We start from the raw sequence: 144,179 nt of genomic DNA, 5'->3' as shown, positions 1-144,179 counted from the left end.
TGATATGAGATTTGAGATGTATGCAGGAGTAGTGTTGTTGAGGGCTTTGCAGGTAAGGGTGAGTTATTTCAATTTGATTCTGGAGGACACAGGGAGCCAGTGTAGGGATTTACAAAGTAGTGCAGCAGATGTGGAGCGGTGAGAGAGGAAGATTAGTCTTGCAGAGGCATTTAGGATGGATTGAAGTGTGGATATAGGGGTGTCAGGAATGCCAGATAGCAGGCGGTTGCAATAGTCAAGACAGGGGATAATGAGAGAAAGGATAAGAGTTCTGGAAGCATGTTGAGTAAGAAAAGGGCGTATTCTGACAATGTTTTTAAGGTGGAGTCGACAGTGGGTCAGGTTGCAAAGTTTTCAAAAAATTGGGAAATTGAACCTGGGGGTCGATAAATGACATCAACTTGAAGGTGGAGATGATAAAATATACGGATAGTGTGGACTTCAAAGGAAGACAATGAGAGTGAGCGTTCAGAGGGTATGACTTAGAAGATGCAACTTGGAGAAAGTAGAATACCTCCTCCACCACCTTGTCTGTTTCCGGGTCTGGCTGAGGGAGAGTCTCCGATAGGAGAGAACTGCAGGGGATGTAGTGTCAGAGTAGGTGAGCCATTTTCTGTAGGTTGAGGGATTTAGAAATGAATAGATCATGAATGGATGCAAGTTTGTTACAAACACATCTGGAGTTCCATAGTGCACAGGAAAAGGGAAGAGAGGGTAGTGGACATATGTGGATAAGGTTGGCAGGATTGCAAGTAGGGAGTGGATGGAAAGGTTTGGGATGGAGCGAGGAGCATGAGCAGAGAGTTGGGATTGTACAGGGTCCGGGTTTAGGTGAGATGTCACCAGCAGCCATGAGAATGAACAGGTCGAGGAAGAGGACATGCGAGGGGGATTTGTGGGTGTGAGGTTTATTTTTATTTATGTAGGCTGGTGGGAGCAGGAGACAAAACAGTTCATGTGTGCAGACTAGTGAGGAGAGAAGTAGTGAAGGCAAAACCATAATAGGGAAGGGAGAAAAAGGATGATGGAGGAAGAAGAAGAGTTTGAAGAGAAGTTTGGTGATAGTAAATAGGGGAGAGTGTAAATTGAGTAGGTGCATGATAGAGAGATTATTATTATTATTATTATTAATTTTTATTTATAGGGCGCCACAAAGTATCCGTAGCGCCGTACAAGGACAAACAATGGCAGAGTACAAGGTGAAACAGCACAGTACAAGTAACAGTAAGCACTATAACTCTGGGGGCTCAGGCACAGCATGAAAGAGAGGGAGGGAGGGGAAAAGTGAGTATAGGCAGGTAACTATGGCCCAAGAGGGTGGGCACGGATGACAGGTAAAGAGTCACTGAGGGGAGTGGAGAGAAGCGAGAGGAGACAGAGGGCAGAGGGTTGGAGAAGAGGTGAACTGAGTAGCTGGAGAGCGCAGTTAAAAGTGATGGAAACAGGAGGTAGGAGAGCCCTGCTCAAAGGAGCGTACAATCTAAAGGGAGGGGAAGACAGACAGGTACATGGATGAGACGGAGATGGAGTCGAAGAAGGGGGAGAAGGGAAGAAGGGATGAGAAAGAGAGGTAGCCGACCGGTGGGAGTTTAGGCATGAGGCTGGAAGGCTATGCCTAAACTCCCACCGAGATGTGAATGAATGGGTATTAGCTACGCAATGATAGAGTGGAAAGGAATAATCGATCCAAATTGTGCAGGGCAATGTAAGAGGTGATGGATACTTTACTGCCCTCTGATTGGGGTTAATAGAGCAGGCAGTTTCTGTAGCTCTGACACTACGAAGTCCAGGATACTGACAGTTGTGTGCGGAGGGTTCAGCAGCCAAACAGAGAAGGTAACAGCAATCACAACTGACCAGATGATGAAGCAGCAATAACAGTTGAGCTCTGTGGGTCCCACAGCTGAACAGAGATGGTAGTTCAGTAGATCCCAAAACAGCCTTGTTTTTCAGTATGAAGTTGTTCCTCAGCGATGATGTGACTTTTGCCAACAGTATTCAGAAATAGCCAATGCTTTATATTTATGAAAATAAGGAAAAGTTGGAGCTTGAGCAAAGAGCTGAGCCAGTGTACAGCTTACTGCAACTGCCATCCGCCTGCCACATATAACTCGTTTTTCCCCACCATCCTGTAAATCATTTCCCACATCCAGCACCCGTTCCCTTCCCCTGTACATTATTCTCCTCCCACCTTCTACCCTGTAATTTTCTCCCCCTCTGTAATTAGTTTCCCCCATCCACTCCCCTCTAATCAATTCTCCCGTCCCTGTAATTCATCCCCCGTCGCAGTTCATTCTTACCCTCCCATGTAATTCATTTTTCCTAATCAATTTGACACCCCTCTCCTGGAGTACATTCTTCCCTCCTTCCCCCGTAATTGATTTTCCCCTTTTCATCCCCTGTAATTCATTCTCCCTGCTGGAATTCACCACCCCCCAGCAATTCACCCCTTCTTAATGTATTCCCCAATAATTCCTTGTAATTCATTTCCTCCTCCTTCCCCTCACCTGTAATTCATTCTCCCTGCTGGAATGCACCCCCCCCCCAGTAATTCACCCCTTCTTAATTCATTCTCCCACTCTCCCATGTAATTCATTCTTGCCCTGCCCTAGGCCACTTCTTCCATCATATACAAGCTGCAAGTAGAGGAGAGCATATCCCTGGGTATCATATACCTGCTGCTTCCCTGGGTCATTTATGAGCTTGTATATGAGGGAAAAAGCCCTAGGGGAGGATAGAGCAGCACCAGCCTATGTGCAGGAAGGAGCGGAACGTTGTTCGGGTATTCCGGGGAGCCACTAGAAGAGGTTGCCCTGGGATTGGCCTCCTACTGGAAGGTGGCAGGACCTTATTTCATTCCTTGTATTATGCAGGATTTTAGGGTTGCATTCTCAGCTTTTCTGACACGCGAGTGCCTTTCTAGGCCCTCAGTCCTGTAAATACATTTGCACAGGACATTTCCTGAGGTGGTAATTGGGTGAACTCCTTGTTATGTGCATGGAGAAATTAAATACGCTGCTCGTCCACATGTTCTGGTGTTAATGGACTTTAGTGACCCATAGTGTTGCACAGACAGTTATGCGATACATTACCAGACCACGTCTATTCTAGCTATTAAGGAAAGGCAAGATTATGGAACTAACCGCTTTCCACAACAGTTCAAAGGTACAATATTAGGTTTAGTGAAAAATTATTTTAAATATTTTTAATTAAAAATAAAAAAAACAGCTGACTTAAGAACTTGTGTAATAGCATATTCCAGCCAATTTGTCTCCCTGTCCATGTTAATACCGTGTGCATTTATTTAGCAATATTTTTTGATGGTTTGAGATGAGCACATTACAGCTGAAGTAAATGAAGTTTGTTGATACATTTCAGGAACATTCAGAATGTTATTTGATGGGTTTAGAAGAGAAAATTGTTCAGTGAGTAATAAAAATAACTTTTTTTTAAACCTGTAATCCCAGCTTGATAAAGGTAGGAGAACACTGCCACTTATATATTCCTATTAAGTAGAATTTCTGAAGCTCAGAAATAAGCGAGTGCATTTAGGCGTGCTAAACCGCTGGAGGGACTGGGAATGAGTTTAACTTCTCAAACACTTGTGGTGTCGTTTCCGTTGACTGGTCTTAGAACAAGAGTTATTTCAAAGTTCACAATCAGCAGCTGTAGAGTGGTATACAATCAGGAAAAAAACAGAAACAAGAAATCAATAGGTATCCTAGCCACAAAAAATTAACAGCTGGGTGACCCCTCTTCTCTCCATCACTGACACGATTGACGCAGAATGGAACCTACCGTGTGTAGAGTCCACAATATGTAGGAGAAGCCAGAGGTGAAGGAGGGTAATTTGCAGCACCATATGAACATCTATAGTGGCACGCTGGTCAGAAATGGAAGGAAAGAAGTCCAACACAGTAATACTACAAGCACCACCATAACCAGGGCGTGCTTGCACTTGGGGAACCACAAGTGCCACCATGCCCTGCTACCTAGGGCCCCACTGTGACCTATAGTGCCCCAACAAAAGATTTCAATAAGCCACACACCTTGTTTGACCAATAAATTTATTCAAATAAATAAAAAACCCCAGTGATACTCACCAACCACCAGATTCTTCCTACATCTGTAATGATTCTAATCTTCCAAGCTTTAAAAAAAAAGTATTCCATAGGTCCGTGGTTATCCATAAAATAGAAACCCTACTGTCCATTTCTTTTGGCCGGTAGAAGGTCTACTGCTGACCCCTCTCACATCCTTGGTATCACAAGCAATTAAAGTGTTGAAATTTCTCTGTTCAATTTCTTGGTGAATCTGGGTATGACCTGATGACTCCCATCTGGTCAACTAACTAAACTAGGAGAGCTGTTACACATGGATGGGGAGGCTACCTAGCATTGATTTGGGGTTAGCTAGATCGGACAATTGTATGAAGGAGGCATCTTTTGTGTAAATTAGGGAGAACTAACACAATTGTATTTTTATAGGTACCTACAGCTTTGGTATACTTTAGCCATGTTATTTCTTCTTATTGTGTCTGCATACGAGACAATTCACTGAATGTCATCGATATCTTTGGTACTTCTATGGGTGCAAATGTCATCAATATATTTGGTACTTATATGGGTGCACATGTCATTGATATATTTGGTACTTCTATGGGTGCACGTCATCAATATATTTAGTACTTATATGGGTGCACATGTCATCGATATATTTGGTACTTCTATGAATAGATCAATGTACTTTACAAAACCTTGTACATTACCCCCTTAACAGCACCGATAACAGCGTCGCGGTTCCCAGTCATGTCATCAAGTCATGCTGGCTTTCTCATTCATCGCGATTGCTTGCAGTCTGTGGCCACATCAGTCGTCGTGCAGCCTCGTCGGGATGGAGTCCTTCAGTGTGAAGACATCGGGGTAAGTCTTGTCGGGGTAGTCAGCACCGATATGCTGACTACCAACGAAATTCCCTACCAAACTCTCCATATGTTCCATTTTAATCAGCAGTCAAAGTTTGTTGTTGGAGTGTGGGAGGAAACTGGAGTACCCAGAGGAAACATCTGCAAAGATGGGGAGAACAAACAAACCCCACACAGATAAGACCCAGGTCGGGAATTGAACTCATGACCCCAGTGCTGTGAGACAGCAATGCTAAGCACTGCAACACAGTGCTGCCTAAGTTATAAATTAAGTTATAAATTAGTTGTAACAAAGTTTCTAATGCATATATATAATTGATGAGCAGTGACATCACTACTTAATGATAATACATTTTTATATGGCTGCTCACAGTTACAGGAATAAAATCTATAGTAGGTTATTGCTATAACTGTTCACATGGCTTTGCTTCAATAAGTCAAGCCATACCTTTATAAGGTGTTTGTAAAGCATTGCATTGTCCATTGAATTTGGGTCAAACTCTATAAAAAGAAATTATACTTTTTTTTAAATTATACTCCTTTTTTTCAAGATCGTGATATTTTCTTTGTGAAACCAAATGGATAACTTCACGGGAAAGATAAAATGTCTATCTGCACATACCTTCAGGCCACCTATTATAAACCAATGTGGACATGAATATTTAAATTGTCCTTGCAGACGTAAAATCACACTTGCCCAGAAGTGGAGAAGGAGGTCCGTTGGGGAAAGTGACGTCTTTAATGAAAATCTAAAAATAAAAGTGAAATAGGGTATATGGAATATGAGGAGTCATGCCAGTAATAGCAGAATGTATTGCCAAGGAGGACACTGAACCATATGACATCTACATTATATATCTGTAAAACAGATGTCTACAATAAATGCCAAGAAAAAGTTCCACTTGCTGCTACAGGTTAATTACTTCTTTACAAGAGAATGGGTTGTTTTGATTATAGGAGGGATCAAACTGAACTTACAAAGTATTGTAGAATGTTCTCCTTGTTGGCTTTATTGAGGTCATACTGTAACGAGAGTCATCATCTTCTCCTATGTTCATTGAATTTACAGATAACAAAAAGCTGATTGAGACTGAGATGGTAACACTTTGACTTTGATAAAACTCACTTAGAATTAGTGCAAGGCATAATGACATTTCCTACACAACACATGCTCTGCATTTGATAAGTGATGGGTTTTGTCATAGATCACTAGAAGAATTTATTTACCCATTCCCAAAGTTCCACCCACAGGCTATGATTTAAGGATGCCCTGAACTGTGCATGGAATAATTCATCTCATTATCCATGCTAATAATTATCCCAAATGTTCTAACTAAGGGAAGATACCCTTTTTGGGTGTACTCTAAGAGATAAGTCAAGTGTAGATCTACATACATAGTTCCTCAAGACACAATCAACAAGCATCTGAATATTACAGCCCATCGGACATTCATCCTTCCTTTTGTACTAGGAGTAGACGTTGATGGATGCTCTATGACTGACTATTCGCATCCCAGACTTCTGTATACTCATGTACACGCTACATTTGCTACATAGCTGTTTAACAGTACTGTTGCACTGCTTGCCTGATTTATATTTTTCTGTTTTACTTACATATTTTATACCCTCACACTGACCGTCGCGAAACACAATTAACAATAAACTGTCACCAAAACTCACTATTTCCGTGCACTGTTCCTAGATAGACTCCAGGGGGTATATTTACTAAACTGAGGGTGTGAAAAAGTGGAGATGTTGCCTATAGCAACCAATCAGATTCTAGCTTTGTAGAATGTACTAAATAAATGATAACTAGAATCTGATTGGTTGCTGTAGTCAACATCTCCATTTTTCAAAACCGCAGTTTAGTAAATATACCCCCAGTCCTTTCCACCACTTATCATACAACACTCACAAAGGTCTTTCCTCAATGGCTACTGTATCAAAACTGTTATAAGTAACCTACAGTCACACGTATATAGATCTGTAATTCAGAGTATTTAACTCACAATGCACGTATATCTTCAACTATATATAAATACATATAAAATCTTACACACATTTGGATGTACGTGTTACAAGCTACAGCGATCTGCGGCTCGCTTCCTCCGTCTGTGTCCCAGCTGTCATAGCAACAGCCGGGACATCACTTCCTTCTGTTTCGACCCGGGCAGGACGCTTGCCTAATATGCGCCCTATCCCAGCAACTGTCGGCAGCTGAATGGCTCCTGATTGGTCCTTTTTACCATTTAAGGCAGGGATGGCTTACCCAGTTATATAGCGTTATGTGTGCTGCACATTTGCTGACCAGCTCTGTCCTCTTCTATCTTGTGGATACCCTGCATTTGTCCTGATTCCTGTTGTGACCTTTGGCTTTGACTTTGACCCTGCTTGAATGCTGATTGCCCCTGACCTCTGCCTGTTTAGTGGATTACCCCTATTTGCTACCTGACCTGACCTCTGGTCTGCTTCCTGATTGTCCTACTCGCTGCGGACCCCGACCATTGGACTGTCTTAAGTACCTGCCCTCTGTATTCCGGTTATCCTCCATCTTGCGCTACGGTTATTCTAATAAGCAGGGCTGCCAAGAGGAATTCAGGGCCCCGGTACAACAACTTCATGGGGCCCCCCTTATAGTTGAGCACGTAAAAAAAAATTTCGCCGTGGGTGTAGGTGTGGTCATACTATTTGGGGCATAGATATGCATAATTGGGGCGTGGCTAGCAGGTGAAAAGTGCTAGGCCACCCTCCTATACAAAAAAAAACCTGCTTTGTTGTGTACACCGATGACACAAGGGTGCTTACCGGATCATGACATATGTCCCAGCACTCCTGACTTTCAGGACATCTAGCACCATAGTGTAGTATAGAAAGAATGCAGTGTGTACATAAAGAGTTCACTGTTTTGGCCTGCCCCTTAGATTGGGCAGAACAGTCACCAAAAATCGGGATTGTCCCACTAGAATCACAACATTTCACAGACTGTCCTACCTGTTCTTCTCACTTTCCCCACCTGTGGCTGCTGCTTTCTTTAGTTGTGGCTTGTCTGGATCCTGGAATGTTGGGGACCCTATTTGGAAAAAAAATGGGTACATTTAGAAAATTACAGCCAGACCCATTGTTAAATCAATAGCACCCACGAGTAATAATTAGGCCTTCCTCCAGCCCCATTAAAATAATAGTATTCCCATTTATTAAATAAACCTATTTCCCTCCCTGCAAACAGCCCCAGCAATAAATTAATAGTATTTATATTTCATAAATATACCTATTACCCGCAGCCATCACTGCCATTAAATAATTTATACTCACATTTAATAAAGAGACCTCATTCTCCCCAAACTCACCGCCACATTCAATAGCCCCCAAACCACCCCATCATAAATTAATAGTCCCCATTATTAAATTGCCCCACCATCACCCCACAAACAAAATAGCACCCATTTATTAGCCACCACCTACCTCACACACACTACATTGCCGCAAGCCCGCTGTGCCATTACACACATATTTTCCATCACACTGTACCTCTCTCTCCCCCTTCTTCATCACACTGTGCCTCTCTTTCCCCCCTTCTTCTTTATCACACTGTGCCTCCGCCCCCCTTATCACTCTGTGCCTCTCTCCCACCCCTTCTTTATCACTATGTCCCTTTATGCTTTCCTCTCCTTGCCTCTCTGCTCCTTTAGTTATCTACTATTAGCTTCTTTCATCTTTCTTCTTGCTTGGTCCTCTCTGCGCTGCTCCTCACTGAATGTCGGGCGTGACTTGATGAAATCACGCCTAACATTCAGTGTGAACGGAGCAGAGATGAGGGACGCGGGCGCCGTGATCACGTGAGTATGTTTTTGGGTTTTTTTTTAACTATCCAGCTCCTCCCACCAATGAACGAGTTGGAACTTCCCCCACCCCCCGGTGGAAAAAAAAAAGACGACAGAAAAACTTAATTGAGATTAAAAAAAAATAAATAAAAAATTTCGGCAGTGAGGGCCTGGGCCCCCTGGCATGTCTGGTCCCAGGTAAATAGTACCCGCCCCATCTCTCGACGACCCTGCTGATAAGCTTTCACTAGCCTACAGTTAAGTCCTGGGGGCATCCGAGTACCTCCGAACAACTTCAGTTCCACTGGAAAGGTGGCTGCTATATAGCCGTCAGCCTAACAGTACGGACCCATGTTTAGCATAAAATACCCAAATTTGTACTGCTATGCCCTGCCGCATATGTAATTGATACAGGGCCGGACATATCATGAGATGAGTCCTTAATAGCATATGGTCGCTAAAATGCTATTTTGCGTGCAACTTTTTAGAGCTTTATTTTGGACGCATATACATCCAGCCATCAGAGCCACAGTACACACACACACACACACACACACACATACATATCTATATATATATATATATATATATATATATGCGAATAGATAAATGGCGTGACTGTCCGGTTATAAGGCCGGTATTTTTGAATGTTCAATATGTTATTTGCTCCTGAGGAAGTCCCACTGTGCTGGGACGAAACGCGTTGAGCTGTGGTCGCTATTGGCATCGTTAATCTTACTATATGTGAAATACTACTACTCCCTTTTAATAAGTTGTTATTTTCATATGTTTACACTGCATCCCTTTGTCTATCTCATTCATTACCGCCCTGGATGACTTCTGACTGAGGAATTGCCGTTTTAGAGTACACTTCACGTTATCTGGTACGCAGTACAAGTTGCTTGTGTTTGGAGGTGTATTCATAATATTAACCCATCTGGTGCTGGGCTAACAATTGATCCTGGTGGAGGTTTTATCACATATTGGTGATATATTACATAACTATATTACACTATATGTGTTTTTTCTATTTTTTGATCCACATTGTCTCTACTGTTGGAGAGGAGGAGATATCGCCTCAGAAGAGGAACTCCTATTCTACCATATGATCTTTGACTCCATCTCTATGGTACGCATTTTATTACATCTTCCCAAATTACTCACAATACTACACATTGGGGCGCCATACTTGTTTATCTATTTGCAGTTACTACATCCTACCGGACTAACCATCTGGATACAAGTTATTCAAGGCTGCCGCTCTTAAATGAGCTATGTGTTTTTTCCGGGACTGACTGTGTTTATTTGGGACATCATTTTACCAGTGATTTACATTGGTGGTAACGTTGTGGTTATTAGCGCTGTTTTTATATCTATTGTGTGCTTTTAATATATATATATATATATATATATTGTAATATTGTTCAAAATGGGCAGTACATTATAATGCTTCAAACAATATCTAATAATGAAATGAATTAGTGTTCCTTTCACACTCTGTTAGTTTTATTTTATGGTTTTTAATCTTTCTTTGTAACACATTGGGCCTGAGATTGCAGATTTGGCCGCAAAATGGGCGTAATATAAACTCAAAATAGCCAGACGTAAAAATAGCATATTTGCGCTGAACCGTAAGCATCTTAAGATCCACGCAGGTCGGCAGAAGTAGACAATGCACCCAGTTTAAGCCATTCACAGGTCACAGACACTTACAACCCACTTGTGCTGATGATCTTATCCATTTGTTTTATGAGCAACAGATATATTAGTTGTTAGGCATAAATAAAACTTTAAGAATCCCTCTCTAATACGCAGTGTCGGACTGGGGCATGAAGGACCAGCCACCAGAGAGGTGTTACCAGCCACTAGAGAGGGGGGGGTTGTCAGACCATAAAAGACATGGCTAGCACCATAGTGTAGTATATAAAGCAGTGCAGTGTATGCAATGTATATAAAGAGTGTGCAGTCTGAGACAATGTCTTGACTGAACGGAGCAGTCACCCAAATTCGGGACTGTCTCACCATAGTCAGGACACTTGGCAGACTGTCCTGCCCTCTTCTACCTTTTCTTGCAACTTTCACTACCGGCAGGTGTGGCTGGTCTCTTAAGCTTAGCTGATTTGTCTGGATTCTGGAATGTTGGGGCCCTGTTTGGAAAAAGGGATAGGTACATGATATATGGAAAGCCTAGCAATGAGTGAGCACTCTAGGCCCCCACCAACCAGCCCCGACATTAAATCAATTGCGCCCACATTTAATAATTAGGCCTCCCTCCCTATAATCAGCCCCAACATTAAATTAATAGAATTTACATTTAATAAATGAACCTATTTCCCTTAACCAGTCCACAATTATTAGGATTTGCATTTAAGAAATAAATTTATTTGCTACCAAACGAGCTCAGACATTAGATTAATAGTATTTACATTCAATGAATAAATTTCCCTAATTAGCCGACACAAAATAATTAGTATTCACATTAAATAAATAGCCAACCTTAGCCCCATGTTCAGCTATTAATCCCAAAACCCCCAGCATTAAATTATCCGATCACCCCACTTTAAATTAATAGACACCACCATTAAATAGCCCCTATCATCACACCATCATTCAAATAATATCTTTCACACAATATTAAATAATTAGCCCCATAATCAACATTAATTTAATAACCCATGTTTCCACCTGCATTACATTAATTCCCCCCTCCCCTCCTCTCCTCTACCCACACTTTTTTAGAATTGGCTAAATCTTAAAATATGGATTTTTCACATCCCTAAAAATCAGTCTTTCAAAGAGTTAATGCACATTAAATAAACAGTAATAATAAACACTATCACATAGGATTGCCTGGCAAAAAGTGTTCCTAACTTACTTCTATAAGTGAAACTAGAAGAAGCGAGGGGCAGGAGGGCTGGGTAGGTAAGTGCAGCTGAAGCAGGAAAGCAATTGCCAAAATCTGACTTCTGTGGACTTGATAGTGAAACTCTTCTTTGCTGTCGGTCGGTCGGACGGGTTGAATCTTCTTGGCTCCTGTACAGTTGCAGTATTGCAAAGACCCCCGGTGCATAGGTGGGCCAGTCCAACTCTGCTAATACGGCAGAAGCAACTCTACGTCTCGTGTGCTGAAAAAAGTTTTGCACCAATCAGCATCAGCAGGGAAATCACAAACATCCAATCACAAGCAGTTCACTAGTGTCGGAGACCACTGTCTTCATCATCCACTATTTGCACCTGACCACCTGTATATGGGTCTTTTTCCTGGTCTGCATCCATTTGCACCTATTTTCCCACAAGCCCCGACATTGTATTAATAGCATTCCCATTTTATAAATAGTCCTATATTACCCCTATACCAATTAACAGCATTCTAATTTCCCGCAATAACTTGACAATAATTTATTAGCTTCCCACATTTAAAATGTGATTTCACATTACATGATTCGCCTCCCAACCCCACCTTACAATAATACCCATCACGTGTTGAGTACTAAATACTGACTACAGTAATCCCAACAACCAATTTGGCCTACATGACAACAGCGATGGAGTGCTTACCGACAGTGTGTTCCGCCTGACTGCTTGGAAAACAGACTTCAAACAAATGTGGCGCATCAATAGGCCATCCACCCAAAATGACGTCACTATAGAGAGTGACACTGTCATTGCTGAAATTAAGGTGCTCCTTTAAGGAGGCGACGGGTGTACTGGTGGTACAATGTAGAATGGTTTGTAAAAAAAACATTGATACATGAAAAAACAGCCAGTATTTAACTTATGTGCAAAACAGAAAACTAATTTGCACCCCTTGCGTTGTAACATGGTTTTGTCCAGGAGACTACTTACTTAATTTTTGAATAAACTTTCCTTAATGAATCAGGCCCAATATGTCATTCTACATTTCAGTATCACTGTCAAATGCTTCAGCTCTTTGGGACAATTTCTGCATTTCCTAATACGTTCAGTTCCCGTTTGAAACGCTTCTACCACTTTTAAACATTAAGGTAATGAGTCAATCATGCAGTAAACGCAATAAACCAAAACCTGACCTTTCGTTTATGTAGAGTAACTGAACTTTGAATGTCTGATCTGGTCTCTTGTCATTTCCATTTCTTGTGGGACTAATGCATGAAATAACTGGAGACTTACGGGGCAAGTTATGATGTTCATAGGAAGCTCACGTGTGAGTCAGGTTCATCCCCCAATAACGTACATAAAAATTATAAATATATCCCTAAGATTATGCATCTATAGCCTTATCACACCGTACATAAAGCTGCTTTTATCCCATTAATTCCAACTGCAGTAACCTGTGCTGAATGAAATAATTGAAGGTGATTTGTAATCATTATTATGCATGGGTGATATGTGTATTACAGATAGATCTCTCCATAAATATCAGTATTACCTGTGATTAACGTAATTTTAACTAGAAAGTATGGTCCCTTGATGACATTTATTCAAGGTTGTCGAATCGACCCTGATTTATTACTCACACGTCTTGTGGATACTTGTTCTGTGGCTGATTAAAGTCAGTCTGTATATTACCTGGTTTTAAATAGTCCCGGAATCTGCACATTGATGATACAAGTGTCATTGATTAAAGGGATAAATTGGTAATTAGAGCTGAGGGATGATTTAAGCCTGAAGGAGATTAAATGATGAGGTTTGTGTACATAACTATTGTCCCACTAAGCAAGGAGGTGGTGATGCCTTTGTACAGATCATGGTGAGGGCAGGATCAGGGAGACAGGATATATAAAGACAAGAAGGACTCAAGTAATTCTCTTGGGATCCAGACATACAGCCCTCCCACCCTTCCCAACTGCTGGATCCGGTGTTATTGTTGCCCGGGTTATAGTTCTGGCCCGAGACTGTGTGCTTGGAGATACACAGGTTCTGGTATCTAGCACGGGTGTGGTGGTGTAGCCCCAGAGGTATGATGGGCCACTTGGTGCATGGGCCGAGGTATTGTCTGTGTGTGCAGGTCTAGTCCTGGAGGTAATGATGGGCTACATGGTGTGCAGGCCAGATATGGTATGGGTGTGCTGGTTTAGCCCCAAAGGTAATGAACCACTTGGTGCGCAGACTATGGTATAGTCCGGGTGTGCTGGTCTAGACCCGGAGGTGATGATGGGCCACATAGTGCACAGGCCAGGTATGGTAAAGGTGTGCTGGTCTAGCCCCAGAGGTATTGGGCCACTTAGTCTAGCAGTCGTGGTAATCCTGTGCAGGCCTGGTATGGTATGTTTGTGCTGGTCTAGCCCTGGAGGTAATGGGCCATTTGGTACGCAGGCTGTGGTTATCGTGTGCAGGCCAGGTTTGGTACGTTTGTGCTGGTCTAGCCCCAAGGGTAATGCAGCACTTGGTGCGCAAGTCGTGGTAATCATGCGCAGGCCAGGTTTGGTACGTTTGTGCTGGTCTAGCCCTGGAGGTAATGGGCCACTTGGTGCGCAGGCTGAAGTATGGTACGGGTGTGCTGTTCTAGCCCCGGAGGTATGTGGAACCATCTGGTGCATGGGATCGCTCCTGGGACTGGAGTCCTGAGGCTGGAGCTACTTTTGGAGTGGCAGGAAAACACTGTACAGGCGATAAGCAAGGTTGGTAAAGCGCACACTGATGCTAGAGAGGCATATGGAACTTCAAAGAGTTGGCTTAGGTTTGATGCAAGTACGGACCCTTTGGGTTGGCTTGCGGTGCGCTTAAGTAAAATGGCAGATAATACGGATGTCCCAAGGCTGAGTACAGTGTTTTCCCTCCACCATATCAGTGCAAGGTTAATTACCAACAAGTTGGTGTGGTGTAACTTATTGTTAAAGGTTTATGGTTATGTTATCAACCACTAAGCATTTTACTATACACCTATCATGAGCTAGTGAGCCACGTTTATAAATTCACACAGAAGCAGGGTGTATAAAAGGATGTTTCAAAGGGACTTTACTGCACATGTACAAGATTCCAGGCAGGGGGTGGCTGGAAATGCTAGTGCCGGCCCTGGACATTGTGGGCCAGATTCATTAACAAATGCAAAATTAATGTAATGTGCGGTTTTTAAAAAAATGCGCATGTCCATATTCAACAAGCAGCTGATGTGAAGATACGTCTGTTGATGAATACAGGTCTCGCTCCCCGCTGCTCTGACACACAATATACTGCAGGATACGTCCAGTACATATGTGGAATATAAAGTCACAAAAGAATGCAGAGAAGAAAAAACTATTCAATTAATACACCTATTAATAATATAGTCCAAAAAAGAAAAAAGGTTGTTTTTTTTTATTTTATTTTCTTTTTCCATAAAACACATTTATTAGGATGTAAATATTGTCTACTATAAATAAAATAAATTTTTACAGTTACTTTTGATTGCAAACACATGTTCTAGCATGTATACACTTCCGTCAGCACTTACCGTATATACTCGTGTATAAGCCTAGTTTTTCAGCACATTTTTTGTGCTGAAAAAAGCCCCCCTCGGCTTATACTCGAGTCCCACTTACCTGGTGTCCGTTTTCCAGTCTCCCCCGCTCATCTGCAGGCATCTGCAGCCTCTGTGGATCACTGTCAGCCACCATTTTATTGTAGCCCGTTTTTGTGTGTTCATTGCACATGGAACAATAAAGTTAAATGAAAAGGAGCCTGTCAGTCAAAGCTAAAGACCGGGACATTTCCAGCAAACAAAATCAAACTTATCTTTATCTGAGCTATTATATCAAATTCTATTTAGTGTATGTGCAGCATCTTTTGCATTACTAAAGCCTAAATTACTGTACTGTTCTGAACACTTAGGAGTAACTGCTCATCACCTTCTAAAGGCGAATAAACTTAACTGGCACATGTATTTAGTATCCACAGACTGTCTCATTGATTTATATATTAATGATCTGAGTTGTCTTTAGTGAATGTTATTTATTTCTGTGTTCACCTATTAGGCTTGATACCAAGTGCAGAGGATTTAGTTTAACCATTTGTGTACAATTTATTAGGATATGGGTATATATTATGTACTTATATAATTTTATTGATGTTTAATAACAATAAATTTTGATATATTCATTTACAACCTCACGTTTGTATTATTGGGAGCCCAGTGTTAACGATATCCAGCACTGTTTTTATTTTTGAAACTTATACAAAAGTGGAAGCTGCTCAAATCAATTTATAGGCCATAACAGGTGCTGAAAGGGTGGGGTTATCCTGCAAGGAACATACACACAACATTTTTTCCCCCAGCACACTGCTATAGCCAGCAACAGATCTGCCATTTCTACTGTAGATAAAAATGCAAAAGTCTTTGTATTTGTCTGAGAGGCATGTTGGTGTCAGTAGCTGAGGGGGAGTGCTGACATTGGATTGCTATTTGGAGGCTTCTGGGGTACCTCTTTGGTAAGTTAGCTCTCAATTTAAAAACACATATGTATGGCCCAAATATAGGGACTCTCATTGTTTAGAGTAGGACCATCCTATATGCAAAAGCGCCTTGGCGTGGCAGGATGGCTTAAACATACATTTGCAAATGTGTGCAACAAAGACTTTTGCATTTTTATCTACAGTAGAAATGGCAGATCTGTTGCTGGCTATAGCAGTGTGCTGGGGGAAAAAATGTTGTATTTTTGAAACTTACCAGTAGCTGCTGCATTTCCCACCCTAGGCTTATACTCGAGTCAACAAGTTTTCCCAGTTTTTTGTGGTAAAATTAAGTGCCTCGGCTTATATTCGGGTCGACTAATACTCGAGTATATACTACTCCAGACCTGTAACTGGAGCAAGTGTTACGACTGAAATCGCGTAGCACCGTGGATCACACCATGTTGGCCCCTCACCCAAGCACAATATCAAAGTGGGAACCAGGCGTATGCACGTAGACAATGTACATTAAGGGCGTGCCAAGTTCGCAGCCGTGGCCGATTCAAGCTTTGGGCATCTCAAAGCATCTCACTTGCTCCAGCTACGGGTCAGGTGTAAGTGCTGATTACTAGTGATGACGGCTGTGTATACATGCTAGAGCATGTGTTTGCAATCAGAAGCAACTGCAAAAATACATTTTATGTATAGTAGACATTAATTACATCCTAATAAATGTATTTTATGGAATCGTATCCTGCTGTGTATTGTCTGTTAGAGCAGAGCGCACCTAGACCCTTATTCAACAAGATGCAATTTACGTTTGTTTAGCGTGCCTTAAATAAACCATATCACCAAATCAATAACCACACCTTTTTCAGCCAAGAGGACAGTCTGTGAAAATTGTATACCATGGTTGGTAAAGTTATCATTTCTATATTATTATATGCTTAAATATAGTATATTCTAATTTCACGTAGAACTAAATTACATTTTTTTTTTTCTTAGTGATTTTAATTTGTTTTTCTGGACATCTTTGATGATTTATTCCTCCAGAGACCAGATGTCTCAACACCTTGCAGTTACCTCGCACATTAATTACATAAAGCGTGACTTCCAACCAATATTTGCTTATACTGACATAATCATCTGTGGTGTTCAGCAATGCATTTTAGAATTTCTTTTTTTACACCTACGCCTGGGTTGTTTTCCTGAAATCTAACAGTTTGCTCAGAGTCTCAGAAAAGATTTTTTTTACCCCAAAGGTTTCAAATCCAATATATCTATCCAACTAAGTATGAAGCATCAAAATTAATTAGCATTACTGTTAAGCTGTCTGTGCATCAAACATCGGCAAACATGGGGTTGGAAAAATGGGAATTGAATTAATGAAGCTTGAAAACACTATCATTTTTTGTAATTAAGAATACCGCGTAACTAATTGTTTACAGGGGATGGAAAACTCAGTATCTGTAGGGAATGGCCAGGGGACTTGGCAGCATTATGGTGTCACTGGATGAAGAGAATATCTGTGGGTAACATGAGGACTGATCATGTGACTCTCACAGACAATCTTGGGATCCCCTATTCGGACAAGCCATCCGGCCATTCGTGATGTCGTCAATTAACCCCATAAAGGCATAAATGATGCCTGTTTAAAGTATGTAATCTACTTTGTACGCAGAGCCGCAGGTGTCTTAAAATATGTGCATAGTACTCAAAGGGCCTGAATCAGATGTTCAATTATTCTGGAGAATAATAATACGACCTGCGCTCTATTACCGTTACTACGGTAATGGTGGGAATGTTGGGGGAAGGGAGATAGCTAATGGTCAGCCTAGCGCAGCCCTCTGGAGGTGTGGCTATGCCCCCATCATTAACACGCCCCCTTACTGTACTCAGATTACAGTATCCCGCTCCTTTCTCCCCCTGTTTCAGCTCTTTACATGTAGAGAGGTGCAACAGGCAGGTACCTCTCAGTCAGTATGCACTCCTTTTTTCGGGGCATGCAAAGTACAGAAAAGCACAATACATAGCTGGAAAACTGCCTGTTTGACACCATTGTAACAGTCAATACGGGTAAATTGGATATTGTGAATTCACAGTCAAATATAGTATTAGTAAAAATGGGTGGACAGACAGCAAAGAAAAAAATTGCTTTTATTAAGAGCGTTTTTACAAACAGAGCCGTCGATATCATGATGGACTATCGCCTGTATATTTCTACACCTATATAGTTTATGGCAGTAATGACAAATGTAGAAACGTCATTGCGTGTATGACTTTTAATTTAAAGCGGCAATGTCAGGACCCCGCAGGTTAAGTCTTTAAACACTTAACCCGACATTGCCGCTTTAAATTAAAAGCCATACAGGTCGCGATGACGTGAAAATCTACTGACGGACACCTGACTAGTCGAAGTAACTTGAAAGGAGATCAAGGAAAGAGAGGATTATAAGAGCACTCCTATCCACATAGCAAAAGTAACTCAATGATTACTACTTAATAGTTGCGGGCAAAAGCCTTTATTAATAATTGCAACATATCCATCCAGATGATGATATATAACCTCATAGGTAAGAAAGTGAAATATTAAAAGAAAGATATAGAATATAGTGTAAAGAAAAATGGAAAAAGTGTATTAAAAAACTAGGATAGTGGAGCCAGGTATTATAATGATACAGTAGGACAGCTAAGTGCCAATATAGTTGTCACCTTAAAAGGCCACAAATAATCAATATATTATGGGCAGGTGAAAATAACTAATATTGGTATATGTGATATTAGGTTGAATCACATGATTAAGAGCATATATATTGGTGGGAATAAATATAGATATTAATAGATCAAATTGCTGTCGTTGGGTTAAATATTAATATAATGATATTAATTGGTCAAAATTACCAGGAACAGCATGGTTAGAATAAGATAATACCCCAGGCAATTATGTGCCATAGTGTTGCTCTAGATGTCCATAACTGATTTAAATAAAAGTGTTAATGCATTCTGTGAACTATTATTTGTACACTATAGGGCAGATTCAATTGGCCGCACTTTATTGCCGTTTATACGGTAAAAAGTAACGCTTCCTTTTGCGGTACTTTCACTCGAGGCCGATGTTTTTTAGCATTGAATCTGCCCCCAAGGGACTGATTTGCTCACTCGAAAATAAGGAAACTTTCACACCCAAAGTTCCATTCTCACTCCCAAAATATCACTCAATTCAATGGAAGCGCCTACTGGTTGACCTTGCGCTAAAAGCGTGGGGTTTAGCGAGCAGTAATGTTGAATGCAAAGCTTACATCCCCCGCTACTTTTGCCCAGAATGCACTGGAACCACAAGCACCAGCATGCCCTTCCAGTCAATGGCTACCAGAGCATACAAGAACATGTAGCTGCACAATAGATAAAAACAAACAAAAATATAGACACATTTTATAAATATGAAAAGTTATATTCAATAAAACACTCACAAAAAAACGCTACTCCAATCATTTAATATAAGATAAAACTATTTTGTTATGTTTTTGTGATACAACTTTATAATAAATTGTGTCTGCGTGTTTATGTTGTACATTTTTTTCACTATTTTGCTATAAAATCTAGCGGATAGTCCATTATACTGGGAGAGGACCACTGGGGTGGCAAAGTTACCATTTTCCGGGTCCCGATTATTTTATTATCCAGGAAGAGCTCTAGAGCCTTTCAATACATCTGAGAGAGGTGGGACATGTTGTTTTTTTTGTGCTCCCCCTTCTTATTGAGGCCCCAGCCTGGAGTTGATCTCCACTATGGAAGGGCAGGGAAATAAATAATTTAGGTTATATTGGTTTAACTTGAGGACAACGGGGTGTCAGTTTTCTTTCTTGCCACAGGCAAGAGTTTCTAGTTATGGTTCTGGGGTAGGCACATAAAACTGATCACTGTGACTTCTGATTAAAAATGATAATGATTTTGACCAACTCAGGCTAGCTCATGGTATCCCTAGGATTTACTTTTACAGATACCTGCCAATTTGACATGCCCTTAGTTTTCATTTCAGACATTTCACTCCACAGCTGGTGGATGATCCCTTCTGGCTTCTGCTGCTGGGCCTCAGACCCCATCACTTTGTCTCCTCAATCTACTCGTACCTATTTGAGGGGCTCGGTGGTAGTGGCCTCCCTAGTCTGCAAACTGACTGGGAGATGGATCTGGGGATGTTGGGTGACAGAGACTGGGGTACATCCCTTGAGAGTGCTTATAAAGTTACTGCGTCTGCACGATTTAGTTTTTTCTCTTGCATAGGGGTTACCTCACTCCAGCTCTTCTCTTCAAATTTAGCGTGAATCGGATGGTGTCCTATCCTATATGTGGGAGCCAGCGGGCTACCTTTTGACATCTGTTATGGGATTGCCTCCCGGTGGCTACATCTGAGGTGAAGTCATGGACTATGTAATGAAACTTGATTTGGGAATTCCAACCATTAATCCGGAGATGTGCTTCTTTGGCTTGGACATGGCCGGTAGAATGGATAAACTGGTTAGACAGCTATTGTCCACTATGTTCATGCTGGCTAAAGTGGTTATTGTCAGGAAGTGGATGGCACCAGAGCACAGATCCTCAGAGAGTGGGTCGACCTGGTCAATGACACCATTGGTCGCGAAAGGTACATGTATACAAGCGTAACAAGTTAGATAAATATGAGAAGATTTGGTATCGCTGGATGAAATCGCCATTTGTTACTGAGGATTTGTGAGAGCTGGACTGTTCCTGATAGAGCGGACTGTCTGGGGGGCACCCGGCTGTCCAAAGCATAATTTGTAGTCATTTCTCACATTTCTTCACCCTCCTCTGGCCTGTCCTCCCTGGTAGACAGCTTCAACACTGCAGAATATATGTGATCCTCAGGGTTTACTCAATTCCTACTGATTATGAGATATCATTCCTTGTGTATTATGTTTCTTCTATGTACACTGTTAAAATTTAGTGACATTCATCTGATACCTCTGCCTGGGTGGCGTTGTGTGACCGATGTTAATGCTCATCAAAAAAAAAATGTGAAAAAGAAATGTACACCTTTCCTTAGACACCTGTATGTTTTGATGCACTCTGAAAACTGGGGTACACAGTATCCAGATTTCGGTGTGGAGTGTAAATCATCGAACATTGATTTATGGAGGAGGAAGGGGTCAGTGACTAAATAGAGAGGCCAACCAGTCTAATATTTTTATTATTTTTATTGTTTTTCTTTTTTTATATATTTTAAAAACTTTAAGTAATGTCCCTGTGATGATTATGGCATAGTTAAGAGTTAATTAATATTATATTAATGTGGTAAAAATAAAATAATATACTATTGTGGTCAGGATCCATCCCCAGATATGAATGGTTTTTAACAAGTGAAGTTACTGTTTATAGGTAAACCAGGAGTTAAAGGATGCTGATCCTTACTGTTCAGCCATGTGTCTTGTCATCTAGGTAGATTATGCAGGGATGCCTGGGCCCCAGCTAAGCTCTGCCTGTTATCAATGGTTTATGACTGCCAGATGCCGGGCCTACAAGAGTAATGGTTCTTACCAGGGGCTTTGTGTTATATCCTGTATGGAAAATAAGTTAAAATCAAACTTTTCAAAATCCATATTTGAGATCTATATAGATTTTTGTATCTCATGGCATGAGTTGTGTCAGCTATAGATACCAGCCATATACTGAAGATATAGAATAATGTAACTCCACAAAGACCTCATCTTGCATATTCATGTTTCATATACACATGTGTGTAAAATTGTACTCTGTATATTGGACTTTTCATTATATCTCTATTATGACCCAGAAGAAAAATATCTTAATTATAGAGTTCCTGACTAAAAGTGTGTTGTAACAAGGTAATAAAACTTTTTACCATGAACATACAGTTCTTTCAGTGAGGATGATAGGAAAGGGAAAAGGGTGAGCAAGAGTGACTTCTTTAATGTCATGAAATTGAAAATTGACAGTTTAGGGTGGGCAGTCTACTACTGAGAAGCAGTCCACAATGTAGCCTTCCCCCAACAACAGACTACATGAAAAATATGTGAGTTTTCTGTTTCTGTTTGTATCTCTGTTAATTTTAAGAACAACTATTTTCAATTTGTATTTCTATGTCAATTTTTTATCCTATTAATATGCTGAGCACTATAAGTTTCTTTCTCCTATTAAATTCAATTTAATAACATTCTGTCTTTGTGGTCTTAAATAATTCAGCTAGCCTAGTTAATTTTATAATGCTACATTTAAGGGAGAGTATTGTTTAGGCAAACAGTAACTCTAATTAAATTGTTTTGATTGTATTTTGGGATAGGTCAGGGAGTAACAGAAATGTCAACTCTGGAACTAAATCTTAGTGGTGGCAGAGATATAGTTTTGGGGAATGTTAATGATTTTTAGATTTTTAGAGGCTTGTTGTCACAGTTCTGTTACTCCAATGTATAGGGAGAGGAATCTTTTTACAATCACTAGCTTCCGTTACCGATCTGGGGCCATTGTCATTATGCATTACCCTCTGTGCTCTTCCCCTGCACTACTGACCTTTGAAACCAGATGCACTGTTCTGCTACTGCAACTATAAAGGTTACCCCCACCCTCACACCCCCATCCCCAGCTCTTGCCATTTATCATATTTTTTTTCTTACATCTAGGAATCAAATGCATTTCTTTGGAAAGTCTTACCACTGACCAATATGAAATACTCAGTAATGGCAAAAAACCCCATCAACTTTACATTTTTTTTAATTACTTACGAATACAAAAATCCCCGTACAATAATAGATTGCATAAGTATTCACCCTGAAGAGACTTAAGAAACAGTTGTTTTCAGAGGTCTGATGATTGGAGTCCACCTGTGTGCAATTAAAGTGTTTCAATTCATTTCAAGATATAGATACTTGGCGGTGAGAGGTCCCACATTTAGTTTCATTTACAAGACCATCGTTCTATGGTTCAAAGAACTTTCAAAGCAATTCCGAGAAAGGTTATTAAAAAATCAATTGGGGTAAGGATATAGGAAGATCTCAATGGCTTTTAATATCCCGTACAGACTGTGAAGTCCATCATAAAGAAATATAGAAGAATATGGCATGACGAATTTATCTATAACAAGCTGTCTTCCAAAACCGAGCATCCACGCAAGAATGCCGAGGCCAACAAAACGCTTGTGGGAACTCAGACAGACTTACCGTCTGCCATGGAAGAGATGGCATAATCAAGCCCTGGCACTTCTCAAATCTTCTCTTTATGGAAGGGTGACAAAAGAGAAACACCGTTAAAGGAAACTGACATGAAAACACACCTAGAATATACCAGAAAGTATGACAGATAGCCTCATACCATGGAAGAAAGATTCTATTGTTTGATAATACCAAGGGTATACCTTATTGGCATCAGCATTAGACACTGTGTTTGGTGCAATCATGTTTTGAACACTTTATCCACAGCAAAGCATGGTAATGGGAGCATAGCGCTATGGGAATCCTTCTCTGCTTCAAGGACTGAAATTCTTGACACAACAGAGGGCAGAATTGATTGTGCAAGATCCAAATCTTGAAATCAAAACATGCTACAGGCTGCAATAGACCTAGGACCAGAGATGAAGATTTATTTTCCAACAGGACAATAACCCAGAGCACATGTCAAAAGTCACCTTGGACTGGGTTAAGTACAACAGAAAAAAAATAAATGCCCTTTAGTGAACCAGTCAAAATCCAAGGGGTAAATTTATTAATCAGCGCTTTTTGCAACTTGTGGATAGTTGGCAAGTTTGACAGGCAAATTTAAAACGGCAGTGTGTTTACAGGCAAAATTTGGCTTTAAACACATTCCCGTTATAAATTTAGCTGTGAAACTCGCCAAAGTTGAAAAAAAAGCTATTTGATACATAAACCTATAGAGAATCTAGTTGTACTAAGCACAATCCTATGATAGTGTTACATCTTGCCACATGTTAGATCCCTAAATTAAAAAGTGGAAAAAATAACACCTTAAGAAGTCACAAAACTCACACGAATATAACTGTATGTATATAAATATATATCTATATATATATCTATATATATATCTATATATATATCTATATATATATATATATATATATATTATTTATTTTTTCCTAAAAACATAGGGGTCTATGTACTAAGGCAAATATGGAATGGTGAATAGGGCATTTACACTATTTCCACCATATTTGCCTCTACTCTGTCTATTTGCACCTGGGCGGAGTACCTGGAGGAGTCGAGGCGGAGCTACAGTGAGCATGCATGGTAATGAGACTCACCATTAGCGTGCGGCATGTGCACAAGAGTAAAGCAGCGTTGCATATAAGACACAAATGTTATTTATGGTGCCGCTCTGCTCTAAAACTCGAGCATTGTGGTTGCTTAGGGCTATATATATATATATATATCTCAGTACAAGAAACTGATACGTTTTGGTTTTGAATACGGTCGAAACTAAGCACAATTTCTGTGCTCTTTTTCGAAACGCAACTTGCGTGCAAATCCATATCAACCAATCAGACATCGGCTTTCATTGTCTAACTTATACTACACAGATACAAGCTAATTGGAGATTGGCTGCTCTAGCATAGTGCTATTTTGCACCTACATGCATTGTTACTAAATAATCTTTAGTGTTTTGCTGTTCGGAAACTTTCAAGAGGACTTAAAAGTAATTGCCACCTTTTAAACAGCCTCTAACGCTGCATGAGTGGCTGATCAATTAATGAATAGACATCTTCTGTTATGAATATGTAACTGAAAATGGAATTAACTTTAGGATATTAAAGCAACGATATAGTTTTTATCTGAAACAGTACACTAATATTAAAAAAAAAACACATCAAAATCACTAGATGTTAATACAGGGAAATGCAGGTGTAGATAACAGCTAAGCCCAAGGTTCTCATTGTGACCATTACTGAAATGTGTAGATTTGCCCACAGTACAGCTCACCAAGGTTTTTATTGACATTGCTGTAGCCCAATCCATAATCCGCTTAACGGGTGACATCTTACCTTTACAGTGTTACTGACAGAGTTAACATACCACTAACAAATAAAGACACGGAGACTTGTTTTGGCTAAAATGAAAGGTCAGCAATTTATTGAGATATCAATATATTGAGAAGAGGTGGAAAATATAAGCAGTCCAATCAGCCCCTAGGTCACACCCATGCGCTATAATCCCCGCCCCAATAGATTGGGTACGGCTGAGGCACGCCCGCCTAAGCGGAGCCCCATAACCCCGAAGGGTTATTCTCACTAATTGCCCAATCCCTTTAGGGGAGAGTCCAACCACGTCTTGAATGTGACCAAATTGTCCGCTGACTGGTCTGCTTACCGCCACTACGAAACTTTATTTGTGAAAATTTCACTCCACTGACCCAACACTAAGAACCATAAAAAAGGAAAAAAATAATATAGAAAATCAAAGCGAGAAACCAAAATAGGGCCTGGGTGGGTGGGAAAACTCTCCAGACAATGAAAGGGGAAGCTGACTGCTGGTATCTGTACCTTATCCTGCTTCCCCCACTACATTCCTGTAATCCTGCCCCCTACATTCCTACTGATTGGCTGACCCCTGCCCCCCAGTAGAGTTAACTCCTGCTATACTGGTACTTTCTTCTACCTGCCCCGTCAGCATTTATGTTACCTCGGGCTAATCCCCGCTCTCTGTTATCTTAATCCGCTTAACGGGTGACATCTTACCTTTACAGTGTTACTGACAGAGTTAACATACCACTAAGAAATAAAGACACTGAGACTTGTTTTGGCTAAAATGAAAGGTCAGCAATTTATTGACATTATCAATATATTGAGAAGAGGTGGCAAATATAAGCAGACCAATCAGCCCCTAGGCCACACCCATGCACTATAATCCCCGCCCCAATAGATTGGGTACGGCTGAGGCACGCCCGCCTAAGCGGAGCCCCATAACCCCGAAGCGTTATTCTCACTAATTGCCCAATCCCTTTAGGGGAGAGTCCAACCACGTCTTGAATGTGACCAAATTGTCCGCTGACTGGGCTGCTTACCGCCACAGCTGGGTTCCCGCTAGGAACCCGAGCCCGCCACCCACTGACCTCTCATAGCCAAAGCACTGAAAATCTGCTCTACCAAAAACGACAACCCTGTATCTGACCAATGTACCCAGATGAGGTGCACTGCTGACCAGTGAAGCTTAATTACCCTCATGTCTGCTTGGATACTACTATGGGTTCAAGACCTACCCTTACCAAAATCATTGCCCCCGAGGAGGTTGTAAGAAGGGCGCCTAGATCTCACTTCGCTATCCATTAGAACCTTAATAGCGTCCCCCTGTGTCCTATCCACCAAACTTGCCTGGGGGGATCTGGCCCAGTTATGAGCGGGGCCACTTTTACTGACCCAAAAGACGACTGAATGCCCGACCAGCCAAATACTTTGTCTATCCTGCCGAGAACCTTTAATGTGGATTGAGATGTGCGTCAACCAGGGACGTAATACACACTTAATAAATAGCGGAAAGGCACACCATTGTTTGTGCAAGATAGGGTGACCCATGCGGAGGTAAAACCAGAAACCCCGGGGTGCCAACAGCCAATCGGGCCCCTGAAGAAAAGAAAATGGCGAAACCCTCCGCGCCTCCTTTCAACAAGGTAAGCAACCTATGTCATGGGTCAACCTCCCGGAATAGCAGCGATACGCTAAAGTTAAATAGGTGGATGAACATATTTCCTAAAACACTTTGACTTCCACCTACCCAACACCATAATAGACTGTTCTGAATCGCTTACTTCAGCCGCCACTGTAGCTGCTCCTACTCCGAAGGAATGAGTCCCATAACCTGCGGTATTCAAGCCAAGCTTCTCAGCGCACTACTTAAAGACAGCTGAACACTAGTACCTTGCAAGGGGGTAGGTACCCATCTAAGCCAATTACCACCAGGGGGGGGGGGAATGTCCGAATACAACCTAGCAAGCTCAATTGGACAAACTACACTGTCCCTGCTTCGATGCAAGGTAATCCACCGTCCTCTCCCCAGAGGATCTGTCTTTGATCTATGTATTTTAAACAGCATGCTATCGCTCTTACCACAACATTCTTGCGACATAACCCTGACCCGATCGCCAGTCTGGAGGGCGCCACCAGTTCACTTATTCAGAATGTTCAGAAAAAAAGGCCATAGCAAACGACAACCTAAACCAAGCAGCCTCAAAAGCATCGCTAGCTACCGTCGGGATGATGTTCACAAGACCGGCCACAATCTCTGTCAATGGGCCTACGTCTGACTTCCAACGCAGGAGGAATCCTAGCCCAACCCCTAATGCCCTGCGAGCCAAAACCTGCTTGGCAACATCCTGACCACCGTGCACTACAGAAAGAAGTAAATACCTGCCAAAGCTGACACCAAATAGGGCTTCGATTTACCCACATGAAAACAATGCCACACAAAAAACAGTATACGCTGCTGATCACGTTTACTTTCGGTCTCCCTTGATGAACAAGACCCTCCCCAGGACTGCCAAGCCAACTGATATTTCTACAAGGTACCCGTTGCTATCGTATGTTTTACAATGTCCACTATACCGCCTGATAATCTGCCAGACAAAACCAGGGCATAAAACACCAATCTCATTAGCCCCAGGGGCTAGCGGACGAATAGCATGCACTAACCCCAAATTATCACAATCGGAAACTGTATTCTTATCGCCGTGGCGATTACACCACGATTCCATTGCTACAACAATTGGGAACAACTCCCGAAACCAGACATTCCTCATGAAACTTTCTTGACACCACAAAGGGGGCCACTCGGCCTGGTAAGCCTCAAACCCATATGAGCCAGCCGCATCCGGAAACAAGTGCAGCTCCACATTATTGGCGGCAGGCAACATCCACAAACCCCATTGAAGTTACCCAAAACAAACGCCACATGACCAGATCATCCCTAATCTCCTAGGATATCCTAACCAGCTGACAAGCTTATGTACCCCACTGTAGTTCTCTCCAACTTCCTGCAAAAAGCCCTACCCATGGGGATAACGCGACAAGCAAAGTTAAGTAGACCAAGCAAGGATGGAACGTGCTTTAACTAAGCCTTACTCATGCCCTGCAACGAGACAATGACACCCTTCGACCTAGCCACTCTCTCCCTGGGCAACCAACAGCACCCTGCTCTAGTGTCAATTCCACTACCCAGGTATGACAATCTCTCTGACGGACCTTGCGATTCGTCCGCCGCCACAGGAACTCCCATAATTCTAACCTTGACTGAGCGGAAAACAACAATTCCTGACACACTGTGGACCCACTTGCCCAATGAACAAGAAATCATCCAGGTAATGGGCCACCTTTTGATGCCCCGTCCCCGTAACAACACACCAATGGGGAAAATCGCTGAAACACTCAAAAATTGCGCAAGACATTGAACCTCCCATAGACAAACATTCATCCACATAATAGCCATCTGGCAAACGAACACCCATGTATTTACTCGAAGATGCCAGCAAATGCGGAACCTAAATGCTGACTCATTATCCAGCTTCGCCAGCAACGCCCCGGCCACGCAGCGCTGGACTATCAACACGCGTCCTCAAAGGATTGATACACCACCGAGCACTCAGATTCTGCAATCACGTCATTCACGGACATACCATGTGGGTTAAACAGATGCTGTATCAGCCTAAACATACCCAACTCCTTCTTTGGTACTATACCCACCGGGGAAATGGCCAAACCCTGAACCGGGGGGAGGGGGGGCGGTAGGAGAGGGACCGCACATTCTGCGCGACTCATCCTCTTTATTCACTTTCTCCTGCCCAACCAAAGGCAACTCTAGAGCTCATTTTAGGTTCATGGGAGACCACGTATGTACAGATCCAGCTACCAGCAATTTATACCCATGCTTAAAACCAACCCTTAAAAACTCTGAATCCGGTCTATTGGGGTACCAACCTAACCGTTTAACCAGTTCAGACAATGCAATAGGAGAAAAGGCCTTCACTCGCAGGAGCATTAGCGGTGGGTCTATCTGTGGCACCTGGGCCGCTCCTACTAGGACATTCCCTTCTGGGATGCCCTCCTCCATACGTGGCACAGGCATGCTTAAGCCTACAGGCCGCTCCTCTGTCACACTGACTCTCGTTATATGCAACACATCTCCCTCGAAAGGGCTGGGCCAAACTGTTTGGGGGTTGCCATAATCTTACACCAAATCCATCATTAATAAACCATCTTGTTTCCTGTGAAATGCCTCGTCCTAACGCCTCCACATGTTACCTCTGGAGCGGGTATACATCCCTTGTATCAAGAGAATGCGTTTTATAATGTTCATGTGCTCCTCTGGCTTACTCACCGAATAACAGGCTGCAGACACCAGGAAACCCTCCAAACAATTGGCAAAACTCCCATCAACCTCCTTACCCACGCCAGAGCGTGACATTGCTGCTGCCAAATCGTCCTTAGCCTTGTTGGTAATGGCAAACATATATACAAACTAGCCCATGCGTATCTGTCACGCACCCTGCTCCAAACAATTGGCAAATCTCCCATAAACCTCCTTACCCACGCCAGAGCGTGACATTGCTGCTGCCAAATCGTCCTTAGCCATGTTGGTAATGGCAAACATATATACAAACCGGCCCGTGCGTATTCGTCACGCACCCTGCTCCAAACAATTGGCAAAATTCCCATAAACCTCCTTACCCACGCCAGAGCGTGATATTGCTACTGCCAAATCGTCCTTAGCCTTGTTGGTAATGGCAAACATATATACAAACCGGCCAGTGCGTATCTGTCACGCACCCTGTTTCTCATGTCCCGCGGGACGGCTGTATTGGAACAGCGCACCACATCATCACCCGTCAACCTGTTACTGAGGCTGTTATTCACCACCACCGCTCACCGGCGGGTACCACTCAAACTTTCTCTCCAGCCGCCTTATCCACCTTGTGTCCAAACTCCTGGACCTTGCTGCTCCTCACTATCAGAGGAAGAAGAGCCGGACTCAGAGCTCATGCCCGACAACCCACTGGCATGCTCACCAACTGGCTCGCGGCCATCACCGTCCCCTCCTGGTGATGTTCCTGCCGCGGCCGTAGAGGCGACTTCCGCATAAAAAGCGCGCCTGGACCCCCGGCCTGATGACGTATGTCTGGTCCGACCTGCAGAGGAGGAAACAGAAAGAGAGCTTCCTGGACCAGGAACCGAGGCCCCTGCATGCAATGACCGTTACGAATTATGCTCTAGTAATCTGGGCTCAAGAGCCATAATCGCACCAGCTTGCTGGGTGGGATTAACTACCTTTAAGATGACCGTGCAGGGGGGGTGCCCTGAGAACCCGTCAGGGAGGACGTGTGACCCTGCCCTGCACCAGGCCCTCCGGCCACTCTCTGCACGTTCCGAGAACCTAATGCCGCTGACGGGGCAAATGCGGATATCTGCGTGTCATCCGACCCTGAGAGAACGGAAGCAATGGAAACTGTGGAAGCAAAGGCACCTGTGGTTAAACTGTAAATATTGGGACAGGTAGGAACGGAAACATAGGGAGCATAGGCAGAGGGGTGTGGGGGGGGGGGGGGGTTAAAGAGGAAGGAAGGGGGATTGAACACTGAGGAAGGAGGGTGGGTGCAAAATTGTAGAGGTGAAAGGAGCAGGGAGGGGGGGGTATAATGTCTCTGTAGGGAGGAAGAGGAGTTCCCGGCTGTATGGGAGGTAAAAACAGCGACTGCCGGGCATGGAGGATTGGGGGCCACCGTTGGAGGCCAACTGCTTATGGGGGGGAGGGGTTGGGGTTACACTTCATTTAACTTAGGTACCCCTCAGGTTGAGTATGAAAAGGAATCCAGGTTAAGGCTTAAACCCCGCCAAGCAATATCCCGGTAGTGCTTAATTATCTGTGATGCCCATTTATAAAAAGGGGATAATTGTTTTAAACCTGCACACAGGGGCGGTGGACATTACAGGGGACCTACCAACAAGACATCAAAACAATACTAAAGCTCATTTTTTTTTTATTTTTTTTTTCATTTATACCCTGCAGAGTCTCAGGTTTGTCAGATACAATGTAGCCCTTATTTAAAATGGCCGCCGCGGCCCCTGGCTCTAACTGCGCATGTGCGGGCCGGACCCTGTGCGCCTGAGCACAAACACTGTTCCCCACATGTCCCGTTGTTCCCCTCTCTCCTCCCGTGGCAGCAGACTGGTGCTCTTTGCCAACGCTTGGCCATAATCATTGGTGGCAGCGGGGAAGGCTGCGGGCTCTCGCATCTAATATGGCCACCGCTGATCCCACTTCCGTCTGCTCATGCGCGGCCGGAGGCACCCACGCTACCGCGCATGCGCCGATTACTGGCCGCCATAGATGCGGCGTGTGTGTCAGATAATCGGGCTGAGGGGGGTATGCGGGCCTGGAAGCGCTGGCACATGGCTGGGCACGAGGAGAATAAGGCTGAACCAGCGGAGAAAGGTACAGCTAGGTAAGGGAGGGGGCCGGAAAATAGCGATGGAGGCATAAGGCGGGCAAACATCAACGGGGAGGGGGGGAGAGAAAAAGATGGAACAAAGAAGCGCTGAAAACGGGGGACAAAGGAATGGCACGATAACAGACATAGAGGCAGGGGACCAAAGGAATGCAGCAAAGGGGACACAGGAAACAGGGAACAAAGGACAGTCACAATAAAAGGCACAGCGAACAGGGGACAGGAGGAATGGAACAAATAAGGGGACTTAAAGAGAAACAGGACACAACACGAAGGAGGGGGGGGGTCGGCTGGGTACATGGGGTATATGAGGACGGCGGAGAAGGGGGATATAGCGAGGGCAATGGGACAATAAAAAAACAAAAACCCAGGGAACAGGGGACTGAAGGGATGGAACAACAAACGACACAGAGAACAGGGGACAAATAGAGGACAAAAGAAGCGGAAAGGAAGCAGCAAGGAAAAGGTAGAAAATCAGGGAATAGCAGAGAGAAAAGATGCAGGAATATGCAGGAAAATGCAGCTAGTAATGAGCAGAAAGCAGGGGGACACATGAGAGGAACACAAATACAATTATAAAACAATATACTACAAAACAACAGCATTACAAAATACTCACTAGGACAGCAGAGAAGGCCAGACGCTCACCCAAAAAACTCTCACCAGGTCAGCAGAGCAGGGAAGACGAAGGACTCACTACTAAAACTCTCCAGACAATGAAAGGGGAAGCTGACTGCTGGTACCTGTACCTTATCCTGCTTCCCCCACTACATTCCTGTAATCCTGCCCCCTACATTCCTACTGATTGGCTTTCCCCTGCCCCCCAGTGGAGTTAACTCTTGCTATACTGGTACTTTCTTCTACCTGCCCCCTCAGCGTTTATGTTACCTCGGGCTAATCCCCGCCCTCTGTTATCTTTCCAACTATCATTCTTGAGGTTGTCTTAATAACATGTAATAGCAGGACTGGCCCTGCCCCTTCTTCTGTGTTCTGACCAATGAACGGTTGGGGAACTGATCAGGTTAGGTAGCGCTGAGAGGCAGGAGGATGAGTTGCACTTTGGGACGGGTATGCAGCTATCGGCCGCGTCCAAGTTGCGGTCTGCGGGTCCCCATGTACAAAAGCTCTGGACACTCCTGATTAAGCCTATTTATATAACTTATATATGGGATAATGTTTCCCCTACTGTAACTGTATATATAGGATATTATAAATGATCAAGGAGAGCCTTGAGCATATAAAGACACAAGGCCACCGGATAAATGTTTTTAGACGAGTTACAAAAAACCCAGGGTGACCTGAAATATCCATAATTATTTACAGTAGGGGCTGAGTTATTCCTTATGCACAAGTTTTTCTAATGAATAAGTGATGACATCGGAGCTCAGCAAAGATTTTACATCCAGGATATTATATATGAAATAATGTATTCCCTACTGTAACTAATAAGGATATTATAAGTTACCATTGGGGTCAGTGACCATATAAAGACCTAAGACCACAAGCCAACAGCTATTATACAGGTGACTTCTCTCGATAACAACTAACAGTAGGGAGCATGTTATTGGCATTAGCATTCACAGATTATACATCTATTATTTGCACTTGTATATTAACTTGTTTTACCACCTCTAATGATACTTTTTCCCAATTGACAAAAAGTTTAACCCCATGTTACTTTCATGCATAAAATGTAGATCTAACTTAAATAGAGAATGCCGTCTGGATATAAATCCACTTCTTGAACAAACCTTTAATTTTGAATACACATAAGTAGATAATAGGAGAGTTGGTAATTGCACTGATTCATCCCCTCATTGCAAACTGCCCATATGACAAAGTACAGGCGCTAGTGTTTCCTTTATGGTCCAACAAACCTCTTCTGATTTTGATTATTCAGAAGAATCTTATATGTAACGATCTTGAGAATCTCCTCCTTTGGAATATCTGACTCACAACTAATTTTAGGGCTATAGCTGCCCTAAGTGGGATTTCTTTTTTGAGAAATAGTTCCTTTAAGCATGCTGAAAACTATTGTATGACATAGAGAATGAATACCTGCTTCATTATGCAAAATTAATAACTTCAGAAGGTCCAATTTTGAATGATAAAAATTGAAGGTGTTATGTAAATTTTATTAATTTATACTAAGCCATGTTATAACACAGGAAAAATCACCCACTGTGTCATGACAGGGGAGAAAAAGGGTGATACTTACAACAAACAGACTAAAACAGCAACCCAGTATAGATTTTTTTCTTTAAGTACAGAGGCTCCCTGCTAATAGCATGTCATGTGATGGAAGGGGGGGGGTGTGCATCATAGTACAGACAGAACTCTGGCCTGCTTTCCAGAGCCTCTCTGCTCACTACATCATGTGCCATGTGACTGTGGTTGCCATGGTAGTCCAGAATCATAAGTCATTGATAGCAGCTTGAAAATAGAAGCAAGGGAAAATGAAAAATGCCAACATTCCACAATGCCGCCACCGGCATTACCGCCAGCAACATGGGGTCAAGACAATAAGTTCCTAAAATACAACCACTAGATCCTTGCTTGGAAGAAAAAGAACTTTAGGACAATGCAAAACTAGCCCATCTCTGAAGAGCTCCTGGCGCATAAAGAATTAATTATGGGGTTAGGGCTATTTAGAATTACAATACTTAGGTCATGGAAAATCCCCATATTATAAATAGCTCTAGTGCCAATAGGTCTTCAGAGAGAGCTAGTTTTGTGTCGTCCTAAAGGGTTTGTTTTTATTGCCAAGAAAGAATCTCGTGGATGTATTTTGTTTTCTTGGTTTGTTTTTTTCCAAGCAGGGATCATTGAATGGATTTTTGTTTATTTTTTTGCCAAGCAGGGAGAATTGGATGCATTACAAATAAAGTCCTTGGATGTAGGTGAGTAATACAGAGGGTGTTTTTATTTATTTCAATTAAAGTAATGTTTAAAATGGTGTTTGTGTCTTATTTACATTTTTTCTTGGTTCACCACAGGTCCCAGCAGGCCCTGAGTGACAGAGTATGCTGGCACTTGTGGTTCCCCAGGCATCCATGGATATGCTGGTGCTTGTAGTACTACTGTGTCATCATGCCCAAAAAGTTAACAGCAGCATGGACATGATGAAATCTGTACTGCACCAGGGCCAAAATTGTTTAGTACTATTAAAAAAATTTCATTGCCACCTACCGCCCAGGGATGAGGGAAAAGCGTATGGTGAGGGGGGTGCACATTTATTTTTGCGGACCCCATCTCCATATGGAATCCAGCCCCATGCTGCTGAACCTGGGTCTTGTGTGACATTATGGCAGGGGGACCCCACAATGCAGGTTTCCCTTCTATAGTGCCACCTGCCCCTGCTGGCAAAGCCTAGTGCTGGTAATAGTAAAATATGGGGGACCCACGCTTCTTAGCCCCCCGATTTTGCTACTACCAGTCTAGGCTGGCAGCACTAGGGTTGGTTAATCTACTTGGGGGGGGGGGGGCAGACATTTTATTTTCTTAAATTGAGTTCCATTTTTTTATTACTGTATTGCCAGCGGTAGTAGCGGCAGTGGCATTAAGGAATGGTGGCATTGCCACTTTAAATCTAACCCTTTATTTCGACATTGTGACCATCGACTTTACAAAATGTCGACATTCACAATGTCAACATTTTAACCCTGTTGACATAATGAACATGTCGACATTCTGGATGTCGACCTTTTAACTGTGTTGACATTCTGACTGTCAACAGTATGGTGTCAACAGTCTGACTGTCAATATTTTCATTGCCAACATTTACTATCCTGCTTTAAGTAGAAAATGTGAATCTCCGTTTTCAACGTTGAACTTACTTTGCGCTGAGCATACCTTTATATGCATATAGAAAAGTGCATAGACTTGTCTGTATATATTTCATACTGAGATGGACTTATGTCATGTCTAAGCACATCATGTTTCTGTTTCCTTGGCCCAAAACCCCCCAAAATACTCTGCTTCCCTCTCTTGCTCTTTGTTATTAAACTCATCCTGCGTCTCATTAGAGCTTCACGTTAGTCGGTTTTACCTTTTCAACAACTATTGTCTTGAATGACTTGTCATCTCGTTACAACAGCCATACATTATGTATTTAACAATTAGTAACATTGACATTAAAGATTTCCTCAGGGAAAGCTCAAACTTTTGAGTCAATTTAATAGGTACAGATAATCAAAATGATGTTATATGGCTTTGGTGACTGCTACATATTAAAAAAAAAAAACAACAATAATTTAATATGTCAAGCACAGAGTAAGATAAGCTTAAACAACCTATTTGTACTACTTACTGCTTTGCACCAATAATTTGTGTAGGCAAATGGCAAGTGTGACAACTAGCTAATTCCTTCCTGACCCCAAAAATGGCAATCAGAAAAATGCCCTTGATTAATTATCCCCATTTCGTCTTCTAGTAATTATAGTTACAGATACTATTCCTTGTAAGAAAGGCATACAATTCATCTTGTTTAAGTCTAAAGAATTTCAAAGCTTAACCACTCTTACAATAAAGAATCCTTCCCCTGCTGATAGTGAAACCAACTTTCTTCCATTCACAATTGTTGACTCCATGGTCCTTGATATGAAAAGCTCATTAGATACTAATGAGGTTGTTACCACCCCTGAACCTTTTCGATATAGATGTATATACATATATATATATATATATATATATACAAGTTAACCCATGCATGATACTCATGCATTCTAGTCAAATCAAGCTACTTAAGGTGTTAAAAAGGTTCTTGTCATCTTCATCGCCACACACACACACGCCGCTAGGCTTTTATATATTAGATAATGCTAAGAATTTAGTAGGTCAGTGTAGTATAGAACTCTGCCCAGCAGGTGGCGCTGCAGCTTGAGCACTCTGTCACCCCGGTAGTTTTTTCCACACACACACACACACACACACACACACACACACACTAACACAGCATGTGTGTTCATGAGGTAAAATTACCTCACGAAAATGAGTTTGAGCCCTCAACTCGTAAATTTAGCCTTTACTACCCCTCCCATGGGGGGAAGGGGGGATAATGGAAGTTAACTGACTTCACTATTATAATTTTTTTTGTCAAATAATGTCAGTATACCAAATTTCAGGTCAATTGGATGAGCCCTTTCTGAGAAAATAGTTTTTTCCACACACACACACACACACACTAACACACGCCGCTAGGCTTTTATATATTAGAAGATAATGCTAAGAATTTAGTAGGTCAGTGTAGTATATAACTCCGCCCAGCAGGTGGCGCTGCAGCTCGAGCACTCTGTCACCCAATAGTTTTTTCCACAGACACACACTAACACACGCCGCTAGGCTTTTATATATTAGATATATATATAATATTAAAAAATAGATAGTACAGCGCGTAACTCCAATTAGACCTAGAAAGTTCAATTAGAGTTCAAGTTGGACATAGGATTTCCTATGTTCAGGAGGCAGCCACTATTCCCACAAAGCCAGATGGTGACCTGGAATAATCTATAATAAAACAAATGGGGAGGGGCGCCACATAGTATAATACTGTATATATTAAAAATACAGAAGATGTGCCAAGAATAAGAAACTCAATCAACCATATGGGTGAAAAGAGGAGACATTTTTATACATTCAAACAGCAAGGGTGAATGTAAAAAGATCTAGAACACACTGGAACTCCTGCACCTCACTAATATAGAATGTGCGTACCAGATATAAGTTCTTTAAAGCTTATCTGTATAGGTGATGTTGATTCTTCACATAGGGTACACTCTATTTCCACCCTTCAGGCATACGCTGGGCAGGAGTCATAAATAGTGCTTCTGGAGTCCAGGAGTAGTTCCTCTGCAAGAAACGGAAAGCATTGAGGTGATATAAAAAAAAACACATTTTGTTCATTTTAATATATCAGACTAATTATCGCTTATTCCCTGGAGTCATCGGATTGGGTTTGGTCTGCAGCAAAGGGAGAATCCACACAAGGGAGTGCAGAAGGAGCTACCCTACTCCACTCTGCTACCAAGGCGACCAGAGAACTACAGATAATCGGGTTATTACTGAGTACCACTCCTGGACTCCAGAAGCACTATTTATGACTCCTGCCCAGCGTATGCCTGAAGGGTGGAAATAGAGTGTACCCTATGTGAAGAATCAACATCACCTATACAGATAAGCTTTAAAGAACTTATATCTGGTACGCACATTCTATATTGGTGAGGTGCAGGAGTTCCAGTGTGTTCTTGATCTTTTTACATTCACCCTTGCTGTTTGAATGTATAAAAATGTCTCCTCTTTTCACCCATATGGTTGATTGAGTTTCTTATTCTTGGCACATCTTCTGTATTTTTAATATATACAGTATTATACTATGTGGCGCCCCTCCCCATTTGTTTTATTTTATATATATACACACACAGCGGTGTGACTCCTTCGTAATGAGACACCTTTTTATAGGCCATCAGTTGTGGCTGAACCAGGTGGCAGGATTGATTTCTAATTACTGATAGAGTTCAGCTGGTGTCTTGGCTCTCCATGCCTTTTTGCACCTCCCTTTCTTCATGTGTTCAATACTTTATCCCAGCATCATTTCACATTATTACACAAAACTTAGGTTGTGGATCTATGGTTTGATCTCTTTCCATGTGGGGATTGCAAGAGTTGTTGCTGGCATTTGGTGTAAATTTCATTATAACAGTCACATTAAATATATATTTACTGAGAAAATTGTGGAGGGGTCCAATACTTATTTCACCTGCTATATATATATATATATTATAACATTATATTCATGCCATATGGTAGCATCTTCGGCTTTGAAGTAATCTGCTTGTAACGCCCCCGTGTGGCGTAAGTGTGAGTGACTTCAAGCAGGGGGAGGCTTTAAAGAGAGCAGGTAATGAAGAATTAGAGAGAAAATAACATATGAGGTTCCAGAGTTAGGACAAAGAGTCATGTTCAGTTTTACGGCAGAGCAGGTGTCAACTATAAAACCAGGAGAGCTCAGAGTGCAGCTAACATGAGAGTCAGATGTTTACAATGCGGGTGTAAGCTAGAGGAAATGTAGGCAAGGTTTAGAGACAAAGTTAGTTATACAGGAGCTGCAGTTGAACTTGACATATGAGAGTGCAACGAGAAAGTTATGTGAGTGTAGAAGTGTGACCCCAAGTATCCACTATCCATGTGATTAACCATTCCAGCTAAGAGACATTAATGTGAGAGCCCTAACAGTGGAGTTTGCAGTTAACACTTAGTTGGAAGAAAGCTTCAGTGCTGGAGGAGAAGAGTGATGGGAGAATACTTGCTATGCAGCAGGCGAGTGTCAGCTCGTGGGACAAGTGAACTTAATATCTCACAGTGAGCCTCAATAAGGGTAGGTTAATAGATTAAGACTGTATGATGATCTGTGAATGTGACTCACTCATAAATTGTGTACATTGTACTAATACAAGCAAATGTGATTTGTCCTGGAACTTCAAAGTAATTTATTTGCACTCAGAAAAGTTTTTTATGAACCACCATGTACCACCCAATTACCTGCCACCCATTAATCCTTTCATTTGTTTCTGTGCATCACTTCACCTGCCTCATGCATGTTAGATCCTTATCGTACTTTCATTACTGGGAGTTTTGGTCACCTACTTTGACCCACACGGTCTGGAAGTGGGAGAGACTGATCCTACAACCGGGTGGTCAACCTGGAACATGGTAAACTGCACCCATATCTGTGTACAGAAAGAAAGAGTCGAAACTGAACAGATCAATAAGGAACACAACAGACCATTAATAGGGGGACAGTCACAGAAGAGAAGACCCCCAAATGTTTCTGGCTAAACTTACCAGCCCCAGCAGACCATAATATGGCTGTACAGTCCAGATTTTGCATGAGCAAAAGGGTGACAGTGGGTAAACGCCAATAAATGTGGTATTTGCTCGATCACCCACTTGGGTGGCCAAATTAAACGATAATCTGTACGTGCATAGTAGGCAGGCAATAAGACCTTGGTTTCTGAAGAGAGACTCCTGGTAGACTTGGACACAGGGTGGCAGAAAAAAGTAGGCCAAAGACTAGCACGAAAACAGCTGCCACACTGTACTGTTTATACTGTTCCACATTCTGAGTCTTCTCTGGAACTGATTCTCTGTTCCGCATTCTGATACTCTTCTTACCTAATCTGGCCTTCACATGGGATCTGAGAGGGAGTATCCGGCATCGTAGACTAAGGTTAGGTCAATGACGTCACCATTAACCATCTTGCAAAGCTCATGCAAGACCAATATCTCTCCCTGCCATAGACACCTAGCAAACACTTAGGGCCTGAACTTTCATGTACGTTGCATTGTAAAAAAAGAGCACAGAGCGTAGTCCCATTTACACCTGTCCTGTAGCGGGTACAAATTATACGTCTGACATCAAGCATACTTACGAGAAACACAGGACTTGCATCGGCCGCGTCTGACTCAGAATACCGTTACTGTACATGGCTCATGTTAGTCCGCCTCATCCCTCCCCTTTTCTGTCTCTCTTAACGTGTCATTTGCATTCAGACATGACTTGCATGCAATTGCGGTCACTGGCGTAAGTCACTTTTCTGGGAATGCGCAAAGCTAATTCATGCAAGATAAGGCTACTTTCATCCGGACCTGAATCAGGCCCTTAGATTGTCTACTGCAACAAAGGCTCCCCCCATGTCCTGATGTATTAAGATGGTCCCAATTTAACCCATTGCAGACGCTTGATGTGGAAGACCTGTTTTCCTAGGCAAACAAAATTAGATGGAATAAGTCCATGTCATTGTTTTACTCCACTTGCAACCAAAGGGGGTGGCTTTTTCGAATGGAATAAACTAGATGTCACATCGGCATGTCCCAATTTCCTGTTTAAATACAAGAAACGAGCAGGCTGAGTACTCGGTCAATATTGGACCTCTCTCTGCACGTTGCTGAGTTTTCTTTCAATTTCCCAATTGAACGAAGCAATGTTTCCTTCTCTATTCATGTGCTCTTTCTCTCCAATCCATTCATGTTTTAGTGGGGTATTGGTGCACGGAGAATTGAGGCATTGCCCTCTTGGGAGATGTGACTAATTGCCTAATGTACAGAACAACATCTCCGAGGGCTTCAACAATGCCATAGAGAAAGGCGGGCATTGCACCACTTTCTAGTGGGGATCACTGACCATGCTGAAAACTTTCAGTGAAGGGTCGCAGGGACGTTGTTTTTACTTACAGCTAGGGAGAGGTAGGTGGAACAGTGTTGGTGCTTCAGGAAGCGTGAGGGGGTGGATACACACACTAGCAATGTGAGTGCCTGAGAGGTGGGGGAGTCTATGTGTATAAATATATCACAGTGTACAGTGAAGCAACCACATATCAGGAGAGGTCCGACTACTGGAAACATTCAGAGGTAAGACTGACTTTGCACTATCTCTACAGAAGAGCTTTGTGAATCCTGCATATTTTATACAGCACACACTGCTGTCCACCTGCTCTAATTTTATTTTCCAACAATAGGAGATCCTTGTAGATTCTTGTTTGTGCAATGTTCATGCTTCTTCTCAAAACCTTGTACAGAACAGGTGAATCAGAGACATACTTCTGCATGCTATGATAAGATATATGTACAGCGTCTTTATATAATTCTCTTTTGATCTGATCTATGCATCTAGACATCTGTGGGGTTTCTTGGATATTGTGTGTCTGTGTATGACTCAAAGGAATGGAGACAGTTATTTTAAACAATGAACCGGCTTCTTTTGTTTAAACTCTTACGAAAAGTTTAGCATTATATCTTTTTTTGTGGAATTTGAGATTTTTTTTTTTTGGGTTGGCTGCAATTAAGAGGGATTTGTTGAAATAGATTTAACATTCCTTCCTATTTCATAGATGTAATCTTAAAGACTATTTTATAAATGATATGCTGGAGTAATTAGGGATTTGCATATAGTGTTTATAAAAGCAATTGCATTAGTAAAAAAAATGATGTGTTTGCTTTAATCTGAATGTTATGCAAAGCTAGATTTTAGAAACAATCACATGTACATTTCTCTTACGTATAGAACTGCAGTTTTGTGCTTTGTTCTGCCATTAAATTAGATTTTTTAAAAATATTTATTAGCTGGAAGTAATTCACAGGTAATTTATTTATAATTGATATACTATTGGAGAGCAAAAAGTAATGGACAGAAAATTAGGACCCTGAGCTTGCCCGCTGACAGAGGTTTTATATTATAATGATAATATTACAAAGGGCTGTAGTATATAACATAAAAAGGACACATAACCACGTTGTTCATCATTCAGCAATCCTGAGCAGACAGACTATGGAATAACAATAAAAAAAAAGTGATGTGATGCGCTCGAAACAAAGACATTAAACCGGTCAGGAAATTTTTTAATAGGAAATCTACAGGGGGGTGAAGAGATTAGGATAGAAAGGACGGGTATCCGGCAGTTTGCATTCTATGCCCCCATCTCCATCCATAGATATCCCATCTGTGTTTAGACAGATAACACCTTGACTCCTTTCGTCCATTGAGGGCTCATTACAGTTATTAGCAGATTAGCAGACGCTTTGACAATGAAAACTCGCTGTGAAAGGAGCAGATAAAATGGCTTTGGGAGAGGGGCACAAGCACGTGGCTGGTAAAAACAATTTTGTTGTGATGCAAATTCCTGGAGCGCTGGGAACGCAGGCTGCTTTTCTGATTGTATTGTGAAAGAAGCCAGATATCCACTACAGAGAGGAGGCTGGAGGGCTGCCACAGGACACATCTCGTACTGCGCAGGGAATTGCAATTCAAGGGAATTCTATTGCTTCACGGAAGAAACTTTTCTATAGCCGACTTATCATTAAAAATCTGTTTCCAATATATACTTAATTTGGAGACCTAGGCAGACAAAAAGCTGGTGTGACCATGGTCCAGACTATCAAAATTCTGTTTCGAATCTGAAAGTGCACGGGTTGGTTAGTGAGCACATTGAATATTAAGGGGTATATTTACTAAACTGCGGGTTTGAAAAAAGTGGAGGTGTTGCCTATAGCATCCAATCAGATTGTAGTTATCATTTTGTAGAATGTACTAAATAAATGATAACTAGAATCTGATTGGTTGCTATAGGCAACATCTCCACTTTTTCAAACCTGCAGTTTAGCAAATATACCCCTAAGTGTCAAACTATTCCGATATTTGCTCTGATGGTTCTAAACAATTTATGATGCAGATACTGAAAAATAAACATAAAGCTATTTCTTCACCCTCATCATTAAAACTGTATAATTTCTAGTTGAACGAAGCATTAAGGAGGGAATAGTTGTTTTATTTTACACTCAAGGGTGTCAATTAGAGTTAGCAGTAAATCCAACTAGAAGGTGTAAATTTGCACCTTGGCAAAACCATGTTGCGCTGTAGGGGGAAGACTTAGGGGGACATTCAATTCGGAGCAGCAGACTTTCTCCGGGATGGTCCGAGGAGTCATTCTGCAGCGACGTATCTCCGCACGTTTTTCCTCGCACCCCACAGAGGTCCGCAGACAAACTAGCGGAGATTCCTTACGTTATAAGTGGTAATGTGCACAGCCAAACATTGTGTTGATGTCTGGCAGCACATCGCTCTGAATTGATTCCCCCCCTCTTACAGTTGGGAGGACACGTGTCTGAGCTCTGATCTATAATGCAATGTAAAAATCAAGCTGCCCAGTATTTGTGTGTTGTACGTAAAAGCACACAGTATTTCCCTGCATAAACAAATGCTTTTACGTCCCCTGAGTCACGTTGCTACGAGTTTGTCCAGCTAGAGAAATTTGCTGCCTTTAGCTGGATTTGACTTTAACTTTAAATGAGGATGTTACTGCTTTATTGCTGGAAAATGCTCCCATTTTAGCCAGCTGACAGTGTGCTCTACACCTAGGATGCCTGAGACGGAGCTAAGTCAGGGTTAGAGGAATCACTAGATGGCAGCTGTACCCACAGAGGTCTCAAATGGGTGAAACGGAGAGATAAACATTAGCTTGTGTACTTTGATATCATCCCTTACAGGACATTTATTTATAAGTACGGAACTCCCCCCAAAAAATGTCCATGACGGGGTCCTCTTTAAGGTTCATGTTCTCTAGTGTGTGAGGAACATGAGAAGTAAGCAGCAATCTCTATGTGGATGTCAGAGTTTGTACATGGAGACTATTTATGGGTATTTTCCCATTAGAAGATGGGATTGCTCTCGCTGCAACTTATCCGCAGTTAAATGGATCTGCTTGTAGAAAATATACACCGGCTGGTCATAGATGTTGGCTGAAATCTTTTGGTCTGGGCTGAACATGGAGCTACTATCTAGGGACACTGACGGGGGCGGAACGTGACATTGCTGTGTACCATAACGGAATTTGGGTGAGGGTGGCAAAGTAGTTAGCATTGCTGTCCTGTAGCACTGTGGCCTTAGGTTCAATTACAACCAGGCTACAAGGGGTGCGGCACGGTGGCTTAGTGGTTAGCATTTCTGCCTCACAGCACTGGGGTCATGAGTTCAATTCCCGACCATGGCCTTATCTGTGTGAAGTTTGTATGTTCTCTCCGTGTTTTGTGTGGGTTTCCTCCCACACTCCAAAAACATACTGGTAGGTTAATTGTCTACTATCAAAATTGACCCTAGTCTGTGTCTGTGTGTGTGTGTGTTAGGGAATTTAAATTATAAGCTCCAATGGGGCAGGGACTGATGTGAGTGAGTTCTCTGTACAGCGCTGCAGAATCAGTGGCGCTATATAAATAACATGATGATGATGATGATGATGATGATGATGAAGGGGTGGAATACTGCATTGCTGGGCCCTATAGCAAAACTTGAGAAGAGGCCCAGTGATATCAATGTAGACTTCGGGGCCCCGTTCTGCTCTGAAAAGAGCAGTGAGGAGGTCTATTCTGAGCATGCGAGGTCCGACGCATGAGCTCATTATGGGGGTGTGGCTGCTGCGGGGGAGTTGGAGGGCATTACTGTGCCCCACTCATCTCCAGGTCCCCTGGTGGCCCTAGAGATGAGTGGCCCCTGCTCCCACAATAGCTCCGGCACTGCAGGGTACTGTCCGCATGCAGCGTGTGTGGGTTTCCTCTGGGTTCTGTGATATCCTGCCAAAAACATGAGTAGGTTAGTCTTGGTTGCCACAGGAGATCCAAGTGAGAATTGCAGGGGGGGCTATCATGTCATCATGGTCCTGTCCCCCACAAATGCCACATATCATATTGTCACACAGCCAGGGCAGCACCATGGTGATGCGTTTCGTAGCAAATCGCTTCCTCGTGGCACTTGCTCATAACACTTCATGAAGAAGTGGGCAGGTACCCTAGTGGGGAAGTATGAGGTTATTTGGCTTCTAAATAAATGGTCCTGAGTTTGCGAACAGCTGGGATAGGGAATTCAGATTGTAAGCTCTGTTGCAATAGAGACTAATTTAAACAGCTGGTTGTACAGCACTGTATAATATACAATACACAATACAATATATACATAAAGCATAAAGTTAATACAGTGTTACAATTCTTTTGCACCTCCCTAACCCTCTAGCCTTCACCTGGGATATCTAGTGCAGAGATCTGTATCTGACTTGATGATTATTTCAATAATTAGGAAAACATTTTCTTATGTTTATTTGAGAAAAGGAAATTCAGTAAACATCACGTGGTTTAAAAACCATCAACATCTATCCAGATGGCGATAGGAAGGATATAATTTGTCTAGCAGACAGGTTATTGTGATATACAGTATGTCAGGTCTCAGTAACATTATTCTGTATATTTTAGTTCAGCCACCTTGTCGTCTCTCTGTAATTTAAGCTGCCATTATGAGCAATGTCCCAGCTCTCTACGGTCTGACCCAGCCACCAAACACAGACGCTACACTATCCCTATTTTCGGCAAGCGCTAAGCAATCCATACTGACGTCTGGATGCAGACAGTTTCACTGATTCTTGCTATCAAGGCCTGCCAGTATTAAGCAACGTGTGATAACAGTTTCATTAATTCTAACGAGATTCCAAGTGCCTGAGCACGATATCGTTCTGTAATTTACTATAGAAGCCAATTACTGTGTCTTATCGAATACCAGGAATATTTACTTGCACTGGTCTGATGTCACCGTTAACCAGTAAGCCCTGAAATTATTTCTTTTAAGCAACGACTGTTACTGATTTTTTGGTTGTACTAAAAGGAAGGTGTAAGGAAAGCTGGGGCTGGGAACAGGAGATACATTTTGGGGATTAGACAGTTTAATTCAACAAGCAGTTATTTCAAATGACACCATATGAACTATTAGAAAATAAATGTCATGCTTCTTAAACATCACTAAAGAAATGACTGTCAGGAATCAGGAAAATTGTCAGATGCTAGGAGCCGAAGGAGAATTAGCTTTGCTGAAAAGCTGTCCGTGGTTCTGAACCATACTCAGATGGTGGATATATATGTTATAATGCAAGCAGCCACCAGGAACATGCATTCTCTCCATTGAACTCACTCAGTGTCATTGGTTTCTGTGTGAGACAGTGGAGGAGAAAGCTGGGGAACTATTGAGCTGAAAAATGATCCCTTCTTGAATGTTGCTTGGCAGAGGCTCTGTGCCTGACATTAAATAATATTGGCCGGCAATGATGGCTCAGCCAAAGCAGATTGTAGATGTACAATAAAATAAATATTACATTGATGCTTTGGCTGCAGAGTTAATAAACTTTTATAGATCCTCATTATGTTAATACTTCTGACCTCAGAAAATAGACGCATGTGACTCTCGTATGCTTGTTCTGTATTAGAGGTTACACAATTGCACTTATTGTGGATGATCTCAATCAACCAATACAGAATTTTAATGTCTAAGATTAAATTTTCCAAAAAGTACAATTTAAAATCAAAATGTGTATTCTACCTATTTATTATTACCCCTTAGTGTGAAGTTTGTTGTTGCTTATCAAATGCCATCTTGTTTGCAAATTTTGTCTTTTACCGGTCATTTGCCATTTACCAGACGCTGATCTAACCACAAACTGTGTCAATTACTTTGTGCAAACACCAATGCTGTTAAGTCGCCCAGGACCAACGTGAACTATTTGCTGGGTTCAATGGAGTTGACTGACATTTTTGAAATGAGATTGTTATGATAGATATCCATATAATAAAGAAGCCTTTTGTGCAACATATGATCTACATAACAGATTTAAATCAATCAAGGCACTCTGTATCAAGTTGAACGCAATTCTTGCCAAAAGCATAGGTGTAAATTATATCTTTCAATTTGCATAGCATAAAGATTCACACCTATCTTAAGATATTTGTATGTCTGCATAGTAGGGGGGGGGAAAAGCATGGCGTTCCCCATAAAATACCAATCCCAGCACTAGGCTATGCCAGTCAGGGCTTGGGATACTATAGCAGGGAAACCCGCAGCATGGGGTCCTCCTGCCATGGTAACAACCATCTCTTCAACCTGTCACTCTCCACAGGCATTGTCCTCTCTTCCTTTACACACGCCCTCATCTCCCCCATTCTTAAGAAACCCAATCTTGACCCCACCTCACTCGCTAAATATCACCCCTTTTCACTTCTCCCCTTTGCCTCCAAATTACTCGAGCGGGTTGTCTACAGCCACCTCACCAGGCACCTCTCGGACAACTCCCTCCTTGACCCTCTCCAATCTGCCTTCTGCCCCCTCCACTCCACTGAAATTGCCCTGGTCAAAGTTACCAACGACCTTCTCTTGGCCAAATACAGGGGTCACTTCTCCCTGCTCATCCTCATGGACCTCTCCGCGGCCTTTGACACCGTGGACCATTCCCTCCTATTGCAGACCCTCTACTCTCTCTGCCTCTCTGGTTCTGTCCTCACTTGGTTCACCTCTTACCTAGCCAACCACTCCTTACAATCATCTTTATAAGCTGAGGTCAGGGACCCGATCCCCATTTTGCCAATACCAACCTAGCCTGGCAGCGCCACATCTGGATTCATTTTTCTTTAGAAGGAGTGGAATGCTCTTTCCCCACCTTATTTATTTCCTTTGACCAGCATGTATATTTCACCAGGGAGGAAGCAGCCTCAACAAAATGTCTCCTAAGAGTTATATCTGCTAATTCTTCTTACTCTACATAGTACTTAAGGTGTGTAATGCTCCTGCTGAACTTGGGCTACACTAGCCCACCCCTTCCCTCCCCTGTTCCCCCATACAGAGGCAAATACATCTGAGTCTTCATACATAATTGGATTTATACCATTTTACTGCGCTTAATAAAAGCGCATTTCATACAACTCTGCATGAGGCCGTCTCTCTCAACTATGGCCAACCAGGACAGTTAACGGTACACTTTCTCAGTACATCCTTGATGTAAAATACACATACCATCAACCACTGACTATCCAAGTTGTCATAAACCATGGATAGGTAGAAATTATGCACTGTGACGGGTCGTTGTTGCCTGGAGATGAGACCAGTTGGTTAACAATCAATTTCCCCAAATACTTAACATGACTCCATTAAGTCTTTGCATATTGTGTGCAGAGCATACTGCATTTAAATGGTTTATACAGATCAATGGTACATAATTAAATGGGTGGACATATCCTTGTCTTTATTAGATCTCTGTGGACATATGTGATAGACAGTAATGTCAGACTTAAAGAGTAAAACTTAATTTATTTATTGCTCATTCTAAACTAGCCAATTTGAAAGTAATATTTCAAAATATTCTACCTGATCACTGACATTATGTATACTTCACTAAGCCATGTGTCCTTTGTATCGTAAGCTTTAATATATCTAATATATACTTTTGGAGCATGCTTTGTGATCTATGTCCGTAAGGTCCAGTTAACAGTGTAGATACAGTACATACTGTACCAGAAAGTCCTTCTAGAGGAATAACTCCACACCGGTGCACTGGAGTATAGTGTCTATACTCCAGTGCACCGGGACTCAGAACTCTTAGAAAACAAATATTTAAAATAACAAAACCTGGTATATGATGAGAAAGGCGGGAGCATGTTATTCCCAAAACTGACGTACATGCAGACATAATCCTACAATGGCACAGGTTGGAGAAGGATTTGGTGGGAAGCAAATTGTAGGCAATCGCTTTGAGAGATGGATGTTTTCTTGCTACTTCTGTCCGAATAAGCAGTTTCTCCTGTATTGAACATGACATACTAAATAGAATGACAAAATCTGCTTTATAACTTATAAGACTAAAAGTGAGTGGATTATTGTAAGGAATGAAAGGAATCAAAACAGTCAACCAATGTGAAAACTTGGTGTTTTTAATGTTGTGGTGGTCTCGGGACACTCCTGTCACCTGTTCCTTTCACCTGCAGTAAACAAAAGTTAAACATTCTGGCCTTATTCATTAGAGATCGTAAGTCCATTAATGTGCCATATCTTGCGTAATATCGCTCTGTGCATGTCGCGAAAATGAGACTTGGGCCAGAGAAAGAAACTGCATGCAATTCACGTTCGGACGCAAATGACACTTCCGACTGCAACATGCGCAGTGCACCAATTTTGCACAATGAACCATCCTTACGTCATGCAAATGCACTTGTGTGCAACTCTGAATAAGGCCCTATGTATTTATCTGATATGTATTTGACCTCAGACAAGACCATTACTGATGTGATCTCTCTTCATCAGTAACATGTATTGATTCTAGTGTACAGTGTACATTCTTTTGTTATTTAGATCTACTAACATATCTTCATGAGTGTTTTGATGTTTCAATGAAGTCTCATTTCTTATGGTCTCTTGATTGTGAAAGGGTCATTTGCCAACCATGTATATTGCACTCACACAGCACATTGATATTGGTCCGCCATGCCGATAAACAAGTCAGTACCCCCATTCTGATTTTTGGCAATGTCTCAGTGGGGACACTTTGCACAACCGTTGGTGTGATTACGTTGTAACTGTGCATGCTGTCAATAGCAAAAGAATCAGTTACAATCCTACCTATTGTCATTTGTGGAGGCACTTCTCATATGTGGGAGGTGGGGGGGAGTAGTGTGGATTGTTAGGTTGTTAGGTTGCCATGCGGGCGCCTCAGGTTGGCATTTAAACAATTGTACACCTCTGGCTGATGTATAGTTTTGTGGGCCTCTATGCTGCTAGTGTACAAGTAACAGCCTGTTGTATATTCAAGTAGCTACCTCTGGCTGGTATTAAACCATAGGGGCACATCTGCTAGATGGTTTATATGGGCACCAAAGGGTAGTGAATAATTATATGGTCACCTTTGATGTGTATACAAAAATGATACGGTTGTCTCTGGTTGGCGCCTATGCTTTGGGCGCATCTGGTAGTTATAAAATTATCCTGACACCCCTGCAGGCTCAGTATGTAATCAAGTGGCCACCTCTAGCTAGTGTTTAGTCATTTGGGCTGACTTATATGGGCTCCTCGGGCCCATAACTCTCTGTATAATTATGTGGTCACCCTTGTTGGCATGTATTTAATTATGGGGCACTTCCTGTGACTAATATATAATGAGGTGGGAATCTCTGCTGGCTGGTGTATACAAAATGCATGCACACCTTTGGCTGATGTATAATCGCGTCGCCACATCTGCTGGCTGTTGCATTATCCTGTTGACACATTTGCTGGTTGGTATATTATCCCGTGGGCACCTCTGTCTGATGCCTAATTATGTGGGCATCTCTGGAGCTTTGCACAGAAGGAAATGGTGATCCAATCACTATTCCAATCAGCCCCCCCTAGTGGCTGTTCCTGACACTCATAAGAACATTATTTTTTTTTCATGATGGTTAAAGGCTTTGCAGACATGTCTCTATATGTGTATATTTCATCCATAGAGGCTTGTTTAAATATAATCCTGCAGGGATTTTTTCTGTTTTACACTATTCATCAAAAGGCTATCACTGATGATAACCCCTACCAGTGGTAAGTTTAGTACGGGGAAGCCAATTTAACAAATATCTTGTTAATTTTTCCGCCGCGATACCTGTTCTGTTTTTGCCATCTCAAGATTGAGATAACAGATTAAAAGATGCTTTATTGTTTTAATAAAATATTTTTAATGTATGTAAAATTTTTTACATTATGATTTATCTATTTTGAAATCTGGGCTTTCAGTTCCAATGTGTACACGCACAAAAGGGGTCAGTTAACCCTTACTGCTCAGCCTTATCGCCGATAAATAAGCCCATAAGAATGTAGATGGTCTTTAGCCTGGCTTAATTTTTTCATTGACTTATAAGATGACATTTACAAGTCGTGAACACCCCTATGCTGTTTGATTTAGTTTTTTTTACCTATATTGCACAGTTCAAAATTTGAAATAGGGGGTGACAATTCTATAACCTTTATTCTTCTATAGAAATTACAGAGTAAGGTGGAACTAACTGGGTTTCAGTAGCAGTTGGAGAGTCTTTCATGACCTCATGTTGAGCATTGGTCCAAGAGACCACGGTATAATCTTGGTATGGACGGTGGTCTCAAAAGATCTCTACTCTAGAGGGCAAGATGATTTCACTTCTAGACATCTTTCTCCCTTCCTAGCAGAGCCAGGACACCCCAACTCAGGACTGGATAATGCTCTTTCATCACAGTACCAGTTATGAATAGCCTCTGCTGGAGGGTAATGTTTGCTGAGCTGACAATTTGGGTGTATTGAATGCTGGATTTTAATTGCCTGAGTTATGAGAGGGAGGCTCTGGAATGCAGAGAGAGAGAAGTTGGGGGGTGATGTCGATGAATTAGGAATGTACGTAGGTGTTTGTGGTATGAGTGGACACACATCATCCAGGTAAAGACATCCATGAGGTCCGAGATTGCTGATGTTTTGAGTGTGTCTGGAGATGAAAGAGGCAGAGTTGATACCCGGTGGGAAAACAACTTTCCAGGAGCAGAGAAGTGAGAGTTGCTACAAGAAAATGTCAGCTCTTATGTCTAGTGACTGTACTGCCTAAAGTAACTAAGTGATCTGTGCTGGAGTGTGAAGTTGGAAGATGTAAATTAAGTCCTACCTTCATTTTTTATTTACGAGAGATGATGTGACGTCCATGTATTGTGACACTGGCGGCTGTGCTAAGCGACAGCTTAATATGTGTGTATGAGGTCTAGCCTCCTATATAATCAATATAATACAGTCCACCTTATATTTTCTTTTGTATATTCATCAAAGTACCTAAAATACCATATCACTTATCTTGAATGAGATGTGAAATCTAATAATATCATCCAGCATAACAGTACACAATGATAGAAATAACATAATAAAACCTTAATATGTATTTTATGTAGCACTGATCTCTTAGGTTACAAGATAAATGTGAATGGGGTGCTGGCTTGTCTTTGTGTATCGCTATAATATTATCTACTGCAGGGAAGACATTAATAATCTTTCTTATCCGCATCTATGGTGTGTGAATGGACTGTAAGTATTTGTTGCAGAGCCAACAGATGATCTTCTTTATCTTGTTTAAATAACGACGTGCATGAGTTTGATGAATTAAGAGGGCTTGTGTTTTTCTCGTGATGGTAGAAATGTTTATAGCATGGAAGACCTGATTAGAGATGCCATCTCCGTACTGAAAGGACAAGTAATTCCGTTATCTGCCCACTGACCGATGCAGTTCACTGAACAGAAAACCGGTCCCAGGATGCTCTTCATCATTGAATGATCCTACAGGCCATTATGCATAGTGGACTCACAAAGAGGGAGAGTAAATGTTAATCACAGGGAGACTGATGTAAATGTCTCAGAACATTAGCTGCGTACGTCATTATAGGAAGCAGCGAAGATTCTGCAAGACACAGCATAACGAGGGCAACGCGGGTCATGCACAGGGAGGGAAACTGGAGGTCTATGGGTGTCAGAGATTGATTTTTCACTTACAAACGTAATTAACTGTTGATATTGGTAGTGGCACAGCCAATCTAGTTGGCTATATAGGAGGAAGTCATTGGATAGTGCTCAGCTTTTTGGATTTTTGTATCATACAAGGTGCACTGCAAAAATAAAGCTAGTTTTCTTTTGTGTAGTTTTGAACTATCTCTAATAATAATCATACTTTAGTAATAGAGATCTTCGATTTTGTATTTTTCTCTATTTTCTACTGATTCCACAAAATATTCTTACATTTTTTCCTCTCACATTTTGTGATTGCAACCCTTCATAAACGTGACTTCTCATTCCAAGAGCGTTTTTTTTCAGCCCATTCACAATGCTGTTTATCCACTGAGTACTATTTTCACTTTGCCCCTAGTTCATAGACATTTAATGGTGATCTGCGTCTTGAGACCCTAACATTACCTTGTCATCAGACCCTTTCCACGCTGTTGGAGTAAAGAGCTTCTACTTCTGAAGTGTTATTGACATAAGTTGTGCGTTAATGTCATATCTGATTGGATAATTTCAGCTCTTGTCCAACAAGATGCTGAATTTACTACAAACTAGAGATGCTCAGACTCGGTTCCTCGAGAACCGAATACACCCAAACTTAGGGGATCCGAGTGCCAAGCCGAGTCGCGTGCCCTTGGAATTGAAAACGAGGCAAAACGTCATTGGGACGTCGTCGGATCTCCGATCTCGCGAGTTTTGGATTACTTTTTAAGATCCAACATCCTGGAGGGTGGGAGGGAGGGGTTACCCCCATTTCTTCTTTTCTGCCACTGCTGTGTGCCAATGTGTCCTAGATGTGCTAGGAACTGCCGTGTGTTTGAGTCATTGCTCTGTCGCTTACCATCCAGCCAGGTCGCTGCAGTATTTGTCCGAAATTGTATGAACATAATATTGTGATCTGTGAGGTGGTCAAAATTGACTGGAAATGACTTGAAATTAGTATTATTGAGGTTAATAATAATGTAGGAACAAAAAAAGAGCAAAATTATGGGATTTTAGTATATTTTAGGATTTTTTCGAAAAAATCCAAAAGCAAAACACGAGGGTGGTTTTGCCAAAACCAAAACCAAAACATGAAGCTAATCCAGATCCAAAACCAGTTCACGGGGGTCAGTGAGCATCTCTACTACAAACCACTAGCAATGCAGCATTACATTATCTACCATCTCCACCACAACTATTGAGGGTAGTCTATGGGGCATTCTGACTAAAGAGTGAGGGTTATAAAAAGTGGATAATTAAAGATCCTGGTCTGACAGGCTGTTCTAACCCTCTAGATGACCTATAGCTAAACTTTAATTAGCTTCATCAATCACATTTTCACCCCACCCTCTTCGAACAACAATATGTTTTCACCCCTAAGCCTGTAAATCATTTTCCATGTATAGTCTCTCACTTTGGTGTACAGTATACAGCACACATTCCTCCTACATACCAAAAAATGCAGATTTTCTAGTAGTTAGAAAAACAGTATATATTTGTGTGAGATTCCAAGTACAAACACTAATCTGCAATATCACCAATCAGCTGTCTAACCAATAAGGACAATTAACCAATTTACAATAAAAAAAAAATTAAGTATATATACTTTCGGGTTTTGCCATCAAGGTTCTATATCAGATCTACAAGACTCTAAATCCAGAGGCATATATATGGCAGCACGGTGCCTTAGTGGTTAGCACTTCTTCCTAACAGCACAGGTTCGATTCTCGACCATGACCTTATCTGTGTGGAATTTGTATGTTCTCCACGTGTTTGCGAGGGGTTTCCTCCTACAATCCAAAAACATTCTAATAGGTTAATTGTCTGCTATTAAATTGCCCTTAGTCTCTGTATGTGTGTATGCTAGGGGATTTAGATTATAAGCTCCAATGGGGCAGGGACTGATGTGAATGAGTTCTCTGTGCAGTGCTGTGGAATTAGTGGTGATATATAAATAAATGATGATAACCTAAGTTCTTTTGATATCTAGAGTAGTCATATTAGAGGGACAGGTGAGAGGTGGATGAATAATTGGACTAATTCTCTAATTAGAAAATTCTCGAGAGGCTCGTCTGTAGCCATCTCTCCTCCTACCTTTCTGAAAACTCCCTCATCGATCCTCTCCAGTCTGGTTTCCGCCCCCTCCACTCCACTGAAAACTGCCCTGGCTAAAGTGACCAATGATCTCCTCTCGGCTAAAGCCAGGGGCCACTTCTCCCTTCTCATCCTCCTTGATCTCTCTGCTGCCTTCGACACCGTCGACCACCCCCTCCTCCTCCACACCCTTCAGTCCTTTGGCCTCTCCAGCCCTGTCCTGTCCTGGTTCACCTCTTACCTTGCTGACTGTTCCTTCTCCGTCACCACCTCTGGGTCTCTCTCCCCCCTGTCCACCCTCCCAGTTGGGGTCCCACAGGGCTCTGTTTTGGGACCCTTACTCTTCTCTCTATGCACCTCTTCCCTGTGTGAACTCATCAGCTCCTACGGCCTCAACTATCATCTCTACGCTGACGACATTCAACTTTACCTCTCCTCTCCCGATCTCTCTCCTTCCCATCTCTCTAGGGTGTCCGCCTGCCTCTCTGCCATCTCCTCCTGGATGTCCTCTCGTTTCCTCAAACTTAACCTCGCACCTCGCCCCCCTCTGACCTTTCTATCACCGTCGACAACACCTCTATCTCCCCTGTCCCCCAACTTCGCTGCCTCGGGGTCATCCTCGACTCCTCTCTCTCCTTTGGCCCCCACATTCTCTCTCTTGCTAAATCCTGCAGATTCCAGCTGCGTAACATCGCTCGCATCCGGCCCTTCCTTTCCCAAGATGCTACTAAATGTCTTATTCACTCTCTGATCATCTCCCGCTTGGATTACTGCAACCTCCTCCTTACTGGCCTCCCCCACTCTCACCTCGCTCCCCTTCGATCTGTACTTAACGCAGCCGCTAGGCTCATCTTCCTTTCTCGCCGCTCCTCTTCTGTCTCCCCCCTCTACTAATCCCTTCACTGGCTCCCCTTTCCCTTCAGAATCCTGTTCAAGCTCCTCACTCTTACATACAAGGCCCTCGCCAACTCCACTGCACCCTACATCTCCTCCCTCCTCTCAACTCATGCTCCATCCCGCCCTCTCCGATTGGCCAATGACCGTCGCCTCTCTTCCCCCCTGATCACCTCCTCCCACGCGCGTATCCAAGACTTCGCCTGCGCTGCCCCCCTCCACTGGAACAAGCTCCCTCCCTCCATCAGAACTTCACCTAATCTGTCCAGTTTCAAACGGGCTTTAAAAACCCACCTTTTTCTTAAAGCTTTCCAGTCTCCCACTTAACTTCCTACCTTTTCTTCTGACTCTACCACTTAATTCCCCTTTGCTTATCCTTATCCTCCGTTCCTCCTTCTCTCCCCCGTGTCTCTGTCAGTCTACCCCACCCCTTAGATTGTACGCTCCTTTGAGCAGGGTCTTCTCGCCTCCTGTCTCCACCACTTTTAACTCTGCTCTCCAGCTACCTAGCCTTCCTCCTCGATGACCCCCTTCCTCCGTCCCCTCTCACTCCCTCCTCTTCCCCCTGGGGGTGTCCCTCTTTTCCGTGCCCTCCTTCCTAGGTGCCGCTGTTGGTGGACCTACCCCTCTCCCCTCCCCCAACTCTCTAGCTGTGCCCTGAGCTCACTGAGTTACTGTGATTACTGTTTACTGTTCTGTGGTGTCTCACCTCGTATTGTAATTTTGTTTGTCCCTGTAAGGCGCTACGGACACCTAGTGGCGCCCTATAAATAAAAATTAATAATAATAATAATAATAATAATAATAATAATAATTGTTTAAGATCTGATTTGGAGTACCAGTCCACTACCTTAATCATGTTTTCTGATTTATCTATGGGTCATCCCAACATTATTAATCTTAATCTGGGATGTTTGTTTGCCCAGACAAATTTAGTAAACATTGACTGTATAAATTTAAAGAAAGATGGGGGATATCAATTGAGATAGTTTGTATTAGATATAGTATATAGAGCAGTATATTAATTTTAAATATACTAATTCTGTCTTTCCAAGTAATATGTTAGAGGTTCTATCTTGGCAAGTCTACTTAGATGGGGACAACATTGAGCATATAAACCTTTAGTTCACAAATAATTTGTGTTAGTTAGTTCTAGACCTATTTAAAGGGGAATTTTTGTTCTAGCACAGGAAGCATCATATTTAGAAAAAATAATTTTGAATGTCAAAACTTGAAGGAGGTGAACTATTTCATGAGGTTAGGTAATGAGACGGCGGGACTTGTATAAAAATGGCCATCTTAAATTTCGTCTTTGCCATCCTGAATCCTGTGATATCCTGACATTTCCTAATGGCATTTATCAGGTGTTTCCATTGTAAGGATGTATAACAATGGCATAGCTTTATGTCCACATCGAGGAGTGAAAATGGTCTGTAGCTTTGCTGGGTGTTTGCCAGGCAAGTGTTTGTCTTTGTCAATATAACTTATGGTCGCTAAGAAGAGGCCAGAAAGGTTATGCTGGAAAGTTTTGTAAAATTCTACTGAGAATCCATCAGGTCTTGGAGAGAGATGGTTTAATGGCATCCTGCAGTTCTTGTAGGCTAAAGGAGACTCCGCAGCCTGTGGTAGATGTGGGAGTCAAAGTGGTTATTGTATTACGGCATTTTGAATGAGGGTCTCTTTGGTGAGGGATCTCTAACACCCCTAGAGGGAGTTACAATATACAGCTCTAAATAAAATGCACTGAAAGCTGGTGAAATATCTTGAGCTTTAAATTTTCTGGTTCCATCTTTGCTAATAATGTGAAAGACCAGGGGGTAAATGTATCAAGCTGAGAGTTTTCCAGCGGGTTTGAAAAGTGGAGATGTTGCCTATAGCAACCAATTAGATTCTAGCTTTCATTTTGTAGAATGTACTAAATAAATGATAGCTAGAATCTAATTGGTTTTTCAAACACGCCGAAAAACTCTCAGCTTGATACATTTACCCCCTAGACGGGAGTGTGATGTTCTGGTAAAGCACCAGCCAATAGCCTCCAACTTTTATCATCATATTCAAAAATATTTGCCCAGTCAGGGTAAAAAGTCAAGTAGCAGCTCCCTAAGTACATATGTATACGCTGTGTTAAAGTCTTATCAATTAGTGTGTCTTTGTGTTTTGCTTAGAATTCTGCTATGTGAGCCAGTAGATTTTCTGTTTAATGCTCACCCATTCTTTTCAATACCTGATCCCTGCTGGACCAAGACTCTATAAGAGCACATTTCAGTCCTTCTCAGTTCGCAGAGGGTTAAGTGTCCTCTCGGAGATTGTAAGCTACAAATTCAGTTATAAACTAATTTAAGTGCAGCCTGGGTCTGGAAGCAAACTCTTGTTTAATTCCCATGTCCAAGGTCTCCTTAAAACAGAGTCCAGCGTTGGAGACATATGAACTAGAACGTGATCTGACAAACGGATCTGCCTGATAGAGGTTAACGTGTGCGCAGTGTGATGTGACAGAAACCAATTATCAGGTCTGCTGCTATAAGAGTCATGCGGACTAGAGTAAAAAGTGAGGTTAGAGTAAGGAACAAAGCTAATAAAAGGGGCAAATATGCCCCGATGCAAGTGGTGACAATGCATTTATATTTATTGCATGCAGGGAAAATAAATTGCATTTCATGGAAAGACAAAAAGTTGCTACGTAAAATAATAAAATGTTTAAAAATGTTTAATTTGGATTAATGGGCCAGAAATGAAATCTTCCTCCTTCACCCTCTGGTTCTGTATCGTATGCAAAGCCCAGTTAGACAGAGCAATAGATATCCCAGCATTTTTATAAATCAAGATTACAACAATAATACCAGCTGGTTAAATACCTTTTACCTATTCCAGGAGAGTTTACAATGAGTTTCGTGCAAAACAAAATACCTTGTGTGTTTATCTTACTTTAGTTATCTTCAAGATAGCTGTCTTTTTCTTGGGTACATTAAACGCCTTCACATTACAAGATGTAAACATAATGTGGGATGTTATGGTGGTTTAGTAAAGAAAGAGCTGGAGATCTTACTAAATTTGGTGGTCTTAAGCTGGGTACACACTACAGGTTTTTCAGTCAATCACATGATAAACAAACATTTGGCCCGATATCGCATTAGTATACACACCGCAGCGATGAACAATTATCGTTCCAAAGCTCATCGTATCGATTCATCTGATTTTTAAACTGAACTAAATATATCGCTCAACTATGGAACAACATTGTTCCAATTGTGCAGTGCGTATGTACAGGGCCATCTTTTCCATTAGGCACGATGGGCAGCTGCCCGGGGGCCCCACGGGCAAGGGGGCCCCATAGGCACGGCTCTTAATGAGAATAAATAATCCTGCAAAAGAAAAAAACCTGCAAAAAAAAACCTTCAGGGGTCACTGAGCAAGTACATCTATCCATCTCTTACTCTATATATCTATATCTATATCTGTATACATCTATATCTAGGGGCCCTGGTGCACTGCTTTGCCCGGGGGCCCATAATGTTGTTAAGATGGCCCTGCGTATGTACTCACGACCGGCACTGTCCATAGATCTATGGAGTGTACAGATTTTCAACAGATGGTTATGACAGATGAAGAGCACAGATCTGGAGGCAAATCTTGTAAAACGTGTATAGTGTGTACACATGAATCGGCATGCTGATCGCGACTTCTTTTTTGCTGTCGTTTGTAAAATCTTTAAAGATATTGCATCAGGAGAAATTTTCTGTTGTGTGTACCCAGCCTTACCTAGCGGGGCATGGGGGAAATGGGGAGGAGGTATAATGGGATAAAGTCCAAAACTAAGGCACTGTCTCGTATTGGTAGTGAAGGACAGCAGATCAGGTCTATGGAATCAATAAGATAGCAGGATAAACTGGGAGGCCATATAATACATTTGGAAGTACTTAAAAACCATACAACCCCTTTTAGTTGGATTTTGCAGAACGGATGGCGGGGCCAATCTCCCACATGAAGGTGAGGGCAATCAAAGTGCATTTCCTAAAGAATGGTTGTAGTATATAAACAGGGAAGTGGGGCACCGCATACAGGGAACAATAACACAAACGATGGTAGTAGTGTTGCAACTTGATATATTGATAGAAGATACAACAGCAGTAATAATAAAATACAATCGTTATCACAGATGTACTTCAGTTGGTAACCAATGGCAACAGCATGTGAAATAGACAATATAACAGTTCAACGCTAGATGGTAATTAGAACACTTGGATCCCACACGAACACACAGCAGATGAAGGTGAACCACTGACACAGCTAGAAGTCCGATGAGAATAGTATGTAGACTTGGCTGATCAAAACGTATAATATGATTCACTTTAGCAGGTGGTTGTAGGTATCACAATAGTTCATATAGCGGAACAGAGAACGTTATATGCTATCCAGGAACTTGGGTATAACTGGTAACATGCAGGAAGGTGTTGCCTAGAAGTAACAGCGTGATAACGAAATCCAAACTGAGCGTAGAACTACAGGTCACAGAAGATCCGGTTAACAGGTAAGCGAGAGTTCATCACAATTAGACGACAGCTGGTAATGCACACCACTTGAATTGAAGTAGAGGCTCCCGGCTTAGCAGTATATTCATATTAACAGTCCAGCAATAATAATCAGCAGAATAATAATAGCCGTGCCAGACATAGAACCATAGATGACAAGAGAACTTGATTGTAGTTCAACATAGAATACTGCAACATAGACCACCGAGTAGAATAGTACTGGAGCCAATCAACATGAGCACAGGTGTAGCAGACAACTCACGAATAGTTCTGTGTGCAGATGAACGACAACACGTAACTTCAGCTTGTAGATGAACCACGAACTGGCATACAGCGGAGCCGATGGAGAGCAATGATGACAGGTAACTACGGCAACCGATAGTATCCAGAAGATAGGCAAAAGATCAGATATGCAGCCAGAACCCACGTCAGTGTGAGTAATACGAAGATCAGGCAATGAGTCCATGATTACGGGAGCTTGAAATAGTCCTCTAGGACCAATAGGCTTCAGAAGGAGGTCCCAATCAACATAACGAGAAACGCCTATGGACAGGTAGAGACTCTGAAGCGAAAGCAGGCACCAACATAGTTCTTAAAGGGCAAGTCACAACGCCAGCACCTAGCTATGGGACCGGCGTGTGACAGAGAGTCACTACAAGTGCATGCCACCAATAACTCTGTCGCATTTGTATAGAGTAGGCAAGAGAATGGATACCCCAGGCAGATACCCGTGTAAAGCCATTTGGTAGAGTCTAAGACCTTCATACAACTAAGGAGACTATGGGTAGAGTTACAAAAGCTTCTTAAAAGGAAAAGTGGAGGTGTTGCCCTTAGCAACCAATCACATTCTAGCTATCATTTATCTAAGACACTAAAGAAAAAAGATAGCTAGAATCTGATTGTTTGTTATGGGAAACACCTCCACATTTCCTTTTAAGAAACTTTAGTAAATCTACACCTATGACTCTTCAACCCGTGTTGTTGTATTATTATTGGACTGCTTATTTTATACCCTTTTAATGTGCAACACCATGGATCTGCCTGAAGCCTGTCTAGTTTGGGTGTATTATTTTTAATGTGGGAAGAACCTTTGATCGATCCTTGTGTTGATTAACATTAAGGTTTCAGTGTAAACTGGATCTAGTAGAGTTGCTTCTATAATCTCCAGTTGACATGTATCTAATAGTGTTAGCAGGCAAGAGAGCTAATATAGGTCTCTCCTCCACTTCCCTGGGACTGCCGTCCGATGAGGGAAGTGCTTGTAATGTCACTGCAGTGATATCATAGGATTTCCCTAACTCTCTCTCGATCCCAACGACAGCCTGTTTCAATTCGTCAGAATCAGATTCAAGACGCATCCACAAGTTTAAACGTGCAAATGAGAAGAAGTCTAGGGTGTAGCTTTTATAATGTCACTCATGTTTTGCAATCTAGATCAAGAGAAGACACAGTACATTTATTGTGCAAATATGTAATATAGAAGGGTATACTGGTTTAAAATACACAAATAGAATGAGCTACCAGTTTGTAAACTCTGACGAGCAGGGTCCTCTCGCCTACTGTCTTTTCTTTACTCCCACCTCATTCCTTGTATTATGCCTCTTCTATGTTCTGTACTACCCTTTATGTTTGTCCTGTGCCTTGCCCATTACATCGTTCATATAATATTTTTTTTGTACTATGACATTTATCCTTTTTGAATGCACTGTATATTTTCTTTACTTGTTCTGTATTTTGCTTTTTGGACCTTTGCATTTTAGGTACTATGCACTATTGCACCATGGTATGATAAATAATAATAATATGTAGAAGGATAGTCTTGGTGGCACTCTATTCCCTGTTTGGTTGAAATGTTTGATAACTCTCAAGGACTTTGTAGGCCAGCAAAACTCTTGTTCTTCACTGACATGTTGAACTTGGACAAAGATGGACTTGAGGTGGATCCTATCATTTCCCTCAACATTCTCCTCTGTTATATATGTAATTGTGGAGTGCATGGATCAGCCAGAATCCTAATGAGTATGCCAAACAAAGACCACTTCAAACCTACCTCTATAAATGTCTTTTACCTGTCTAAATTCTGCTACCTTTTGTCTCCACCAACCTTGTCTGATTTGATGATGTCTGTTCCTCTCCTGGCTATCGCATAGGCTAGGTACACACTGAAGAATTTTCCTACTGACGTGTTATCTCAAACGATTGCACCTACGACTGAACGTCCGATCAGTCTGATGATTCATCCATACACACTGACACGACTTCAGATCTGTGCTCTTCATCTGGTCCTTCATCTGGTCCTCTAGTCTTCAGAGAATGACAGCACAATATTCATTCATTCATTCTTGTCACACTGATTAAAGCTGCCTTGTTATAGCTATCCACATGTCCTAACAAATTTCATTTCTGTGACCCTGAAACTAAACATTCTGTCTCAGAACGAACAAATGAATTATTCCTTCTACAGCACTCTCCACATTTATTCACCGGGACATTCATTGCTAACATCGGCTGATAAGAGGCCGACTCTGTAAACTCTATGGAGATCGTCAGCATGATGAGTGCATACACACTACATGATCGTTATGTGATTGGTCGGAAAATATTAAACAGTACGACCAACCAAATGAGGCGACAATCAACACATTGGAACGACTTTCGACCATCATGTCACTATACACACTAACCCGACTTCCAACCGAACAGTCGTATGTGGGCTGATTTGCCCGATTATTGGATGAAAATGCCCCAGTGTGTACCTAGCCATAATGTCTACCTTCCCCTCTTGTCAGTCCTGTTTTGTCTGTCGCCCATTGTCTCTTGTCTGACCCTGTATTATCTGACTTCCTCTCGACTTCCAGCCATTGTTTGTTGTCTGCCCTCTCTTGTCTCTCACTTGTTACTTGTTGTCTTCCTACCACTCTCTAATCCCCTTTTTTACTGGCATCATGGCACTTCCTATTCAATACACCAGCAGCACGGATGGACGTCTCTTTTAATTAGGGAACGCTCTGCAAAAACATCAGCACAGAAGAGTCTTTCAAGTTCAGTAATGCTGAATAAAGGCACAACTTTCCCAAATTAGACCCTTCTAGCTAATAAACAGATCTCACTGTTGCTGTAGCCAACTCTGAGAGTTTGTATTTGCGTTTCCAACCATATGGAAGATTGGAAAGTCATACACTTCGCACACGACCTTGTTCTTTATCAGAAAATAAATAGCCGTGACTTGTAATTATCAGAGCATTTTAACTGATCCTTATAATTTACATACTGTGCAAGCACGATGGATCTCACTGTGTCAGTAAATGAGTTAATTAGAGAAATGTGTCACATTAGGAACGCTTGGGTCGAGAATCATAAAGCTTAGAAACAGAAGTGTTGTCATTAGTAGATTACATTTACTGAAATAGACGTATTGCACAAATGATGCTGTTTCCTTACTTGATACATTCATGGTAATTGTGTACTTTAATATTACAGCTACACCATGCAACAGATGCAGGAATCAATATAATGTGGCTTTATTAGCTGCGCAGGGGAAAGTTACAAAGCACAGTATACAGTTATGATATCATAACCACTTATATTTCTGGTGCAATGGGCGAGAGAAGAGAAGAAGTAACCTAATGATAAGTTATCAGGGGTTGAAATGGGGAGTGAGGTGGGGGCACATACAACACACAACACGTGATGTTGTAATATCACGTGACTGCTATTGTAATATCATGTGACTGTCGCTGTGACATCATGTGACTGCCTTTGTAAAATCATGTGACTGCTTCTACACCTGCTTTTACACTATGGTATATGGTTTTGCATGGCAAGATGGTGGGAAAAGGAAATTATGAAGACACAGACAAAAATAAATGTAAACTTAATAACCAGTGTTTATTTTGGTGCTTTTAATTTAGACCAAACCAGATTTAAAGCATCCAGTTTTACCACCTATATTATCTTCCAAACCATTATCTTCTTAGCATTAAGCCCGGTCCTTGAGGGGGTGGGCCCCTTAAAAAATGATTGGGCCCCTGCACCTAGAGAGAACCGGACCAGTGCTCAGTAGCACTGGGCTCCTCCTGGTACCCCTGGCCAGCTGATACCTGGGAAAAAAATGTGAAAATGTAGTGAAATAACTGGTGGCACTACCCGTGCCGGCATGCATTTACGGACTGTTGTTGCATGCACATGGGTGCCAGTGCATAGTTGTAGTGCCTCATGTGCTGGTACCACAATTAACGCCCCCCCCCCCCCCCCCCCGTAATATCTGTCAATAATATTTAATGTAATATTTAATGGTCCTGCTAAGTATGTAATATTATAAGTTACTGAGGACTTCCATGACTATATAAATGCATGAGACAGTAGGCCAAATTATTTTACACAGCTTACGGAGAGCCAAGGTGACTTCTAATACCCGTAATAATTTACACTAGTGAGCATGTTATTCTTCACAATGCCCAGATATTCCAAATGAACACAGAAGCAATCTTTTTTGTCAGATCCACATCTCCATACTGTGCATGCATACAACAAAAGAGTGCGCATACATCCGTATGACGATTTTTGCATGCCGTTGACTTGTGCCCTCTTACACAAATAAGGACTTGTTCATGTAATAGCAAAACAATTGACGCATCCTAAAATACACATCTTAGGAGGCGTGTCTCTTGCAGGTACTGCAGGAATGTTGTAGCGATGCACAATGACGATGATGACTATCTGCAGCACTATGTAGCCGCTTCTGCTTCAAGAGGAAAACGCAGATGTGGAGTCATTTGTATTTTTTTCCTTTTCATATTAAAGTCCGACTTTCACATTTGTTAGTAACTGTACAGACAATATTCTCTCCCATCAATACATTATTATATGGTGAACATATAGGGCAATGTGACTTTCGTATTTAAAACTAACACTGTCAAATCACATCACTGCGCAATTGAGGGGCGTCTGGCGCAAATGCTACCAATTTGGAGCTGGACGCATCTTCAGATTTGTCAAACTCAACATAATTATTATTATTTATTTATCTATAAGGTGCCACAGATTCCGTAGTGCCGGATGCAGAAGCAAGTCACAAATAGATGAGGTAATACATGTCAATAGCACAGATGAGTGTGAGTAATGCTATGGGGACTCACAAAGAGTGCAGCAGAAGACACGACAGGACATGAAAGGGAGTCAGATAGGAGACAGACATAGGACAATAGGTAGAGAGGACCCTGCTTACAATCTACTGGGAGGGGTGGTGAGAGACAGTAGGACCAACTGGGAGAAAAATGGAGCTGGCAGGCAAGGAAGAGGAGGTGATGGATAGAATGGTTAGGAGGTGATAGGATAGGCGAGCTTTAAAAGGAGAGTTTTGAGTGAGCGTTTGAAAGACTGAAGGTTGGGAAGAGTCGAGCAAGACGGGGTAGGGAGTTCCAAAGATTAGGGGCTCACGGCAGAAGTCTTGAAGGCGAGCATGGAAGGAGGTAATGAGAGGTGAATTGAGGCGGAGGTCAGAGGCAGAGTGGAGTGGCCGGGTAGTTATGTACCTCGAGACAAGGTCAGAGATGTAAATGGGAGAAGCATTGGTAAAGCCTTTGTAAGTGAGGGTAAGGAGCTTGAATTGAATTCTGAAACGGATAGGGAGCCTATGAAGCGATTTACGCAGAGGAGAATCGGAAGAGGTGCGGTGGGAGAGGAAGATGAGCCTCGCCACGGCATTCTGTATGGATTGAAGGTCAGAAAAGTGAGAGTGAGGAAGGCCAGTGAGAAGGAGGTTGCAATATTTGAGACAAGAAATAATGAGTGAATGGACCAGGATTTTGGTTGCTTCCTGAGAGAGGAAGGGATGGATTTTCCTGATGTTACAGAGAATGAAGTGGCAGGATTTGGTGAGGGTCTGGATGTGAGGTGTAAAGCTGAAGGCTGAGTCAAGGGTGAATCTAAGGCAGCGGGCTTGGGTGAAAAGAAAAGAGTGATGTTGTCAACCAAGAAGGAGATATTGGGTGGGATAGCAACATTGGCCGGAGGAAAGATGAGGAGCTCGGATTTGGAGATGTTGAATTTGAGGAAGCGCTGTGACATCCAGGTAGTTACAGTAGAGAGACAGCTATATTCTTGGATTAGGAAGGTGGGAAAAAGGGCAAGGGAGGAAAGATAGATTTGTGTGTTATCAGCATAGAGGTGGTATTGGAGGCCAAATGAATGAATGAGTTCACCGAGAGAGGTGCTGGTGAGAGTGAAGGGCAGAGGGCCAAGGACAGAGCCTTGTGAGACTCCAATAGAAAGGGGAAGAGGGGGGGGGAAGAACTGGAAGCAGACACGCTAAAAGATAATGAACATATACACATAAATACGCTTTTTTTTGCCTGCAACATTCTACATATATCCAAAGCACATATTAGTTCTTCTTTAATGAGCCCCATTTTATTTACAGGAGTTTTTAGGTATCGTAGCATCTCTTGTGTATTATAAAGCTATAAAGTTATTAAAGTGCCAGTAGGAGAATTTTGTCCTGTGCAATTACATGATATTTGTTATGTGCAGACTGGAGGTTGTACACCAGGCTTTGTTACAGCTACATGAACTTTGTTATGTGCAGACTGGAGGTTGTGCACCGGACTTTGTTACAGCTACAGGATATTTGTTATGTGCAGACTGGAGGTTGTACACCAGGCTTTGTTACAGCTACATGATATTTGTTATGTGCAGACTGGGGGGGGGTTGTGCACCGGGCTTTGTTACAGCTACATGATATTTGTTATGTGTAGACTGGATGTTGTACACCAGGCTTTGTTACAGCTACATGATATTTGTTATGTGCAGACTGCAGGTTGTGCGCCGGGCTTTGTTACAGCTACATGATATTTGTTATGTGTAGACTGGAGGTTGTGCACCAGGCTTTGTTACAGCTACATGATATTTGTTATGTGCAGACTGGGGGGGTTGTGCACCAGGCTTTGTTACAGCTACATGATATTTGTTATGTGCAGACTGCAGGTTGTGCGCCTGGCTTTGTTACAGCTACATGATATTTGTTATGTGCAGACTGCAGGTTGTGCGCCTGGCTTTGTTGCAGCTACATGATATTTGTTAATGTCAGATGGCTTTTTAAACAGTATTGAGGTTATGGGCACAGTTATCAAGTGTTTGCATTCTTTGGCTATATTAGTGTGAATTTCAATCATAATGAGATGGTTCTCTATTATTTGGCATGTAGGTGATTCCCGTACTGTTGGTTTTCCTCTCCAGTAATTTTGCCTGGTACATGAGCCGTGGGCACAGGTGGTCAGATTACACAGGGTTTTTTGGCATCCGGTATAGAGGGTTTTCATGAGTATAATGTGGCATTTACACCCTCATATCCATGGGGTCTCTGGCTGTAATAGGAGAAGACATCATTTATATATAGAACACTACAATTAAAAGACCAATGAAATCATCTATGTGTCAGGATCTCTATATTTATTTGTGTTACATCACAGTCAAGCAGGCCGCAGGCAGTAATAAAACACTTTGTATAGTCGACACAGGAATACCCAGCGCTATTCTTGCCTTGTTCTAGATGTGGGTTTGGAAGAATACCATTCTGCGTTGCAATTATTGATCCAAAGGATTTCACACATGTGTTTATATGATCAGACTCTAAAATTCTATCCACATTACAACTGCTCTGTCTGGTGCTATAAATACATGGATCAAAAACACAGAAAAAAGCCATAAGACAAAGCAATGTGTTTCGTGCAAGATCTGCAAAGTATTTTACTTGTAAAAAATCTAGTTAAGAGGAAAGCATATGTAGAATACAATCAGGGCCTATATACGTAATTGTGATATAGATGCAGACCGGGCATAGGCAAACCGAGGGGGGGGGGGGGGGGTTCCTAGTGCCTGGAAACCCCCTCACTGTCTAGGGTACTGTATGCTTGAGGTGGCTGGACCCTGCCCCGGGAGCAGCCACTTTGCAGCTTGTGTGCAGATCGTTTTTGTCTGCACTGTTCACAACCATCTCTCCCCAACAAGTATTGAAAGCAGCAAGAACAGGTAGGAGAGAGCAGGACAGTCTGTCAACTGTTCTGACACACTCAGTCAGGACTTTGAGGTATGTCCCACTTCACACGGCTCTGCTTGAAAAGGGAGAGCTGTGTGCCCCTAACAGTAGTCCACGCAGCATTGCCCGTGTATATGATGGGGATAGGAAGAGTTGTAGAGCAGCCAAGCACTGTCTAAAATTTAGCCACTACCCAAAGCATGATGGTCACGCCCACTGACGGTGTGGTATGGAAACCCCTCTCTACAAATCCTGAGTTTGCCCCTGCCGAGGTTCACCTGTCAGGAGACGTACCTATTGTGGGTGCTAGAGGACTGGTACAAAAATGCTCAATGATAATAATTACGATGAGTGGCATTATCCAGCTAGATCTGATTGACAGTTTGCAGACTGACCTCTAGCTGAAAGTTCTTCATTCATTAGCACTGCGGCTATATTAGATCAATTAATTAAACTAATTAGCGACCTGCTATTTGCACAGACTGCAACATGAAAGACAATTCTCGTTCAATTGTTAAAGGAATGAACAACGGTCGTGTAAAAAAAAAATTATATGGTAAAAGCGATTTTTGCGATCATTAATCCATTATTATTCTTTCTTGTGTATCTGATCATATTACCCTATTTCTATACAACATAATAATATATTTAAACACGTTATGAGGTTGTATACAATAGTGTAATGCCATTTTGGCATAGAGTAAGACATCATTTCAATGCTTGCGTACCCGATACTTCATTCAGGCCTGGTGTAAGTACTACACTTTATTGAGTTGTTTGCATCGCAATATGTGTCAGACTCTACATATCACTGATAGTAGGATTTTTCTTGTGTGTGTCTTTTCCTTGCCCTGCAAGCTTGTAAAACACTTTGTAATACTTTTTAACTATATTATTATGTGCATTTTAGTTTATGGTTTTTTTTTGCTACGTGTGAACCCCTTCCTCTACTAGCACAATGAGTCGATCTTTGAGCACTGCCCACTATTCCACTTTAAATCACTTGGCAGACTGATGCGCTTGGGAGGAAAGAATTTATATTATAATATGGCAAGCGGCGCTCCCATAGCTCCGGCTCCTCCCATACTTCAACCGCGTGCTCCGAAACAGGGAACAAAAATTTTAGGATGAGAAAAAAATAGGGAAGAGCTTCATTCAAAAATAAAGTGTAAAGTAGAAAATGCAGATTACAGGGTAAAATTAGAATAAAAAGTAGATACAATATTTTGATGGAACATTTAACCAAGATGGGAGGTCTACTTTATAGTTATACTCCTGAAAATAGTTGAGTTCACATTACTGGTTAACATCCTGGTATCAGCGGCTAATGTACAGTACAGTGCAACATCCATCTATCACAGGCTAGTCTTATACCGTAATGCAAGGAAATACTAAGAGTGACAATCTCATTTTAGACTATGCAAATTATCTCTAATGACCTCATTTAGAATTCATAGAAGCAATATGTTTCTTCTGTGTATGTTATTTCTATGCAAATGAGCCACTTGTTTCAATCTTTTTTCCTTCCTTGTAGACAAGTTCTTATGTTTAGTGGCCTATAACGTCCTATACGCTGTCACAATCCTCCGTATGTGCCTTTGCTATGCACGTTAAATTTGCAATACAAATAAAAACATGAAAATAATAATGATTGCTAAGTAATACATGGTGCTCGTATCAACATCCTATGCAACAAGAAGAGATTATTACAGTGTGCAGATAATTCTGTTACTAACAAAAAGGATGAGTAGTGACTGCATACCCTTCTACCCTTCTAAAGACAATGACAAGAATTCTGAAGAACTGAACGGTTACACTTAGCGCTTCACGGTTCAAAGGTCATTTACGAAATGCTCACCGGCAGTGCAAATGTCGTTTTGTGACAACAACATATACCTGTTTTTTACGCATATACTTTTACGAAAGGAACACAGATTAGCACATCAGAATGGTGATGTCTGCGGGGGTGAAAAAATGAACATCTTTGTAAGAAGAGGTGCTTAATTATACCTATCCATGGAGGTGTTGTGATCCGGTGTCGGCCTATACCTTTGTCATGAAAGTGCGTTTATAGAGTACAAATGTCAAAGTGATCAAAACATTAAAATGTACAAATGTGTACATGTCAGAAGGGCCCTGTTTATTCAGAATATCAGAATTTAGACTGTGTTCCCTCTCTATAGTATTTGTCACCACAGAGCAGCTACTCGAGTAAAGCTGCCTGTCTGTGATGTTATTATTGTGGATTTGTAAGGCGCCACAGAGCTACACAGCGCCGTACAGTAGGGAAAACAGGACATATATAAAACAGGGACATACAAGGTACACAAAATAATGCAGACATGACAACAAGGGGTATGGAGGACCCTGCTCATTAGAGAGCTTACATTCTAAGTGGAAGAGGGCACAGCTGAAACAAGAGGAGTAAATGTGTCTCAGAGTGCAGATTGGGACAGTTGTGAGGGTGTATTAGTGTGAACAGTGTTATCAGAGATAAGGTAAGGTCTAATAAAGAGTGTTAGGCTGCCGGTCTGATAACAAACTTACAGAACTGATGGAAGAGGTCTTCACCATAGCAGCCACCTTTCCCGTAGAGCTTTATGTGCTCACAGGTACTCGGATGCCCCCAGGACTTTACTCTTAGCGTAGTGCAAATTTGTTAACAACACCGCAGCGGCGGAGCCGGAGGAGGCTGAATAGATGGTAACGGATGGTCAGACGTAACCCAAGGTCAGTGGTCCGAAGCAAGTAGGATAGTCAAATACCACGCCAAAGGGTCAGGGTCACCAGCACGAGAGCAGAACCCAGAAACAAGCAATAGGGTCACAACAGGAGGTCCAATAGTGAACGGGCAGAGTATCCACAGGAAAACTGGGACAAACAGAAACAGGACAAGAGCAGGTCAGTAACAGACAGAATCCACACTATAACCGCCTGGGAGGCTAACCCCTCCCTGCCTTAAATACTGGAGGAAGCCAATCAGAGCTTTGCCCTGTAATCACCCCCAGGCAGTGATAATTAATTAATGCCCTGTTAATTAGCCCGCAGGCTTGGTGGTGCCCTGTGTTGCCGGGGAGCGAAAGCTGTCAATTCGCCCTGGCAACGGTCAGGCGGAATACTGGAAGTGATGCCCCGGTCATCATGGAGACCGTCGTGACGCCAGCAGGAGACTGGAGCGAGTCGCGGCGGTGCTCACGGCAGCCGCAGCTCATAACAAAGAGATGAATTTTTAAGAGTGTATAAAGATTTGAAGGCTGTGGGAAAGTCTGATTGAGCGTGGTAGAGAATTCCATAAGTGGGGAGCAGCACGGGAGAAGTCTTGCAGGCAGAATTGAGAGGTGGTTACCAGAGATAAGACAAGGCGCAGGTCAGAGGTAGATCTAAGAGGGCAGGAGGGAGAGTATTTTGATATGAGATTTGAGATGTATGAAGGGGTGGTGTTGTTGAGGGCTTTGTAGGTAAAGGTGAGTAATTTGAACTGTATTCTGGAGGACACAGGGAGCCAGGGTAGAGGTTTGCAAAAAGGTACGGCCAATGTGGATCTGTGAGAGAGGAAGATCAGTCTTGCTGCAGCATTTAAGGTGGAATGAAGTGGGCATACATGGGTGGGGGCATAGCCAGATAGCAGGAGGTTACATTACTCAAGGTGAGAGATGATGAGAGAATGGATAAGAGTTTGGTATCTTGGGTAAGTAAAGGGGCGCATTATGACAATACTTCAAAGGTTAAGGCGACAGGACTGCGTTAATATATATAATATACTGTACCTTAATACAGAGAGCAGAAACAATGAAAATAAATTCTGAAAGTCCCAGACGCGCTCAAATACTGATATCGGTATGTGGGTGCGGTGTGGCACTGGGGCAATGAAATGGTACTAATATTAATGGTAGAGGGAAATAAGCAATACAGTGTGATACAGTACAATTGTGACAATACACATGAAATGCACAGTAGTCCTTGTTGGAAAGGACATAAGATCTGTGACAGTCTTCCTGTGTGACACAGAAGAACACTGAGGTATCTGGTTCTGTGGCAGTGGTGCGACTGTGGTAGTATGAAGTGGTAAACGGAGTGTCTGTGCAATTACCTTGCAGCACAGTCACTCCGTTTACCACTTTACGCCCAAGTTACCCCCATCCTGACTGCAGCTCATACCACATTACTTCTTGTCCGGTGCATCCTCCAACCCCTTGTTCAATGGAAATAAATTATCTATCCTCAGAGCACATGCTTTGATCATACAGGGGTGACTAGTCCAGGGAATTCATCTGATTCCATTTTTGGGGTTATGTTACATTGGCAGCTGTCACAATAGGAGTTTTGTTTTCCCTTTTTCTGGATCAACATAACTAAATTAGCAAAAGACTCAACTTGACTGATGGTTGTTTTTTTATTCCAACTTACTTTATTGACTAAGGTGACAATATGCTGTTATGTACATATTCAATACTACAGATTTAGAAATGTACGGTAAACAAACAGCAACTATCTTCAATTGGTTACTAACAAGTTAGACTTACAAAACCCCTGTCTGATAGGTTGCTATGGGCTACTGTGCTATATTGGTAAATCTTCCCAATTAAAACTAGTGTAGAAAGTGTTATTTATATACTAACATATATATACAGACACATCCACGACCTCTACAATCACAAGTGACAGATGCAGAAGTTATTTTAAGCAGTTTATATGAATCTGGACATTACAATAAATTCTGATTATGTGAATATTTGATAAAACAACCTGTATTTCTTAATAAAACTTTATTAAAATAAAAACATTACTGTAAAGCAGAGAAGCATCATGAACAAGAATTAGATTATGAGCCCTACAGTACAGGAATTATAAATGCAATGTATGAAAATAAAGATACCGGTTATCAATGTATACAGAAGTACAAATGTGATTACTATACATGTTTTCTTCTCTCTTACAGCACCCGACCATCGCAGTACTGAGTGACACAATGAAGACTCTTTTATGGAGTATTATTTTGCTGTGCTTAATTTCACACATATTCTGTGATTGCCAGAATGACTGTGTCACCTGCAACAAGCACTTGTATCAACACGACAACTTCAACACTCTGGTGAGTCATTCACATCTATAGGATGACGAAGGCCTGATTGACCATTGAGAACCGTTTTATAGAAAAAGTATTAAACATATTAAATACCGTTGGAATTCCAAGAATAATATTTCTTAAATGTTTTGGTCATGGGTTGTTTTGTTTTTTAAACCATTAGATCATGTATTTGTACATTTGATTTTACATAGAGTGTTCTATATATGTCTAAAGTTGTTCAGCCAATATACAGATCAGCCTCAGACATTTATTAAGCTACTATCAGCTGTTATTTTGAATGCAACCAATGGGCTAGATTTACTAAGCTGCGGGTTTGAAAAAGTGGGGATGTTGCCTATAGCAACCAATCAGATTCTAGCTTTCATTTATTTAGTGCTTTCTACAAAATGACAGCTAGAATCTGATTGGTTGCTATAGGCAACATCCCCACTTTTTCAAACCCACAGCTTAGTAAATCTAGCCCAATGTGTTTAGATCATGTAATGTATCACTAGAGGATCATCCAATACTGGGCTTTTGATGGAGAATCTATACAATTGTAAGAATGGAGAGCAGACTATATATATATATATATATATATATATATATATATATATATATATATATATATATATAGGTTAATGCATCAATTCATCTAATGAGCTTTCCATACTGGGACCATGTAGGTGACTAGGGGACATCCACTGTGTCTGGAAGAAGGGTGATATTAGCATAGACCAGATTCTCTGCTGTAAGAGTAGTAAGATTATGGAATTATCTGCCAATAGAAGTGGTTATAGCTAGTTTGTTTACTGTATTCAAAACTGATTGGACACCTTTCTTATATAAAGTGGTATGTCTTCTGTAGCTATACCTGTGAGATGGCATCATTAGAGCGATTGATCCAGGGAATTAAACTGATTGCCATTTATGGCGTCAGGAAGGAATTTGTGTTGCACCGTGAGAACTGATTGGCATATATAAGTCTGAGGGTTTGTTTTGCCTTCTTCTGGATCAACACTGCTGCAACTTTTAACAGGTTGAAGTTGAGGGACTTTTATATTTTTCCAACCTTAACTATGATGCTCTTGTAAACATGTACATTGTGCCTCTATTCTTACCTATTTGTTTTTTCTCTCTTTGTGCCCCTATTTCACCCCATTTGACTCTGTTTGCTCCCCATGCCCCCCCCCATCTTCTCCTATTAGCATGGTCTGTTTATATTATCTGGCATGTGGAACATCTTCCAGTCATCACACTGGATCTTCTCACTCCAGGGGAGTTACATGTCCAAATCAGTTTGTAGATTCAAGGCACAGGATGCCACTGGCTGCATTCCAATATAATTACATGGTGTAATTAGTGATATTAGTGGGTTGCTGAGTCTATAGAGCAATCAGTGAAACCACTCTGCTTGATGACACTAATCGTAGTCTCACAATTTGGAAGCACTGGCTATTCCCAGCATTGTGTCACAGGCCACAGAGGGAGAGAGGAGGCCATCCAGTTGGACGATACTGGTTCCGATATATGTGACACCAAAAGGCTATAATCACTTCTCACATATTTTTCTTGTATAAAGTACACTGCCGACATAGGGCATGGGATCTCCTAGTAATATTTGTAGCTGCTCAAAAATGGACTTGTAGATACCCGTGGGACGCGGCGAGTGGGCTTGTAGTGGAGCCCACCGGAGATATCTTCAGGGCCCCAGTTTATATATACATATATATAATGCACCATTATTTCTAATAAATGGGCAGACTAGATGGGTCAAATTGGTCTTATCTGCCATTAAATTCTATGTTTCTGTGTTTCTAAATACTTTATTACTAAGCACTGTAAACAGTATCACCTAATATATATATATATATATATATATATATATATATATATATATATATATATATATGCACTTTTAACAAGTTTAGTCATCGATTAATCAGTCCCTGCGCAAAATCTCCTATGTTGTAGTAAAATATTACGGAAAATTGCCTATTATTATCAAACTAATTATTGGAAGTCAGTAAATGCCGACATCAGTGTCCTCTAAATCATCTGCATCAGGTGAAAGAGCTTATTCATTTGTCAGCATTTAATTTCTAATTAAATATGTTACTACATATTTCTTTGCAATGTCACACAGACGTCATACCGCATGAGGAATGCTGAGAAGGATTTTAAGAGATCGGTCAATGCCAATCCTTGGGTTGCTTCTGACATAAAAAAAACTCACTCTTCCAATTACAAATTCATTTCCAGCTCAGCTTAGACCAAAGCAATTAGGAATGACAGAGTGAACATCATGGGGAAACTACCTTGGTAATAGTAACTGACGCTCCGATTCACTGCAGGCTGTACATTAGGTGTCTTATCGCGGAGCAAGGAGGCAGCTCCTAAAAAGTTTTTAGATTGGCTGTGAAAGGCGATCATTTGACAGCGGCAGTAAGAAGACTGAGTGGTCTAAGATGTAATTTAATGATGACCTAATTAACCACAACTTTAGATAATGAGATGGTTTAGTACTAGACAGCATACACAGACTTTTTCCATCTGGCAATCCACAATAGTTGTTAGAATTCCAGAAAGAAGCCAATTAGCGTCCCTAATACTCTGTCTTCTGAAATATAGAGAATTTGGTTAATGCTTAAAGAATTCAGGGCATGTTTATAAAAGAACAGAAAACCTTTCTGCAGGTGACAACTTCAGTAGGGCTTGGTTTTGCTTTTCCCAATTCTTCCAACACATACTTGCTGGAATGTCAGGGAGACTCCCTGAAATAGGAGTGATCTCCCTCACTCCCTGAAGAGTCTGGCATTCTCCCTGATGCTGAGCCAGTACAAGACGTGGTTGGCTTCGCCATCTGTGGCATGATGACACAGTTCAGAAATTGTGTCCTATGTCCATGTATTGATGCCTATGGAGGTGGCCATTTTCATGGAGACCAAGATTTAATCAAAGACTGATAGGTAAGACAACATGACTTCAGTAATGGAGACAGAAATGTAAAAGGCACTTCAGTCTCTAGAGATTCATTAGCTGCTTTTCTTTAACGCATAGTTGCCTACTCTCCCAGAGTGTCAGGGAGACTCCCGCATTTCTGGGAGGCCTCCCGGGTTCCTAGGAGAGCAGGGCAACCTCCCGGTTCTACCCCCCTGCAATAGATAAGTGGTTGGGGTTGGGCTTAATGATGCAAATATTGTCTCATCTTAGCCCCGCCCCATGCTGTAATTGGCCAAAATAGTGACAATCGTTTAGGGGGCAGGGCCAAAATGATGTGATTTGTCAAGCCCTGCCTCCCCTGGGATCTCCCTGAAGCCAACGAAGAAAAGTTGGCAAGTATACAGTAACATTGCTAACCAGTGATAACCCTTCCCCAAGCCTATTTATCAAGTATCACAGCAATTCTTGTACCACCAATAATACATATATCTCAGGAAGGCAAAACCAGACCAAAACTATTTTCTTTTAATGGTTTATTCTTTGAACAAACCATTTATCTTAATGCATTAATGTTTAAAAATATTTGAAACATTAAAGCATTAAAAAGTCCAGCTTATCCGCTTATTGCTGCGATCAAGGCTGCTATTGACAAATATGCCCATCAGTCACCAAAACAGGTAAAACATTTTCTTTAGTTGTTTTAAAAATGCTCTATATACTAGGGTGGTTCTGTCACTGGTATAAGCAGTAATGCTCAAAATCAAATTAACTCTGATGAGCATATTCAATTAAGAAGGGTACGAGCGGCTGCGCACATAGGACCTCATTTATAGTCGGACGCAAAGTCCGTTTAAGAAGTGTAGGAGTGGGAGTGTGCCGCAGCTTGGTAGGGTATTACGAGTGGCGAGCAACCCCAGTTGCGTCCCACTGTTAATACCCTATTGAGCTGTGAGCAGTTCCTGCAGCTAGCTAACGCTTGCGCCACCTAATTCCTGCCGTCAGCTTTAGCCCTGTTTTGACATGTGTTGCGTCTGCGCCTCACTGCGACTAGGATGTATTTACACGGTCACGCCTTCACAATTCCGTGTTCCTCCTATTCTCTCGTAGTGAGTAGCAAGCTGTTGCAAGTGTTAATTGTGTCCAAGATGCAGGCGGATTTGGTGCTTTGTGCACATCCGTGGTAGTGTTTTTTGGTTAGATGCGCCTAAAACGGACTTTGCGTCCGACTCTAAATGAGGTCCATAAAGTGCAAATACAGTAACGCAACATCGCAGATTTCCCTTCGCATGCGGTGCGAAGGGAAATCCACAATGTTGCGGTAACGGGAAGTGTGCAGTCGTGTCTCACCGCAATCTGGCTTCTTGATTGAATATGCCCCTAAATGTTTTCAAAATTTGCAGTAACTTCTCCAACTTTTAGCAAAAAATTTGTGCTAAATTTGAGCACGGTGAACGGGATTCCAACATGTATGAGCTCAAACAACTCTGTTGAATCACTCTGTATGTCCTTACACTGGTTGCCTGTTTTCTACCGAATCCAATATAAAACCTTACTAACCTACAAGGCCATCAACAAAACTGCACCAACATACATCTCCTCTCTTGTCACAAAATATCTCCCAACTCGGCAACTCCGTTCTGCACAAGATCTGCGTCTCTCATCCACACTCATTACATCCTCCCATTCCCGGTTACAGGACATTTTCCGGGCTGCACCCACTCTATGGAGTTTTCTCCCTCGCACATTAAGACTTTCCTCTAGTCTACAAGCTTTCAAGCGTTCTCTGAAAACCCATCTCTTCAGACAAGCTTATAATATTCCTCAACCACCCTCTTAACCTCACTACACTACCCTATTACCACCCGTTATACACCTACCCCTTGACCAACATTGTTGTGTGACAGGATCATTTAGCTTATGAGTCACTTTTACCATTGCAGTCTGGCTGGGCCGACTGCAAATGCAGACTTAACCTCATGTGTCAAACTCCCATTGTCCCATAGATTGTAAGCTTGCGAGCAGCGGCCTTCTCACCTCTTTGTCTGTTTTACCCAGTTTGTTTATTAGTTTACTATGTTTGTCCCCAATTGTAAAGCGCTACAGAATATGTTGGCGCTATATAAATAAATGTTGATGATGATTGTATAGTATTTATAACAATTGTCTCCGCGAATGGTGAGTTCGAATGTCTAACAAATTAACAGTCACTGTTCGAATGAAAACCTTTAAATCTACTATAAGATGTATCCATTTAATCTTGAACAACTATAAGGAAGAGTGCACAGAAATGTGTTATTGTCTGCGCCCCCCTCCCACCCCCCTGCATTTCAGCGTGAGAGAGAGCTTTATTGAAAATGGGGGAGTTTTATCAGAGGACAGTTTGGCGTCACATTGGGGCACATTCATCAATATTAACATAAAGTGAAAAATAATTTTCAATCCTTATCGCAATGATAAGGATTGAACTATTTCTCAAATTTATGTACAGCCCTGCACAGAAACAGCAGTTCCGATAAACTACTATTTCTGTGATAAAAAAAATCATACTTACCACTGCTTCTTCGGAATGCGCTGTCTCCGGATCTCCTCCAGGTCCTCTTCACTTTTTCTTACAGCAATTGCGCACAAACATGCCCGCTCTGTCTATGCAACTATAGTTGCAGAGAGAGCGGTGGAGAGTGGTGAGTGACTGGGAGGGATCAGGGCCACCTTAACTACTTTATGGGCCCCCGGGCAACGCAGTGTACCGGGCCCCTAAAAAAAAAAAATTAGGATTCGGACGGGCCCCTCTTGCCTGCAGGGCCCCCGGGCACCTGCCCATCGTGCCCAATGGAAGAGACGGCCCTGGGAGGGATCATGGGATCCCTCCACACATGCGCGGTCCAGCTCTGCTCTTCGGAGCAGAGCTGACAGCACTGAAATTTTTCATTTATGATAATGTACGCCAGCTCCAGCTGGTGTACAAGACAAGTGTACAAGACAAGTTCCCGAAAAAAACTTTTTTTCTGAACTTGCTAGATTGCGGATGGGAGCAGTCACCATACTGTAGAATGGTATCCACGATATCTGCTGCGATGCACCCTTCTTAAATATGCGAGGGACACAGAGGGACGTTTTTTTAATGGTAAGTGCACGATAGTGCACTATCATTATTTGTTAAATATGCCCCATTATAACATACAAGTAGTGTTCGCTACTGAAAACTAGCAATATTAAGGCTCTTGTCTTATATCTGGGAAGAGTTGGCACAAAACAAGGCGGGACACTAGTTGGGGAACATTTAAAGGAAATAGAAGAACAGGTTTTTTTAGAAATATATTGTATCTTTCCCCATCATTGCTCTGTTTTTGCACCGCTTAATAATGTGACCAGTTTTATAAGTGACCCTTTCTTCTTACAAAGAGAGTTGTTAACGTAAGTCACTATCTTATTTGTGATGTTCTTTTATTTGCAAAAATATATAAACACAAGATCGGTAGCAATAACGAACACAGACCCTTTTTCTAACATGAGAGATCACTTGGCACAAGAGCTTACTGTGTCTGGTCTGTCGCCTTCCATAGTTAGACAATACAGTGTGGGCTGCCAGATGTCTCCCGCATCTGCGTCAGCTGTCCGTTGTTTGCAGTGTAAAACAAACATTCTGTAAATGTGGTCATCTGTGATAGTGTTCCCTTTTTTCAAATCCTCCTTTACAATTTTATTTTGTGTGACAGGAAATTAAACGGAATGAATAGAGGTTTGGCTTAATGAAACAATTTGGTGCTCTCCTGATTATTTTTAATGAATGTGCTGGTTTAAATGGTGTGTTTTGCATGAACAGGGAGGCAGGGTGACAGGTCTCAATGATTGTGGATAGTGATTGGTATAGGTGTTAAACTATGCATTTACCTATATGCAGAAATGTGAGGGCTTATATCCAGATGGAACACGATTATTTTGGCTGAATAGCAGGATCTGTCTAGCGCTGATGCAGGGAGAATGCGTCAGATTGTGGTGCAATAATTTCGCCCTCTCCATTGTATTTTAGGGGCAGAGAGGTGGCCTTAAAAGCGGTTGCCATAATCTGCTTGCCGCATGACAGATGCTCACTCTCGCCATTTCCTAAAAGAAATGGGCGCCATCTGTAATAATATATTCAGAAAACCATTTGCCTGTTTTCCAGACTATGAGGCATATTTAACAAATTGTGATGGTGCACTAACGTGCACTTAACGTAGAATCCATGCCCCGATGTGTCCCCCGCATATTTATTAAAGGTGCATCGCAGCAGATATCGTGGATATCTGCTGCTTTGCATTCTGCTTCGTTTTGGGGAGCAGTCACCATTCAATAGTATGGTGACTGCTCCCTCTCTCTTGCAATCTAACAAGTTCCGAAAAATAGTTTTTTTCGGGAACTTGTCTTGATAAGCTGAAGCTGGCGTACATTATCATAAATGAGAAATCTCAGTGCTGTCAGCTCTGCTCCGTAGAGCAGAGCTGGACAGCGCATGTGTGGAGGGATCATGTGATCCCTCCCTGTCACTCACCACTCACTATAGTTGCAGAGATCAAACGAGATGTTTGTGCACATGTGCAGTTCTTTGAACTGCACATGCGCAATTGCTGAAAGAAGAAGAGTGAAGAGGACGAGGAGGTGATCCAGGGAAATCGCATTCCGAAGAGGGGGGTAAGTATGATTTTTTTTATCACAGAAACAGCAGTTTTTCGGAACTGCTGTTTCTGTGCTGGGTTGTACATAAATGTGAGAGATAGTTCAATCCTTATCACTGCGATAAGGACTGAAAACTATTTTTCACTTTATGTTAATATTGATAAATGTGCCCCCATAGGACAGACAGAATAATGAGATGCCGTAAATCTTTATTAACTTCTAAGTTTAATTCAGTCAGTAATTAGGGCCCATGTGCCGTGAAATTATTTTGGTGCTCTATGGCACATGCGTGGCGTGTCTTCACTGTTCATGCCCAACCCGCCATACCCCATCGCTTGTTCCAGTACCTGCTCTGTTATTCACAGTGCAGGAACTCAGAATTTAAAGTGGTGCGTAGCACGCAAAGGGGAAGAAAAATTGTTGCAGGGACCATCCTTCCGCGCTTTCCAGGCTTACCGCGTTCCGTCCGCCCTGCCAGTAATATCTATTTTATCCGCCATTATTCCTATTTAGATGCTGGGGTTACATGGTAGCTCAGTTCCAGTTTAACAACAAGAAGAAGGGTACTTTCTATTTTTATTTCAGTGACTTATACTATACTTATGTCAGTAGCATTTGCATATAAATATGTTTGCTTGTCAAGCTGTAGATTATTTATACAATAATTGCACTTGAAGTGATGACTTGCCATGGCAACTATTAGTTTACAGCATCAGAGTCTTGGATTTCTTAGGCTTATATCCAAGATTAGGACCAACGTTTTGTGCTTCATGCATGTTTGAGATGTGAGTGAAACATATCACTATGACATAAAATATAAAACAGTATGACACCGCGCTATTGTCATCTATTTGAGTACACGTTCTAATTTACTACTCAGTGCTGTACATTGAGGGTGTCACGATACATTTACAGTGATCATAAACTAATGAATGTAATGATGGCCTTGCCCAAGTGAGCTTACAATCTAAGAGTCTGGGGAGCAACTGATACATGATATATCAGATAGCGCAATAACAACGGTAGACGCTGATGGGAATTTGGCTATTGTAAAGCAGCAGCATTATCAGCCGCCAATAAGAAAGGAGCCATATGGCCAGGATTATAAGGTTAAGGGAGCGCCAATATAAACCAGATACATTTTTACATGCGTTCCTGATCCATTCTCTTAAATTGCGCAAAATGAAAAAGGAACTGATATTGTCTGTTTAATTAGAAAAGACACCCAAATGTTTGCTCCTCAGATCCGCCAGCAGAGTTTGCAATACCGTTTTGTAGCCCACAAGCCATTGCCACTTATATAAAAGTGTAATTAATGGCTAAAATTTCTCTATAGACAACAATATTCTAAAAAAACACAATGACAGGAGGTATAATCAACACTTTACCCAGCATATTTAAATACATCTCCACGATAAGTCTAGTTTAAAATTAATTATTTTGTTCTTTGCTATGTTTAATACTTAGCTAAATTTACATATCTGGGTTTACGCTGCTAAATATTTGAATGTAATGATACTTACCTATGTGTCCCTGTACGTTCGTTTCAAATTGAAAGATTTATTTATTATAGACAATAAAGAAGATATGTCCTATGCAAATCTTACTTTTATTAAATGATAAATCTCCAAGGAAGTGTACTGAGCACTTATTTCCTGTGCTGTGTGTTTTATTGTATCCTGTTCTTATAATGTTTACTCTACATGTTAGTATTATAACCTTCCCGCACAACGAGAAGCTATAATAAAGAGTCTACCTGGGATACGTTGCTTTAAGCCCTTATGTGCATCTAGTGTTCAGAATGACACATCTCAATTTTAAGTAAGTAGAGAATTTAATATACTAAAGAACTACAAAGCATAAATGTAAAAAATTAGTTGCAATTGAAGGTTAATGTAAAAGGTAAATACCATCTTATAGTATGTATATATATATATTAGATCATATATTTTTTATATAATATCATCTCTTATTGCAGCAATAAGGCATTAATTACAGGGGTAATTTATCAGAAAGTCAATGCATCTGATAGTAGCCTGTCCTGGCGTTACTCCTTGGGCTAGATTTACTAAACTGCAGGTCTGTAAAAGTGGAGATGTTGCCTATAGCAACCAATCAGATTCTAGCTTTCATTTATTTTGTACATTCTACAAAATGACAGCTAGAATCTGATTGGTTGCTATAGGCAATGTCTCCACTTTTCCAAACCCGCAGTTTAGTAGATATAGCCCCTTGTCACTTACAAATCCGGGTTCTAACCCGGAGTCTTTACTGTGCATGAGCGACCATAGTCGGTTCCGTTAGATAATGGAGGGGAGGAGCATGAAGCCTGCCCACTAGATCCTTTTCCTGTAATGCTCTTCCCATTGTACAGAGAAACTAACTCCATCTTCACCTTGCATTAGCTGTTGGGGTCAAGCTCCGAAAATCTATGCCTTCCAAAACTTGGTAAATACGTCCAGACTGCAGTCCCCATTGAGAATAATGGGGACTGCTGTATTGTGCGGTAGCTTGCCTAGTGCGGGAGAAATCTCCCATATCCCCTGCGTTAGGCTAACGTTTAATAGCCCCATACATTAATTTTGCCTAAACCATGCAGAAATAGAATGATCTGTAAAGTGATTCTTTATTTGCGAAGAACCCTTTTAGGGAATTGCAAGTCCCCAAAAAATTGTTGTACATGAGTATCTATACAAAGGTTATGTAGGGAATTACAGTATATCACTGGTTATCAGTTTACTGAGGCAGTGTCCGGTCTGTGCCATTTGCCAATGCTAACACTACAAGGAGAATCACAGTACACCCTGCTGGAGCTGATAAGGCTGCCGTGGCTGACAAACACCCACACAATGGTCAGATCTGCTAGATATGACCTGATGGAAAGAAATTGGGTTTTAGCCGTCCTTATTCTCAGTGTTTAAAAAAGAGAGAGAGAAAAAAAAAACACATTAGCGTACAAGTGATTGCTGCTCGCAGGTAAATCAATTCTAAATAAGAGAATTCAAATCAGCAGCTGCATATGGTGATATAATAGTCATCTGCTGTTAGATAAAATGTAGTGACAGTTTCCATGATGTTTTCAGGACTTCTCCTGGCTGTTAATCAGATGTAACACTCAGAGCCGTGAGGTGTTCAGATGCTGTGCTGAGGGCTAATTACATTTCCATCACAAACTTCTGTCTAGATGTTTCATACTTCTTCTACGTTAGGGTGGCTTAACCTGGGGTCCTTGGATAGATTTCACAGGGGGTCCGTGAACTTGGGGATAAAAATGTCATCTTTATTTTCACTAACCTCTAAATTTAGCAACAAACTACAGTAATATTAGAACTACCGGTGCCTTTGTCACCAATAGAAATCACAGATATTTTCATATCATATTCGTAACACAGATTAGTCGAGCGAGCAACGAGACGGGGCCCATAGGCTTCAACAGACTGCCAAAGGGTTCCATGTCACAGAAAAGATTAAGAACCCCTGCTCTATGTGAAATGTCTATTAACATACAGCAGTAAATACCATCAACTAAACTGGTGGTGTGCAACATTCGTAAAAGTCTGGTATGGGGCCATTTAGCCCAGGTCAGAAAATATATTTGCAAAGTATATGCAAATTGAGAAGGCTCTATTATTACTCCACTTTCTACCAGCAATCTTATCTATATATATATGTATACATATATAGATACATATATATCTATACATATATATATATATATAGTTTCTTTTAGAGAATAGTGGTATATATGGAGGGGGAAGGGGCGGTGAGAGGTCACTCGACTTATGGGCTCAATTTTAGAGGTGAAGTGTGTGACAAAATCAAGAGCAGAGAGAGTCAGGAGAGATGGATGGAAAGGAGGGCAGAGGAGGGCAGAGGAGGGAGTTGATGGCGGCACAGAGGCGACAGGGATTGGAGCACTGGGAGAAAATGAGAGCCTTAAAGTAGGCTTTTTAGATAATGACAGGGCAGAACTGTAAGAGGAGAGAATTAATTTATAATGGAGGAAACCTGCGCAAGAGTGTGACTTCCTCCAGAGGCGCTCAGTGTTGTGGGAGCAATTTTGTAGGTAGTAGGTAAGTGAGTTGTGCCATTGTTGGGGCGAGGATCAACGAATGCTGATAGTAACAGTCAGGGCAACAGAGTCTTGAGTAGAGGTAAGGATCCGATTGGAGAAGACTGTGGAATTTCATCCCCACTTACACCTCAATATATTGGACCCAAAAAGCTGCCATTTGATAGTCACTGGTCCCTATTGTCTGCTCCTGTGACCTTAAAGTCTGTATATATTAAATGAGTTTGTGCTAACATTGTAAGCTAGTTCATCTGACCCATTCTAGACTTGTATTTGATCTTGGGTCACCATAAAGGCAGAGTAATTAGGGACTTGGATTTGGTTGATTCTTGAAGACACTTATAGCTAACTGCTAAGGATTTCACCTTTCGCTCAGCCCCTCTCCTCTCTCCTCTTATTCGGGGCTGGATAACTTTTTTCTTTCTTATTGGAATTAATTTATTGACCCGAGTGGAGGCACAAAATACAACCTATCAGATGATGGCGCATAGATATAAATTTGAATGGCCAGGCAAGATGTGTAAAAGCATACGTTGGTGTAAACGGGTAGTGACTCAGAAAATTAAATGGGAGTGTTAAAGGGATTATAGGGAGTGCAAGGGAACCTTGTAAGTAATCCTGATCCACCCTCTTTATATGCTTTCCATCACAGGTAATCCATAGCATGGCTTCCACGAAGTCTAGACTTGAGAGCATCCTTATGGTAGAAATAGATAAGGTACTGCTGATCAATTGTTCCAGCATAATAAAAAAATATCTTGAGGCAGTTCTCCTCCAATTAAAGTTACTCTGCCAGCATGTGTTTTGCCATATTATATGTGGAATATGCAGGGCCGCCGAGAGGGGGGGGGAGCGGGTACATTTTACCCGGGCCCGGCCATGCCAGGGGGCCCGGGCCGGGCCCTTGCTGCTATTTTTTGTCATTTTTTTTTTTATTTTATTTTTTTGTATTTTGCGTATTTTTATTTTTTTTAAAAAAAAATTCCCGCGGGGTAGGGGGAGGGGGGGGGGCGTTGGTGGGGGGAGCTATAAGAAATAAAAAAAAAAATAAAAAAATCAATACTCACGTGACCGCGGCGCCGCGTCCCTCCTCTCCTGTCTTCTCCATTCACACTGACTGTCGGGCGTGACGTCATCAAGTCACGCCCGGCAGTCAGTCAGTGAGGAGCGCCGCAGCCTGACAAGACCAAAGAAGAAGAAAGAAGAGAAGACAGAAGAGAAGAGAAGAAAAGAAAGAAGCTGACAAAAGGTAAGGAAAGAAACTGAGAGGCACAGAGGAGGAAAAGAGAGGGACAGAGGAGGAAAAGAGAGGCACAGAGGAGGAAAAGAGAGGCACAGAGGAGGAAAAGAGAGGCACAGAGGAGGAAAAGAGAGGCACAGAGGAGGAAAAGAGAGGCACAGGGGAGGAAAAGAGAGGCACAGAGGAGGAAAAGAGAGGCACAGAGGAGGAAAAGAGGGGCACAGAGGAGGAAAAGAGAGGCACAGAGGAGGAAAAGAGGGGCACAGAGGAGGAAAAGAGGGGCACAGAGGAGGAAAAGAGGGGCACAGAGGAGGAAAAGAGAGGCACAGAGGAGGAAAAGGGGGCACAGAGGAGGAAAAGAGAGGCACAGAGGAGGAAAAGAGAGGCACAGAGGAGGAAAAGAGAGGCACAGAGGAGGAAAAGAGAGGCACAGAGGAGGAAAAGAGGGGCACAGAGGAGGAAAAGAGGGGCACAGAGGAGGAAAAGAGGGGCACAGAGGAGGAAAAGAGGGGCACAGAGGAGGAAAAGAGAGGCACAGAGGAGGAAAAGAGGGGCAGAGAGGCACAGAGGAGGAAAAGAGGGGCAGAGAGGCACAGAGGAGGAAAAGAGGGGCAGAGAGGCACAGAGGAGGAAAAGAGGGGCAGAGAGGCACAGAGGAGGAAAACAGGGGCAGAGAGGCACAGAGGAGGAAAACAGCGGCAGAGAGGCACAGAGTTATAAAAAAAAAGGGGCAAAGAGGCACAGAGTGAATAAAAAGGGGGGAAAGCAGCATGGAGGGCGCAGTGTAGTTGTGATGGGGCTTGTTGCAATGTAGTGTGTGTGCGGTAGGTGGTGGCTAATTAATGGGCGCTATTTTGTTTGTAGGGTGATGGGGAGGCAATTTAATAGTGGGGATTATTAATTTAAGATGGGGTGATTTGGGGCCTATTGAATGTGGAGGTGAGTTTGGGGAGGATGAGGTCTATTTATTAAATGTGACTATGAATTATTTAATGGCAGTGATGGTTGCGGGAAATAGGTATTGCTAGGCTGTTTGCATGACGGGAAATAGGTTTATTTATTACATGTGAATTCTATTATTTTAATGTTGGGGCTGGAGGAAGGCCTAATTATTAATCGTGGGTGCTATTGATTTAACGCTGCGTCTGACTGAAATTTTCTAAATGTAGCCATTTTTTTCCCAAATAGGTCCTTCTACATTCCAAGATCCAGGCAAGCCACAACTAAAGAAACCAGCAGCCTCGGGTGGAGAAAGTGAGAAGAACAGGTAGGACAGAGCAGCATAGTGTGTGAAATGTTGTGATTCTAGTAGGGACAATGCCAATGTTTGGTGAGCCCAGTGGGCGCAGGCCAAGACTGAACTGTTTGTGTACACACTGCATTCTTTGTATACTACACTGTGGTGCTGGATGTCTTAAAAGTCAGGAGTGCTTGGACATATGTGACGCTGTGGTGAATTCAGGACCTAGTGATTTTGATGTGCTAGCTATGCGCCCAACGGTGCATTGCCACGGCCCCAAATGTATGACCACATTCCCGAAAATTTTTGCACCGTCGTTAGGCTAGCCACGCCCCAATGGCGCATTGACACGCCCCTGAATGTATGACCAAACCCGCGTCGTGTTTTTTGCGCCGCCGTTAGGCGGCGCAAAAATTTTTTAGGGCTTACTCAACTATGGGGGGGCCCCATGAGTTTGTTGTACCCGGGCCCTGAATTCCTCTTGGCAGCCCTGGGAATATGCAGCTGTTTTGCTGCTGGAGGTTTGGGCTGATAGATGTTTCCGTTACACGCCAGATGTGGAGGTAATTTGCTTGAAAATTGTAATAATTCACTTTGATTGTAAGCATAAATCATATTAATGTCTATTTTATACAAACTTTTAATTGGTTTTGGAGTTTAATGGCAGAACAGAGGAAAGGAAGAGTCACGTAATATAATATTTTCCCATGTATTAAGTGATGTAATTCACCAAAGATATAATTACATTTTGTATGATTCTGCTTAATATTAGTGGTTCTATCAGTGAATAATCATGATAAGACAAATAAAATGCTCGCAAGAACAACATGAAGAACATCTAGCATGAAAGTTTAAAAAATAAGTATTCGTATATATAAACTTAAGTTCTAAAAACATGTTTTTCAATTTGTTTCCTTTTAAATGTTTTTATTATTATTTCTCTTAAGAATGGATTGTGAACTTTCTCTCTATGCAACGATTACTCTTCTCTCTCAGCCTTTCTAATCCTTATCCTGCAAAACTAGGACATCACCTACCAAAAGCATGAAACAAAAGTATACCACTCTATAGATCTATACCATATCCATATGCTTTGCAAATGTACCATACGTGAAGATGTTAATAAAAGCAGATGTAGTGAATGAAGAAAAATATATTTAAATTTGCAGCAAAATTTTAAAAGAATTTATTTATGAAAAGTTTTACTACTTTTATAGAGAACAATGAAAAGGAAGATGGAAATCTTTCAGCAATTAACATGTATATTTTTAGAATTTTTCTATTAGGCTCTTACAAGGAACCTACATTAATGTCTGATGTATTTTACGTCCGGGAACATAAATTGCTATATTACTGCAACAAAAATATTTTAGCCAGTCAGTGATCCCTTTCCTAAGTTCCTCTTTACAGCCTTATGGTCATATTGACATTTTCTATTTCAATTAGTAAAGCTGGTCAGTTTTGCATATTAGAATCTCAGTTGTCTAGAAACAGTTGCCATTGAGTCATGAAGTGAGAGGCTGTGATTTGTTAGGATGATCCAGATCATTTTAAAGTTTATCCATTATAATTCTTTATACATTTTTCACATCCAACAATATTCATGGACTATAAATACACCCCTTTTGGGTGTTTTTCTCATTAACTTTTTAGGGCGTTTAACTCTGTCTTTCAATTACCACCCTAAATTAAAAATTGCACAAAGATCCATCACATTATTTCTTCTATTGATCCTTGTTATCCATAGACATGGACATGAGTGTTAGGGCTGTCAGCAAATACCATAAACTTGTAGAACAGACAGGAGAGGTCTTCACCTATAGCAGCTGCCTTTCCCGTAGAGCTGGACGCACTCACAGGTACTCAGATGCCCCCAGGTCTTTAACTCAGAGTAGTACAAGTTTATAATATTACTGCAGGGCAGGCGAGGGCCTGATGGTAGAAGGTAGTGGAGTCCAGTAAACAGGCCGAGGTCAGACAGCAGGCAGCAGAGTGAAGTCCAGGCAAGGGTCAGGGCCGGCAGAAAGCAAAGTGTCCGGAAAACAGGCAGAGGTCAGGATCACAAGCAATCCAACAAAGTCCAGTAAGCAAACCAGGGGTCATACACAAAGAATCTATCCAGAATAACACAAGAACAGGAGAAGGAAGCAGGTAAGACACAGCAATAGGGAGCTATAACTGACAGTGAGGCTCAGTCCCCACTGCCTTAAATAGTAATGTGGACCAATAAACCTGCAGAGTGCACAGCTGAGCCCATTCCCCAATCAGCCATAGAGGCTGCACTCACACACACCTGCGCGAGCACGCTCGGCTGTTAGACAGCTGGCCGGGTGCAGCGGTAGGGAGAACTAAGCGTCCCAGTTGTTGCCTAGGCAACCGGGATGAAGAAGGAGGAAGTGACTCTGGTGTCCCGGCCATCACCATGATGACCGGGGCGCCAGAGGCAGAAGGAAGCGAGCGCAGCGGCCTGCAGTGGAGCCGCGGCTCATGACACTGAGGAGGTCAAGATTGGTTATAAGAAGATTAAGGATGAGTTTAAAAATTAAGGTCAGATTTTGGGATTGCTGAAAGATATTTATCCATCAAAATTGGTTTCTTTTGATAATGAATTATAAAGCTGAAACATGAAACATTCTATGGGCAAGAACATCTATGAGGGTAAAATATATAAACATCAGTGTATAGTTCAGATGGAACAATTTTTGAGTTTGGAATAGAGTTTCAGTCCAGTATTGAATCTTCCAATTCTAGTGGACATCTTACTTGTTATTCAAGTAAATCAAAATCTAAGAGATTTACGGATAAGAAAAGAGTTCAGCCATAGTCCTTCATCCTCCTGTATTTGGCTCAACCCTCTTCATGCTTGCCCCTACGTTAGGAGAAGTGGACACTGATATTTACATAAAGGGAGCCGGTTAGTGGATCACAGAGAGGAAGAGAAACATCTGATTAGTGAATAATTGGGACTGTTGATCTTCAGTGTCTTGTTCTTGTCATACGAACCTATAGGGGTAACGGCAGTGATTGCATACACGTGATTCTCAGCTGGACAATCAATGGAATGGGTAGTATGTAGGCACAGGATCCAAGCAAAAATGAAATTATACAAAATAAATGGTGGCTGGGCAAGCCAGGTAGTTATATAATTAAGACAGGTATTCACTGGGGTGATTTTGTGGCATGTATCCAGTCTTCTCGGATCTTCCATGGGAATCTGTATAATGACTGCAATGTTCGGCATGCAAATATACAGTAGGAAGTAATAGAAGTGAAAGGTTATAAACTTAATAGATTTATACGATGCAGCTGCTGTGTATTTAACAACAGTACTTTGGGGAACGTACTTTACATAGGCTGGGCGATAGCAACTCTGATACCATAATTGTGTTGTCAGGACACCCTGTCCCCGCACTTCCATTTTGTTCCGGAGAGGCTGCCTGCCTCCGGTGTGCATCACGTCCCATTGCCTAGCAATGGGGTGCTTCCTTCCTCTTCTGCCCGACGCTTGGCGCACATGCACACTAGAAGTCACGCCCCATTGCTAGGGAACAGGACACTTCCCAGCTTGCCTGTCGACAGACAGATGTTCTAACCGCCGATTAACTGCTGCGCAATCAGGGCTGATCTATTACTATAAATAGAAGGCTCTGGCACCACTAGGGAGTATTGGATCACTTTCTGCTCCAGCGTTCTCCCTTGTTGTTCCTTCCTCCTGTTTATGTTATTGGCTTCTGACCCGGCTAGTTCTTTGACTTACCCTTTTGGATCACTTATTGGCTCTCTTCTGCTCGTTCTGGTTCGACTTCTGGCTTGCCCTGACAACTCTCTGGTTCACCCGTGTACTTCATTCACCGTCTTGTTGTGACCTGGATCATTTGACCACTTCTGTCCTCACCCATCTCTGCGCTGGTGACTATCTCAGAGAACCGCCATCTGCACACACTTTGCAGCCAAGTCCATACTCCTACTACCTACTCCTACTACCTACCTACTCGCGTGGGTCCCTGGTGAATACCGGCGGTGCGTTACAATCTGCGCCTCTCTGTTCAGCTATGCTACGATTACTGTGTATTGAGAGTAATATCTCATATAGGAAGTTTTCTGTCTCTGTAGAACGCTGTTATAACACAATCAATGCATGACTTTAGTGTGGACAATTAAAACACAATTTCCATTAATCTTGGTTAAATCTGACCAATCAATTCTGCTTAGGTTTTATCTTTGTTTCTGCTTTCCATCCAGCCACCCCCTCTATTTAAGATAAAGAGTAAACATCTGATTCATCCAAGGCAGTTAATCTGTTTATTTTATCAATGGTATTTCCATAATGCCTGGTAGGAAGTAATTAAGTGGATTGTGGCTTTCCTTCGGTGTAGCCGTCCGTTTACAGACAAGCATATTCACCGTTGAGGTAAAATTATAATTTAATCAGACATAACCTTTAAAGGGCAAATCTGTTACCCTTCTTAGCATCAGTGGTTGCTAATAAAGATGACTACGTCTTACATTAATAATATTTTGTAAAATCGAGCGCATGGAGGAGCGAGGAACAATACCAAATATTCTGCACAGAACTGAAATGAATGACTTCAGCTAGGAAATTTTTCAGTTACAAATACTTGTAGCCACCTAGGCTTCTTATTTAGAAGAAACATAAGTAGACTCTCGGATCTTCAGTTCAATACATCTTGGAGAACAATTAAATCTGCCCACGATCACACAACCACTGAAAGCTACACGATATTGGTTAGACAAGGTATAACTATTACTAACCCTTATTTATCAGTGCTCGCCCCAGTGAAACTTGTGGTCTAAATTCTCTGCCAAACAAACATTAACCTACCCGAATATTTTTGCACACTGGGAGGAAACTGGAGAGAACATACAAATACCCCATAAATAGGTTGGAATAGACTCTACGGCCCCAGTACTGTTAGACAGCAATGCTAACCATCACACTGGGCCCCCAGTACTAGCAGCAGCATTTTCTATAACGTTTATGTGCTTGATACAGTGGTGTATGTGCATTTATACTAGAACTGACATATTTACACACTTCGTTATATACAATTTGCATTTTGTTTTGAATAAATGCACTTTGTCATCTCCAACACTTGTAAATTTAGTCTTTAATAAGAACGAACGACAACTGTATTTGCCATTTGATGTAGCTAGTGCACTTACATTATTGTGTTTTCTTTTGTGACGCATGGGAACATATTTACTTTCATCTATTTATTTTATTTATTAACATCTATTTACATAGCGTCAGCATAGTCTGCATTGCTTATCAATTGGAAACAAAGACAGTTATAGAACAAGACTGGGTATTAACAGACAAACAGAGACGTAAGAGGACGCTGCTCGCAAGCTTACAATTTTATATTTACTTATAATGTGTACCATGGTTAATATTCTCAGGGTATTTTCCTAATTGATTTATTAATAAATCATTTTTGAAGTGAACAATTCACTGGTTGTATTAACGTATACATGTATCACAAACAAATGGTGGAAGTTTGGGTCTAAATTCTGCTGGCGCTGGAAACAGACCGTTAGTGATAGTTTTTGGTTCCAGCGCTGTTCCTTATTCCTTTATTTCCAAGTGTAGGTTCATACTACTGCAAAGCGTGTTAGTCTATGCAGTAATAGTACTCAAGAACAGACAGGATTCAGAGTAGAATGTTAATACTAATGTCTAATAATTCCCAGCTTAACAACTGTTTGCATGTACAATTGCTCAAAATACAGTTCAGACAATTGCTCACAACATGAATTGCTCACTGGGAATTGTTACACTTTTTATAATTAGACTGAAAGGATCAAGTTTTATAATGACCCCAATCAGTACATGTATAAAGCTATCATCTAGAAGACGTAGAAGGCTCCATTACATTGCAATATGGTTATTAGGATTGATGTCAGAACAACCAGATCTGTGCAATTTAGCCATCCGTGATTGGACCAAATTGCTGAGTGACATGGGTGTTTGGGGATCATTCTGAATGGTTTTTAGTTCACTTACGTCCAAGGACACATTTCTAAATCAGGATCAAGCACACGGATGCTCTAAAAGTCATATTTATAAATCGTTTCTGATTTATTAAGAAATTAGCATCTTAAATTATGCACAACGTAACACTCCAATGATTGCCTCTGACATCCGATGTTATTTTTGGCCAAAAGATCCTAACAATTTCTCCACATTAAAGCAGTAAAAATATATATATTAAATTTGTGACTGAAGTTTGTTGGCCTTGTTGTGACTTGTGGCTTTTATAGCTGTCTGACATTACTTATTGTGGAGCAATTATCCTGTTTATATGACTGGAAGACTCTTCAGTCAACCCTTGATACATTTATGTATATTGCTGAAAATTCGTACGGCTATTTTGAAGGATATTTTTTTTTTTCTTCTTCCGTTTCATTTTCTCTGCTGGCTGTCACTTGTTATGGATTATCTGCAAAATGTTCCTGTGATGACCAGTTCAAACAGAAAATGACTAGAGTGAGGGAATGCTGAGGATTAAACCGCATGTTCTTCGATTACGGTTGTTAATCGAGTGTGCTCATCCGGAACAATGGCCACCTGCCACCCTCGCTCTGCAGGTCGTCTAATCTATCCGTCAAACCTCCTAATGTGTTACGTTGGATTTATAAAATAAATATCTTTCATGTACAGATGTTATTTCTGCAGGGCGACTATTAACGTCACTATGTCAAGATGTTAGAATTAGTTTTCAATTTCTTAGCATACTTTATACTTTGTAGATATAGTGTAAGCCCCTATAAGAAAGATAATAATGTACAGGTAGATGGTTAAAGCTAAGTAGCCCAAACTGAGTAGCTATAAGGATCTGCAAATCAGTGTCCTTCCAGCCAATCGACTCCAAATCAATAGATGAAAGTAGCTTCATCCTGCTTTGGTGGTCAATAAGCGCCACCAATCCTTCATATCGGCTAACCTTTATGCTCCCAACTCAGGTCAAGAGCGCTTCATTAACACTTTCTTTATAGAACTGGAAAACCTACAAAACTCCTTATTTTGGATACCACCCTGTCAGCAGACCTAGAAAGGTCCAACCCTAAACACACAGGTTTAGAGCCAGACATATGCGGGTTCCAGGACACTACTCAAACATATGGTTGGGGCTGGCTTATTTGCCTTATTTGGGCAGTCAACCCAACATCAAAGGACGACACCGTTTTTTTGCATCCCCAGAGATCTTGCTCCTGGGTAGATATGAGACTATATTGTAGTAATTCATTCCAACTTCTCTTCAAGACGGACATCCTCCCCAACTCCTGTTCAGACCATTCTATTGTAAAGCGCTACAGAATCTGCTGGCGCTATATAAATAAATTTTGATGCTGATGATGATGATATTGTCTGTGCCTCTTTTAGCCTTTTGAACAAATTAAGAGAACACCCGTCTTTGAGACTCAATAAAACTTTTCTTAAAATGCCACCATTCAAAGAACAAATATCCTCTCAAATACAAAAATACTCTGATGTAAATTTAAATTCGGACACCCAAACCTCCATTGTGTGGGAAGCCAATAGAATTATCAGAGGTGCGATCATTAAGTCTCCTACATCTCAGATACCATGTTAGAATAAGCTAAGAGACAAAAAAGCATCACAAGCCATCACAGCCGTAAGGGACACAAAGGTGAATCTCAGCTACAACCCACTTTTACAATTCTCTTTACAACTTACAAAAAGGACACCCCAGTTTACCTCACAGTTCCGTTATTCAACAATATTTGGATAGCTGTGATCTACCTAAACAAGAGATGTTCACTGACCCCCGTGATCTGGTTTTGGTTTTGGATCTGGATTAACTTTGTGTTTTGGCTTTGGTTTTGGCAAAACCGCCCTTGTGTGTTTTGGTTTTGGTTTTGGATCCCGATTTTTTTTTCTAAAATACCATATTTTTTTTTGCTAAAATACCATATTTTTGCTTTTTTCCCCCTACATTGTTATTAACCTCAATAACACTAATTTCAAGTCATTTGCAGTCAATTTTGACCGCCTCACAGGTCACAATATTATTTTAATACACTTTCAAAGACTGCAGATTTAGAAGACCAAGCTTGCCAGCCCTAGTAATTCTATTTCAGCAATGACAATTAGCAATGGAGCAATGGAGCTCTCCTTTTTGTGTGTTACCTATATAACACAGTACAATGTGACTGCAGATTTAGAAGACCAAGCCTGCCAAACCTATTATTTCTATTTCAGCAATGACAATTAGCAATGGAGCAATGGAGCTCTCCTGAATGTCACTGTAGACTTTGAAGAACACTGCTACCCCTCCTCTTTCTATTCTACCTATGATGCTGCCCAACTGCACTAGAGACTGCCAAGAACTGTGCTACCCCTTCTGTGTCCCTCTGTGAAATGGTGGTGGATCGCCGTGGAGGGTGGCACTTATAGAATCCAAAATTCCCAAGATCCGACAACGTGACAATAACGTTTTGCCTCATTTTAAATTCCAAGGGCGCGCGAAAGTACCGAGCTCGGATCTGCTAAGTTCAGGTGTGTTCGGTTCTCGGGGAACCGAGCCTGAGCATCTCTAACCTAAACAAAATAGATATTCTGCCAGTAAACTTAATGCGAATATAAATGAGCAGGAAATAAAAGTGCCAATCAAAGCTCAGAATTCCTTCAACTTTCTTGCACATCTTAACTCCGCATCTGTTCTCAACCTTTAACCACATCCTGAAAGGGTGAAAATTCCATAAGAATACTACCAGCTCTAACATTATAATAGTCCTCAAACCGAACTAAGACCCCACTAGATGTGTCAGCTATAGGCCCATCTCTCTACTAGACATCAAGCTTTTTGTGCAAATCCTCACCAAGGGCCTGATTCATTAAGGATCTTAACTTGAGAAACTTCTTATTCCAGTCTCCTGGACAAAAGCATGTTACAATGCAAGGGGTGCAAATTAGTATTCTGTTTTGAAAAAACAGTCAGTATTTAACTTATGTGCAAAACAGAAAACTAGTTTGCACCCCTTGTAATGTAACATGGTTTTGTCCAGGAGACTGAAATAAGAAGTTTCTCAAGTTAAGATCCTTAATGAATCAGGCCCCTAGTTATCATTCATTTAGTACATTCTACAAAATGACAGCTACAATCTGATTGGCTGCTATAGGCAATATCTCCACTTTTTCAAACCCGCAACTTGATAAGTTTACCTCCTGGAGTTGTCAGGTGACTTATTTTTTGTGTATGTGACCAGAGTGCTCCGATTCTGACAAATCAGTGATTTAAGTGATTGTGCGGAATCTGGTGGGGTTTTTTCCCAGAGATTTGGATAACTGTAATAGATTCAGTGATTTAGAAATAAGTAGACTTGTCAATCACTAAAAATAGCAATTTGTAATACATTTCTGCTACAAATCAACCTTTACTAAATCCACTGCTGTAAAGTAGATAACAACTCACATAAGGCTCAAACCATGAAGTGACTTCACCTCTAATTTTTCAAATGTGTTACATCTACTGTTAATTATTGTCATCATCATCATCATCACCATTTATGTATACAGCGCCACTAATTCCGCAGCGCTGTACAGAGAACTCACTTACATCAGTCCCTGCCCCATTGTAGCTTACAGTCTAAACTTCCTAACATTCACACACAGACTAGGGTAAATTTGTTAGCAGCCATATAACCTACCAGTATGTTTTTGGAGTGTGGGAGGAAACCGGAGCACCCGGAGGAAACCCACGCAAACATGGAGAGAACACACAAACTCCTCACAGATAAGGCCATGGTTGGGAATTGAACTCATGACCCCAGTTCTGCTACAAATCAACCTTTACTAAATCCACTGCTGTAAAGTAGATAACAACTCGCATAAAGATCAAACCATGAAGTGACTTCACCTCTAATTTTTCAAATGTGTTACATCTAGGGGTAAATGTATGAAGCTCCGGGTTCTTCAACACCCGCGAGTTCGGCGTCTTCAGCGCTTAAATTTAAAGCGGCGCTGCCTTGTAAAGGTTCCAGCGCCGCTTTAAATTTAAGCGCTGAAAACGCCGAACTCGCGGGTGTTGAAGAACCCGGAGCTTCATACATTTACCCCCTACTGTTAATTATTGTCTTTTTTATTTATTAATTTAACAATTACAACTTTAAATTCTTTTAAGCATAGTTAATTCTTCTGCTAATATATTGGAGTAAATGTCCTTTAATTACATTCTATTTAGTAGATATATGGACAATAGACACAAATAGCAAACATAGCTGATACCATCCTAAAACTTAGTGTGACAATAACATGACATCCACCACAGATGGCCTGCATTAAACACCACATTACAGTATGATACATATATATTGCTGACGTCTGCTGACATATGTATCACATGTCTGTTATATGAGATATATACATAAATACGCCCTATTTGGATGTGGCTGACAAGGCTCACTCCAGGCCCTACAGCCACTGATCAGAAACCAACTTAACACCATATAAAAATAATATCTAGCAGGACTAATTAATCTATCACACAGAAAAATATCAAAATCTCTGGTTATAGTTTAGGCTTTTCATTGGCTTCAGGACTCATTTTCAGTTAGATAAAAGGTCACCATTAGCTAAAGATGCAATGTCTAACTTGTATGGAGAATGGAGGGCGATCTTTATGTGGATTCTAAAAGTGGAAAACGAAAATATGGAACCTCAGCTAACACTGCCAATGGGACACAGAAACACTGTATGTCCAAATTACACAAAGGTCGCACTGTATACATCCAAACTGCACAATACTCATACACTGAACATCAACACTGCACAATGCTCACACACTCTACATCCAAACTACAAAATGCTCACACTCTGTACATCCACACTGCACAGTGCTCACCCTCTGTACATCCACACTGCATAATGCTCACACTCTGTACATCCACACTGCACCAAGCTCACTCTCTGTACATCCACACTGCTCAGTGCTCACCCTCTGTACATCCACACTGCACAGTGCTCACCCTCTATACATCCACACTACATAGTGCTCACCCTCTGTACATCCACATTGCACAATGCTCACACTGTGTACATCCACACTGCACAGTGCTCACACTCTGTACATCCACACTGCACAATGCTCACACTATGCACACAATGCTCACACGCTGTACATCCATACTGCACAATGCTCACACTATGCACATCCACACTGCACAGTGCTCACATTCTGTACAACCACACTGCACAATGCTCACACTATGCACATCCACACTGCACAATGCTCACACTATGCACATCCACACTGCACAATGCTCACACTATGCACATCCACACTGCACAATGCTCACACTATGCACATCCACACTGCACAATGCTCACACTATGCACATCCACACTGCACAATGCTCACACTATGCACATCCACACTGCACAATGCTCACACGCTGTACATCCACACTGCACAATGCTCACACTATGCACATCCACACTGCACAATGCTCACACTATGCACATCCACACTGCACAATGCTCACACGCTGTACATCCACACTGCACAATGCTCACACTATGCACATCCACACTGCACACTGCGTGTTACATTTTTGTTTCACAAACTAGGGGGTAAATGTATCATACCCCGGCGGGAAAAAACCGGGGTATGATACATTTACCCCTAGGTCTTGTAATTACAGCTATGGAGCCAGACATATGTGAAAACATTAAACTGTTTATTGCAGTAAAAACACAGTGCAGGAGAAACAATGTGAACACAGACCTGATCAGTGAGTAAACAGATTTCCAAGTATTACAGAATAGCAAGTATGATGCAGATAACAGGTTTACCTCCAGGAGAAGATACAGGTGAGTGGTAAATGCTTTATAGAGAAGCAGGAACTGGCTAAGCAAGGATTTCCACAGGAGCTGGGAAAAGCCAGGAGGTAATTCAAGGGTGTCACGAACAAGGTAATGGGAAGGCCTTACCTGCTGGTATCTGCGCTGCTACGTAAGGAGGCACTGAGTCTAACCACGCCCCAGGTTTTCACCAGGGAACCACGCAAGTAGTTTTGGACTTGTTGCTGAGACGTGTTGGTCGTGGCCCTCCCAGGTAGCTACCAGTGAGGTCTGGTTAACAATCGTAGTCGACAATCCAGGGTCAAAACTGAGCGGGCAGCAAGGTACAGAGGAATCAGGCAGTAGAGTAGTCAGGGAGCCAGGGGTCTAAACCAGGAGATCCAAACAGAAACCAGGGAGAATCCAGGAAGAGTGGTCAGGCAGGCAAGGGTCAAAATCCAGAAAGGCTAGCAATGATATATATACCGAACAGGAGCCAAGAGACAGGCCTGGAAGACTAGACACTCTGGCACCCTAATGGTGCCAGAGTCTGGTTTAAATAGTGGTGCATAAAAAGCCATTGGTGGGAGTAGAGATCGGCGGTCAGACAGGAAGTGCCGCTTAGCATCTCTGCGATGTTCGGGCGCATGCTCCCAAACTTCCTCGCAATACCGGAAGTGACGTCCCGTTGCTGGGCAACGGGATGAGTGGCTGAGGAGTGGGTGTCCGTCCCAGCACCAGGTAAAAGTGCGGGAAGGCACCTGACAAAGGGCATCAAACATAACAGGCACAGAAACATTAATGACCAGCAAAGGAAAGCTAGGAGAGGCAGGCATATATAGGAGACACTCAGGTGCAATTGATTAACTAGCTGTAGCTAATTAACCCCTGATAGTGGGATGGGAAGGTAGAATAGCAGCACCTCTCACAGGTACTGCAGGGTAAATACAATAATGAAGTCCAGAATAATCCCAGAGGCAGGAGCTGCTGGGGTGAAGCAGCATCCTAAGGCAAATCCTAACAATGTGTATATTCATGAAACAAAGTGCAAGCCTACGTCCACATGTAGGAAAAGGGGATTAAAGGGGCGGGCACTTACAGACTGATGATTATGGCGGTCACTAGCCCAGTGGCGGATCCAGGGGGGGGGCGATCGCCCCCCCTAGCAGACACTTGCTGCCGACGGCTGCACAGTATGTGCAGGTCCGTCCAGCCGTGTCAGGCAGGGACAGTGTGCTGCCCGGCTGCTCTGACTGTGTTTAAAACACAATCAGAGCAGCCGGGCAGCACACTGTCCCTGCCTGTCACGGCTGGACGGACCTGCACATAGTGTGCAGCCGTCAGCAGCCTAAGATGTTAGAAAGGGGCGGGGCCTAAATCGCCCCCCCCTATCTCGCCCCGGGTACAGCATTTTTCTAGATCTGCCCCTGCACTAGCCCTAACCAAGTGCTTCTGATTCATCTCTGAAGCCGATAGTTGCTTTCTTCTTTAATCGTGCATATATTATTTTAATTTGTAGGCATATTCTAAAATTAACTTTTTTGCTCCTTTCATTCATGCACAAGAAGAAAGATTATACCTGCTGCATCAAAAAGGTCTTTTTTTATTCAAATCAATCCTAATAGCAAATGCGTTTTTCGATTTAAAGTAAATGTTAAATAACTTTTCTTATACTTACGATCTGGTTGGGTGTAAGAGTATCCATACATGTGACGTAAAGCTGGTGCGTACACTACTGGCACAGAGCCAAATGTATTATGAGATGCCTTAAACTTGGCACATGTGGGTGAATACGTTATTTTTACGTGCATTTGATTTGAACAGTTTTTTTAAATGCATATGCATCAAACTCATCATCAGCACCTATGTGCAAACACTGTCAGTCTAGAGCGCCAGGCAGCAAGCTCAGAATATTAGTCCTGATCTAACATATGGAAAGGCATCGAACAGGCAAGACCTGACAGGCCAAATGATAGTTCCAAAAACTGTTCATTTTACAGTGTGGATGTCCCTGCTGATGGTGATAATGATTATTTTCCTGGGGCTCAAGCTAAATTTCACGACAATGGTGAAGTGCAAACTGTAAGTCCTCAGGCATTATCACTCAGTGTTTGCAATAATTACACTGGAAAATCCCAAACCAGCCACGACAATGGCTGCCAAACATCACTGCTGAAAGTATTAGATAGAGGGGCCGTGCTGTAAGACGCATTATAAAGCGCTCTCCCTAAATGCATACTTAGTAAAAATTATAGCTTTAGATATTATTCTGTATAGAGCTTTGACTGTAAGTAGAAGTTTGTACATTATAGGGTGACACACGTATATCCACAAAGGAATCCTAAGGATGCGTTGGTTAGATTCCAGTTTCCGGGAGAGAGAATCTATATCAGCAGGTCAGACAAAAAGTCTGGAGAGGTCAGAGATGAGGATTTGCCAGTTAGTAGAAGACAATAATCGACTAAATAGAAAATAAGAAGGTGTACATGAGGGGCTTAGGGGTTAATCTACCAACAGATAGGGTGATACATACCCTTCACTGACAATTTAAAGGCTATTTGAAATCACTCTGTAGAGAGGTACAAGGCTGCGGGACAAATGTCTTTATAATTTGATGGTGACTTTAACAGGATACGTTATCGCTACCTATTTGAAAAACATTATAAACATCATCATCATAACATAATAATATACTCATAACATCATTTATAATAATGTTAGTATTAATATATGCAGTAAATAGTGATACTATGGACATGTGGGATGTACCGATATCACCAAGCCTCATGGCCCCCTGCAGACCCCCGGCCGCCCGTAATGAAAGGTGCACATTTCTTCTTGTAAGATAAATCTAACATGCACTTTGCCTCATTGTTACAAAATAATTGTTGACCTCAAAATTATTTATAAAAACCGAAAACAAAAATGATCGAAAACGCAAAAGCAATCCCTCTAATTAACTGCTGTTCATTATTGTATAGTGGTATAATGTATATTGTGGCAGAGAATAAATTGCAAACAGCATGAATATAATTAATAATCATTAAAAACATCTATACAGCATGATAATTATAGTTTCACATGCAGGGGTCTCACAAGCAAGGAAATTATACATATATGTTTCTGCAAGTGTTGGTGAAGCTTATAGACTTATATATGTGGTAACTGAGGGGTGTCAATATAATCACCCAAAACAGGTAGATGGTTACAATCATATTATTCCCATTGGATGTTTACATTAGGGATGTGCATCGGCCATTTTTGGTGTCTCGTGTTTTGTGTATTGGATTCGGATTTGCTTGAGGTTTTGGGTTCGGATTTGTTTTGCAAAACACCTGACGAAAGGTTTTGGTTCGGATTTAAGGTTTTGGATTCGGATTTATTTTGAAAAAAACATAAAAAGTGCTAAAAACCAGTTTTGTGGGGTTTTTTTTCACTCCTACGCTATTATTAACCTCAATAACATTCAATAACAATCATTTCCACTAATTTCCAGTCTATTCTGAACACCTCACAATATTGTTTTTAGGCCAAAAGGTTGCACCGAGGTAGCTTGAGCACATAATGCCAAAAAAAGAGGTACAAGATGGAATTGTTCTGTGCCCTCCCTCCCACCCCTCGCGAGATTCGATACGAGACTTGGACGACAGAGCCTCGTTTTCAATGTTTTGCCCGCCGGAAATATCCGAACAGTGCTCGGATCCCGTTCGGATGGGCTCGGATTAGCGGAATCCGAGCCCACTCATCTCTAGTTTATATACTACCAGAATACTCACTGTATATAAACATTTGTTCAAGATGACTACCAATACATAAATAACATTTGAAAACAAAGATGTTTACTAGATAACTGGATCTTAGGACACATTTTGAATAGAATCATGGTTTACTAATAAAACCATTATAAGCCAAATTAAACTAAAGAAAATGCTCCAAAAAAGATCATTAACTACCCTCCTACTACAAAATAAAAATCACGTGGTCACAAACAGACGCGGGCTGGCAAATATGAGCCCGGGGGCGCACAGGCAGCCGCATCCCGTGTCATGGGATGCGGCCGCTGGTGAAAAAAGGAGATAATTTATCCGGGTGGCCGCCGGCCAGCCTACTGCCCGGCCCTATCAGCGGTAAGACTGAGCGGCCTGGGGGGCCGTTGCCCCCCTGCCACCCGGGCCAGCCCGCCCCTGGTCACAGAAATAAATTATTGTTAGTGTAAAAGGTGAAAGATTGTCCTGATTTACTACAGCTGATTCATTAAGGATCTTAACTAAAGAAACTTCTTATTTCAGTTATTGGCTGTTTTTTCATGTAGCACACAAATACTTGATAGCTTATTTGTACACTGACATTTAAAGTTGATATTTGTGTGTTACATGAAAAAACAGTCAGTATTTAACTTACGTGCAAAACAGAATACTAATTTGCACCCCTTGCATTGTAACATGGTTTTGTCCAGGAGACTGAAATGAGAAGTTTCTTAAGTTAAGATCATTAATGAATCAGGCCCTAGAATTCTTTTCCCACCACTCCCATTGTCACTGTTTCCTCGCCCTTCTAGAATGTTAGCGCTAACGAGCAATTCCCTCTCTACCGCCTGTCTCCTGTCCTCATGTCATTGTCCACTTGTAAAGGTCTATTTATGCTGTGTCTTCTGCTCTTGTTTGTTCTCTTGCTCCAAAATTTATTGGTAGTATGTTCTGTTTGTGCTTTGCCTACTGTACGGCGCTGTGGAATCTGTGGAGCCTCATAAATAAACGATGATGGTGATGATACATGTATACGGTACCTACCATGTAAGATTCCATCGCATGACGACACTTTTATTACAAACAGACAGAATCGTTTCTTTAAGGATACAATGCGGTTGAATCCAGACAAACTGTCGGCCAGCATTAGCATGCAGAGTGTATCCCAGCGCCTGTTTACTGTGGAATAAATCAAAATTCTTTATGCTTATTCACGGCTCATAAATTAATGAGCACTTTCCATTTGTTTTATAATCGCTCATAATCAGATAGCTGTAATTTGCAGACTCTTTGGGGAAATGAAGCAGGGAGGCAGCTAATGCTAATCGGCGAGTCCTATCAGATGAAAACCACTGCGCCCCAGACGTACTGGGAAATGAGCAATGGCGAGTTGTAAAACGCTTAGATAAAATAATAGACGGGCGTCATAAAAATGACAATAGAAAAACAAAAAGGCATTCCCGGCCTTAGCGTAGCACGCTGTTTCAAATCAGCACGAATACATCTAGAGACTTCATTGTGGAAAGGAAAAATGAAATCCACTTTATATTCAGATAATTCTGCACAACTTTGTCTGCTGATCTGTCCCCGAATGACATTAGATGGAAATGAAGCTTTGGATGTACAATGGATCCATCTGTCAGTGCTAGTTCAGTGTAAGGTGGATAGAGAGGGGACACAGACAGATGATTAACACCAACAATGTCGTCTGTGCATTATGCAGACTGTTTCAATGGAACATTAACAACGCCAATGAAATTATTAAGATGGGTTGATCAGTAATGCTTCCATTGTGAAAATAAAATGTTTCACAATTGATTGTAATTAAATATTCTGCCAACAAGAGTTTTTTTCTGGTTCTTTTGCTCTCTCAACTTCTGTCTAACTCACCGCTATAGCTTCCAGCTGCTTTGACGCTGACACCTGCACCCTGTTGGTGAGATTCACAAGCTGTAGAGAACGGCACTGGTCTCTTAGTGCTCAGATATTACAATCACAGAGGTGGAAACAACAGGGACACAGTGTGGAGAAAATTCAGTTCTCTGCAATTACTGGGGGTGAACAGAAAGATCCTAAAAAAAGTTGAAAGAACGTATTTTAAAAGAACAGATTAAAGGTGAACGAGGAGCATCCTATGTTCAAACACAGAGCCTAATTCATCACGGGATATAACCAGCGATTTTGTACCGCAAAATCACTGGTCCATAGGCTATAGAACGCAGCCAAGTTCAATTCATCTTTGAGCGCAAAGGACATTTAATACAGCTTGCGATTTCAGGAAGGTAACGGGGAGGGGAATGGGCGTATGCACATAGTCAATGTACACTAAGGGTGCGCCAAACTCGAGCGAAAGCAGCAGCAGCGTCCGATTCAAGCTTTGGATATCTCTAAGGTACGTGTGGTTCTGTTGTATCACTTGCACCAGCTACAGGTCTGGTGTAAGTCCTGATCAGTAGTGATGACAGCTGTGTATACATGCTAGAATATGTGTCTGCAATCAGGAGCAACTGTAATTTTCTATGTATAATTAATATTCATATTATACTGATAAATGTATTTCATGTTTTATCATTAATGTCTATATTATTAACAGGTGACTGTAGTTGGGTAGTTTTTTTTTCTGTGCATTCTTTTGGGATTTTATATTCCCCATATGTATTGGACATATCCTGCAGTGTATTGGCTGGTAGAGCAAAGCGGACCTAGGGTAGGGAACTTAGGCAAGAATTTGAGTAAGTTTTCTGGGCAAAAACCATGTTGCAATGCAAGGGGTGCAAATTAGTTTATTATTTTGCACATAAGTTAAATACTGACTGTTTTTTCATGTAGCACACAAATATCAACTTTAAATTTCAGTGTACAAATAATCTATGAAGTATGTGTATGCTACATAAAAAAGCCAGTATTTAACTTATGTGCAAAATAATAAACCAATTTACACCCCTTGCATTGTAACATGGTTTTGTCCAGAAAACTTAAGTAATAAACTTTCTTGCCTATGTTCCTTAATGAATCAGGTCCCAAGATCCGTATTCACCACCACATGTATCTTTACATCCTCTCCTTGTTGAATTTGGGCATATAGATACCCAATATATGCTGCATTATTAAACAAACACACACTGAGCCTGATTCATTAAGGAAAGTTAAGCAAAAAATTGAGTAAGTTTTCTCTTGGACAAAACCATGTAGCAATGCAAGGGGTGCAAATTAGTTTTCTATTTGGCACATAAGTTAAATTCTGTCAGTTTCAGGGTGCAATCTTGGGGTAGACTAACTAAAACTTTCAAACAGGAAAAGTGGAGATGTTGCCCATAGCAACCAATTAGATTCTAGCTATCAGTTATCTAGCACATTCTAGAAAATGAGAGATATAATCTGATTGGTTGCTATGAGCAATACCTCCCCTTTTCCTTTTTCATTTTAAAAGGTTTAGTAAATCTACTCCTGGGGGTAAATGCTTAAGTGCCGATTTTTTTAAACTCGCCGCTATTCGGCGAGTTTGCAGTGAAAATTTAAAGCGGCTTTAAAGGCAAAACAATCCTTTAAAGCCATTTTCACTTCAAGTTTTCACTGCAAACTCGCCGAATAGCGGCGAGTTGAAAAAAATGGGCACTTAATGCAGTTACCCCCAGGAGTTTGTATGGTCTCCCAATGCTCCAGTGCCTTTCCTCTCAGAGGGTCGGTTTCTGCCCACAGTCCAAAGACATAAGGACTACTAAATTGTCCCTGGTGTGTGCGTTAGTGTGCGTGTATGTGTGCGCGCTTGTGTGCCTGAAAAATTAGATCGTAAGCGCCTTTGAGATACAGATACAGCTGAATGAAGTTCTGGGATTGTACGGCGCTGCAGAACGTTTTGGCTTTGTACAATGAGGGATATAGCTGTCTATTTATTAAGATGCAATCAGCCATAAAACAGAGGAAACAGCAGTTTTCTCCATAAAAAATGTACATTTCATAATTTATGAAGGGTTCAATGCAGGGGATATCATAGATTTTTTCCTGCCATAACTCAGTTAATGTTTCTTAGTGCAGACCCCATATATTAACATGGGGTCGGCGAAGCTTTCCTTTGCGCAGTAAGGTAGTCCCATCTCAGGATGTAGTTATCTGTCGTCTTCTATGGGATCCATCTGAATCCTCTCCGGCTTTGCTGGATCCCACACCCGTAGAAGTGCTGCACGGATGTGCATTGCACTCCCTCCATTCTCCGACAGCACTAGGTAACCCGGTTGCTGGAGGAGGGGAGACTTCACCGCATGGTAAATTGCAGCGGTGTTTAAATATACATCACAGTCCGTTGCAGCGATGAATATTGATTGACTTTAATAAATAGACCACATAAACTTTCCATGTTGAGACTTGGCATGTACCAACACAGAGATAAAGACATATTGCATATCATCTGATTCCAGGAATTCAGCACTACAATAGGCTTATCAATAAATGGAATGACTAGATGCAGGAAATATCTTCTTGAAACCCATCCTCTCCAAAGCGCTTTAAATTAAAACAAGTGCTTCATTTAACATTTTGTTAAGATTACACGAGAGAACTGTTGTAAAATAAAATCGAATTGATCTTCCTTCCACAGGCCTTAATTAACCTTTAGAAAAACACACTTGCAAATCTCTCTATTGTTCTTAATTCCATGTCCTGTGCCTAACACACTGCACATCCTCGTTCCTGTGACCCTCTATACGATTTGTATTGTCGAATGTGTAGATTGCATCATGATGAGATCCTATTCCTCCACCTGAACAATAAATAACTGTTGTCAGAAATTGGCTAAGACCAAAGTGTAACATCTATTCGCTGTGGGAACAAGTACTACAGGTGGAATTGGATCGGCTAGCTTGGTCCTCTGGCCTAGAGACCAGTCAACGGAAAGCCTAATGTATTTATTGACCCCAGTGTTTCTGCAGGCTGGGGGCGTCCGATACTGCACAGATGATAGAGACATGACTGAGCACTTTGTCTTTGCAAAGAAGTTGCAGACAAAAGACTGGGTGGGTCCTACCGGTATTTAATTACTTATTTATTACACTATTTTTTAGCACTTCTCAATTTCTGCAACTTGTTTTGTATTTTGTGTCATGTTTGGATTAGAGATGGTGGGTCAGACCCTTATGGGCTACTTGCTTTCTAAGTTTAGAAGAGGTTGGTGTGACCTTATAGTTTTCACTTTCCCGACCCCTTTTTTTGGCATCCTCTTGTATGGAAGGCTGAAGATTTTATCACAGAGGAGAGCTTTGGTTGACCTCAAGGAAAAGAGGCCCACCCTAGTAAAAGGGTGGGCTTGAAGCCTCTTCCACTTTAAAGGGTGTTATGGCTCCAAGATTCACGGAGTAAGTTGGCCCTTTCTCGTCGGAGGACGGCCTGAAGAACCACCCCCAGTTGTTGGCACTGCATGCGGTGAAAGAGAGTACCACACTTCAAAAAAAATAACATTCACGAACTCCATGTCATAATTGTGGTAATACCCAAACCTGGTATGGAATCTCAACTTTATCCATCTCGTTGTCTAATATTACTCATGTATTTGCAAACCTTTTAGCTAAACTGTCTATTCGTTTAAATAAAATTATTACAAATTCAATGCAAACTGGGTTTATTGGAATATTAATATTATTTGGCTTTTTTATTAATACCCAGATCAAACGCGATCATCTTTCAATACATTTTTTATAAGGTTTCACATCCTAAGGCATGCTGCGTTGGCACAGCCCCACACATCTTTCTTCGGATCCTTTCCTCTTCGATTTACTGCCAATTGCTGGTAATCTAATCTCCTAAATAAGATAGATGCTTTGAGACGTGGAGGAGATATATTTCAGAGTTACAGAAGGAGTAATAGGATGATGTGCTGGAACAATTGCCTGGCAAGTCAAGGTAAAGAGCTATCTAATTGTTCTTCATGGTGTATATTAGATCTGCTCACTTCCAGAGGATAGACATTTTCGCTTCTGATATGTATCCTAAAGGTATGATAGAATGGAGGCCTTTGTTCCACTTTCTCTGGTAGTCAGCGGCAGGCATTCTGGTGTGATGTATCATAATGACAGAGGTGACATTAGACACGTTAGATCCCATTGTCTTTCTGATTGGTCTAACTAACAAGCTGTTCCCCACTACTCCTATTTTCCAATTCTTATTTCTTGTGCTAAGAAAGAAATGGCTTTGCATTGGAGAAAACCTGAACTCGCAGAAGAAGTAATACAGAGGCCTATTTATTATTACCAGCTCCATCACAGTGGCATAGGTATGACTGGTTTACTGCTGCATATCACAACAATAAAGAAAAACTAATTTTCACCTCCATTTATAAAGAAAATTTGCAATGACTGTTGACCGTTACGCCAGTCTCTGCAGCTGTATGGAGTCGGCTTACCATTCCACTAATGTAAACATTTTTAAAATTGAAATAAAGTATAAAAACATATATCTGTTATTTGAAAAAAACAAAACCATTTAAGAAAGGTTTTAATACTTTACCGGCGAAAGCCTGAGAAACGTGCCGTCATTGGTGTTATTGGCGGCTGTAATCAATTTCATTTATAGGGTGATGCGATAATGCAATTTATCGCCCATTGCCTAAAATCTGTAGAGACCAAAATCTTGTCGGGTCTATGAGGTCTCGGATTAAATAAAGTGGTTATTAATAAAATTAAGAGTGTAGTAATCTTGTGGGAATGGGGGTTCTGGGATGTAGACAAATCTTTGTTTTGTGCTTTGTATTTTTTATACTTTTAACATACTCGGCAGAATTAAATTCTGTGTGAGGTGCCGCCATGTGTTCGTGCATCAGTCCTCGGAGACACATCACAATAGAGTCCCGAAGAGATACGAGGAGAAAATGTGGGGAGATTCTGTACCGTATTAGCCAGCAATTTGCACAGTCAGAGCGCATTTTTAACCTGTGAAGTGGCATCTCTTATTGCCACCGGTCACAGTGATGAGAAATGCATTTTCTGATCTATTTAAGATCCTGATCATGCTGGAACAAGAGGTTGCTCCAGAGAAGACAATGCCATGGAGCTTTTGTAGTACAGTGCCCATAGATTTCAGACAGTGTTAGCAACCAACTCCAAGCTCCGAAAAGCTAAGCTACAGTTTGCAGTCCCCATAGAAAATTTTCGGGACGGTAGTACTGAGTTCGTTTGGCTAAAGCAGAAGATGTCTTTTAAGATCAGAGAAGGCGTTTTGGGGGAAGGCATGGACCTCAGAGTAGGGTAGGGGTATACGAATTAGCATTGCGTCCTCCCCCCACCTCTTGGCCATGTAGCACCAACACCCCCTGCATTTCCGCCACTGTCTACAGCTCTTGGAAAATGGCTATATATCTGTTTTTCAGATATTTTACATGTAACCTCCACTTAGATGAATCTAATCTTTTGGTGCATCTCCTGGTTATTATTTTATTATTATTAATTTTTATTTATAAGGCGCCACTAGGTGTCCGTAGCGCCGTACAGGGACAGACAGAAACACGATACAGGGAGAGACAGCACGGAACAGTTAACAAAAAGCACAGTAACTCGGAAGCTCAATGTACAGCTAGATGAGAGGTGAAAGCCCCCAGCGGTGTAGCTAGAGGGGCAGAAGGGCAGGAGGACCTCACGGAGGAGACAAGGAGCTGGAGAGCAGAGTTAAGGTGGTGGAGAACAGGAGCAGAGGAGGCCCTGCTCGAAGGAGCGTAAAATCTAAGGGGAGGGTAGGACGGACAGAGACACAAGGGTAGGAGGAGGAAAGGGGGAGAACGCAGAGAAGGAGAGGGGGGAGAGGAGAATGGCAAGGAGGGAGGCAGGAGGAGGGCAGGATAGGGAAGGCGGTAGGTGGGAGGCTGGAAGGAGGTCGGTTAGGTGGGGGACTGGAAGGCTTTGAGGAAGAGGTGGGTTTTTAAGGCCCGTTTGAAGCTGGACAAGTTGGGGGATGTTGATTCTCCAAGCCCAATAACATCATCTAATTGGGCTTAGGACCTAGAGGCAGTAAGGTAAGCACATGTACTCTCAAAACAGTATAGATTCAGTTATAATAAAATGATTGTGCATAAACAGCAGTTATGTTAGGTGTATTATTCAGCTTAGTAATACACGGCTTGGTTATGATTAAACGTTCCGCAGTGGGGTTTCTTACTCTTTGGGGTCAGTTACGTCTTGCTTATCCTCACCTGCTTCTATCTAGTAATACCAGTATATTTGCTATAATAACTGTATGCAGATACAGTACATGATGATATTTCTTAGCCAGGTTCCTTTTCTGTATTAGGTTCTATTTTCTTTTCACTTAGTCTAAACCTACGGTCTAGGAACAGAGGTGGCCGCTCATTGTTGCTGAAGATTAGCCGCAAGGCTCTTTCAATAGACATGAAGAGATTGGTTGTGATAATGACCTTAGATTGTACATTCAAATCAATGGAAATCAGCACATTTGTCATTTGCTATAATTGAGCATTTAAGATTCAATGGATTCATTTTACAATAGTTGTATTCATAGAGCAGCTAATAAAGCTTTCTTTTCTTATTCTTTCAGCTTAACCCATGTAATGACAATCATTTGCTATATGAGAATGAATTTCATATACTAGCAATTAAGGAATGTCCTGCAGAGTCCTTATCCTTTATCTAAATTACACATGTGCACTACAAAAATACAGATATTCTTTAATCTTGCAATTATAAAAAATAATACAGAATTCATGGTATAATATAAAGAACATGCTGGTCGTTGTACTGAGGAGAAGGGCTGAGGAATGTTCTCTGTTAGTTCTCTTCCCATTGCCTAAGGACCATCAGTACTAGCCAGTGAGGACCACCAGTACTAGTCAGTGAGGACCAGTACTAGTCAGTGAGGACCACCAGCACTAGTCAGTGAGGAACCCAAGTACTAGTCGGGAAGGACCACTAGCACTAGTCAGTGAGGACCCCAGTACTAGTTGGGGAGGACCACCAGTATTAGGCCAGGAGGACCACCAGTATGAGTCAGGAAGGACAGCTAGTACTAGTCAGGGAGGACCATAAGTACTAGTTGGAGATGACCACTAGTACAAGTCAGAGAGGGCCACCAGTACAAGTTGGGGAGGTCCAGCAGCACTAGTTGGAGAGGACCACCAGTACTAGTCAGGGAGGACCACTGGTACCAGTCAGGGAGGACCACCAACAGTAGTTGGAGAGGATCACCAGTACTAATCAGGGAGCACCAGCAGAATTAGTCAGGGAGGGCCACCAGTACTAATCAGGGAGGACCACCAGCACTACTCAGGGAGGACCGCCATATCTATGTGAACACGCCCAGTGTGGGGAGGGTTGGTATTGTATTGACCTACCACAAACAATGGTAGTGGTGGCTCCTGTATATGGACAACAGCATAGGGCTACGTATATGGTTAAAACCAGTTTCTGCAGAAACCTGGGCAGAAGGAATAGGTCAGCTCCCTTTCTTACACTAGTTTCCAGGTTGGGACTGGTTAATAGAGAGTCATCCCAGGTACTGGGCATTCACCTGTAAGATGACTGCAGACACAAGTTGCCAGATCATTGAGTCCCTTGGATTAGTGACTAGTGTTTCCAGTTGCATTGCATTTGTGCACCAGACCTCGGCTGTGACCTCAACTACTGCTTCTCCTGTGTATCAGAACCTGACTTTCAACTTGACTGTTACCTGTGAATGGAACACTGGCTGTGAATATAACCACTGATTATTCCTTGTTTCAATACTAGTCTATGACTGTGAACTTGAATACTGCTTATTTGTTACGAGCCGTGGCTGTGTACTCACCAGCCACGGCTCTCTGCCTCAGCGCCAGCAGCGTCCCAGTCGTCACCATGACGACCGGGACGTCATTTCCCTTCCATCCGGACCATTGCCAGGACAACGGTCGGGACGCTCCCTGCAGATGGCGCGCGCAAATAAGTAATTACATATTACATTAGGTTGCTCTTGGGGTTCTGTTCCCCATTTAAGTTTTTTGTATTCTATTATGGATTGAGGAGCTGTGTCCTTATACCTCCAGGCCCCACTGGGTTAATTATCAGCTTGTTAAGACTGATTGCCAAGCCTGTGTTCCTCTATTGTGATTGGCCCTGCTAACTATTTAAGGTAGGGAGGGCTTAATCTCCCTGCCGGTTATAGCGTCTCAGTTCCTGACTCGCTAACCTGCTCCTGTCTGTTTCTCTGATTTCTGGATTGATTACCATGTATGACCCTTGGCTTTGTTTATTGGACTTGATTCTTGCCTGTTGCCCTGACCTCTGCTTCGTTTCTGGATGCTCCTTGTTTACTGCCAGCCCTGACATCTTGCCTGATTCTGACCATTTTACCTGCTTCGGACCTACGACCTTGGTCTGTTTCCTGACTACGCTTGATTCTACACCCTGCTACTCTGCACTACGGTACGTTCATGAACCTGTACTACTTTGAGTATAAAACCTGGGGGCATCTGAGCACCTGTGAGCATAACGAGCTCTACGGGAAAGGCGGCTGCTATAGGTGAAGACCTCTCCATCTTGTTCTACTGGTTTATGATAAGACCATTAGCCGTAACATTATTCATCTCTTGAATATCGGACTCTGATTTTAACGCTGACTGTTACCCAATTGTGCCTGTCTGTCAGATATTGGCGGGGAAACTGACTGGTGGTGCAAACACTGTATAAAATGATGGCTCTATCTGTGCTGACCAGTATTATGCTGCCACTGTTTCCTAAATACAACCTATCAATGTATGCATGTCAATCTAATATCAAATTTAAAGGTAACAGATTTGGCGCTTATACTCTAATCAGTAATATAAGTCCAGATCACTGTATGACACTTCAATGGAGGTATAGCATTCCTACAGTTCCACGTTTCAATATGCACTGTAAATATTGAAGATTGTTTCCAGGACAGTGCATATTGAAACGTGGAACTGTAGGAATGTTATACCTCCATTGAAGTCTCATACAGTGATCTGGACTTATATTACTGATTAGAGTATAAGCGCCAAATCTGTTACCTTTAAATTTGATATTAGATTGACTGGTGGTGCAGACCGCTTATTCAGAATTTGTAGCATTGTTTTTACTAGTTGTTGTTCATACTATATCATTGCCACAAGTGGACGCACACTCTTTGCTAGCTCCATATATTGCAGCTTAGGCCACCAGCTAACGGGGGACGGGGGACTGACCACTATCGGGGATTCATTTCAGGACATGACCCCTAGTACTTAGATCACTAGCATTGTGGCTATATTATATGCTATTGCATTTGTCTATTCATATTACTTAATTGACATTCCATTTGGACTACTGCAGGAAAGAATATTCACAATGGATTTTTATAGGAGAAAGCAAAAATTGTGGAGGTGTTTGTATTTAATTACATTTTATATGGAAATGTAACTCTCATTTATAAATTATCATCATCATCAACATTTATTTATATAGTGCCAGCAAATTCCATAGTGCTTAACAATTGGGGACAAACATAGTAATAAAACAATACTTGGTAATACATACAGAGATATAAGAGGGTCTTGCTCACAAGCTTACAATCTATAGGTCAATGGGAGTCAGATACAAAAGGTTAAATCTACATACTGCATATTGGTCCAGCTAGGTTGCAAAGTAAAAGTGATTAATAACACTGTCCAGACACTATTCTCTCTTGTGTATAAGACACTACATTAATATATTGTGTACAAATAGGATACTACGACTTAATAATTTTCTACTAACACTGTCAAGCCGCATCACTATGCTTTTTGTACACTGAGTACAGATACAGTAGCCCCTGACTATTCCTAACTTCTGTGCACAATGGAGGGGGAGGGTGGTGGGGTCATGTATAAGCTTTACTCCCACAGTGAACCATATTTTGTGCACGTGCACTGAGATTTCCACCAAGGCCCATAGGTTTGCAAGCAAGATGGTGGCATTTGCGAAGAAGTAGAAGTTTGTGCAAGCTGAAGGAAGGCGTTGGGCATTCCTTACAAAGTAGAGTAGTCACACAAGTGGAGAAGATACTTCAGTTTGCACCTCTAGTGGGGATTTTCTTCCTCGCAGCAACGCCAAATGAATAACTGACAGATCATGGTTCGTATCTGTCTTCAGACCTTGATATTTCCTTGAAACCTAGTGGGGTTATACCTCCCACGGACTTATGGGTCATTACATGCATATATTTATTTCCTGATTAGTGAGTTGTAACACAATGTAAAGGACAGTAACACCTCTCGAAAGAAGCAAATAGCTTTTACAGAGCAACTCAAAATGCATGCGTAAAAAAACACAACTCTTTAGATGCATTTTTGCTTATACGTTCATCCCGCACTTTTTTCTCTAAATGAGGCCTTAAATGTGACATATAATTAATTATATGCTGTTATAAATATATCTCTTTGACATACCTCCTAATATTTAGCAATTCAAGAGTTTTTTTTAATTTTTCCTCACAAATTTTCAAATGTTCAATTCTCAATTTTTCTGAAACTCCACCCTCACCCCTACCCCCCCTCAAAAACTTTATCAGGAAATTAAAGGAAAAATGTTTTTCTGCTTTTTTATCAGCCTTCACCCATCTAGTAAGAGGAAGCCGGGACTGTCTTTATTGCATGTATCACAGTTGTGTGTTTTAGTGCTTTGAAGGTTTAAGTTGAAGTGGGACCAGACATGCTCTTGGGGATCTCAGGGGTGGAGAATTCAAAATTTACTAGGAGAATGGGGCAACCACCCGCAAAGAATGAAACACCCCAGAAAATGTACCCTCTTCTCTTATGTCATTTCAATAATTCCACCACACAAAATAAAATCTTGCTTCTGCACTTCAGTGATTTCATGGCAGACCATTTGTGTTGCAGCTTTACACTTCTCTGGTTCGCAAAGAACCCCTTACTGTGCCTGTTAACAAGGGCACTGCAAGACGATCACTGAGGTTCAGGTTTGTGTACTGCCAAAGAGCAAGACAGATGGTATGCTGGACAAACCTAATTATATTATGAAGCATTAGTAACAGGGAGAAATAATAGCGTAGGATGCTGGTATCACATTCCCAACATTAAATCTTAAGAAGCAATAAATGGGTTTTACAGTGCTTTTAACCATGTATTCATATAATTCACGTAGAGTTGTTTATGTGTGGCACAAGCGACCCGACCGCGCCACACACATGCGCTTGGATGCCTTCCCTGTAGAGAACTACATCTCCCAGCAAGCAGTGGGGAGGGGGAGCTTGTGAAGGAGCAAATCCTGAGAGTCCTTTGCAGAAAGACAACTGGAGAGCTAAGGAGCGGTCTGAGTGATAGTGATACCCCAGAGAGGGGGAGATGCAAGGTTTGAGTGGAAAAGTCTTCCCAGTGGGAGAGCTTACAGGACACCTGAGCAAGAGAAGCCATCTAGGATGCAGATACTGGAGACCAGTGGGGATAAGTAACCCATGTTTACCTTATTACCGATTGCCTTGGACTGTATGGAGTATTGTGTTATTAGTCAGGTAGGGAATAGGTGGGGAGGCCTGAAGAATATTGTATAATACCCTTTTGCGGGACTGTGCTATAATAACAAAGACGAAGTTTAGGGACAGATAGTGAAGGGATAGGGACTGAGTATAAAACTGAGAAAAACTGCCCCAAACTCTTTGGCATTACCTGTTATCTGTGGGAAAGCCTATAACTATGTGTTGAGGAGCCAACTTGTATTACAGTGACCATAAGCTTATGCCTAAGCAGAGGGGAGGGAGCAGCGGGATGTAAATTGTATTCTGCAATCGTGTTATAGTGGAGGAAAGACTGACAAGGGAGCATGTTTTATCCAATCACCTGGGAAAGAGAAGAAGTAATCTGTTTTTGATTGGCCTATTAACAAATAATGTATGATTATATACATTTGTCTAATATTCAATTGCATTTGTGTGGTATGCGTTAGCAACTTTAAAGTAACTGTTATAGAGTTTAGTGTATGTTAGTAGTGATCGATATCGTGTTTAGAGAGATATTACAAGACCTTCATTAGAAAGAATAGAGGTCCCTCTTAGTGGTATAAAACTAGTGAGGTCTGTGTGAATTGTGTATTGGATATTAGTATTGTTCTCAAGTTACGCTTAATTATTGTTTTAGCCAAAGAGATAAGTTTTTGATATAAAAAAATCTATAAACACTTTTGTAGTCCGTGCCTCATTAATAAACATGCCAGTGTGGCTTCTAATGACCGGACTGGTGTAGTAATTTTTCCTTTGTGGGTGCCTGTGGTCCAGTGTAGAGGGGCAGAGGGTTCCTTTGTATCTCTCTGGTGTCTGTCCAGAGGGTAAATGTATTAATTATTATTATCATTTATTTGTTAGGCGCCACAAGGTTTCCGCAGCGCCGTACATAATACAAACAGGAGACCATACAGGGTGACATAGTACAGAGCAATAAACACAAAGTACCAAGACTTCAGAACTCCGGGCAGACATATGGGCGAAGATGGAGCAGAAGAACAGGTATGGAGACAGGAGGGGAGAGGGGCCCTGCTCATACGAGCTTACATCCTAAGGGAGGGTGGACAAACAGGCACAAGAGGGAGCCATTAAAGTAAGGGAGAGAAAGGCGGGGCTGGTGGAGAGAGGGGAGAACGAGAGAAGGAGGTTAGCGAAGGAGCAACAAGGTAAGGGTTAAGTGGATGGTTCTTGCAAATTGCTGATATTCTGCGACTTTGCTTGGCAAATTTAAAGCGGCAATGTGTTTAAAGGCAAGTTTTGTCTTTAAACACATTGCCGTTTCAAATTTGTCCAGCAAAGTCGCCGAATAGATGCCATTTGGGAGAAGCGCAGATTAATACATTTACCCCCAGGACACTACCTCACGAAGAGCCTACAGTACCCAGACCAAGGTGAAGGCTCTGCGCAACACTGAATACACAGTAAAGAGTCCATTTGCAGACAGGACACACAAAGATTGGTACACACACCCTAGCAGAGGGAAAGGGGTGTTACATATTTGTGTCGCCCAGCTCTTTATGTTTGTGGTTTCGCTCTGCCTTGGTCTATGCTGGAAGTCACATAAAAAAATAAGCAAATATGCCCAATACTATAAAGACATTGCTGAAAAACCCAGAAAGCTGGAGAAAAAAAAAATGTATTTAGGAAAACTTGCAGAAGGACATGTCTAATTCAATAAAGTCATTTAAAGGTAGTAGGCCCCACTTAGACACAAAGCTAATTTTCTTTTACAGACATCTATCCCCGACCTCTGCATTTCTCAGTTGTCAGACAAGAAAGGAGATGATCCATAAAAGTAAAGATATGAAATGGCATAATAATAATAATACAGATACACAGAACGTTTCATTGTCTGCAGATCTACTAATATGTCCGCCTCGCACATACATAGATGATTGACAATATTTATTACACCTAGAAAATCCATCCGCACCGACTTTTGAGGGATTTGCATTCCAACTGGAAACGCTCTTAAATGAATCATGAGTGAGGCACATTAGGACTGTCTTTGTGTATATATTATATTGGCTGATGCCTGACTACCAGCAAGGGGAGGGGTAGTCCTTTTGCTGGAAGAAAAATGCTCAATGGCCTCTGCTAAACAGGGAACACTGCAGAAAGTGCACCACCAATTTTAGTCTTAATTTTTTAAAAAAAATTGTCCCACAAAACAGAATATGTAAATGTATATTTTTTTGCATTTTCGGAACTGTTCCTTAGTGGCTTTGGCAACTCTCTGTGGATTAAATATAGTCATGAAACGGCTGTGAGACTGCTCAGAAAGGTGTGTCATCTATCCTAGAAAAGCACAATCACCTGTCAGCCTCATCCCAGACAATAATAATTGTGACAATTTGCTCTTCTAATATCCCAGTGACGCAATACTGCTCATCACTGAAGGAAACCTCGCCTGTCATGCCTGACTTTTACTATAATTAATGCTCACGCAATGACTAAATTCACTTCAACCTGAGATTTGAATGCACATGAATGATTCCTAGTAGTGTTGTATAACAGGGCTGCATGGTGGTTAGCATTGCTCATAGCTTCGGGGCCATGGGCTGCCTACATACATGCATGCATGGGTTAATGTCAGTGTTTGTGGACTAGAGAATTTAGACTGTAAGCTCTGCTGGGGCAGGGACTGGTATGAATGATTATATATTATCTGTGAAGCCTTGTGGAATATATAGGTGCTATATAAGTAAAGGTTAGTAAGTAATAGGAAGTATTTATTTCACAGGTTCCAAATGTACATCTATTGTCTTTACTGAGAGAAAAACTACAGTGTTAAAAATCTCATTGTCATTGTCACACATGTAATAAGTCAGCACTTGTTCTGCTGCAGAAGGAATGAATCTCTGGGTTAGTTGCTTGTATTATAGCTGTGCATAGAGAACATGTATTTGTATATTATAAGTTTATTGTAAGAGACTTCATCAACATCACAGCTTACTGGCTAATTACAGTCCTGAACGTTAATTAGATTATCGCTTCATTTTATATATCTGATGGGTGTCTTCAGGAACATCAGAAGGACACTTAGATAAGTAATATATTTAAATAAGAGAAACGGCTCTTAGAAGGGACGTAACTGAGTCTGAGACTGTGAAGATACGTGGTTCTCAAATCACTCAGACACGGTATTAGAGGAAAAACAGAAGGATGATTTATTCTGCAGAACAGGATTAAATATAGCACAGCCCCTTAACAATAGCAGGTCCAACAAGTGAGGTAATCAGTTCAAATAAATACAGTGAGATATGTACAGCACAAATCCCTTGACAATAGCAGGTCCAACAAGTGAGGAACTCAGTCCAAATAAATCCAGTGGGATATGTTCATTAGTGAATCTCTGGCAGAGCATCACCTATTGGCAAAAGTCAGATACACTCTCCCTCAGCTCCCAGGGTAGCCTCTTTTATCACCTCCTAATCCCCCCTTGGGAACTGCCTGCCCAGGGGAGTTGCAAAAGGTCTTGATTGGTGGGAATCTCACACTATCCTCATACCCCACATCCTGATATCATTACAATAACATAAGTAAATCATACACCACATCCTGAGATCATTACAATAATATAAGTAAATCATATCCCACATCCTGAGATCATTGCAATAACATAGGTAAATCATACTCCACATCCTGAGATCAATACAATGACATACGTAAATCATACTCCACATCCTGATATCATAACAATAACATAAGTAAATCATACACCACATCCTGAGATCATAACAATAACATTAGTAAATCATATCCCACATCCTGAGATCATTACAATAACATTAGTAAATCATACACCACATCCTGATATCATTACAATAACATTAGTAAATCATACCCCACATCCTGAGATCATTACAATAACATAAGTAAATCATACACCACATCCTGATATCATTACAATAACATTAGTAAATCATATCCCACATCCTGAGATCATTACAATAACATTAGTAAATCATACACCACATCCTGAGATCATTACAATAACATAAGTAAATCATACCCCACATCCTGAGATCATTACAATGACATAAGAAAATCATACCCCACATCCTGAGATCATTACAATGACATACGTAAATCATACCCCACATCCTGAGATCATTACAATGACATACGTAAATCATATCTCACATCCTGAGATCATTAAAATAACATAAGTAAATCATATCCCACATCCTGAGGTCAATACAATGACATACGTAAATCATACCCCACATCATGTGATCATTACAATGACATACGTAAATCATACCCCACATCCTGAGATCATTACAATGACATAAGTAAATCATACCCCACATCCTGAGATCATTACAATGACATAAGTAAATCATATCCCACATCCTGAGATCATTACAATAACATAAGTAAATCATACACCACATCCTGAGATCATTACAATAATATAAGTAAATCATATCCCACATCCTGAGATCATAACAATAACATTAGTAAATCATATCCCACATCCTGAGATCATTACAATAACATTAGTAAATCATACATCACATCCTGATATCATTACAATAACATTAGTAAATCATACCCCACATCCTGAGATCATTACAATAACATTAGTAAATCATACCCCACATCCTGAGATCATTACAATAACATTAGTAAATCATACACCACATCCTGATATCATTAGAATAACATTAGTAAATCATACCCCACATCCTGAGATCATTACAATAACATAAGTAAATCATACACCACATCCTGATATCATTACAATAACATAAGTAAATCATATCCCACATCCTGAGATCATTACAATAACATTAGTAAATCATACACCACATCCTGAGATCATTACAATGACATACGTAAATCATACCCCACATCCTGAGATCATTACAATGACATAAGAAAATCATACCCCACATCCTGAGATCATTACAATGACATAAGTAAATCATACCCCACATCCTGAGATCATTACAATGACATACGTAAATCATACCCCGCATCCTGAGATCATTACAATGACATACGTAAATCATACCCCACATCCTGAGATCATTACAATGACATACGTAAATCATATCTCACATCCTGAGATCATTACAATAACATAAGTAAATCATATCCCACATCCTGAGGTCAATACAATGACATACGTAAATCATACCCCACATCCTGTGATCATTACAATGACATACGTAAATCATACCCCACATCCTGAGATCATTACAATGACATAAGTAAATCATACCCCACATCCTGAGATCATTACAATGACATAAGTAAATCATATCCCACATCCTGAGATCATTACAATAACATAGCTAAATCATACCCCACATCCTGAGATCATTACAATAACATAAGTAAATCATATTCCACAATCTGAGATCATTACAATAACATACAGAAATCATACCCCACATCCTGAGATCATTACAATGACATACGTAAATCATATCCCACATCCTGAGATCATTACAATGACATAGGTAAATCATATCCCACATCCTGAGATCATTACAATAACATAGCTAAATCATACCCCACATCCTGAGATCATTACAATAACATAAGTAAATCATATTCCACAATCTGAGATCATTACAATAACATACGTAAATCATACCCCACATCCTGAGATCATTACAATGACATACGTAAATCATACCCCACATCCTGAGATCATTACAATAACATAAGTAAATCATACCCCACATCCTGAGATCATTACAATAACATAAGTAAATCATACCCCACATCCTGAGATCATTACAATAACATAAGTAAATCATATACCACATCCTGAGATCATTACAATAACATAAGTAAATTATATTTCACATCCTGAGATCATTACAATAACATAAGTAAATCATATCCCACATCCTGAGATCATTACTATACCATAAGTAAATCATACACCACATCCTGATATCATTACAATAACATTAGTAAATCATATCCCACATCCTGAGATCATTAAAATAACATTAGTAAATCATACACCACATCCTGAGATCATTACAATGACATACGTAAATCATACCCCACATCCTGAGATCATTACAATGACATAAGAAAATCATACCCCACATCCTGAGATCATTACAATGACATAAGTAAATCATACCCCACATCCTGAGATCATTACAATGACATACGTAAATCATACCCCGCATCCTGAGATCATTACAATGACATACGTAAATCATACCCCACATCCTGAGATCATTACAATGACATACGTAAATCATATCTCACATCCTGAGATCATTACAATAACATAAGTAAATCATATCCCACATCCTGAGGTCAATACAATGACATACGTAAATCATACCCCACATCCTGTGATCATTACAATGACATACGTAAATCATACCCCACATCCTGAGATCATTACAATGACATAAGGTAAATCATACCCCACATCCTGAGATCATTACAATGACATAAGTAAATCATATCCCACATCCTGAGATCATTACAATAACATAGCTAAATCATACCCCACATCCTGAGATCATTACAATAACATAAGTAAATCATATTCCACAATCTGAGATCATTACAATAACATACGTAAATCATACCCCACATCCTGAGATCATTACAATGACATACGTAAATCATATCCCACATCCTGAGATCATTACAATGACATAGGTAAATCATATCCCACATCCTGAGATCATTACAATAACATAGCTAAATCATACCCCACATCCTGAGATCATTACAATAACATAAGTAAATCATATTCCACAATCTGAGATCATTACAATAACATACGTAAATCATACCCCACATCCTGAGATCATTACAATGACATACGTAAATCATACCCCACATCCTGAGATCATTACAATAACATAAGTAAATCATACCCCACATCCTGAGATCATTACAATAACATAAGTAAATCATACCCCACATCCTGAGATCATTACAATAACATAAGTAAATCATATACCACATCCTGAGATCATTACAATAACATAAGTAAATTATATTTCACATCCTGAGATCATTACAATAACATAAGTAAATCATATCCCACATCCTGAGATCATTACTATACCATAAGTAAATCATATCCCACATCCTGAGATCATTACAATAACATAAGTAAATCATATCCCACATCCTGAGATCATTACAATAACATACGTAAATCATACCCCACATCCTGAGATCATTACAATAACAAACGTAAATCATACCCCACATTCTGAGATCATTACTATAACATAAGTAAATCATATCCCCCATCCTGAGATCATTACAATAACATAAGTAAATCATATCCCACATCCTGAGATCATTACAATAACATAAGTAAATTATATTTCACATCCTGAGATCATTACAATAACATAAGAAAATCATACCCCACATCCTGAGATCATTACAATAACATAAGTAAATTATATTTCACATCCTGAGATCATTACAATGACATAAGTAAATCATATCCCACATCCTGAGATCATTACAATAACATAAGTAAATCATATCCCACATCCTGAGATCATTTGTCACGGGCACTAGGAGTCTTTACCCAGGGATCACCAGGTGATAAGCTTACCAGAGCAGTATAGGTGGTAATATGGTACTCTGGTAGCGGGGTGATCACGGAACAGGAGACAGCAGATGATAGAGATGCTCGGGAAAGTCTATGACTAGCAGCACTGGTAATATATATGTAGTAATACACGAGGAACTGAATGGACAAAGGACACGTGAGGGTAGTCAGTGGTCTGCGGTAGCAAGTTGTACCACTGCTATAGTAAGGAGGAATGTCCAACAGAAACGAGGAGGTGATGAGAGTCAGCGGTCTGCGTTTAGCAAGTTGTACCGCTGTCTGGGTGAAGGAATGGGATCCAGGTGAAGGTATCAGGGAAGTCAGTGGTCTGCGTTAGCAAGTTGTACCACTGCTATGTGAGAGGACACTGGAACAGGTGACACTGGAAACAGGAATCAGTGGTCTGCCTCTAGCAAGTTGTACCACTGAATATATATGTGAGGAGGAGCACGGGGAGAGACTGCAATACAGAGGATACACGGGCACCTTGAACTTGATCCACAATGACATGCACAATATAGTAATGACTGAACAGCACTGCAATAATACAAAGTCATAGAAACTATCCGAGCAAAAGATAACACAGTCAATGATGGCAAAAGTCTCAGCGGATAGTAAGCTCCAGAGGAGAACAACTCAGTCCAGCAAGATATGCAATACACCAGCACAGTCAATGAGAAGTATGCATACCGTGGTTCAGGAGCAGGCTGTCAGACAGGAGTGCAGAGATACCTGAACGGCTGGAGGCCGGCAGGATGCGAAGTCCCTGGAGGGTGAAGCGGTAATCAAGTAGGTGCAGCGCACAGGTAGGTAGACCAGCAGGGGAACAAATACTCAGGAAGCAGTAGTATGTAGAACTGGACTCCTGGAGGACCCTGAAGAGTAGCGATGGTCTAGACGAGATGAAAGCAGTGAGGCGCAGATCCGATGCAGACTGGCGAGTAGAGACCAGCAGGAACACTGAGAAGCACGGAGAGCGGATCAGCTGCTGCAGACACGAGTAGAACTGAGGAGTAGCAGCCAGCAGGACTCTGCAGGTACACGGAGGTAGCGGATAGCAACCAGCAGGTGCAGCCACGATGAAACACGGGAGAGTAGAGCTGAGCTGGAACTGTTGAGCGCGGAGAGCAGCGGATAGAAATCAGTTGTAGCAGTCTCGAGGAAACACGAGAGAGTTGAGATGAGCTGAAGACTGTAGCGCACGGAGGCAGCAGATAGGAATCAGCCAAACAGTCACGAAGAAACACAGGAGAGTTGAAGTGGTCTGAGGACTGTAGTGCACGGAGGCAGCGGATAGGAATCAGCTAACAGTCACGATGAAACACAGCAGAGTTGAAGTGGTCTGAAGACTGTAGTGCACGGAGGCAGCGGATAGGAATCAGCAAACAGTCACGATGAAACACAGCAGAGTTGAAGTGGTCTGAAGACTGTAGTGCACGGAGGCAGCGGATAGGAATCAGCTAACAGTCACGATGAAACACAGGAGAGTTGAAGTGGTCTGAAGACTGTAGTGCACGGAGGCAGCGGATAGGAATCAGCTAACAGTCACGATGAAACACAGGAGAGTTGAAGTGGTCTGAAGACTGTAGTGCACGGAGGCAGCGGATAGGAATCAGCTAACAGTCACGATGAAACACAGGAGAGTTGAAGTGGTCTGAAGACTGTAGTGCACGGAGGCAGCGGATAGGAATCAGCTAACAGTCACGATGAAACACAGGAGAGTTGAAGTGGTCTGGAAACCACAGGAGTAGAAGTGGTCTGGAAACCACAGGAATCAGCAGCGCTGAATACACGAGGAAACACAGGAACACCTTCAGAGGCTCATGGGGAATGAGACTCCAAGATCAGGCAACGAGGTATGGACAGCAGGTGCTTTAAATAGGGAGTGTTGCCTGATCAGCCAATTAAGTTAAAGGAACAGGTACTGAAGGTTTTGAAAGGGCTGCGCATGCGCAGACCCTCAGGATGGTGGACGGCCACGGTTCCTAAACACACGGGAAGAAGCACTCACAGTCTGGTGAGTGACATCATTACAATAACATAGGTAAGTCATACCCCACATCCTGAGATCATTACAATAACATAGATAAATCATACACCACATCCTGAGATCATTACAATAACATAGGTAAGTCATACTCCACATCCTGAGATCATTACAATAACATAGATAAATCATACCCCACATCCTGAGATCATTACAATAACATAAGTAAATTATATTTCACATCCTGAGATCATTACAATAACATAAGTAAATCATATCCCACATTCTGAGATCATTACAATAACATAAGTAAATCATATCCCACATCCTGAGATCATTACAATAACATAGGTAAGTCATACCCCACATCCTGAGATCATTACAATAACATAGATAAATCATACCCCACATCCTGAGATCATTACAATAACATAAGTAAATTATATTTCACATCCTGAGATCATTACAATAACATAAGTAAATCATATCCCACATTCTGAGATCATTACAATAACATAAGTAAATCATATCCCACATCCTGAGATCATTACAATAACATAGGTAAGTCATACCCCACATCCTGAGATCATTACAATAACATAGATAAATCATACCCCACATCCTGAGATCATTACAATAACATAAGTAAATTATATTTCACATCCTGAGATCATTACAATAACATAAGTAAATCATATCCCACATTCTGAGATCATTACAATAACATAAGTAAATCATATCCCACATCCTGAGATCATTACAATAACATAGGTAAGTCATACCCCACATCCTGAGATCATTACAATAACATAGATAAATCATACCCCACATCCTGAGATCATTACAATAACATAAGTAAATTATATTTCACATCCTGAGATCATTACAATAACATAAGTAAATCATATCCCACATTCTGAGATCATTACAATAACATAAGTAAATCATATCCCACATCCTGAGATCATTACAATAACATAGGTAAGTCATACCCCACATCCTGAGATCATTACAATAACATTAGTAAATCATACCCCACATCCTGAGATCATTACATTACAATAGCATTGGTAAATTTCATGTGAATTTTCTCTTTTCATATTTCATTATTTTGCTGATTTTATGTTTTTTATTTTAATTGGTATGGAATTAAAAAAATGTATTATTAGAGTATAAGAGATGAACAAACTTCTAACTAATTACTGATGTGAGACTATAAGTGCACTACACCAAAACACTTTATATCTGTTGTAGTTTAGTAGTAGCACCTCCATGATCAGTATGCATTTGCAATTCTGATTCAATTACAGGGAGAAATAGTCTCTTAAATGTCACTGGTGCGACAATTTCTTTGCAACTAGTAATAACTTAGGGGCATTGTGCAGACCTCCAGCAACACTGCGGGAGGTCTGCAATGTGCCGTTCAGGAGAGTCCCAGTTCAGGATTGAAATTACCATATATAGGGACGCTTGAATGAAGACTCCCCCCAAGACGCTGAACGTAACTCTACTGCTCTTTCTGTTGATGTAAGTGACCTTTATAGTCTATTAAAGCAACATTGTCATATAAATTGTTTTATTTGCTCATACTTCAAGTAGATTCATTGGCTAAATATATCCAAAACTATTGGAAATGCCTATTTCCCCATGATACCCCCATAAACACATCCATATATGTTTAAAGGTTTACAGTGAAACATTTGCCTATATACTAGAATGAATGAGAAGACAGGAAGAAGTTGTCTCTCAAAGATTTTGTTCAGAATGAGCATAGTTTATTTGGTATTGTGAATATATTTATTTAGAATTATCAGCTAATTAGGTTTCCCTAGGAATTCCAGATCCAAGAGATCAGCTGTAGAGATTTAACTCAACAAATCAAACCAGAGACCTTAGCAAACATTTGAACTGAGCTGCTTCAAATATTTCATTATGGTGGTAGTTTACTTTTAATTAACGTTTCAATTTTCGCTTTATAGACAAAGTGATTGTCCATCTTACTTATGGGTTAGAATTCTGAATTTTGTAACCAACTGCCGTCTATTCTACTGATTCATAACCAATTCTACAATATCCGACCTCTATCCAGGAAACTAGGTCCACTATGCAAATAAAATACGTTTTTATTTTGTCTGCTTTTGCCATCTTAGTAAAATGTAAAATACATTGATCAATTTAATTTGCAGAACTTTACCACAAGGTTATCCACGTGCCCCTGTGTTAAATTTCCGCGAAATGTCATTGAAATGAGAATCCTTGTTATGAACTGCATGCGGCAATGTAATAACTCTGCATTGATTTGCATTTAATTGAAATAACTTGCTCTTTGACCATCCAATCATCTGCGACACGGTTTTGTATTAGCTAATTAGCTTTGATGCCTCACATTATCTGTAAGCAGTTTTTCTTTCTGTCTGCACCTGACGTTTGCTTTTTCTGTACGAAAACAACATTATTGAATTCTTTTCAAATGAATGAATTATTATTTGAGTTAGGTCAATGAGGAATCCTATTTGATATAAAGATATTTATAAGTTATATTTATTATATGTTAGAGTATGGTCTAATAAGCTGCTACTGCACACTTACATTCCTAATCTGTTTTTCTTTTTTAGTTAAATGTAGCATACATACTTGTGTAGGAATCTGAAATAAAATGTAAGCTTTTTTTAAGAAGTGTATTTCAAAGCTACTGTAACAAAGGGAGGCATTTACCTGACAAGATGCAGAGAAAGCATACAAGCAGAATAAGACATTGGCGCAGTTATGCACCTAGATTGAGGTTAAACCAGGTAAAGACTTATGTATAGTTTAAAGTTTGGTTAACTTACATGATTTGAAAGCTCCTTCCTCTCAGCAAACAGACAGGGTGTGTCTGTTAGTGCAAACAGAGCCAGTGATGGGCGTTTCCTCTTAAAGGGAAGATGGGTGTGTCATCTGCCCATCAAGCTAAGGCTGGGGGAGGAGTATCATGTATTAAAGCTTGCTTGTGTCATTTGTTCACTGAGACCAACGCTGGGGAAGCTGGCTGGTCTTGAGAGAGCTGGTCTATGTCTAGCTAGTGTTTAGGGTCTCCAGAATTGCTATGAAATTCATACGGTGTCAAATACATTTTAACCATCCTGACAATAAAGCTGCATAAAAAGAAGAAGTTGTTCACGTGTGCTTCAGCAGTAGCGGGCTCTTGCCATACTACTTATTACCCAAAATAAGATGTATATAATTGGGTATGCTTAACTTGCATCTGCACAACCTGATTGCCCTCCACTTGCACTTGATCTGCCTCTCCAAGCACACAGGGAAAGGGGGGCATGTATCAAATCCGTGGAACTGAAAATAACGGCACAAGCTGTACACATGTGTAGTGAGTGTTAGGCTGCCGGTCTGAAAACGAACTTGCAGTACAGATGACAGAGGTCTTCAGCTATAGCAGCCGCCTTTCCTATAGAGCTTTATGTGCTCACAGGCACTCGGATGCCCCGAGGACTTAACTCCTAGTGTAGTGCAAGTTCATTAACAACACCGCAGCGGCAGGCCAGAGGAGGCTGAGTAGATGGTAACGGATGGTCAGACGCAAGCCAAGGTCAGGGGTCACAAGCAAGTACAATGGTCAAATAACACGCCAAGGGTCAGGGTCACCAGCAAGACAGCAGAATCCAAGAACAAGGCAATGAGGTCACAACAGGAGGTCCAATGGTAAAAGGGCAGAGTATCCACAGGAAAACTGGGACCAAGCAGGAACAGGACAGGAGCAGGTCAGCAACAGACAGAATCCACGCTATAACCGTCAGGGAGGCTAATCCCTCCATGTTTGACTCTTGCTGGTTTTATTAAGCTGAGACAGTACTTATGCTCCAATCAAATGAGGTGTCCATCTCTAAAATGAATGAGTGAAAAGGATCAGGATGGTGTAATGCTAGAGAGGAATTAAATGCCTCAGAAAAGCAGATGTTCTTCCAAGGAATTTGTTGATGTTAACACATCTCTGAATGACCATGAGACCTGCAAGTTGAGGCCAATTAACGATATCAAAAACCTTGCTTGAATCCATCCAAGTTCATAGGGGGACACAATATACTCCATTTGGTGTGGCTCAAGCATACATATCTTCAATTTAGTACAGATGTTCTCTAGTAAATGCTGTAGTATAAGCCCATCATGATGTCTTTGAGAGGACAAATTTGAGGATATTAATCTGTCATTTAAGTACACAATGACAATGTGGCACGGTGGCTCAGTGGTTAGCGCTTCTGCCTCACAGCACTGGGGTCATGAGTTCGATTCCCGACCATGGCCTTATCTGTGTGGAGTTTGTATGTTCTCCCCGTGTTTGCGTGGGTTTTCTCTGGGTGCTCCGGTAATTAGCTATTATTAAATTGACCCTAGTGTGTGTATGTTAGGGAATTTAGACTGTAAGCTCCAATGGGGCAGGGACTGATGTGAGTTCTCTGTACAGCACTGCGGAATTAGTGGTGCTATATAAGTACATGAGGATGATGAAGGAAGGTCGTAAAAGATCTCAGAGGCAACATTTTAAACTCTGCTGGAGCATTAAAAAGCCCAAAGGCAGCAATAGCCTTATTTCTCCAGATCAGTTCTGACGTTAGCTTTCTGTGTTTTGTGGGATACTGGCACACAGAAATAAAAAGAGAAATAATATACAGAATAGGGTATTTTTTTAACCCACAGAAGAGATGTCCAGGCCAGGTCCGGACCAGATAATAACAAAATGATATAGGCTATTAGGCTATTTAAGCACGTTTAGATGAAATTTTTTACTTAAAGCTCAAAGTGTTTCAGAAGCCTCTGCATGTCTGTGGATCTCTATTCTAGCATAAACATGGATTGTACAGATATAGGACTGAGTACAGAGTATCACTAAAAAGAGCAGAAGCCAGGGCAATAGAAGTTTGAAGGGAATCTATGTAGCTAGAAAGGCCTTCTAGAAATTTAAAAATTTGAACATGTTTAATCTCCTGCTTTTCTACTCACTCGAAGAGATCCTGTAAATAAAAGTCCAATAATGGAACGTCCGGGGGTCAATGGTACTTTTAGATGTAGAATCATTAGCTACTGTCATTATCTACCCCTTGGTGTGGAGTCTAGTGGGAACATTGGAACACCAGGGACCTTTTGGACCACCAGGGACCTAACTGGAACACCAGGGACCTAACTGGAACACCAAGCCCCTTTTGGAACACCAGGGACCTAACTGAAACACCAGGGACCTTTTGGACCACCAGGGACCTAACTGAAACACCAGGGACCTTTTGGAACACCAGGGACCTAACTGGAACACCAGGGACCTAACTGGAACACCAAGGCCCTTTTGGAACACCAGGGACCTAACTGAAACACCAGGGACCTTTTGGAACACCAGGGACCTAACTGAAACACCAGGGACCCATTGGAACACCAGGGACCTAATTGGAACAACAGGGAACTAATTGGAACACCAGGGACCTGTTGGAACACCAAGGTCCTAATTGGAACACCAGGGACCTCTTGGAACACCAAGGACCGTTTTTAAGAGAGTGACAGATTTTCCTGCGGAAAGACAAAGGTTGCAGCCAGCAGACCCATCTCACTAGGTTGCTGCTGACAGACAGAAAGCAAGATGATAAAGGCAGAGTTTAGGGCTGGCAGCTCAGGCACAAAAATACAAACCAAGGTCAGGGTCAGACAAAGGCAGGACAGTATCTTAATATAGCAGAGGACAGGAAGAGATGTGATAGACAAAACTCCCTGAGCTTGCTCATAGCCTGTACACAGGAACAGATATATGTATACTAACATATATCTCCTATGCAAGGCACGATTAGGCAAAGAAAATGTTTGAGGTTATAGTCTCTTTAATAATTTCCATGAACTTTATTTCTATTTTTAAAAGACTGTTTTCCTCCAAGCATTTTTAGCAGCAGCCAATTTATTTTATCCCATTAAAACTCCACTTTCAACTGTGTTCCAGCGTTGATAGACACAAATCACATCACAAATGAAAAATGGATGTGTTTAAATTACACTGCGTCAAAAGTTATTTATGTACATACCACAGCTTACATTTAAAAACATTTGAATGTATTAAATAAATCATGAGGCTTTTATTGCAAAGAGATCAAACTAAGAGCGATCAAATAAAAATTCGGGGTATATAGAAAACTAGGGGTAGATTTATTAAAAAAAGGAAATATCAACTTTCAATTTCAGTGTACAAATAAGCTATCAAGTATTTGTGTGCTACATGAAAAAACAGTCAGTATTTAACTTATGTGCATAACAGAATGCTAATTTGCACCCCTTGCATTGTAACATGGTTTTGTCCAGCAGACTGAAATAAGATACCTCTTCATTTAAGATCCTTAATGAATCAGGCCCTAGGATCTGATTGGTTGCTATGGACAACATCTCCACTTTTCCTTTATAGAAGTTTTAGTAAATCTACCCCCTACAGACTGATGCCTCTTGCTTTTTGGACTTTCCCTCTCCCCCACTCTTTCTCTCTCAGCTCATTTCTCTCCCCATCCTCACTTTTTCCTATCTCTCAGGAGCACATCAGTAGCTGGAGAGTGGTGGCCATTTTCTTGTAGCACACTTTCTCTACCAGGAGGAGGTCTGCTACAAGAAAATGGCTGCCGCTCTCCAGCGCACTGTGTCCTCATTGTTTCCACTGTGGTGAGCGGAGAGTGGTGACATCATCACACTGTGCTCCACCCACAAGCTCAGGGAGATTCCCAGAGTCTCCTGGGGGTGTCAAGGAGATTACCCACTAACTCCTGAGTTTCCCGGACATTCCAGGAGAGTCTGCAAGTATGACATGTAGTCAGATGTCACCTGTGAGATGGGGTCTCCATGGCGTACAGCCACCACTGATGTCTTGCAATGAAATAAAAGAGCCATAACTTTGGATTGTGAGTGCTGGACGTATAGCTGTCAATGCTACCGTCTCCATCATGTCATGTTTACTTGGATTATAGTGCACTTTTTTCATTTTAAGTACTCCATTTCAGAAATATTAACCTATAGAGCCCAGAGAATAAGCACCTGGGTTAAGAATTGCATAATTAGGATCTTTTGAAAGCTATGGATGGAGGCAACTGTTATTATATGGGATTGTATTCTGGATGCACAGTGCTTCACCAAAACAAGAAGTACAAATTATATCTGTGTTCTTACAATCTGTGGGAGGATTAAACGTTAGAATTGTAATTGTCTCAGCTTGGCTATGGCTATACTTTCTTTTTTTTATGGTCCTATTTATTTATATATTTTTATATACTTTATTTTATCCAAGGCCATACAGTCGTCAAACAATTACCATACAAGCAGACCAAATTTTACAAAAAACTTATGAATGCAAAAGAAATAACAAGAACAATCTTAGGATCAAAAAAATCGCAGAAAAATTGAGGTTGGTTGTGGGATTGTCAACCAGGGGGTTTTTTTAATTTAATTTTGAGAAGGGAAACAACAGAGGATTAAGGAAGTAGGAAAAGCGGAAGAGGGTGGATTTAAAGCCCAGGGTATGAGAATTTGGATAATATAAAAGTCCTATGAATCGGGAATTATTTAATAAGTTAGAGGCGGATGGATGTTATTGTAGATTGCCCAGGGATTCCAGGTCTTGCAAAATGATTTTGCTGAATTGTTTATAATGGTTTGCATATATTCCATAACTATGGTCCTATTTATTGCAAGGACTTTGTTGTTATGCCCTAAATATCTATCTAACGGGTCACTGCATGCAATAACTTGCTGGCGGAAATTTCACAAACCTTTTTATTAAGCTTTGTTTTGTAGAAGTACCGCAACAATACATGTTATGTTAACGCCAAAGATAACAGTAAGACAAACTGCAAAAAATAATTTATTACGGCAAAAACTTTTCAATAGCAACTAGTAGTAGCTACTACTTTATATCAGTACACGGAAGCAAGATGATTGACCAGAGCAAGGTGCCGTTACTGTTTGAATATTTTTGTTTATCTAGATAATTAATCCCTTTCTGGGGTTTTTTTGGAAAACACACAGAACACCGCACCTGCAGAGTAACTAGCGAATGGTGTTTTATCAGCACCGCTGCACTGAAGCGCAGTATACAAGGTTCTTGATGTGGCGTCTGACATTATCCCGCTCACTTCATTTGTTCTCCTAATGACAATAATTAGAACATTGATCTTTCTAATTTCTCAGGGCCATTAAGCAGATCAAGTAACCAGCACACAGCAGTACGCAAGGTTATATTATATTGACCTAGATGATAGTTTAACGGCTGAACCTTCACAAACAACAAAGATACGACGCAGAAAAATACCTAATGTTTGTATGGTCTGCTCCCTTACTCCCCCTTACTTGCCACAAGGTTTTTGCCCCATCTGCCCCTATTTTAACTACAAGTGGTATTCCTTAGGACACTGATGGACAACATGTGGCCCTAGGGCCATATCTGGCCCTCCAAACCTTCTGCCGCTGCCCCTCAGCTCCTTCCTGCTTTACTGTCATCTCCAGGATGATGTTTATCAACTTCATTCTGCAATTTGGAAGTAGAAAGTGTTAAACAACTTTGTCCCATCTGTTGTTTCGTCTCATACAGTTCTCTCCATATGTCTTATTACATTCATGCTGGGGAATTTCCCATGAGATTATTCATATTATCCTTTCATTGATCTAGCACATCCATATATATTGTGCTGTAATTACATTTCAGTAATTAATTAGTTGACCGTGTACTTTATTAATGTCCATATCTCAGCAGGTTTACCTCGTAATGACCAAATATTGATCCCTATTATTATTTCTTTCTTTAAAGAGTTTCTCCCATTAAAATTAATTTCATCCCCCTCCATAGTCTTCACAGTTTGTTTCTATTATCAGATTAACTGTGCTGCCATCTACTCTTTCAGCGTTGGCCTCTATGTAAAATACCAGGGAATAGAACAGGATTCCGAGCTCCGCTACCAAATGGATACAGACTCTTGTCTCTTTGAGGTGCTCAAATACTAAGATGCTATATCATTATTTTTTTAATTTGGAGTTACCCTTTAGTTTTCACCTCTTACACATTCGTAGTTCTGCCTGCATCTGTGTCGTGTGGACTTATAGGTACGTGAGTAGTCACTGACCAGATCATCACAGCCTGTGAGCTGTCAATCTACTTACAGTAAATCGAAAAGCCAACATTTCAAAGTAGGGAATAATTTTTTTATTTTTTTTAAAGAACCACCTATTTGTAATAGATCAACCCTGAAGTTATGCCAGTTGGAGTGAAGAAGTGTTGATTTACAACAACAAAAGCAAAAAAAAAAAAAATCAAATAAAAAACAAAGTAAGTTAAAAAACAACAAAAAACATTTTTTTTCCTTTTTCTTAATTCCCTTATTTCAAATATGAAGTAATGACCTTATTTATTTTTTATTTAAATAACAAGTTAACTACTTTTTAAGAATGCCTTAGTCTTAGTTTTTCTTAGCTGTTCTACAAATCATTATCTCTTTTTGAAAATCTCTCTGTAGATTACAAAATATGGCTGCCAGTGACACAGACACAGACTCACAGCTCTCAGCACGTCATGTGAATGAGGGGGAGAGAAGGGGGACAATTGAAAACCACACAGAGCAGACAGAGCTCAGAGGGGCATTCCAAAGCCTGCCCGCTTACTACTTCATGTGCCATGTCACTGTGGTTGCCATGGTAGTCCAATACACTATGTAGAATTATAATTCATTAATTACAGCCTGAAGAAACAAACCAAGGAAATGGTAACTAACCAACATGCTGTTTATATAACCTGCCACAGTGATTTGTGTTAAAAAAAAAGACACATCTCATTTTAATTGGAATTGAAAATACTAATACATTCTTTGAGTTATGTGGAAATTAGCAAAGAGTTATAGTTATTGTGCCTATAGCTGTATAACCCTTTTCCTTTGCTTATGTATTTACAGGTTTGCATTGTAGAGTGTGAAGGAAAAATCTACTCAAGTTCAATGTGGGCTGTATGTAAAACGGTTCTTATAAAGTCGTCTATACAACTCAGCATGGACAGTTTTGAAGAAGACTTTAAACCATTCAACATCGAAGACAGCCAACTTTCCACCAATTTCAAGCGACTGAGCGATCTCACAAAATTGGTTGACTTGAGTAAAATTAAGGACGAGAAAAGATTGTCTAAAATTAGTAGTCTGATCCGTGAAGAAGGAGAAGAAGACACCAGCATTGACGGTGGAGAAACTACGCTTGGGATGAACACTGGACCTGATGAAATGATGGATTTTCAAGATCCTACAAATGCTATGTCTAAACGATTTGGGGGGTTTGTAAAAGGGAAATATAGCTACAGAAAATTCATGGGTCCATCGAAAGACCTTCAGAAGCGTTACGGAGGTTTCATTGGTGTTCGAAAATCAGCCAGGAAATGGAACAACCAGAAGAGGTTTAGTGAGTTTCTCAGGCAATACTTGGGGATGTCGACACGTTCTGCGGAGTACGACAGTTTCACCAATGACGTGAATGAACTGAATGAGCAAAATAAAATCTAAGACTATTGTTTATTGATGCACATAGTTATTTGATTTAAAACTAAGAAGGCAGAAAGTCAACCTCCACCTCTGAGTATACTTTAGGAATTCCTCACTAATGTCAGTGATATTTTGGCCCACGGCTAGTGGCTGTACTCCGTACTGCTCGAATCATAAACTTGAGTAGATAACGTCTCAATGAATATTTGACACAACAGAGAAAATCGGCACGGTGGTATTAAAAGAGGAAAAAAATCAGCTACCTTAATTTATTGTCCAATTTTATTTTTTTTGCTTTTTAAGTTTAGCACTATTTATGTACATATATAGCATGTCTTAGGATTTAAGTTGTCAATTGGCACCTAAATTACAATCTTAACTGGGCTTCATTAATTAAACGTTTACTTTTCGCATGATTGCATGCTCCTATTAGAAATAATAATTGAACAATTCTGTGGACTGGGATGTAGACTGATGTCACTCAGATCAGTAGCTTTACCTGTAGTCTTTCATCTGATTTTTTTTTTCCAACCACTGATCAAAGAGGAATAATTTGAAATGCAACAACTCTTGGGGGTAGATTTAACACACCTTCTAAAAAAGAAACATGGAGGTCTTGCCCATAGCAACCAATCAGATGCTAGCTATAATTTATCTAGTACATTCTAGAACATGATAGCTAGAATCTGATTGGTCGCTATGGGCAACACCTCCACTTTTCCTTCCTAGAAAGTTTGATAAATCTACTTTTTGGTTTTGGCACTCTGGTGTCATAAAGCAGAGTACAGAATCATAACTATATAAAAAATAACGAAGCATTCCAACCATTTCACAAAATAGGTCATTTTATCTTCATTACATTTCGCTTTAACCATCATTATTGGGAGCCATTTATATTAATTAGGTATTTTCATACGAAGGATAAAACTATGCAGTGATACTTTGTGTAAGGTTGTGTATCAACTCTGGTGAACTTCAAGTTTCCTGGATTTTCTGAGATATTCTGCTCGACGTGGCACTATGAGTCCGCACGGAAAGGTTTTGATGAAATACTATAAGTACATTTATTTTATTCTGTGCTAGGCGTTAGATATGGTCACACCGTATGAAACAAACAAATGTATTTCAGCTTTCTTATACCCCTGCTGAAGGGAAACGCTTCACATTGGGACCCAACACAAAATATTTTCTGCTAAGAAAATCACACTGCAATGTAGAACATCCTACAAAGAATCTGTTGGAGATAATAGTCACCATAGGAAGTCAATGGAAAACGAAAAACCAAGTAAGATAATCATTTTACTGCTCTTACCCCCCTTGGTTCAGGAGTATACACCGGGAATAAACATCGCTGGTCAAAATGTACATACAATTTACTAAAATAACTTGAAATACCCCCTGTAGATACCTGCAAAGTACAACAACATTTCCATTTATTTTGTGTACCCTATTACTGATTCACAGACTGTGAATAAAAAGCAAAAACACAGAAAGTAGGGTGACAGGGAAAGTTTAGACAGTAGAGAAAGCCCTTTATAAAGTTGTGGATAGATGTTAAATTGAGACAATGCGATAAATAGCTGGTAATAATCGTCACTATAAGGGCAGAGATAGAGAAGGAGTAGAAAACTATGTATAGTCAGAGACAAAGGATTTCCATGTGCATTGCTTCGGAGTAGCAGGATCCTCCTTTTAATATAGGCTCTTAGTTAAGTTGTGTCAGCATCATTCTCTGAACATGTGACTTCCTGAGACCTGTTGTGGTTAGAGGTGAGCTGGATGTTCACACAGAATAATGACAAGGACTATTTAATCAGGCCTGATTAAATATATATATTAAATATCTATATTAATTTAACAGACACATATCTTCAAGTCAATTTATCAGCCAAACCTGTTCCTCACTGGGCACTGAAGGGGCAAGAAACCCAGTCTCCGGCAACACCAATGTAATTGAGAATGTGGGCAAGATTATTGTTGGGATGGGGGCAACTTCATTAGTACATAAATAAGAGAGACAATGATACTCCAGTGTGAAACATGGTACAGTAAGGATGCTTTGTATTTCTCAGTCTTTCCCAGCTACTACAGTACCAGAGGTTGGGAAATGACTGCTCTCAATCATAGACTGAAAATGCAAAGCCTGTGTACTCCGAACATTAATGAGCTCTAGTGTATTCCTCAGGATCACTAATCCTTCTTCTTGCAGAAAAATGCCTTGTTCTATGAGAAGCCCAGTACATAGGTATGAGCAAGGGCATATTTGTAGGCTTCCAAGGAGGTACAAAACAGCAAACCTTTGAGCTTTTTACATAAATGAAAGGATTGTTGGTATGTGTCTATAAGGATTTACTCTGATATTTGCACATCCAACCACTAGAGGTCTCTGTATTCTTAAACTTGCCCTTAGATTTACCCTTATCCAAGATGGTGGACAATACTGGTGGTATTATCTGAAGCCCAATAGCCGAGTAGATATCCAATGAGTAGTCAGATGTTTGCTGGGTCAGTACACAAGCGGGTAGTCAGATGTTTGCTGGGTCGATACACAAGCGGGTAGTCAGAAGTTTGCCGGGTCGGTTCACAAGCGGGTAGTCAGATGTTTGCTGTGTCGATACACAAGCAGGTAGTCTGACGTTTGCCGGGTAAGTACACAAGCAGGTAGTCACAGATGCAAGGAAGTGCACCAAGTAGCAGGAGCTGAGCAGGCAGAATACTCAAACATATACCTGATCCAGGAAGTGCCTATTACAGGCCAAAACAGGAAACATGATCCAAGATGGTTTCTCCTTGATGTCATTCTGGCCCTTTTTGATAAGGGCAAATCTAAGGGCAAGTTTACGAATACAGAGACCTCTAGTGGTCAGAAGTGCAAATAGAGTAATTCCTTACAGTGTCTTTCCGTAGGGGTGCTGAGTGATGATGGACAATTCACTAAGTCTTAAATGCAGAGATGACAGGGGCATAGGACAACCAAGACAGCCGACATTGGATACAGACCAGTCTGTTGCCCACCAATCACCAACACTTTGCACAGCACCAGCATCAATCCACACCCTGCTACAGGAGACGTGCGGCGTCAGAATTTCCAATTATATACAGCAGTACAGACAAATCTCCTCTAGAAGACACGTACTTTCATAAGTAGGTTATTGTAAGACATTTTTACTATATACAACAACGCTAAACTTAATCCGTTTCATAACTTTACTGAGGTAAATTATGTTTAACCTAAAAGTGGTAGTAAGAACAGAAACTGAAAATAAATGGAAACTCCACTCATGTCTGGACTGGTAATAATGTTTCATCAGCGAACTGCCGCAATTATCTGCAGTGTTAGCAGCAAAAAAAATGGTGACAGTCAAAATTTCGATTGAGGTAAAGCCGGAACTTAACCTGCAGACATGAAAATGTTGGCAGGCTAAATGCCGACACTCACATTATGCAGACAGCTTTACAATGTCGTCAGTGTGATTAGTGACATTGACAGTGTCTCCAGTCACAATGCCGCCAGGTCCCGCTGGGTCTGGGATAGGCAATATGTTTTAGCTCCGAGAATATAAGCACAGATATGCAAGCCTTTTCCAGATCCACTCTTATCTCACTACTGTGTCAGTTGTTTTGTAAAAGTGATTGTGTAATCCCTACAGAAAACCAGCATTACTCAAATTATATTTAGAATGTTGCTGGTGAAAGTAGCTGTTGTATTAGTTGCATTAGTTTCCCCAAAGTTACAGTAGTTGTGCCCATCTTTCCTCTGCCGGAAGAACTGGTCCTCTCTCCAGAATGCCACTGACATTAGGGAGGGGCTGATAGGGTATGAGTCACGCCCCTTTCAGCGAGGTCGTTCGATGTACTTTGTATATGTTGATGTTGAAGTATTGGAAGCTTTCAGTCAGTTTAGTTGTAAAAGGCCCAAATATCAGAAGCAATTGCTGAGTGTACGGCCAACATTACTCATTAGTCCTAGTAGTGGCACCCGGCTCTACTTTGAATTACATGGCATCGTTTAGATATTTGCACAATAAAATGATCTCTGTGACAGTAATCTATAATACGCAGCTGGTCTTATCCCACCAGGGAATATATTTGGGGGGATTTCATAACATCAGCAAACAACATGAAATTCATAATGGACAGCTTCATAATATCCTCCAGATAATGGTCACTTTTTTGCAATCTGCAGCTCTCCAGCTGTTGTACAACCACAAGTCCCAGCACACCCTGCCAGTCAGAGGCTGGATGAGCATGTTGGGACTTGTAGTTCCCCAACACCTGGTTAACCGTACGTTGCTTTAGCCTGCTTCATAGAGTGTATATTCTTAAAGGGATATTCCCGGCTCTGGTTGACTTTCATGCTTATGTATACAGCAGTGCTTATTAATGTTAGTCTAGCCATGGCATGTATTATTCTAGCTATTACGCGGCAGCCACATTAGAGCGATATCAGAGGCGACTCTGCGCCAGGCCATCCCGCCTACTTGCAGAAGAAGCAACGTCCAACGTTCATACAGAAGGAGACAAGGCAGACCCGAATCCCGGGCTACGTGTCCTGTCACTGCCGCAACTGTTTGTAAAAAGAGAAAATGTTATTTTTAATTGTTTCATACAAATATTTCTCCATTAAACTTGTACATAGCAAATGATTAATAAATTAGTTTACTATTTCTCTTGTAATTGTTGTCAGCAAATGAAGGGTGATGGAAATCATTCAGTGAGAAGCTCTTTGCAGTATAGGACAGAACATTCTAAAAGGGATCCAGAACAGTCCATGGCGACACAGGCTGAAATCTCCGTTCATTTTTCCTCACTCCCCACAACATCAATACTTAGGCCATTAAATAAAGTTATTTAGCCCATGATGTGACTGTTATAAAATGAAGATAGCTGCTGAATCTGACTCTGCAATTAGTTATATTATGGAATTCTATGAACTAACTAATTACCAGCCACTCGCTATTCTAAAATGGGAGTGTTGGCCTCTATTTTCTGACCCGTTTTATTTAATAGGGCAAAATAAATGCTAAACGTTGCTATGATCTCTACAGAAATCCTGATATGTCCCTGCAGACAGCACTTGTAGTATAAGGTCTCTTCTGTCTTCTAGCACTATTACAGCCATGTATAATGAATAAAATAGAAGCAGCTCTATTAGATCCAGGTTACACTGAACTATTCAGTGCTGGCAAAAGGGGGCGGAATCGTCCAGTTATGAAGTAGGTAAATAAAACAGTTTCAGGGTATTATATCCCTATAATAACCCCATAACTCCCAATAGACCCAATTTAAGGGCAGTAAGATCCACAGGCGATATCATGCAATACTTGTTCTGTTAGCTCAGGATGGTCCTCTAGAGCTGAAGGCCAGAAGGTGAAAGACATGTCACTATTTTTCCTTAGACCAAGACCAATTTCTCAAAAAAAATAATCAGAAGCCTTTGGATAACTGTCTAGCACGATGTCTATTATGGCAACGTGTACGAGCTAATCCCTCTGTGACCTCGTCAACAATCTACCGAGGGTTATAGTTTGACCAGAGGAAGTTGTTGGTGTCACTAATGACACAGCAGATGGCGTGTGTTTTTATTACTCCTTTTCTGGTATCATGTACCTGTAACCGGGCTTTGTGAGCCAACATAGCAGCAGTATCAGAGCCACACAGGATTGATGTGATTATGGCTGATCTGTGTGTACCATATAGATAATGACCACTGTGTACTTGTGCATCAGATACAACACAAACAATGTTTGCCTGTGTGTGTCAGATATTATAATGTGTTACGAAGGATGGATATTTTCCAATATAGTGTATTTTGCTAGTTAGAGCCAAGGATATCCCCACAGCAATATGCAGTTATACAACACCAGCGTGGTTTGTATAGCCTAGGCTCACAGATTACAATACACCAATGCATTTAATATTAAAACCACCACAAACATGACACTATGAATATAGATATAGCTTTTGTTCCCTTCTGCCCTTAATCAGCTATTTGGTACATTTACATGGGAAACTTGCAGTATGTCTGTGCAGACCTTAATTTAAGTTCACACAACATGGCAGCTGTGCACCATAGTGCACGGCTCAATATGCAAAGCTTGGCAGTTAATGAAAGCCTTGAGTTCCAGAGAACTGGTCGGGAACCATAAGTAACTGTTATTTATGGCTCCTGGCCACTAAATCGCTTTACACAGAGCTCAAAGTGAATTCTACGGATACTTCAGATGGATTTCCCCGCTGACCACAGAAGATCCTGAGATGTCACAATAGTGATGTCATTAAGGATTTCCCATAGTGCAGGGAAACCCACGGAGTGTCTGCTGAACCTAACATTGGATGGCGTGGCAGCTACTGTCAAATACAGTTTACAATAAATCTATCAGTGTGGATAATAGGAAGACCCAAAAGACAGCCTCCCTTGGTTAAAGAAAAGTAAAATATATTTTACAGAGCTAAAAAAAACATCATCAGCCACAGCTGCAAGGACAAGATAAAAGGACCATGCGGAGCGGAGATCCTCCTGTAACTAGACATGTGAGGAGTGATGACGACAGTAGAGTGCAAGCTGCAGAAATCCTCAGGCTTAGCTGCAGCAGGTGATAAGATTGCTGGTTTCAGAGCATTCCAGTGTTTCAAGACCCTCTCTCTGAGCACCAATAGGTCCTTATCCTGCTAGGTACCTTTATATTTAGTGAACTGAGTGGATACTGTCAACATCTGCAAGTTGGATTGGCCACTGAGTACAGTAGAGGCCTTCAAAAGCTGTAAGTGGCCAATGACAGAACCATCTTGGCTAATGGCCAGAAGGAGGCCTATTATAGCAAATGTTATGTGCACCATGTGATACCAGACACCAAATTCCCAGAATGGTCACCAGGCACACCCTCCAACTGTCCTGACTTCAGCAGCACAGTCCTGATTTTAGGGCTCTGTTCCGCCGTGCCACCCACAAACATGGCTTTCCCGTTGTGGGAAAGGTGAAAGGTGCTTTATGTTCACAGCTGCTGTGCATAGCAATGCAGCAATGAATGGGTGCTATGTGCACCTGCTACTGATGTGCGTAGCATTGCATGGGAGCTTGGAGGAAGGGGAGGTGGCTAAAGGGCAGTCTAGCGCTTCACAACCACTTCCCCTTGGTAATGCAGCTGTGCCCCTTCGTGACATGGCCATGCCACCTGTACCAATTTTGGGATCTCAAATTTTGGGAGGTATGCCCCAAGTCTTGTTCACGCGGCAGCATAGGTTAATTCTAAGGTAGATGTTGGTAAAGGAAAATGTGCAATGGCCAAAACAGATAATGTTGGTTCAATGGTAAAACATACATTGAAGACTGTGACGGTAGTCAGGGCAGGCAGCACTCAAAACAACAACATTCAGTACCAGGCAGATATCAGGGCAATCAGAAGGCAGGGTAGTCAAAACAGACCAGGACAGCATAAAATACCCTCAGCAGGGGTAAATGAGGGTCATAAAAGCCATTTATTGGAAGAGACCAGGAATGTAGTGGAGGTGAATTTATATTGACTTTGAACTTCTGGTAGAAATACTATTGTGCACAATGTTTGCTAAATCATCTTGGCGAATGTCATGCATTCACAACTGTGCTAAAGGAGATGTGTAACTTTACACAATGAGGTGGAATCATAACTAACCAAACACAAGTCTCCCATCCCTGACAAGTCACAAGGTACTGGTCTGCACTCAGGCTCGGATCTGTAAGCAGAACATAATGGTCCAGGACAGTGCCATAACTAGCCATTTTAGTGCCCTGGGCGAGATAGGCAATCGGCGCCCCCCATCTAAGTGGGACTGTCAATCATCGCGTGGGCGTGGTCAACCTACTGTGGGGGCGTTGCTAGCGCTTTACAAGTTCTAGACTGCACTGAAA

The 144,179-nt window shown here is 41.3% G+C and overlaps 1 protein-coding gene across 1 annotated transcript; it reads left to right on the top strand.

Moving 5' to 3' along the window:
• Positions 1–40,854: 40,854 nt before the first annotated feature.
• On the top strand, positions 40,855–140,958 carry PNOC (prepronociceptin). The gene is made up of 3 exons (XM_075201176.1): positions 40,855–40,968; positions 72,913–73,065; positions 135,719–140,958. The coding sequence occupies exons 2-3, from the start codon at positions 72,943–72,945 to the stop codon at positions 136,310–136,312; spliced, it is 717 nt and encodes a 238-aa protein (XP_075057277.1). The 5' UTR covers positions 40,855–40,968; positions 72,913–72,942; the 3' UTR covers positions 136,313–140,958.
• Positions 140,959–144,179: the final 3,221 nt, after the last annotated feature.

Source organism: Mixophyes fleayi, chromosome 3 (genome assembly GCF_038048845.1).
Source record: "Mixophyes fleayi isolate aMixFle1 chromosome 3, aMixFle1.hap1, whole genome shotgun sequence".
In the NCBI taxonomy this organism is placed as follows: Eukaryota; Metazoa; Chordata; class Amphibia; order Anura; family Limnodynastidae; genus Mixophyes; species Mixophyes fleayi.
This window is presented reverse-complemented; position numbering and strand designations above follow the sequence as displayed.

Coding starts and splice junctions, on each gene's coding strand:
- PNOC (XM_075201176.1), top strand. CDS start 72,943: ATGAAGACTCTTTTATGGAGTATTATTTTGCTGTGCTTAATTTCACAC. Junction 73,066..135,718: donor ACGACAACTTCAACACTCTG/GTGAGTCATTCA, acceptor ATGTATTTACAG/GTTTGCATTGTAGAGTGTGA.